This window comes from Vanellus vanellus (genome assembly GCF_965231255.1).
Source record: "Vanellus vanellus genome assembly, contig: HAP1_SCAFFOLD_132, whole genome shotgun sequence".
NCBI classification, from domain to species: Eukaryota; Metazoa; Chordata; class Aves; order Charadriiformes; family Charadriidae; genus Vanellus; species Vanellus vanellus.
This window is the reverse complement of record NW_028126959.1, coordinates 41,814-185,299: the sequence shown is the minus strand read 5'-3', so window position 1 is coordinate 185,299 and position 143,486 is coordinate 41,814.

Here is a 143,486-nt window from a genome sequence, read left to right as displayed (position 1 = left end):
GACGCAGAGCAGCATGCCACCACTGTGAGCCCGGCAGGGACACGGGGACAACCCTTCAAGCCCTGAAACCCTGGGGTGATATGCAACCCCATCCCAGCGCGATGGGGCTGGGAGGCGGATGGGAGGTCCCAGTTACTCCCAGTCCCTCCCCACTGCCACGTTTCCACCCATGTCTTGCCTTTGTAGGGGAAAACCAGGACACAACTCTCTCCTGCTCTGCGTTCCAGCAAGTGCAACCAGATGCTACCTGCAAACCACCATTTCTCACATGGAGGACGAGCAGACCCAGCTCCCCTGCCCATGCTGGACGCCACTCTCGCTCCCAGCCCTCTAGTTAAACGCGCTGCGCCGAGGTCATGCTCCCTCTCACATTGAGCCCATGCTCCCTGTGTCCACCCTCTGCTTCTGGCCACAGGCTGCTCCATGGCTCCTACACCAACATGTCCTCTCCTGCCCAGCCAGTCCTCAAGGCCAGCGTGGACACTGCACCTCCTCACTTCCCTCCCTTCACCAGGAGCCTCATTCCTTCTCCTCCATCCTTGCCAGGTCTCTACAGCTCCACAGTTGAAGATACAGCCACAGGCCCCAGGTCCTGCTGAGGATGCAGTCAGAAATGACCACTCCATGGTGTGAAACATAAAGTACTTGGGTGGAAGGAGCAGAGGCCTCACCAGGGTGGCTTCAAAAAGGTCCCACAAAGCTTTGGGGTGAAGGAGGTCCCACCAAACGCTGCCCTTTGGGACACCTGCCCAGCTCTTCTCCAGCACACCAACAAACGCTCAACCAGATGCTTCCCCAAGGCCGCGCTTGCTCAGGCGGTTGCCGCAGGCAGAACATCCTCCCGCACAGCCAGACCAACCGACCCTTCTCAGTGCTCTCCGGGGCCACCGCGCACATCACACTCACGCCCCTCCGCACCACCAGCCTGGCACTCACCCTTCTCCTCCGACCGCTCTGCTGCTGGCGTTGCCAGGAGAAGAAAACAGCACAAGTAAATGAACCCGCACGAAAATAGAAGTTAAAGAGGACCGGCCAGTAAGGATAAAACAATATCCCGTATCTTATGAGGGGAGGAAAGGTCTAAAACCAGAAATTGATTCATTGTTGAAGGATGGATTGTTGGAACCCTGGATGTCACCTTACAATAGTCCAATTCTACCGGTCAGGATGGCTGAGGGGAGATAGAGATTAGTCGCAGACCTACGAGAAGTCAATAAACAAGTACAGACTCGGCAGCCTGTGGTTTCGAACCCATATACCCTCCTGAGTAAAATATCGCATAATCGTAAATGGTTTAGTGTAATAGACCTTAAAGATGCCTTTTGGGCCTGTCTGTTAGCAGAGGAGAGTAGAAACTTATTTGCCTTTGAATGGGAAGATCTGGACACTGGGAGGAAGCAGCAACTCCGCTGGACCTCCCTGCCTCAAGGGTTCACAGAATCCCCAAATCTATTTGGACAGACGCTAGAGAAAATTTTAGGGGAGTTCCAGGCAGAACCCCCAGTAAGAATCTTGCAATATGTAAATGATCTGTTGGTATCAGGAGAGAAAGAGCAGAAAGTCAGAGAGACATCGATACGTTTGCTGAATTTTTTAGGAGAACACGGATTAAGAGTGTCAAAGGCAAAACTGCAGTTTGTACAAAAGGAAGTAAGGTATTTAGAGTATTTAATTAGTGGAGGAAAAAGAGAAATCAATCCAGAACGAATTTCTGGGATTACAGCTTTAAGTGTCCCAAGAACAAAAAGAGAAATAAGGAAGATTTTAGGGTTACTAGGGTACTGTAGACTATGGGTTGAGGGCTACACTCAATTAGTAAAATTTCTGTATGACAAACTAGTAAAAGAAGGTCCACTACAGTGGACAGAAGACAAACAGGAGCCATTACAAAAACTGAAACAGAAGCTAATAAAAGCCCTGGTTTTAGCCCTCCCCTCCCTAGGAAAAAAAAAAAAAGAAACCAAAACCATTTCACCTTCTTGTAAACATGGAAGAAGGGATAGCGCATGGAGTCCTAATGGAGGGATGGGGCGGAGAAAGGAAACCAGTGGCATACCTATCCAAATTAATGGACCCAGTACGTGGGGGTGGCCCACATGCATGCAGGCAGTGGCGGGGACCGAGGCAGTCCCAGGCGACCGAGCTACCAGCACCTGAAACACCCCATCTCTTCAGCGATGGAGCAAACCTTCTTCTGTGGGTACTCTGCTATTCCAGCACCACGTTTGGCAGGTGGTCGAGGAGGAACAATGAGAGTGGCCACACTGCACAGACAACTGGAGGAATGGTTGGGGTCCGTGTGGGCAGAAGCATCTAGCAGGGACAGCAGTGCCCAGGAAGCCGCATCAGTAATGCCATGGCGGTCCCAGGCGACCGAGCTACCAGCACCTGAAACACCAAATCTCTTCACCGATGGAGCAAACCTGGGAGGAGAGGAAGTGACCTGGGGTGGGTCCCTTGTTTGGGAGGAGAGACAAGGGAGGAGAAAGGGAGGAGTCAAGGAAGATGAGGGGGATGTTCAAGCAGGGAAAATGGAGACAAGGGGCGATCAATTCCCCGTTAACTACCCCTGAAATCCGGCTCTTCCTTCTGGGACTGAGAGCCCTGTTGGCTTCTCACTCTTTGCTGTGGTCAGCAATTTCTCTTGTCACACTCAGGAGCTTCACACCGTCTGTTCAATTAGCTATGGCTTACGCTGGGCCCTAATCTCCAGCTGTGTGCCTTAATGCATACCCCCAAAGTCATCTGCAGGTCACATCACTGTTTCCTATCCTCCATGTGCCAGTCTTCTCCGTCCCATGGTGGCTCTGAGCACCCTCCTCTCTGACCAGGCACCGTTTCAGCCCTTGGGAGTCACTCTTTCCCTTCGTGCCCTGCTGTCTGCCTGCAGCCTCATTGGCAGGCGCCGGGCATGCAAGTCCTTGCCTTGCACCGGAGACTGAATTGGACTCAAGCACGCTCAGCTGTGAAAATCAGGAACTTTATTTCTACAACCGAGTCAACATCAGCCCTTCTGCGCTCAGAGGAGCGCGGGCAGGACAGAGCAGGCCTTGGCACTGAGGCTGCCTTTGGCTCAGCAGGCATTGCCCCGGAAGGAAATGGTCGTGGAACAGGGCGGCCTGCTCTGGAGCCTCTTTGTCACACTGCTCAAGCCTTTTTACCCCTTAGGACCTGCAGCAGCTCCTGCAGCAGCTTAAAAAATTCCACCAGCTTCTGGAGTGGAAATGGACATGGTGTAAACCCGCTCGACTGTGTGGGTATTGGCCTTGGCCTCTGATGGGGGGTTGAAGTAAAGACTGGCTGTGGTGTTGTAGTAGCCGATGGTGCTGGGCGTAGTCCCATCTGGACCAGGATCCAGTCATAGAAGTGCTGGGTGGAGGTGTAGACTCCGGGCCGTTTGGCTCTGGCACAGCCTCTCCCCCAGCTGGTCACCCCAACAAGCCAGAAGTAGTCCGCGTTGTTGTCTTTGCACACCAGAGGACCGCCGCTGTCACCCTGCAGGGGAGGAGAGAGGGTTGAGGTGGTGGTGGGTGGCCGCTGTCAGCGCTCTGGCCAGCTCCTTCTCTCTCCCAGCACCTGCCAGAGCTCTGCTCACTGCACACAACGGCGCTGCTCCGGCGCTGGAGCCTACAGAGCCTCATCTGGGAGAGGGTGGAGGGCCTGTAAGGTCGGGCGCTCTCTCATCTCTGCACAGTGCTCCCGGCTGTGTGGAAGGGGGATGCTTTGGGATCTGGACCTATGGGCTGCCGGGAGCACAGGATGGGCTTTCTGGGCAGCGTCCCCGGGCTCTGGGACAAGGCGGGCACTGGGCAAGGACCTGCAGCTGGGGAAGGGGAGGTGAGCCCCAGCAGCACTGGAGACCCAGCGGTGGCAGGGTGACTTGCCAGGCCAAGCACGTGCCGGGCGATGTTTGGGCGTTGCGAGAGGGCTGCCGGTGCTGCCGGGGCTTGACTTGCAGCACGTCCTACCTGGCAGGTGTCGATGCCACCCTGCGGATAGCCAGCACACAGGTTGTGGCTGTGGATGGCCCCTCTGTACCACCCGCTGCTGTTGCAGAGGTTGACATCAATGAGCTGGACCTTGGCCTCCTGCAGGACATCCGTTGACCCTGCAGCTGTGAGCACAGAAAGCAATGAAGCCCCAGCAGCTCCCCCCCTGCCTGGGTGAACCCCTTCCCTAGGGCTTGGCTTTGCGTCCTGAAGGCACTGTGCCCGTGTTTCCCCTCTGTCTGGCTTTGGGCGGTGGGTCAGCCCATTCTCCCCGGAGGCATACGTCCCCACAGCCTGACTGCGGCTTTCGCCTCCGCTCTCGGGAAGCCCAACCCCTCTCCCCAGTGTGCCGAGCTTGCACTCAGGACACCAGCACTTTTGGGGAACTCACATCTTGCAGTGGTGGCGCCCCAACCGCTGACGTAGCAGGTGTGCAGCTCTGACACTCTAAGTGAGGCGTCGGGCACACAGGCAAGCTGGGTGTAGTAGTTGCACTGGACCGGCTGGTCCAGCTCCAGCAGGGCGATGTCGTTCCTCTGCGTGATATTCCTGTAGTGCTCGTGAACCAGCAGCTGCTTAATATGGCGCACTTGGGCCTCGGGGCCCAGCCGAGTCAACTGGGTGGCCCCGATCACCACGCGCCACATGCTGATGTGCCTGGAAGGCAGATGGAGAGGGGGGTCAGAGGGAGCGGAGCCACGCGCTGCAGCAGCCCCGCCGTTCCCTGCCTTCTGCTTCCCAGGGCAGAGAGGAGAGCAGTGCCACGCAGGCTGCCACTGCCCTGGCATGCCTTAGGCACGAGCCATGTGGCGCTGGAGGCTGCTAGGAAGCAGTGGCCCGAGCCCAGCCTTCTCCTCAGCAGTCTCTGGGCTGGGCTTGGCAGTGCCCAGGCACTGGGCGTACTGGCAGGAACGGGGATGGGAGTAGCAGGCGGTGCTGCATGCAGGGCACCCGCGAGGGTGGTGGGGACAGCCCCCTTCCCTGGCCCTCCTTACCTGGCCTCGATGAAGCAGTGTGCCGCCGTGAGGACCCACTGTGGGCTGATGAGGGACCCTCCGCAGATGTGCCCCGTGCCTGCTTCCCAGGGGTCCTGGATGCTGACGATCCAGGGCCAGGCTCCTGGACGGGCATCGGTGCCACCCACCACGCGCGACATGCCGTACTGGTAAGCCATGGGCCGGAGCCCGCAGGTCCCTCTGTAACCAGAAACTCATGACTGTCCTGCTCCACGGCGTGCTGCGGTTCAGGCTGAAGGTCAGCCCTCTTCCCTCCCCACAAGGCGCTGCACGGACAGCAGGGCCAGGGAACCCCCTGGGGCGGGCGGGCGTGCGCCCCTGTTTCTGCCTGAGCCCCGTAGAGGAGCTGTGCCAGCAGCCGGGGTGCTGGCCAGGATCTGAGGCTCCCACGCGGGGCTGGGGAAGCTGTGGCCACGGGGGACAAGCGGGCTCCCTCCAGTGAACCCCATCAGGGTTGCCCAAGCTCCCCCCCAGAGCCTGGGGCCACTTACCCACAGCTGTCCCACGCGCCTTGCACAGGCCAGCACAGGGCCAGCAGGACGACGACGAGGAGCAGTTTCATTGCTGCCAGTGGCGGCACGTGGCACCTGCAAGAAGCGAACTGAGGGCCTGTCGCCACCAGTGCCGCAGCCGACCTAGTGCCCGCAGTGCTCACGCTGCCCACGGTGCTCTTGTTCCCGGGGCTGATGTCACAGAGTCGCTGGTTCCGGGCACCGGGCCCGGTGGCCTCTTGGCAGAAGGGGGGGCACCATGGGGGGTTCCCGGCAGGAGGGGAGGCAGAAGCCGGCATGGGACACCCCCGACAGACCCCCGCTGAACGCTCTGCCTGCGGGACGAGGCTGTGCAGGCCCCGCGGCAGGCAGCAGCGCCTGGCTGTGAGCGCTGCCTGCTGACAGCTGGCAGCAAAAAACCCCATGTGGCATCGCGGCCTCTTGGGGAAGTTCACTGCCACCCCGCTCTCTGCAGCCCTTTGCCACCAGGGCCTTCCCAAAACACGTACACCAGAGAACAGAACTGCTACAGGCAGCATGCACCTTTTTGGGTGTTGAGGGGCCCATCTGGCTACAGCCGCAGCAGGCAAGCGGTGATGTGCGAGTGGGACGAGTCCAGCACACCCACATGCTGCACTCCGTACCTATGCGCACGCCTGGGCGCACACACAGAATCACAGAATGGTTTAGGTTGGAAGGGACCTTGAACACCATCAAGTTCCAACCCCCCCAGCCTGGGCAGGGACACCTCCCACCAGCCCAGGTTGCCCAGAGCCCCGTCCAACCTGGCCTTGATCACTTCCAGGGATGGAGCAGCCACAGCTTCTCTGGGCAACCTGTGCCGGGGTCCAACACCCTCACAGTCAAGAATTTCTTCCTAAGATCTATTCTAAACCTCCCCTCTTCCAGTTTGAAGACCTTCCCCCTCATCCCGTCACTACACGCCCTTGTAAAAAGTCCCTCCCCAGCTCTCCTGTCGGCCCTTCAGGGACTGGGAAATGCCGGCACATCAGTTTGTGTGCTGCACTCTGTGTGTGCACGCATCGTGTGTGCCCTGTGTGTGGGTGCACTCGGTGTCTGGGTGCACTCCGTGTCCCGGTACCCACACGGTGGGTGCACACTGTTTACGTGCAGTGTGGTGTAGATGAGCCTGTGAGCGTGCGCACTGCAGGTATGCGTTCACTGGGTCGAGCGCGTGCCGTGTGTGCGGGCATTTTGTGCGTATGCTGGCAGGCTGTGTGTGCCCGCACCGCGTGTGTGTGTGCGTGCTGCATGTGCATGCCTTCCACGCTCTGTGCATGACGTGCACGAGCACTGTGTGCATTACGTGGGGTGTTCCATGTGTGGTGGGGGCGTGTTTGGGGTGTTAGCTCCACCGAATTTGCCCCAGACTAAAATTCAATACAGTGAGTGTGTTTCTCACAATTTGGGGGCTCGTCCAGGAGACCTGAAGCCCACGTTCGGAGCCTTGGACGGGTGAGTAGACCGGGACGGCGCGCCACTGCTGATTTCAGCAATCCTCGGATTCTCCCCGCCCTCGGTGACGGACCAGCGGCAACAGCCCGGTGAAGGGGCTCGTGGACCAAAGAGGGGTCCCAGGGATAACCGCGGCAGCCGATAATACTTGTGCACGAGACCCGGGTAAGAAAATTGACTGTTAAGTATTGCTCGGGCGGCTGGGTGACGGGGGATTGAGAGTGGTGTGAGTGAGACGCGGACTAGATCTGCGAAGCGAGTGCGGAGTCTTTCTAACTGCGGTTCCGTATCTCCGCGAGGAGACCGGCCGGTGAAGAGACGAAGCGAAAGGCTGGAGTTGAGAGATCCCCCGGGGTAAAAAAATGGGACAAGGGAAAAGTAAAAAGGAATCTAAGGGAAAAGCTGATTAGGGAATTCCAGAAATACCTCCGGACAGTCCATTCGGGAGGATGTTGTTACAACGGGGGCAGGAAGGAGAGTCCTGCACCCGGGGTAAGGATAAAGCAAAGATGATCAATTACTGTATGTTTAAATGGACCAAAGAGCCCATGAGGCCAGACAGGTTGTATTGGCCAAAGTATGGTTCTGTAGAGGGACAGCTGTGTCAAGCACTAAATGTATACGTTAACTCTATAGAATCATTTGATCAAGAAGAAAGCGAGTATGCAGCGTGTTGGAAAGGAGCTGCAGGGGTTTTTAAATGGGAGACACAAAAGGAGAAGGAGAAGGAGGAGGACCAGAGACCAGTCTGGGATCCTCTTGAATACTTACCTCCCCCATATAACCCGGACCCTCCGGAAGGCACAAGAGAGCCTCAGGCCCCCGTTAGAAGGGAATGCCAGAGGAGACGGAGGCGGGAAGTGGGGAGGTCCATAGTGGAAGAAAAAGAGGAGATGACGGAACCAATTGGGCTGCATCCTTTACGGGAGGTCCCGATGCCAGGAGTTCAAAATGGGGCAGGATTTCTGAATGTGCCCCTAACCAGTACGGAAGTCAGGAACTTTAAAAAAGAAATGAAGAAATTGTTGGAAGATCCCCTAGGTTTGTCAAAACAATTAGACCAATTTTTAGGTCCAAATGTATACACTTGGGAAGAAATGGGAACTTTGTTCTCCCTTGAGGAAAGACAAATGATCCGTGTAGCAGGGACGAGAATATGGGAAAGGAAAAACGTTCATGGGGTGGTGGGGGACCAAAAGTTACCCCTACAAAGACCTGATTGGAATCAAAATGACTCCGCAAGGAGAAGAAACATGTCTGATTATCGGACGTTAATTATAAGGAGAATTAAAGAGGCAGCCCCGAGGGGGTCAAATGTGAGCAAAGCCGTTGGCAGTAAACAAGGGAAAGAGGAATCGCTGATGGAATGGTTGAAGAGGCTCTGAAGGAATATTCAGCAGTTTTCTGTGACTGATCCAGAGACTGTGGCTGGCCAGCAATTATTAAAAAATAAATTTTGTCACCCATGCCTGGCCAGCTATTAGGAAAAAAATGAAAAAGATGGAAGACTGGCATGAGAGAGGAATCAATGAGTTGTTACGAGAAGCACAAAGAGTATATGTGAGGCGCGATGAGGAGAAGCAGAGGGCAAAAGCAAAACTAATGGTGGCAACTGTAAAAGAAATAACAAAGACTAAAGATAAAGCGCCCCAGAATCCGGGGCCAGGGATGAGAGCACACAAGATACAGGGAGCCCATCTGCTGCCGCTCAAAAAGCCCATGTGAATGAAATCAGGAGCCCCAGAGGGCGGAAAGTGTTACCATTGTGGGCAGGGAGAACATTTTAAGAGAGAGTGTCCCAGGCAAAAGAGAGATCAACGAGTGTTTAAAATCTGTCAACAGGAAGAATACGCTCCCGAGTAAGGGTGTCAAGGGCTCTGCCTGCTGGGGGAAGAAAGAATTAGTGAGCCCTTGATAAACTTAAAATCAGGCCCCCAGGAGGAAATTTACACCTTTTTAGTAGACTCAGGAGCTGAGAAGTCTTGTACTATGAAATTGCCTTTGAATGGGAAAATCCAGACACCGGGAAGAAGCAGCAACTCCGCTGGACCTCCCTGCCTCAAGGATTCACAAAATCCCCAAATCTATTTGAACAGACGCAAGAGAAAATTTTAGGGGAGTTCCAGGCAGAACCCGCAGTAAGAATCTTGCAATATGGAAATGATCTGTTGGTATCAGGAGAGAGGGAGCAAAAAGTCAGAAAGAGACATCGATACGTTTGCTGAATGGTTTTTTTTGGAGAAAAAGAATTAAGAGTCTCAATGACACAACTGCAGTTTGTACAAAAAGAGGTAAGGTATTTAAGGCATCTAATTAACAAAAGAAAAAGAAAAATCAATCCAGAACGAATTACAGCATTAAGTGTCCCAAGAACGAATAAAGACTTTAAGGTTACTAGAGTACTGTAAATTATGGGCTAAAGGATACAGAAATTTTAGTGACTGAGTCTATGACAAACTTGTAAAAGACAGTCCACTACAGCGGACAGAAGACAAACAAGAGCAATTTAAAGAATTAAAGCAGAAGTTAATAGAAACCCCAGGTTTAGCCCTCCCCTCCCTAGAAAAAAAAAAAAGAATTTCACGTTTTTATAAACACGGAAGAAGGGATAGCACATGGAGTTGTAATGCAGGAACGGGGCGGAGAAAGGAAACCGGTGGCATACCTATCCAAAATGAATGGACCCGGTATGTTGGGGGTGGCCCACATGCATACAGGCAGTAGTGGCCACAGCAATATTAGTAGAAAAAAGCCAAAAATTAACCTCTAGAAGAACCCTAATTGTACATCCACACACACACTGTAAGAACTATCTTATCTCAAAAGTCTGGCCGGTGGTTAACAGATTTCAGAACTTTGAAGCACGAAACGATTTTAATAGAAAAGAATGATTTGACCCTCATAGTAGACGGAAACCTGAATCCTTCACAATTCCTGTAGGGACAGGCAAGTGGGGAGCCGCATCATGATTGATTAGATTTTATAAATTACCAAACCAGGGTAAGAGAAGACCTAATAAACACACCAATGCCCTATGTAATAAAACAAAAACAAACAAACCCAAAAAACTATCCAACAACTTTTTATAGATGGTTCCTCCTGATGTATAGTTGGAAAGAGAGCAAGGAGTTATGTCGTCATTGATGGGGAAGAAAAAGCAGTAATTGAAGAAGGAGGATTACCAGCAAATTAGTCAGCCCAGAGTTGTGAACTATATGCTCTGAAGAGAGCTTTAGATTATCTCCAGGGAAAAGAAGGCATTATCTATACAGATTCAAAGTACGCATATGGAAATTAACCATGGAAAGGAAGTCTCGTGATTTTGCTTTGACAGGAAAAAGCCCTGGAGAGCCTTCAGAAGGCGCATAAGAGTCAGTGCTGCTGCATGAGAGCAACAGACAGCAAAAGCCTTGAGAGTGCCTTCGGACTGGGGTGGCACCAAACCCCTTCGACCCTACTTTGCTGCAGTTGTAATTGTTGCGTGTTATAAATTACACAGGTTAAGTGTAAGAATTGTAATAAGGTCATTTGAGGTCCCCGTGGCAGACAGGAGCAGTACCTCTCCCAAGTCTTCGATCTTTAGTGTATCCGATGTGGGAATACAACCCCAATAGATAAGTGTAAGTGGATTAGACATTATTGTTGCAGAACCCACAGAGAATTACGTAATGTGGACCGACCCAACCAGAATGTTCATAGATCCTCAAAATATCAGCTCCAATACGAGTTCTGGGACCGAAGAAAGGACCCTATTGTGCCACAAGAATCAGAGATACCGGACTAAAGAGGAGGGAGGGCAAGACCAGGTTGGCCTCTGGACTCGCTGCCAAGCAGAACTATTTCTCGGCTGTTGGAGGCACCCCAATAGGCACGAGAGGTAGGAGTATAAGCCAGGGTGGACCTCCACTGCCAGAGGCCACTCACCCCGGGCGAGGAACGGGGCGAGCAAAACCCGCAGCGGGCCCGGGGAAGACCGGGCAGCCGGTTCCTCCCGCTCGGGGTCCCGGAAGGCTCCGCGTTTGGGGAAAGACCTCCCCTCCATCCCATTCTTGGCCTATTCCAACTTTCACTTTTGGATGAAACAGCCCAAAAAAGGGAAAAAAGGGGGTTTTAAACATAATTTTTGGGCCCGAATTCACCCAAAGGCGCTCAGGCAGTATCAAAGCTCCAGAATAGTTTAGTTTTTGAGGGGTTTTCCAGAGGTGCTGCACTGAAAGTGCGGAACGGGCGTCCGAATGGAGTTGGGGATGGGAAAAAAATCCCAAATTGCGCTGGTAGCTTCTCCCAGGCCCCATTTGTATTAAAAAAATCCAGTTCCCCAAGTTATGTTATAGACAAATAAAGCACCAAATTACTCCCGATTCCTTTCAAGGCGCCGGTGACAGCACCACCCAGACAAAGACGACACGCACAGGGACACACAAATGTCGCTGACAAAAGGATTTGCAGCACTCAACAATTCCCAGCTTTCTTCCCCCCAAATTGTTTAGATTTGTCCAATGATATTTCCTGAATCCTGGGTAGAAAAAAATAATAATAAAAAAATAACTGGGGAATAAAAGCGGGGAGGGAGAAGGGGGTTTGGTGGTGAGAGGAGCGCTCCTCTGTGTATTTGTCCAAAACTCTGGTTTTAAGCCCTGAAAAAAAGGAGGTAGAGGCAGCGTTGTGAGGATTTAATGCGTTTTAAAACACTATGAAAAAGAGCTTTTTATAGATTCACCACCAAGGAAGAAAATTGTATTTAGGAAGGTGGGAAAACTGCCCCAAAAAAAAGTAGGAAAAAGCACCCCCAAAAAAGGGGGAGAAATGGGGGGAAACTGCCCCAAAAAGGAGGAAGGAAAAAAAAACTGAAAAGGGGCGGGGGGGGAACGAACAACACTTTATAGGAAGGGTTAAAAGCTGCTTTAAGGAAGTGCTAAAACCGGCTTTTTTCCACCGGGAAGCTGGGAGACCCCCTCATTTCCCACCTTTAAAAGCCGCTTTTTGCTCCAAAGCTAGGGAAAAAAAAAAAAAAAACCACCAAAACAAAACACCGCCCCGGAGGGAGGTGAGTGGAAAGGGCTGTGTGTGGAAAGAAAAGCCTTAAGGACAGGCTGGGCTGGGGAAAGGCGGTGGGCCCCGAGGGAGGGCTTGGGGAGCGGGGCTAGAAGCGTGGGTTTGGGGCAAAACTCTGGGAAAGAAACTGCAGGACAGGGCTAATCTGAGTATACAGTTTTAGCGAAGCTTCAAGCAAAAGGTGACCAAAGGTGCCTCTTGTCCTTTTGTGGGCGGGTTTTGTCTAAGTTATTCATGCGAGTGGACTTTTGCCACACGGGATGGGAACGTTCGCTTCCCGGGATAGCTGATGCCCCTGGATAACCACTGCCCGCGAAGCACTGCGAAACCCCGTGTTCAAAAATGAGAACAAAGGCCGGGTTTTGCCTCTCGGAAGGATCTCTAAGCACCGTCTCCACGTTATTTTCAGTACCTTTCTGGTTGTTTTCTTTCCCCCCATCCCCGTGATGTCCGTCGGGGGGGCTGGCGGAGCTCTGCAGGCGGATGTCCGTCTCATTTTGGAGAAGGCCGGGCTGGTTTCGGGGGGTCCCGGATCTTTTGGAGGAGGGCTGGGATGGTTTCGGCCTCGCATTGCCCGACGCGGAGAGAAGCGCTGGTGTGGAGCTCGTTCTCCTCGGCGCGGCCCCGCCCCTCTCGCTCGCGTTTGCCGCGGCGACGCAGGGGGGCGTGGCCCGGGTCTGCCCCTCGGCACATGCGCGGTTGGGCGGACGTGATGGGGAGCACTTCCGGTGTACGGCGGCGGTCGGGAGCTGTGACGGTCGGTACCGGGGGGGACGGGGGCCGAGGAGAGCAGGAGCGGGCGGGCGGGCGGGCGGGCGGTGGCGGTGGAGTCCATGGCCAGTTTGGGAGGTTTGTGGGGTGGCGGGACCGGGCTGGGGGGCACGGGGGGCGGTCTGGGCCTGTTTGGGGGGGGCAGAGCCGAGTGGGGGGTCCCCGGGGAGGACAGGGCCGATTCAGGCTCCCCCGTCCCCCGCTGCCGCCCCCTCACCCCCCGCTCGCTCCCCGCAGGTGGCGGCAGCCCCGGCCGCAGCGCAGGGTGCCCGGGGCCGGCCTGGCCGGGCGCTTGGCTCCGCTCTGGGCTCCGCTCTCAGCCCCCCCCGGCAGGTCAGCCCGGCCGTGCCCCCTTCGCCCGCCTCCAGCCCACGGCCGAGCCCCCCCAGGTACCCCCGAGATGGGTCGGGGGCTGTCAGCGCTGGGCCCCCTGAAGCGGGGGTGGGTGGTGGGCACGGGCATTGCTGGGAGCCCGTGGGCAGCCCTGGGACCCCCTTAAAGCCCACGGAGAGCCCCGGGGCCCCCTTGTCTCCCCCGGAGCCGACGGGGAGCCGTAGCTGTGGAGTCAGCTTAAGGAGTCTGCCCTAAGGACTGCTGCTTTTTGGAGTGTTGGGGGAGGGGGAGGGTTGGCGGTGTGGGGAGTGGAGGTGTGTGGGAGGAGTCCCGTGTCTTGAGGGAGGTTTGGGGGTGTTGAGCAGATTTGGGGGAGTGGGGGAGGGGTCCCCTCCTTTGGAGCTCCCTGGTTGGTTTCTTCTCAACTGTGGGAGGCAGCGGGCGAAGGGGGAAGGCAATAGAGTGGGTTGCTGTATTTCAGTCCTTGGTTGAGAGTCAGCGACTCTGCTCCCTTGCTGCTCAGCAGACTATTAGCTCCGTGGGGCTGTTTCTCCAGGCAGGCTACGACTGCAGAAACGGCCCCACTTCCTCGGAAGAGTTGTTAGCGGTGACGTCTCCTGGGAACGTACTGCCTGATGTTGGATAGACCTGGCACCACGCAGCAGCTCAGAGCCCCACAGCGTATGCTGCCGCTCTCAGTTGGCTCCATCAAATCCTCTGACCTGAGAATGCCAAAGGTACAGAGTTGAAACGGGCTGTTCCTCACCCGCTGAGTCAGATGAACCTTTTTGCACCCAAGTTGGCTGGGGACTGCTCCTGCCTCACCGCCTTCAGGCGGAGCATGGCTGTGAGCAGGGGAGCTCAACACACAGTGCTTGCTGATTGCAGCCTGCTCCCTCAGGGGAGCACCCGCAGCCGTGGGATGGGAGGAGGAAGGACAGCACGAGGGCTAGAGACAAACATTTTATTTCTTTAACGTTCACATACGCAGCACCCCAGAGGGGTTCCCGGCCCCACTCCCCACAGCCGCTCAGTATTCGGGGCACTGTTGGTCTTCTGGGCCTGGCGCTGTCACCATTTGCAGGGCTGGCAGAAGCAGACACGGCTAGTGGCATCTCCACCAGCCCTTCAAGTAGCCCCACAGCCGGGCGCAGCCCTGCCGCAGGCACCTTCCTGCCCTGCACAGCCCTGGGTCTGCCTGGCCACACTCCCTGCCCGTGGTCTTGCAGGACTCCTCCGTCTTTGCGTTCAAGGCCTGGAAAGCACAGGTGATCTCCTGCACCCGCTCCACCTTGTCCATGTCCATGGCTGGGGGCCTTCTGGGGGACAGGTGCTCATCCGTGGGCCCCTGTGCCCTGTCCATCCCCTACTGGGGAACCCACTCTTTCTCGGTCCCTGCTGGCAGCTCCTGTGGAGGCTCCTGGCCGAGGACCGGCCCCAGTTTCCGCACTGCCCCACCAGCAGCCATGGGAGAGCGGGGTTGTCCTGAGTGTGTGAGCACCACTGGCTCTGTTGCTGCACTGGGCCAGGGCTCCAGGAAGTGGTAGAGGGAGCTGTGGGAAGAGGAGCTGCTCCTCAACAGGCTGCTGCAGTCCTCCGAGTTGGCCAGCGAGCACAGGCTGCAGGGGCTCTTGGGGTGGCCCTCGGGGGGCCCAGGAGCCCAGGGGGTGCCTGGACCAGAAGCAGCTGTCCCCACTGATAGGACCTATAGGCGGCAGAGGAGGGCAGGGGGACCTGGGGGCTTGGGGGGGTGGGGGGTAGAGAGAGGCATCACTGCTCAGATGGTATATGGTTGGCAGGGAGCCCAGTGGGTCCTGTGGGGCCCGGTGCTTCCTCCTCGCTGCCTCCTCGGTTGCCCTGCAGAGGAGGAGAGAGAAGAGACCCGCTGCACCCTGTCTACTCCGTCGGGGCCCACGGGCAGCACCCCCTCCTCAGCAGGCGGGCAGGGCTGCCCAGCACAGGCAGGGCAGGGCACGGGCTGAGGGTCTGGGGCAGGATCTGGGGGTCTCCCCCACACTCCCTGCTTCTCCTGTGTTGACTTGAGCTCCCATCCTTCATCCGCTAGCCGAGAAGCTGCTGAGGGAGGGGACGGAGTGAGCAGCCGGCAGCCCTTGGCACAGCCCCGGCTCAGGGCTGCTGTGGGGTGTGTGCTGTTTGCCCGGTGCTCGGTGCTGGGGCCACTCACTGCTCTGCTCCTGCGGGCGGGCTATCACGTGCGTCATCCCTTGCTTTGGCTTCTTCCAGTCCCTCTGCAGGACCCCGGGAGCTGGGTGAGACGGGAGCAGCTCCCAGCCCCGCGCCGCAGCCCCCCACCCCTCCCCACGCTGCGGCACAGTGCGGTGCAGCAGTCGCCTACCTGGAGCCGCTTGGTCCGTAGCACAGAAGAGACCGCGCTGAGCCCCATCAAAAGCATCACGCGCGGAGCCAGGTGAGCTGTGGGGGGGACGTTGGAGTCCCTCCTGGCACCAGCTGCAGTGCAGCCGCGCAACCCTGGGGTGCCCCCCATGGGAAATGTTAAAGAAATAAAATGTTGGTCTCTATCCCTGGTGCTGTGGTTCATCCTGCCATCCCGCGGCTGGGGCTGTGCCCCCCTCAGTGCCCGACCCAGTGGGACAGGCTGGCACTGCTGGCACCTGCCAACCTGGGGGGGTGGTGGTGTCGGGGGAGCTGGGTGGGCTGGAGAAAGGGAGGAAGCACCTCTTGAAACCAGCTGGGCCCTCTCCAGCCACAAAAGCCTCCCCAGAGGCACCAGAGGGGACCCCCAGATCCTTGAAGGGCTGCCCCAGACTCCCTCTGGCCTGCAAGAGTCCCCCCCAGGACCCCTTACGGACACCCCAGTGGCATCCCAAATCTGGGTTCTTTACCTGCTGGGCAAGCCAGTAACACGCTGTGTGGGAGCAGCCAGCCCAGCCGGTTTCAGAGCACAAGAGGTGAGAGGCAGGGAGCTGCCATCCCACTCAGCTCCATCCCCGCTGTGCCTTGGCTGTGCAGAGAGAACTTGGGGGGAGCTGCAAAACAGCTCAGCCCGGGCTTATCTCCAGATGGCACAGAACAACCAAGACCAAATGGCCCTTAACAATCAAAATGCCCCGAGTCCCATCCCACCACTCCTCCCGTGATGTTGAGTGCCGGACATCACAAACTGGCAACAGAGACTTTGCTATGGCACCACCAGAGGGAAATATCCCAGACAGTGTAATCCACTCGGGCATAATCCTGCACCCTCACCGAGTCAGGAAATATAAACCGCAGGGTCTGGGGAGACAAATGGGGAATCCTCCAAGGATACAGCTGGCCCCTCGGAGATCCGTCCCCCCCATCCAGGACGCTGTACAGGGTAACTTCCCAGGGATGGAGCGACCTCACCTGAGAGAGAGAGGGTAAGTGACTAAGAAACACCTGTACGGTATAGGGCATGCGATTGAGTTTGTGACTGGTGCACTCTTCTAAGGCATTAATATCTAGCGCCCTTGTGGTTTGCGTTGCTACTTGTCGGGGGCATTTGTAGCTCGCAATAGTGGATCCCACTAATTGCTTTTAAACCGCAATAGTGTAATCGCCATCGCACACACAGAACTTGCAATAGTGACGTATTGGGCCCGTGAGTGAAGTCCAAAGAAATTGTTAATTTGAACCTCTCAGTGAAGCCCTTTTTCCCGTTTCGTCCCACTCCCCGAGCCACTGGGTAAAGGAACACCTGGCAAAAAAAACACCACCCCAAAAAAAACCCCCACACCACATCCCCCACTCCCCACCCACCCCTTCTCCCCCCATCACAGCCATGGGGCAAACTCCCACCACCACCCCCCCAATCTCAGCTCGGCCGTGACCCCCCCGAGACACTGGAAAGAGAGCAACGGAGAGCAAGCTCAGGCTCGTGTGAGCTGGAGAGATTTCTCTTTGTTTTTTGATGTTGTTGTCGTTGGGTGGGGTTTGGTTGGTTTTTTTCACAGAACACTTTGCAGTGTGGTGTCACAGCCCCCGGGGCCGGCGCTGGCACCGCCACCTCACCCCCGGCTCTTGTCCTTCCTCTTGCCCGGTGGCTTTCACCCCGTTCCTTGCTTGGTTTGGTTGGTTGTTTTTTCCTTTCTACCTTTCTTTTTTTTTATATTTAGGGTTTTTGTTTCCTTTTCCTTTTTTTTTCTCTCCCCCCCCCCTTTTTTCCTTTTCCCTTTTTTTCCGTTTCCCCCTTTTTTCTTCCCCCCTTTTATCTCTTTTTCTCTTTGTTCTTCTTTCCCCTCTTTTTTTTTCTCCCCCCATTTTTTTCTTTTGTTTTTTTCCTTTTTCTCTTTTTAAACATCTCTCAAGCTTTCTCCGAAGGAACGGCCCCTGGCTCTCAGCCAGCAGAAGGAGACTATGGAAGAGCTCTGGCACCCGTGGGATTGCTTTCCTTCTCCCGCCTTGCACTCAGTAGAGAGTGTCTTTTCCAACTCGCTTTTTTTTTTTATTAAGAAAATAAACAAAAATAATGCTCCAGCTATCAGTTTTACAAGGCACACAAAATCTCTAAAAGGGAAACAGAAGCGTAATGTGCTGAGGTATGAAAACCTGAGGTAGTTTTTGTGTGTGGATGTGTGTGTGTCATCTGGGGTTGGGGGTTGTGTCTGTGTTACTTTTGAAATTAAAAAAAAAATAATAATTTTGCTAGTGTGTTGTTTTTTTTCCCCCAGCCCTGAGCTGACAACCTGTTGGAAATTTGGCTTTGCCCCCCTTCTCTCTTTGCAACCGGGATCTTTCCCCAAACCATTTTTATCCAAGCACAGCCTTTCCTTTAACCTCTAGAAAAGCCGGCATTTGCTAAAAAACAAACATCCCCCTCCCTCCCCCACCCCCTCTGAAATGAAATAAATAATAATAAAAAAAAATACTTACAAAACTTAAAAATCGCCGTTAGTTTCGTTATCGTTACATTAATTCTAAAAACTGATGAGTCGCTGCGCTGCGTGACGCAGCCCAACCTCCCCCCCTCAATGCTGGGCGAGCTCCTCTGGCCATGCCTGGGATGAAAACCGGGTGGCTTTTAGGAAATGAAAAATTTAAAAAAAAAAAAGAATAATAAAAACTCTCTTTCTCTGTCTCTCTGCCTGTGTTAGTCCAACGAAAGGGATAGCGTCGGGAGGCGAGGGAGGAGGAAGGGGGAGGCTGTGGGATGGAGAGAGCCCTCCCCGTACCCCTCGGCTGTGCATCCTCGCAGCGCCGCGGGGAATGGGGGGCTGTGTGTTTGGGGGGTCTTTGGTTTGCACAGGGTGGCCGTGGTGGGGGCTCAGCCCCATCCTTACAGTGCTGGGGCGCACGGGGCTACCAGGCACAGGGTCCCTCCCCCAGTGAGGTGCTTTGGTGCGTTGAGGTGTTAGATGGGGTGGCACAGCCCCTGCCCACCCCGGGAGGGGGGACACCACCTCTCCGGTGGCACTGGATGGGTGGGAGGGAGGGAGGGAGCAGAGCTGTGGGAGCCATGGAGAAAGGCATGGGGGTGTCCCTCGTCGTGGCAGCCCCCAGCAGCCCTACCTGGCCACCCGGCCACCCCAAGGGACACCCAAGCCCCATCTTGGTCCTCTCCCTGTTGGGTGATGCCCTTCCACCCACCCCAGAGGTGCGCTCCTCTCCTGCGGGGGGGACGCCCAGCGCTCGCCTGGCTAGAGAAGCACCGGGGGGTGCTTAGGGGGCATCTGAGCTTCCCCATTGTTATAAGTTGATCCCACAAATTGATGTGAGATAGAGTCAATTAAAATTTGGAATATTTATTTAGCAAGCGGCAACAAGCAAAACAGCGCTGGGCGGCCTGGGAGACTCACTCTGCCGACGGCATGCGCCTGGTTCCCGAAAATCTTTTGGTTTTATACTCTTCTTTTTCCGGTATAGGCGTACTCCGCATTTGCACGACACGACTTGTTGCTAGGGGGTCGTTTTCTGCTTTCCTTTTCCTCCGGTGGTCGCAGGGATGAAAGATTCATGTCTTCCTCACATCATGTACTCTTCGTCTTCATGAGCCTCCCTCCCCTCCTTCAAGTCTTTTCACATCCTACTTTGTTTGCATAACCTGACCTTTGCAGTTTTTAACCTTGCCCGCTCACAGGATGCTGTGCTGGCTATCTTGCAACATCCGGTTCAGCAATTGCCTTTTTGTAAAACAATGTGACAATGTAAATTTCTAGGTTTGGTGAACAAACAGCGCTGGGCTTATCACACCCATTACACGGGCCTAATTACTGTGCTGTTAATAACCATTAATAACCACTTTGGCTCTGCTAACCAACTGCGGCGAGGCCCCCACCCCGCTTTAGCACAGGCTTCCTGATGCCAACACCTCCCACAGCCACTGGGTAAAGCGACACCTGGCAAAAAACCACCACCACCCCAAAAAAAACCCACAGCACATCCCCCACTCCCCACCCACCCCTTTTCCCCCCATCACAGCCATGGGGCAAACTCCCACCACCACCACCCCCCAATCTCAGCTCGGCCGTGACCCCCCCGCGACACTGGAAAGAGCGCAACGGAGAGCGAGCTCAGGCTCGTGTGAGCTGGAGAGATTTCTCTTTGGGTTTTGATGTTGTCGGTGGGTGGGATTTGGTTGGTTGTTTTTCACAGAACACTTTGCAGTAGAGGACAAAAACGTGGTGTCGCAGCCCCCGGGGCTGGCGCTGGCACCGCCACCTCCCCCCACGGCCCCCCATCCTCCCCCGGCTCCTGTCCCTCCTCCTGCCCGGCGGCTGTTCCCACTTTCCTTCCTTGGTTTGCTTTTTTTTTTTCCTTTCTACCATTATTTTTTAATATGTGGGGGGTTTCTTCTTTCTCCCTTTTGTTTTTCACTTCCCCCTCCTTTTTTCCCTTTTTCCCCTTTTCTTCTTTTTCCCTTTTTTTTGCTTTTCCCCCCTTTTTTCTCTGTTTCCCCTTTTCCCCCCATTTTTCTTTTTCTCTTTTTTCACTTCTTTCCCCTTTTTTCTTTTTCCCCTTTTTGTTTTTTTGCCTTTTCCCCGTTTTTTCTGTTTCCTGTCCCCCCGTTTTACTTTTTCTCTCTTTCTACTTTTTTCCTCTTTTTCCCCTTTTTTCTTTTCCCCCATTTTTTTTTCTCCTTCCCCCCACCCCCCACTCCCTTTTTTTTTTCTCTTTTTAAACAAGCTCTCTCCCGAAGGAGCGGCCCCTGGCTCTCCGCTGGCAGAAGGAGCCTACGGAAGAGCTCTGGCACTGACACGGGCAGGAACACCCACTCACACATCGCAACACAGCAGTTAGTTTGGCAACACCCCACACCCTGTCACAAGTGAGACCTGCACAGACAAAAGGCTCCTGAGTGAGGGCACTGGGGCAGCCCCACCTTAGAAGCAGCAGAGGAGCAGAGCCGTCCGGAGCCATCAAGAGCACAGGAAGGGCTATTCAGGGCCTCATTGTCTGCGCCGAGTGACCGTCTGCTGAGAACCGCTCTGGCGGCTCAGAGCTCAGCCCCAGCAGCAGTCTGGAGCCAACGGGGAAAAGTACACTGGGAGGAAGACTGGCAGCCTTCCTCCACAACGCCCCGGAGAGAATGACCACAGTGCTGCCTATTCCCATCGTTTTGTCCAACTCGTTTCTTTTTTTATTAGAAAATTAATAAAAAAACCCTCCAACTCTCAGGTTTCCAAGGCATACAAAATCTCTAAAAGGGAGACACAAGCGTGAGGTGCTGAGGTACCCAAACCTGCCCACGTTAGTCCAACTAAAGGGATAGCGTCGGGAGGCGAGGGAGGAGGAAGGGGGAGGCTGTGGGATGGAGAGAGCCCTCCCCGTACCCCTCGGCTGTGCATCCTCGCAGCGCCGCGGGGAATGGGGGGCTGTGTGTTTGGGGGGGTCTTTGGTTTGCTCCCCTGACCTGCTGGGGGTGGGGGAAGGGGGGGGGATGTCTGGCGGCGGGGTTACAGTCATCGGGCGGTGCTGGGCGGCACGGCGGGAGCCTCCCTTGCTGTGCTGCGAGGCCGGGGCTCCCGGAGTGTGTTTCTGCTCCTGCTGCTTCACCTGCTGGAGCAATTCCCTCATCTTGCGCTGTGCAGTTATGGAAGATGCACCCAGGTGGGATGCGGGTGGCTTTGCCTGCACAGAGGAGTCCATTCACACCCTGGGCGCTGCTCTGCACGGCCTCCAGAACACACATTTTTAGATCAATCGAGCCAATCTTCAATTTCAGCACTTGCACAGCCAGGGGGAAGCTACCGAAACACCTTCAAGTGACTCTTGGGGACACAGGGACCTCCCAAAAGAAGAGTGGCAGGGTGCTTGGGTGGTGCTGGGCTCAGCAAGCCCCACACCTTTCCTTGGTGGATGAAAGCGGCCGGGGAAGATCAGGTAAAGCCACGGCCAAACCGTACCTGACTGGCAAAGAAATGACCAATGATTTTAACGATGACCTCCTCGTTCTCGTCTGGGGTTTGGTCTCATGGCACAATGACTTCCGCACTGGTTAAGTTTTGCAGTTCGTTCACCTGGAGCGAACCACAAGAGGCTTCTGTTGTGGAAGAGCCAAAATCCTCCACTGCTGGTGTCACCACTTGTGTGTCTCCCCCTTCCTTGGGACCAACGAGAACCACCACCAGGACATGGGGGCTGAGGGTCAAGACGTCGCTGAAACCACTGAGCACCCGGGATTTGTCCCCCTGGGTTGGGCAGGGGTGATGGATGATTCCCAACTCTGCGTCCCCAGGGCACCACCACCTACCATCTTGCCACCTTTGCCTATCATACAGCCTGCTGTGAAGGAAGGCACCTTGATGTGGGCTTCAAGCTTCACTTCTTCTTTCGCGTTAAAGAAGTTTGCCTCTTTCAGCTTCCCAAATATTCACCCCTGGGCCTGGGGAGGAGACGGATGCGAAGGAAAACCATCAGGCAGCGCCCGCTGTGCCTCTCCATCCCCAAAGCTGATAATGTCCCCATGTCCAGCAGCATCAAAACCATGGTACCCAGCAAAGAGCTCCCCTGGTGCTGAGGGAGGCCAAGCCAGGCTGGCAGCACAGTGGTGATCACAGGGACGCCTGTGACTTGTCCCTTACTGTCCCCCCCCCTCATAGCCCCCACCCAGAGCACCCTGAACTGAGCCTCGGGCGGCCCTGTGATGATGACCATCTGCTCGCTGCCCTCGGGACCTTCTGTCGGGGTGAGCTGGGGAGGGATGGGGGAGAGGGAGCATGAGCGCAGCCCCCACTTCGGCAAGACCTTCCCTCTGTGGCATTTCCCCCCCAGCGCAGGGCAACCCCCCCATGCAGGAGCATCCCCTCCCACCCGAGCCGGGGTGATAACCGGGTGCTGCAGGCCTGGCCTTCTACTAACGACAGGCCGGAGAGGTGGGCACATGCCAACCTCATGAAGTTCAATGAGGCCCAGTGCAAGGTCCTGCAGCTTAGTCGGGGCAATCCCAAGCCCAAATCCAGGCTGGGCGGAGAATGGATGGAGCGCAGCCCTGGGGAGAAGGACCTGGGGGTGCTGATTGATGAGAAGCTCAACATGAGCCGGCAACACGTGATCGCAGCCCAGAAAGCCATCCATATCCCAGCCTGCATCAGAAGTGGGCCAGCAGGGCGAGGGATGTGGTTCTGCCCCTCTGCTGCGCTCTGGGGAGACCCCACCTGGAGTACTGCGTCCAGCTCTGGAGCCCCCAACATAGGAAACACATGGACCTGCTGGAGTGGGGCCAGAGGAGGCCACGGAGATGCTGTGAGGGCTGGAGCCCCTCTGCTGGGAGGACAGGCTGAGAGTTGGGGTTGTTCAGCCTGGAGCAGGTGCCAGCCGGGGGGGCTCCGTACAGACCTGAGAGGTACGCCCAGGAGCTCTATGGTGGGAGAGAAAACGAGGGTCAGTGACGGCCCCAGCGTGCCAGACCCTTCCCCGCCACCCCCAGCCCGACGCAGAGCAGCATGCCACCACCGTGAGCCCAGCAGGCCCTGAAACCCCCCCTCACAGAGCACGGGGGCACCCGAGGGTGCATTGGGGTGAGCTGCAGCCCCGACTCAGCACCCAGGTACCCCCAGTTCCTCCCCGCTGCCATCTTTCTGCCTGTGTCCTGCCTTTGTAGGGGAAAACCAGCCCAAACGGCCTTTCAGAGCAGCCAAAACCCCGCAAAGCTGAAACTGTGCTCTGACCACCATCGGTCCCCTGCACAGAAAGTAGGGGATTGGTGAGAACCGAGCACCATGTCTGGTTTGGCTCTGATTTCCATCATCGTTTCACTTTTCCAGGTCCAAGAGAAGAGAAAGCCAAGGCTGAGGAAGATGTTCCCCCAAGACCTGGGCTGGGGACAGGGGGGAAAGCAGCAAGGGGTGCTTGCCAGCACTCCAACCCAAGTCAACCCAGCCCAAAGCCTCGTCAACTCTTCCATGTCTCAAATCCATCAGAAATCTCCCCTGGCAGTAGACACAACTCTCTCCTGCTCTGCATTCCAGCAAGTGCAACCAGATGCTACCTGCAAACCACCATTTCTCACGTGGAGAAGGAGCAGACCCAGCTCCCCTGCCCAGGCTGGACGCCACTCTCGCTCCCAGCCCTCTAGTTAAACCCGCTGTGCCGAGGTTGTGCTCCCTCTCACATTGAGCCCACGCTCCCCGTGTCCACCCTCTGCTTCTGGCCACGGGCTGCTCCATGGCTCCTACACCAACATGTCCTCTCCTGCCCAGCCAGTCCTCAAGGCCAGTGTGGACATCGCACCTCCTCACTTCCCTCCCTTCACCAGGAGGCTCATTCCTTCTCCTCCATCCTTGCCAGGTCTCTAGAGCTCCACAGTTGAAGCTACAGCCACCGGCCCCAGGTCCTGCTGAGGATGCAGTCAGAAATGACCACTCCAAGGTGTGAAACGTAAAGTACTTGGGTGGAAGGAGCAGAGGCCTCACCAGGGTGGCTTCAATAAGGTCCCACAAAGTTTTGGGCTGAAGGGGGTCCCACCAAACGCTGCCCTTTGGGACACCTGCTCAGCTCTTCTCCAATACGCCAACAAACGCTCAACCAGACGCTTCCCCAAGGCCGCGCTTGCTCGGGCGGTCGCCGCGGGCAGAGCATCCTCCCGCACAGCCAGACCAACCGACCCTTCTCAGTGCCCTCCGGGGCCACCGCGCACATCACACTCACACGCCCCTCCGCACCACCAGCCTGGCACTCACCCTTCTCTGACAGCTCTGCTGCTGGCATTGCCAGGAGAAGAAAACAGCACAAGTAAACTTCAGACAACAGCACAAGTGAACTTCAGAACTCAGCTTGGCCACTGCAGTTAAAGACAATAAGAAGAGATTCTTTCAGTATATCAATAGAAAAAGGAAGACTAGGGAAAATGTAGGCCCACTGGCGAATGAGACAGGTGCCCTAGTGGTGGAAGACACAGAGAAGGCAGAGTTCCTGAATGCCGCCTTTTCTTCGGTCTTCACTGCTAAAGCTGTCCTTCACGAATCCCATACTCTGAAGGCAAAGGAGAAGGTCTGGAGAGAGGAAGATTTTCCCTCAGTTGAGGAGGACCGGGTCAGAGACCACTTGGCCAAGCTGGACATTCATAAGTCCATGGGCCCTGACGGGATGCACCCGCGAGTGCTGAGAGAGCTGGTGGATGTTATTGCTGGACCACTCTCCATCATCTTTGAAAGGTCATGGAGAACAGGAGAGGTGCCTGAGGACTGGAGGAAGGCTGACATCACTCCGATCTTCAAAAAAGGCAAGAAGGAGGACCCAGGGAACTACAGACCAGTTAGTCTCACCTCTGTCCCTGGGAAAGTAATGGAGTGACTCATTCTGGATGTCATCTCCAAACACGTTGAGGAGCAGGAAGTTATTGGAAGTGGTCAACATGGATTTACCAAGGGTAAATCATGCTTGGCCAATCTGATAGCTTTCTATGATGTTATAAGTGGTTGGCTGGATGAGGGGAGAGTTGTAGATGTCACCTACCTTGACTTTAGCAAGGCTTTTGACACTGTCTCCCATAACATCCTCATTAGAAAGCTGAGGAAGTATGGGCTAGATGAGGCGACAGCGAGGTGGATTGAGAGTTGGCTGCGGGACAGAACTCAGAGGGTTGTGATCAGCGGCACAGAGTCTAGTTGGAGGCCTGTAACCAGTGGTGTCCCCCAGGGGTCAATACTGGGTCCAATTTTGTTTAATATATTCATTAATGACCTGGATGAGGGGGCAGAGTGTATCCTCAGCAAGTTTGCTGATGATACCAAACTGGGTGGGGTGGCTGACACCCCAGAGGGCCATGCTGCTATCCAGCGTGACCTGGACAGGCTGGAGAGCTGGGCAGAGAAGAACCTAATGAGGTTCAAGAAAAGCAAGTGCAAGGTCCTGCACCTGGGGAGGAAGAATGCTAGGCACCAGTATAGGTTAGGGGCGGACCTGCTACAAGTAGCTCGTAGGAGAAGGATCTGGGGGTCCTGGTAGACAGTAAATTATCCATGACCCAGCAATGTGCCCTTGTTGCCAAAAAAGCCAATGGAATCCTGGGCTGCATAGGGAAGAGTGTGGCCAGTAGGTCGAGGGAGGTCATTCTCCCCCTCTGCTCTGCACTGGTGAGGCCACAACTGGAATAATGTGTCCAGTTTTGGGCTCCCCAGCTCAAGAGGGACAGGGAACTGCTGGAGCGAGTCCAGCGAAGGGCAACTAAGATGATGAAGGGATTGAAGCATCTCCCGTATGAGGAAAGGCTGAGAGAGCTGGGACTCTTTAGCCTGGAGAAGAGAAGGCTGAGGGGAGACCTTATTATGGCATATGAGTATCTAAAGGGTGGGTTGAAGGAGGATGGAGCCAGGCTCTTTTCAGTGGTTCCCAGTGAAAGGACGAGGGGTAATGGGCACAAGTTAGAACACAAGAAGTTCCGTTCAAATACAGGGAAACACTTCTTTACGGTGAGGGTGTCAGAGCACTGGCACAGGCTGCCCAGGGAGGTTGTGGAGTCCCCTTCTCTGGAGCTTTTCAAGACCCGCCTGGATGCAGTCCTGAGTCATGTGCTCTGGGCAATCCTGCTTTAGCAGGGGAGTTGGGCTAGATGATCTCTAGAGGTCCCTTCCAACTCTGAAAACTCCGTGATTCCAATACAGAATTGCACAGGCATGAAAAATACGCCGTGATTCAACTTGTTTCACTCATTTAAGACAAGGCTTGTAGCTACAAGACAGTTGAGACAATTTAAAACCAGAACTAACCTGCACTCCCCCTTTGACTGCCAGAACTGTGTTTCTCAGTTCTTTGTATTTCTTTCTTCCATCCAGAGTACATATCAAGATTTTCCTGACTCAAAGAAACAAGAAAGGTCAGTCACAAACACAGAAAAGCAGACACCCACTAACTTGGGGACTGCACAGTAGCACTCTCATGGTCCTGCCTATATGCACAAAATTACATTAAGGCACCATTCGCCTACACAGCGAGCAATTCCAGCTCAAAGCCCAGCAGCACTCACAGCCACATATCCCACACACCCCTCCCTCCCCTCAGGCCCTCCCCTCCTCAGGCCCCTCGGCCCCGCCCCCGGATGGCTGTGACTGACAGCCCAACACCGGCTCCGCTGATTGGCTCAGCCCTGGCCAATGGCACGGCGAGGGAAGACCCCGTGGTGAACCAGTGGAGGAGGGCTCCCTCACAGCCTGCCCGGGCCTCAGGTACCCGTCGGCGGCCTGAGCCTCTCTTCCCCCCAGAAGGGCGCTCCTGGGTAAGATTCGAACACTTCCCCGGGACACTTAGAGATCTCCACAGAGTGGCTTTATAGCTTAGTGCATTTGTAACCGAGCTGCATTACTGACGTCTGTAGTATTCGCACGGGCTTTGCAGACAGTCACTGTCACCGGCAATCCAAAAGAAGTCGTGTCTCTGTTGTTTAAGCAAACAGAGTGTTAAGGAAAACACTCCTGCCCTTTCTCTTCCTCCGGGTTTTGAGAAGAAGAGGTCCTGTCTCCCCAGCCTACACGTGGGGTCTGGGCAGCTCCACGCCTTGTGTTTGAACCGGGAATTGGGATGTTTCAGTTTTCTCCTGTGATCAGGCCTGGTTGTGAAAGGGCCAGTTGTAGTGTTTAGGGTTTTGTGGGTGAGGAACAGCAAATCTTATTGAACTTTTCCTTTTTTTAGGTTTTGTTTAGGGGGCTCGTTGTCCTCACACCCTCGAGTTCTGCTCCAGGTCAAGCGAAGCCCCATGGAACTGGTCCTAAGGGCCTAAGAATCATACCACCTCTGTTTTGCAGGAACTTCACTATCATAAAATTACACCCTAGACAGGAATATGTTCTGTTGGTTTGTTTTTTGTTATGAGTCCTTGCAACCTGCTCTCCAGCTGGAAGTGGGAAATGCAAAGGCATTAAAATGATAGATTTGCTAAATATGTTGCAAAGGTCTGTATTACTGGCTTTCCCTGCAGCGGGGAAAATACATCCTGTTTAATTGTTGTTTGCATTTGAAATTCTCTGTGAAATGGATTAAGCAGTGTGGGCTTCTTTTTGTGGGTCTGCCCTTGGAAGGAGAGCGCCTTTAGGAAAAGGCTTTTCTGGAGGGGACAGAGAACTTAATTGCTGATGGCTATAAAAGTGCGCCCTGTTTGGGTGGCCTGAAAACAAAACCTGTGAAAATCCATGACTGAAAAATGAGACTTTCTCCTAATGATCGGGGCTGCTGTTTCTACTGATTCGCCCATGAATAACAGCTCGTTCCTTACTCGTGGCTGAGGACCCTTGAATTGTTTCCCAAAGCCTAAGGCAGCGGGAAGGGCTGGGGTTGTCAGATCACTGCAAATCAAATAAAAGAGAGCGGTTTGGAGTTGTCTCGTTCCCTCTGTCTTTTCCCAAGAAAGAGGGGTGGAAGAATGGTAGAATTTGTTACATTGAAGGTCGGTGGTAATCCAAAGCTGCAGAGCGAGCTCGGTGCCCGTGGAAGGGGAACTGCGCTCTCAAGTGGAAATACTTGGTGTCTCGTTGCCTGTGGGACAGAAAGGGACGTCAAGAGTCAACTAAACGACTTTCTCGCCTTCAAAGATGAGGCTCTGGAGGTCACGGTTAATTAAGGGTAGTTGTGGAAGTGTGCCTTACTGAGCAACGTGCTGCTGCTGGCTCGGGGCCTAAATATCTCCAAAGTTTGGGGTTGGTTTAAGTGCTTTTTGGTTATTAGCTGGATGTCACTCTTCCAAGCGCCTCTTGCACTCTCCACAGGGGTTTGCTGCTGCCTCCTGCATTGGGCCGAGGGGACCAGCATCCCTCAGGACAGGGACTTTCTCAGGCGCGGAGGTTAAACCCTGTCGGTGCTGCTTAAAAACTGCTCTGATGTTACTGCGGCGGTCACAATGTGAAATCTGTTGGCTTAGGGGAGCCTAAGATTTGCATTCCTCGTAACTGCGGGGGATTTTGGGGAGCCTGGCTGATACAATCCCCTTCCTGCTCCCAGATTCCTGTCGCTGACCCGGCAGCGGGTGGTTGGAAGAACTGATGCCCGCAGCGGCTGAGGGTCGGCATGATCCCGTCATTGCCAGAGCTCGTGAGCTGAGGAATGGGAGCGTGGCCCGTTTCCATCGTGGCTTGTGAGGGAAATAATGCGGTTTGATATAGTTGCGGTGTGGAAATGGCGATTCCTCTTTACACGTGTGCTTACAGGGTGCACGCAGGTGTTTCTTAATGCCTGCGAAGCTTTATGAGATTGGTTAATGAGCATTGCTTTGCTGTGCAAGTGCAAAGTGTTATTTTCCTGGAGAAACCAACTCAGATGTTCCCTTTATTTTTCTTTTGTTAAAGGCAGAATGACTATTTTAAAGCTTTCCTTGCAGGCAGAATAACATCTGCTTCTGAGGATTGTTTCTTTCCCTGCAGGGTGGAAAAATCTACAGCCTCGCTAAGGCCGCAGAGGAAGAAAACTCATCAGTTTTCTAGAGAAAACTGCAGTTTGGAGGGGGGGGGGTGGTCTGCCATAGCGCCTTTTAGCCCCTCGTCAGGCACATTTCTTTTCCCTCAGGGCTGAGATTTAACATAGCCTTTTCATTTGCCTAGCTTTTGGTTGTATGAATTAATGGGTGTTTCAATGGGAACCACAAGACCTAATTTCTGAGTCTCCCTCCTAAGAATTGTTGAGGGACGGAAGCGGGACAGGGAGGTTACCCGAGTGAAATGCTGAAGGCTTTTAAGGATGGAATGAGGAATGGCGGGGCTTGTTCTGGTCACACACTATGACAATAAAAGGCCAGAAGTTCCCTGTGGAGGTAAAGAACCGACAATTCACATAGCCGCTCAAAGGAGGAGGGATCTTAACCACCTCTCTTATTTCAGGCTGCATCATGATAACGCCGGGGATTGATGTCCCGTTGGGGATTTTTCTCCAGTTCCCACCTTTTGCCGCTAAATGAGGGGCAGAGATTTCCCTGCTAGACAGGCAGTGAGCTCTACGCAGGAATGTGAGCGTGGTTGACGGTGATTGCACTGTTTTGTTCAGAGGCTCCTGCCTTCCAATGAAAGTCTGGAAAAGTGAAAAAGGAGGTGCCTTTCTCCTTTGGGATTGCTATTGTAGCAGAGGGGATGGAAACAGCCCACCGGGGTTTTGCTCCGCTCCTGGCTTTGGCTTGGAAAAAGCCCCAAATGGCTCAATCTCTGCGGGGCCGACTCTGGGGGGTGGTGTGCGATGGTGAGTGCCGTGAGGCTAAAGGATGGTCTCAGCAGAATGATTTTTATCTTAAGCGGATTTTTTTTTATCTATCTTTCAGGCAGAATGGACGGGGACTTTGGGTTTTGGCCGATGAAGGATAACCCTAAAATCCACGTTGGGCCGTGAGTTCTGGCCCAACGGTCAGAATAACCGCAAACCCTGGGGAAATGGGGCTGAGGAGCAGGTGTGATGTTGGTTTGGTGCTGGGGCTCGGCCGGCCTTCATTGTTGCTGTTGTCCTTCTCCCCATGCCTCGGCCAGTTCTCCCACTGCCCCAAAGCACTGCTGAGGGTAACGGAGGGTTTTTGTTGGCCAGAGGATCCCCCCGTGCTGGCCAGAAATGGCCAGTGCTAGTCCAGGCTGGGCTTGCCACTCAGGCTGGCCTCATGATGCTGTTTGCCGGACTCCCGCGTTCTACACAACATTCTGACACTCATTTTGGCCTGCAGTCACAGCTCTTCTGCTGCTGGCCGTCAGTCTCGTAGTAGATCTTGCCATTTCGATCAGGTTTTGAGGAAGAAATACCCAATTTTCTTGCCTGATGGGGCACAAAAGGGCTCGAAGGGCATCACGGTAATGCTGTTGGTGCCAAGACGGGGCTGTGGGAGTTGTTAGAGGGCAGTTGGTGATGCTCTGCTGAGAAAAAACTGCCGTACCTGACGCGTCCCTTCCTTCGAAGCAGGTGCGTGCTATCGTGCTGTTCCCAACTTGCCTTCCTCACCTCCTCTGCCTTATTGATTTCAGATACGTCAACATGAGCAGCAACTTTCAGGCGGAGATCCCAGACCTGCAGGAGAGATCCCGCTTGGAAGAGGAGGAAGAGGGAGCGTCGCTGGTGTGGAAGCCCTGGGGAGACATCGAAACAAACCCGGATACCTGCTCCAAGATCGTGCCGGGGGAAAGAGCCAACCTTGAGCATGCCTTGCACCGCCTGCATGAAGCTCTGGTAAGAAGCAGCTGTTTTTGAATTCCTACCGGTCTAGGACAGCCTTTGGCACTCGGGTGAGCTGGGAGTCGCTCCTGAGTTTTCTGTTCTGCAGGCTCAAATCTCTTTGCTAAAGAGGCAGAGTTAAGGTCTCGTGGGGTGACAGACCCCATGTATCAATAAGAGCTTGTTTTGTCTCTTGTCAATTCTGTGACAATTTGGAGAACAGAAGTCCTCCTACTCCCAGTGCTGGGAATGAAGGAATATTAGCTAAAACCCGAGGTCTGCCCCGGAGAAACGTCCTGTCCTTGACAACTGCACCGTCCCTGGGCGCTCCTTGCTGAGCAAACGCCTCCAGCCTGACCCCGGTGAAGCCCCGAGCGGGTCTGCTTTGCTCCCTCTTCTTCGAAGAAGGGATTTCACACCGCTGAGCTGCGGCAGAGGACTCGGCGTCTGCTGCATCTGCACGAGGAGGCTCTGCCTGCAGCAGGGACGAGCCCAAAAGGACTCGAGCAGCGAGCAGTCTTCTCCTGGAGGTGGTGGCCGGTGGGGTGCCACAGCTTGGTTCCCAGAGATGTCCACAGGTTCTGGTTTCTTAAAACACATCAGTGTGGATTGAGGAAATATTCCCATCAACTCCCGTGTGGGGAGGTGACCCCGACGCGCTGTTGCTGAGCATCGACTGAGCACCGTCTTCCCACAGTGGGCTGAAGAGTTGACCTTTTGGCCCCTCCTGAGGGGGAATCGAAGTCTTGTTCTCTGAACTCCCGCAGGAGGGTCTGGAGATGTTGCAGTCTGGGGCACCCCAGCGAACTGAATCCCATCCCCTGGCTGATTATCATTACGCAGGTAAAGTGGAAGCAGAGCTTGTTCCTTCTCCGGGAATGCGAGTGGGTACTACCGTTCCCTTTGTTCTGATTCAAAAATGTTGTTTTTAGAAATGAGCGAGCAATGGTTTGTGTTCTTTGGGTTGGGGAAAACAGTCTTTTTAATCTGTTCTGGTGGGGTTTTGGCACAGGGTGAGTGGTCTAATCGTTTCCATGTCTCTGTTTCTTCCCAGGGGCAGACACTTGGACGCCTCTCGAGGAGCAGTTGTTTAAAGAGGCCTTTTCTGTACACCAGAAGGATTTGCACCTGATACAGAAGAAGGTAAAGCCTTTAGACCGAGGCGGGTCTCAGGTTGTTAGCGTGGAGGGGAGTTTTAACCCAGAAAAGTCATCTTTTGAATAGTGGGTTGGAATCCTGTTCTTGGGATGCGCTTCACGCTAAAAAGACACTGGTACAAGACATAATGTGCCCTAATGTGTAATTACCACAGAATATTTCATCTCTCTGGTGCAAAATACCAGAAATACTAAAAGAATACTGACACGTTCCGCTGACCACCGGTGTGAAACGTACAATTCTGCCCTCCCATGGCTTCTTTACAGCCCTTTCAGAAGAAGGAGGCTCATTTTCTGCTTGATCTCTCCCATTCGTTGTGCTGTGAGAACCAGAGACAAGGGGGGACAGACAAACAGCACTCAACAGATTTGTTGTGGGTCTGTGCCCTAAATGTTTTACTGCAGTCTTTCCCTCATCGATCGCTTCTGTTTTTCTCCCAATAGATTCAGACGAAGACTGTGTCCCAGTGTGTCGAATACTACTACGCCTGGAAAAAACGTGTCGCATTTGCAAACGGTCAAGCTGAATGGACAGAAGAAAAGCTGAAGGGAAACAAGGAGGAGGTTGAAGAAGCTGAAGAGAAGGTAGAAAAACTGCCGGGGGTTGGTGCGAGATGTCGCTCCTCGATGAAGCTATCGTCCCGGGCTCTTGGAAATAATCCCATTTGCGTTAAACTTGCTGATGATGATTTTCGGGGATGTTCCGTAACATCCCAGTGCTTCATAAAAGGAATTGCTTGTCACACGGCTGTGCACAGGGGTTGCCAAAAACGTTCCTTCCCAGGAAACAGGAATTAGGTTCACAGAATTATTTTTTTTTTCTAGTGGTAGAAATTGGGTAACCACGTCACTTCAGTGCTCAGTACTTCTACACTTTAAACCCATTGTACGGACTTCTGTGGAGGATAGTGCTGTTCCACTGAGGACAGTAGGAATTATACGGTTTTTCTTTCAAGGTCTGTCTTTGCACCCCCTCCTCCCTGTTGAATTTCAGTGTTTTTTTAACTGTTTCGTGTTCAGAGGAGTTCAGCAGGGCAGGCTGGCACTGACAGAACGCGTTACACCCAGCACAAAAATAAATCCCTCACTGCCGTGGCCATTTGGGGATGTTTCAAGCTAGTTGTTCACTTTAGCTGTCCCCCTTGCTGAGGAGAAGGAGAAATAACTAAAGGCTGTCTGCTTTACAGGCTGCATGCAGCCCGAAGAAGAGGCACCGGCTCGGGCCGAAGGAAAACACCAAGAAAAAGCAGAGGAGTTGTGAAAAGACGCCCCGCAGCACGGACAGTCCCTCCCGCTGTCCCCATGACTCTCCGTGCTGGGGTGGAGGCGCCAGCGATGTGGCTGTTTCCCTGCAGAGAGTGTGGAAGGTTAGCTGGTCGTTTTTCTTCTTGAAACCTGCTGCTTTGGGCTCAAACCGATGGAAACTTTCAAAGGTGCCCAGGGGCAGCGGAGCTAAGGGCAGCTGGAGGGTTCCCCCTGCCCCGCAGAATTTTGGCGGTTTTGTTTGACTTTAAACCCAAACCTCTGTGTTTTCTGACGTGGGGAGACCCTCCCGCTGAGTCGCGAGGTTCGGACCAGACCCCCTTTGCTTTCTCACCTCCTCTGGGAGAGGAGTCTCGGTGTGGCTGTATCCAGCCTCAGCCTCCAACTGGGAAGGAGAGTCCGGAGCCCCGTCTCTGCCCCAGAGTGGCTTTGTTCCAGCTGAGCTCGGTATCTCCGAAGAGAGAGCCCTCTCGCTTGTCTTCTGGTGCCTTAGAAGGTTTATTCCCTGAGGTGTTCAGGCACCTCTGTGTTCTGCATGCACCGACTTTTCTCCCAGCGATTTGTTTAATAGCCGCTTTTCCTCTGCATTGATTGGAGCGACAATGCAGTGGGAATTGTTTCTACTCCTGCAGTTTCATCTTCCTCCCATCCAATCCGCACTTGCATCTCCTCTGTCTCCTGCTGACTTCAGCTGGAACGGTTTCTCACTCTCTTTGAAGGCCCTTTCCTCGAATTACAGGCTTGTTCCGCTTCATCTGGTTGTGCAAGAATCCCAGCGTTTCTCTATTTTCACTAAGAAGAGGTTCCACTAAAGTTCCTTTTTGCGGTTTGCAGCCCGAGGGCTTTCATGCTGCAGTCACTCGTGCCAAGCAACATCACTCATGCCCAGCAAAGCTGCTCAAGTTTCAATCCACCATAATTTTAAGCAATCACACCGTTAATTCTCCTATTTTAATCCCCAACAATCTCTCTTGTTTAACCAGCAAGGTCCCACCCAGCCAGGGGTACCGGCAGAAACTGTGTAGGACCAAGCAGCAAAACACAGCAGAAACTCACAAAATAAAACTAATGAAACGTGGTCTAAGAAACTAAAAAAAGAAATTAAAAATTCCCATTTGTTTTTGCCCTTCCAGGGTGTTTGGGAAGGTCAATGGGAGGAACGCTCACATGAAATGCCATCGCCTGTGGGACGATTGGAAGGCCCCAGCAGCGTTTTTAAAGGGAGGCGAAGCCGAGAGAAGCCCAGATGGTGACCTCCTCCAGCTGGCAACTGGGCAACTGTCATCTCAGACCACCAACGAGGTCAATTTACTCTGTTTAGAAAACCCCACCGACCTCTAGCAGGGGGCAGTGCCTGAGCTCTGCAGAGGATCCACCACCACGAGGTCGCCCCCACTCCAGAAAGACCCAGAAGAAGCAAACAGCAGAGAAATAGTTATCGTATTTAATAGCGTTTCCCCCTTAGGTGATAGTCCCATGTATGTTTTAGGTCTTCGTTAGCCATCTTTTAGGTCTTAGTTTTAGGCTTTAGTGTTCTTCTGATAGGAGTAAGGTTTGGTTTTCTTCTGATAGGAGTAAGGTTTGGTTTTCAGGAATCATGAAATTTTCAGAGTTGGAAGGGACCTCTAGAGATCATCTAGTCCAGCTCCCCAGCTAAAGCAGGATTGCCCAGAGCACATGACTCAGGACTGCATCCAGGCGGGTCTTGAAGATCTCCAGAGAAGGGGACTCCACAACCTCCCTGGACAGCCTGTGCCAGTGTTCTGTCACCCTAACCTTAAAGAAGGTTTTTTCTTGTATTTGAATGGAACTTCCAACTTGTGCCCGTTGCCCTGTCACTGGGAACCACTGAAAAGAGTCTGGCTCCATCCTCCTTCAACCCACCCTTTAGATACTTAGAAGCAATAAGAAGGTCTCCCCTCAGCCTTCTCTTCTCCAGGCCAAAGAGTCCCAGCTCTCTCAGCCTTTCCTCATAAGGGAGATGCTCCAAGCCCTTAATCATCTAATCTGCCCTATGCTGGACTCTCTCCGGTAGTTCCCCATCTCTCTTGAAGTGGGGAGCCCAAAACTGGACACATTATTCCAGTTGTGGCCTCACCAGTGCAGAGTAGAGGGGGAGAATGACCTCCCTCCACCTACTGGCCCCAGTCAGATTCAACACTTGGCTCCAAATAGGCTGGAAAACTGTCCTTACCCCAATGCACCTCAGAAATCAATCTGCATGAACAGGGAACTGTCACTCTCTTTGCAAAATCATCACCGGGGGAGCTGGAAAAATATTTATAAAATCTATAGCTACTTAGAGTCCAGACGATAAAAAGCACAGCACAGGTCCCATGAGAGAAACTGCAATGGGAAGAGGTCTTGGTTTGATTAGGTTGCTGGATAACAGCTTCAAGTTAAGGGATTTCTTGAGCTACCGCAACCATTTGCTGATTGTCCTCCTCTTCCTTCCCCCTTGCTCTTCTCCTCACAAATCAATGGCAAAGGACACAAAGGGACAGACTTCCTTCATTGTACCCAAATGCCCCAGTGCCTTACAGGAACACATTTTAAGGAAAAGAGCAACAGAAGTGACTGACAACATGGAAGAAGAATAGGCAATAATCCATTAAAAAAAAACCCAGACAATTAAATGACACCAGAAAATGCAATTGAAATGCCTCCTCTCTTCTTTGGCACTTGGGAAACTTCATCTGGACTCTTCTGTCCCCCTCCTGGTTTCCACAGCCCAAGAAAAGACTTGCTGTGGGCCCAGCCCAAAGCCTTTGGGATGGTGAGGGGCACACAAGAGGCAGGCAGAGGGAGCTGCCTCTGGTCTGCATCAAGAAGAGGAGGCTCGTGGTGGACCCAACTGGTGACTACAGCTGAACAGAAGAAATCCCAGCTAGATAAAAAGGAAAAGATTGTCACCATGAGGCTCCTCAGACACAGCACAAGGGCCCAGAGGGGTTGTGAAGCCTGTCCTTGAGGATACCCAAACATGACTGAACTAAGTCCCAAGCAACGGGATCCAGCTGTGGCTGCTCTGAGCAGAAGCTTGGACTGAAGACCTCCAAGCGTCTCTACCAACCTCTATGCTTCTGTGGTTCTTCAAAGGTGAGCTGTCCTGCCTTCCCCAGATGGGCAGCGACAGCCACAACCTTGTGGAAGGCGGCCTGTCGCACTACCACCCAGGCCCCTACTTCAGATGAAGAGCCACTATGAAGCACGGGGGGCTTTGCCACTTGCAGGGCACTGGGTCGGTGGGAGGGCACTGAGGACCCCCAGCCCTCCTGGAACACTGTTGCCACCATGTTGTTGAGACCCCAGCCACGGGATGAGGAGAGAGCTGGAGTCCAGGGCTCATGAGGGGAGCTGGAAGGTGGTCCCTATGCCCAAGGGGTGGCCTTTCTCTCGGGCAAGCAACATGGCGGGCAGGAGCGAGCCCCAGGAAAGAGGCTTTCGGCCCCCTCGACCCTCCTCCTCTTCCCACATTTGGGCATGTTTCAGGCCACAGCCCCCCCCCATGCCCAAACATACCATAGTTGGCCACACGCATCAGCCACAGTCCCAATCAACATCACAATGGCTTCCTGATGTCATCAGCCACCTCACACTGCCTGTTCTTGGGGACCTATAAAAGCAGGGGTCCCTGCAGCTGGCCCACAGTTTGCCGAGCTTCCAGGCCCTCGGATGCCAAGCATGCTTGGAAGGAAGAGGAGCTGGAGCAGCGAGGCGCATGGCTGCCCACCTTTGTGTGGAACGCCGCAGAGCCACTCCCCGCAACCGCAGAGGAGGCAGGCTCATCCCAGGAGGAGGAAGCTCAATGAGCAGAGGCGGCACACCACTCCTGATGGCACAAGCGCGGATGACCTCGATATTATAATCAGAGGCATGGAGCGCCTGACCATAAGCTCACCAGGAGATGACACAAGCGCGGCTGACCTCGATATTATAATCAGAGGCATGGAGCGCCTGACCATAAGCTCACCAGGAGATGGCGTGGAGCCCAAGCGCATCTGCCTGCCAGGGAACAGCCAGAGCAGTGAGGCAGATGGCTGTCCACTTTGGCCACAGAGCCACTCCCTGCAACCAGGGAGGAGGAAGGCACCTGCCAGGAGGAGAAAGCGCAAGCAGCGGAGGAGGAATGTCACTCCTCATGGCACAGGTGCGAGTGACCTCGCTTCCACGATCAACGGCACACAGCGCATGGCTGTAAGCCCACGAGAGAACGGCGTGGAGCCCAAGCGCATCTGCCTGCCAGGGAGCAGCCGGCGCAGCGAGGCGGATAGCTGCTCAGCTTGGCATGGGATGCCACAGAGCCGCTTCCGGCAACCATGGAGGAGGAAGGCGCCTCCCAGGAGGAGGAAGCGCAATCGGAGGAGGAGGAGCAACATCATCACCCCCCATGGCATAATTGTGACCTCCCTTGCTTCTGCAATCAAAAGCATGCAATCAACAGCATGCAATGAACTGCAAATTTTATGTCTTTAACTTATTAAATTGGGTTGGTGAATGTAAAAGTTCTGGGACTGCTCTTGCTGTTTGTGCCGTAAATAATTTAAGCACTTAAAACTCGTTCTACTGGGTTGGTGGTGGTGTTATGGTTGGAGAGACCCATAACAATTTATTGTCATTTAGGCAATCATTCTATCACCCTATGAGCCCTCCCCACCCGGGAAAGGGAATCGGGTAAAACAAGGCAAACCGGGAGCTGAAGTATAAACACATTTAGTAGAGTTAGATTAGGTAATTAACATTAACAGCACATTCTCCTTTTGCTCCTCATCACTTGTACGTAAAAAGAACTGAAAATCAAAGAAGCGGCATTGTGTTCGCACCTCCTCCCTAAGGCCGCTCCTCACTGCGGGTGCTGCCAAAGCGATGCCAAAAGGTGGGAGTTTGGGGAAAATACCTTGCACAGTATTGAAATACAGGTCCGAAAGCCCCGTATGTGGATTTAAACCGCTGCTACCCCACGGAAGGGCTCCACGTGCAGTTTCCTGCTGCGAGTCTCACTGCTGTTCCGCACCGCTTCCAAAAAGTTCTGATGCAAGAAGAGAATGTGGCGCAGGTTCTCTGGCGCCAGGACAGCGCGAGGGTGCTTTCCCCGGCAGCGAAGGCCTGGTCTGGCAGGAGGGCGGTGGCGGGGATGGCGAGGTACTGCCGGCTCAGCCGCCCCGCGGCCGGGAAGCGATGCTTGTTGCTATGCCACCAGTGCAGCGGCTGGTGCTGCGCTTGCAGAGGGGCTCCAGGATGTAGTTTTCCAGTTGCTGGTGGATCTCGGGGTTCTCTCCATGGCGTCCTTCCCCAAAAGGATGTCGTAGCTGCTCTGAGACGGGGCGCTGGCGCATGGGTCCTTGCGAGCAGGCAGCTGGCTGCCAGCATCTGCACCTGCGGCTTTGGAATCCGAGTTTGGCACCCCAGACTGGGTGGCAGATGGGGACTGTCAGTTGAAAACCCACAAAAGCATGGTTCTCACTGGCTGGTGCAGCTCGCTTCTCAGGCTGGGGCTGAGAAACCGCATCTCCTGGAAGCGCTGCCCAAATCAGAGGCCTCTTTGGGTCGGGGGTCCGTTTTTTGGTTTCCTGGTTTGTGCTGGACGGGCCCTTGAGGACACTGCGTGTCCGCTGCAGTGTCCTGGTGCTGTAGTAAAATCCCCAACATGGGTTCAATTACAGCATGTCTGCCTTTACCAAAGACAGCAAACTCTCCTTTGGAGCAGGGAATTTGAACCCTCGCTTTGAATTGGACCTTTGATACCATCTTCGTGAATGGAACCGGAATATTAAGATTTAATTTGAAAAAGGAAAGGGAATTTGGATTAGGGAAATGGAAGGTTCTGGGGAATGATTCTGAAAATTGGTGTTGGCATATTAACGAGACCCAGCAACCTGTATTGGTTAAGCAAACAGGACCATGTGATCGATTCCCTCGGGGAATGCAGTTCCCTTCAGTGTGGAAGACTGCAGAACACGGAGAATGGCATTACGTGCAATCTACTCCTTGGTGTATGGATTGGACAGGGAATCAGTCAAAAGAGAAGATAGGAAAAATTAATTTGCCTCCTGCTTGGATGGCAGAAATCTACAAGAGGCAATAGAAGTCGGATGGTTGAAGAAGATCTTGCTTGGCTTTGAGTTTGCCCGGACCAGATGGCTGCAAAGCCTATTGCGAAACCCAATCATTTTTGTGATTGTAGTGATTTTTGTTTGTGTTTTGTTTGGATGTCTTAAGAGCATCGTTATCAAGCAATTATCTCAACCTTATGTATTAGTGATATGGGATAGGAAATGAGGCTCACTGAAGTACAGGAAGACTTGGGTAAGTCTCAAGGGGGGGGAATTGTTGTAGTAAAATTGGCATAAACCAGGATAATTAAATGTAAACTGTAATTGAAGCAACAAAGGAAACCTGCTGCTGCTCAAGTCCTCTATACTGCCCCAACGCTAGTTATTTACCTAATCTCAATATAGGGAAATAGTTAGTAGACACGATTTCTCTATGATTCAGTTAAGGAACTACCCAGCAGACAGTGTAGCACTGTTGGTAAGCAGGGTATTCCTATCAAGAGAGCAACAAACTGTAGGCCTGGTCAGCAAACCCAGAAACCCACTTGGAACTGCCAAGATCAGAGGAAAAGCAGGTAAAAGGTGGTTCCGTCCGGGGGGAGATGGTGACCACCGGCTCATTGACCACCTCCCCAAATGATACCACCTATTAAAAAGAAGGAAAAAGAAGACAGAGTCTGCACGCTCATTTACTCATTTACCCAATCATTAGAGGGAATAACAGTGACTATGTATTAATTGTTTGAATATGTAATAATCAATGTGTAAAAGTGGAGACTTTTGGAACATAAGAGTGGAGAAAGAAGACAGAGTCTGCGCACTCATTTACATGGGAAGCAAAGAAACCTCGACCAATCATTGGAGGGAATGACAGTGAATATGTATTAATTGTTTGAATATGTAATAATTAATGTGTAAAAGTGAAGATTTTTGGAACTAAGGTGTGAGCGCTCCCGTTTTGGGACAAGCACCCATTTCTGCGATTAATGGCATAAACTTAGAAATACCTCTGCTCTGTGTGTTACTGGCTTGCCCAGCAGGTAAAGAACCCAGATTTGGGAGGACAGTGGGGTGTCCGTAAGGGGTCCTGGGCGGCGCTTATGGGGTCCTGGGGGGGACTCTTGCAGGCCAGAGGGAGTCTGGGGCAGTTTTTCAAGGATCTGGAGGTCCCCTCTGGTGCCTCTGTGGAGGGTTTTGTGTCTGGAGAGGGCCGAGCTGGTTTCAAGAGGTGCTTCCTCCCTTTCTCCAGCCCACCCAGCTCCCCTGACACAGCCACCCCCCCAGGTTGGTGGGTGCCAGCAGTGCCAGCCTGTCCCACTGGGTTGGGCACTGAGGGGGGCACAGCCCCAGCCGCGGGACGGGAGGAGGAACCACAGCACCAGGGATAAAACGTTGGTCTCTATTTCTTTAACATTTCCCATGGGGGGCACCCCTGGGTTGCGCGGCTGCACTGCAGCTGGTGCCAGGAGGGACTCCAACATCCCCCCCTGTGGAAAGATTACTAAAAATGATCAATAATACAGCATTGGTCACATGTTAAGGAAAGGGATACAATCAAAAGGCTTCTGTGTGAGCCGACTCGGGCAGGACGCAGGAACGACCACAAGACCACAGAAGACAAAGAACAAATGTGATCTCAATACCTCACGAATTGGGGGGTCTCCCCAGCAACGCCCGGGCAGAGGGACACACGCAGGGGATGCAGGTGCCACAGGGCGGGAGAAAGTCCTTGTTAGCAGCAGCGTGAGCTCCAACTCGCTGTTCTCGCCTGCTTTTCAAGGGTTCAAGCAGGCATAGCTTTTACTAGTTTTTACGTAGTTTTTACAGGCCTGTGTCTTTGTAGATACTTGATGTCTTTTGTTCCCTTTTTTATTTAAAAAGTTTACAAGCAAACAAAAAAAACCCACACACACCCCTTCTACCTGTTCGTCACAGTAATGGAAAAAATTAATTACAAGTGAACACTTGTCTTGACACCAGATGCTCTCTAGGCTGTATTCTGGAGATACTGAGCCCCTCTTCTATCGTTGAGGCAGTGTGAAGAAACCGCCCCTGCGTATGTTAGCGTGGGATGCTGTCTGAGGGTGAGCTTTTGGCAGCATCTGTGGGATTGAATTAAACAGCACCAGTGAGTATTCCCGTGACCTGGACCTTGATCATCGGTACTGCTAAACCATTTGGAGGTTTAAAGGTGTTCGGTGAAGGGGCAAAATAGTTTTGGCAGAAAATAAACTCCCTCGCGTTCTAACACTCCTCACCGAGGCGGGAGGCGAGGTGCGGCTAGGGTTAAATTCTGAGTGATGCCCCATTCAGCACTATCAGCCCAGGCACCTTTAGGATATTTTAAACTGTTACAGTTCTGAATACACTAACAGAAGACTGTACCTTCAGCCCAGTCATGTTCCTGAACTGGCACGGCCACTCTTTGGTCGCTTTCCATGAGAAACCCAAACGACGAGCTGCCTACACAGTGCAGTTTATTTCAACAACAGAGACACGAGTTCTTTTGGATTGCCGGTGACAGTGACTGCCTGCAAAGCCCGTGCGAATGCTAAAGATGCTAGCAATATAGCTCGGTTACAAAAGCGCTGAGGTATAAAACCACTCCATATAGAGATTTCTAAGTTTCCCGGGGAAGCACTTGGCATAACCAAGCGTTCGAATCTTACACACAAGCGTCCTTATGGGGGCAAAGAGAGGCTCAGCCCGTCGACTGATCCCAGAAGTGCACGATGGTGTCTTCCCTCACATCATCCCTTTCCTGGGCCATTTTTATGCTATTTTTTATGTTCAAGGTGGAGTTTGATTGACTCTTGTCATAAATACTTTCATTACGCTTGGCGTAAAATTTTCTCGCCTCACGTTTAAAGGTACAGTTTACAAAAGATTCAGGGCGCAGACTCAAGGAGGAGTGGTCACACCTTGAAGGCAGGTAGCCTTTGGGATGGAGGTGTGTTTTGGTATTATAATGACATTATAACGAGCAAAGTTCACCAAAGGACAGCATTTCATCAAAAAAAATGACAGATCGTTGGCTCAGCGGAACAAGTAGCACTTTATCAGTTCTATAAGACCTTCGAGGGCTCCGTTTGGCCCTCAAGTTCCCAGTTTATCACAGGGGTTTAGCTGCAGTGTCTCCACTCTGCTCCATCCTTCGCACTGTTTTTCTTCCGTGGTGCCATCTCTTTCCCATGTTTGCTGGATTATCACAGGGTTTGGCCTTGGAGTCTCCACCCCACTCCACTCCCCGTGTTGCTCTGCAAGCAATATTGTACAGGGAATCGCAGATGTAGCGGATTCTTCACACACCGGCTGCGGCTGCGTTCTACCCTAGAAACCTTTTGATTTTATACCTTTCCTTAATGTGTGACCAGTGCTGTATTAACAATCATTTTTAGTAATCATTCCACAGGCTCCTTTTCCATTCTGCTCTTCCTTTTATGCTTTACTCCTAAGTTCCCAGGTTTTGGTCTAACAGTGCTCTGAAGTGTTCCTCTCCAAGTCAGTGATGTCACTCAGTGTTGTAAATGTGACCCCATGTCCTGGGCATAACAGTATGCCTTACCATTTTCCAGGATTGAAACTTCATTTCCCCCCCAAAATATTTTTTGTTCAGGGCAGCCTGGGACCTGAATGGGAACAAAGGTTAGGGACACGAGTGTACGCTGTTCTTGCTGCTTGAGCTGTGGCAGTGGACATCATGGAGGCCCGAGAAAGCAATGAACCCCAGCAGTGTGAACAGGTAACGGTTAACAGTGTACTAACAGGAAGCAGCAAGTTTCTCCATCCAAAGAACAGTAAGAAACACAATGAGCACAAAGATTTTGGTTAAAAAACAGTCAAAGAATGAGGTTTGTCTTAGATTTTTTTCTAAAAGACCTCAGTTCCTGCAGCAAGAAGCTGGGTACGATTTAAGCCCCGCCAAATGGGTTTGTTCCTTTTTACGTTAAGCTGAACGGGACACTTTTTGAAACTGTCCAATTTTCCGTACTTTACTCTGAAGCAATGGAGATAAAGGAAGATGTTCAAGCTGGACAGGTCCCATAGCACCATCTTGATGATCTCACAAGCTGGAGGAGCGTCTGGCAACCGTGGAACCTTGGAAATGTAACATTCTATACCGGCTGGCAACTGCCGTCTTGTTTCAGAAAGCCTGGAGCAGGTACCACCTCCTTCATTTGAGCGTATTTCTGTCCGTTGGAGTTTTGTTTCAAAAAAGAAGCAGAGCTAAGGTTCTGAAGGTATAGTTTTTGAAAGAAAAGTACTGCTTTCAGGATGAGAATACGGTTTGCCTGACTGTTGATAGCTTTAATGTTTTCGTGTATGTTCTGGCAGTATTAAGAGAGTGGAGGAGAAGCACAAAAGGGGAAAATGGCCACAGCTGGGAATGACTGCTATTTCCATTTTTATTCCCGCTATGCACAGGTAAATGCTGTAGATTTTAGAGTGGTTTGTATCCTTGATTTTCTTGACATGTCATGTTGAAGGGGAGGTTTATTGTGTAAAGTTGGAAGTTGATATGTCACTCTGCCTGGGTTATGGCAGCATCTGTAGATCAAATATCTGATCTTTGGAAGTGGTGAGAAGAGCTAATGATCATCTAAACTATGGGCAATTTCTCCTGGGAACTCTGCTCAGATACCCAAAGAACACACAAGTTAAAAACCGCACATGAGGATAGCTCATCACTTTCTTATTGAACCAACATTATATTGATTCTGAATAAGTAGTCCATGTTTGTAATTTCTGCTTATAGCAACTACCTGAATTTCTGCAAAATCCGTTATTTAACACAAAGTCCTTCAAAACAGGTTTGTTCTTCAAAGAAACATTTATATTGCACCTGGTGAAAATCTGGGGGTGGGTGTAGGGCTCTCTGTCATTGCATCCATTTCAGCACTGGGGATTTAGGTGTTAATACCTGGGTGATGGCCTTTGGCTCCAGACCCCATCATGTCTCAGGGGATGGCCCAGTCGTACTGACTAGAGACCAAAAGTGGCGTGGTTTTGAGATGCTGCTCCTAGACCCAGCTGTTAATGTCTGGAACTGGGTGAAACTGACCTTCAAATATTCAAATATTTTCAAATGTGACTTTGTTTTCCTCTAAAAAATTACACAGAAACCCATTAAGAAATAACCGGCAACTTGGCACTTACAGATGTCAGCTGGGATGTTGTTCATACCCAGGATACAAACCCAAGTGTCTATTTGTCACCATAATACTGTTATACCTGGACTACTGAACCACCTCCCCCGTTAATTAAAACCAAGAATTTTTAAAAGAGGACGTTCACATTTCAGGCAACGACTAGAGCATGGGAATCTAGCATGACTTACCCACAAAGTCGTTTTCCTCATGGGGGTTCCAGGTGCAGATTCTGTCGCTGTGAAAAAACTCTTGGCTGTGTTCACAGCAGCACACCCCGTATTAATCCGTTTAGTCATTTTTTATTGTTGTATTTACAATACCTGAAAACTGTTTTCTCCTGCAGCAGAAGAACAGCAACATCTCCTGTTTCTGGGAAAGACAACCCTCAGGCTGTCTGAGGATCACTTGTGCATTCCATCATAGCAAACCTCGTTATATAAATGGACTTTTTTTGCCACCTAGCAACAGTGAGTAAAAACATATTGTCAACAATTTGTTCGTGAGAGTAAGTAGATGCAGGAGAATGTCCTCCTAGTGCTTACTTCCTGTGCTTATGTCGTATATGTTAAGGTCAAGATGTGCACCATGGCAAAGAAATCAGGTATGATCTGCTATCCCAGCAAGTTGAAGGCAAAGAAAGGAAATTGGCATTTGAATAGGGTTGCGTATGATTTTTTTTAGCTGTCATTTTAGGGATCTTCCTAAGTGTCAGTGACATGAAAGATGAACTCGCAAACAGCAATTTAGGTTGCCAAGGTCCACAGAGTAAAAGTGTTGCTTTACTTGGGTATTTGCTAGATCAAATCTTTCTAGTAGTAAAAGTGGTGAGTAGGCAGGTGATGATGTAAGAGAAACGAAAAGTAGTGTGTGTGGTGGTGGGAGGAGGTTGGTAGGGCCACGAGTAGCAATATCTGTTGACAGAGCACAACATGTGAGATGGATGAGACCCCCCTCAGACAGATAACATCAGATTACAATGCTGTGTGTGCAGGTGTACTTCCAGTTCATCGTTTCGAATAAATTTTTCAGGCTTGAACACTGGATGCAGGCTATTGAAGTACAGTACTAGTGTACAAGGCAGTATAATATCTGAAAATCAGAGTATTTATGGAAAAAGAAAAATTATAAGTTGGGATTTTTCCCTCAGTCCATTCTAAGAAGAGCTCTTGTCTACCAGGAGTCCTAGTAGACAGCCGGAACCTGGAACGGGGTAAGACTCCAGGGCAGGGAACCAAGACAGATGTCAGAAATCGGGGGAAGCCAAAGTGAGAGCAAGCCATCAAACCATAGAATAATATAATAGTTTAGGTTGGAAAGGACCTTAAAGATAATCCTGTTCCAAGTCCCCTGCCATGGGCAGGGACACCTCCCACTAGACCAGGTTGCTCAAAGCTCCATGCACCCTGGCCTTGAACACATCCACAACTTCTCTGGGCAACCTGGACCAGTGCTCAGCAACCTCAGAGTGAAAAATTTCTTCCTCATGTCTAATCTAAATCTCCCCTCTTCCAGTTTGAAGCCATTACCCCTCATCCTATCACTACATGCCCTTGTAAAAAGTCCCTCTCCAGCCTTCTTGTAGGCCCCCTTCAGATGCTGGAAAGCTGCTATAAGGTCTCCCCCGAGCCTTCTCTTCTCCAGGCTGAACACCCCCAACTCTCTCAGCCTGTCCTCCCAGCAGAGGTGCTCTGATCATCTTCATGGCCCTCCTCTGGACCCGCTCCAACAGGTCCATGTCCTTGTTATGTGGAGGCATCCAGAGCTGGACACAATAGTCCAGGTGGGGTCTCAGAAGAATGGAGTAGAGGGGCAGAATCCCCTCCCTCGCCCTGCTGGCCACGCTTCTTTTGATGCAGCCCAGGATATGGTTGGCCTTCTGGGCTGTGAGCACACGTTGCCGGCTCATGTTGAGCTTCTCGTCAGTCAGCAACCCCAAGTCCTTCTCCTCAGAGCTGCTCTCCATCCATTCTCTGCCCAGCCTGCATTTGTGCTTGGGATTGCCCCGACCCAGGTGCAGGACCCTGCACTTGGCCTTGTTGAACTGCATGAGGTTGGCATGGGCCCACCTCTCCAGCCTGTCCAGGCTCTGGATGGCATCCCTTCCTTCCAGCGTGTCAACCACTCCAGGCAGCTTGGTGTCAATGGCAAACTTGCTGAAGGTGCACTCAATCCCACTATCCTTGTCACCGACAAAGATTGGTTCCCTTTAATCCTGACTCTCAAACTCTCGGTTGGCTCCTCATCTATCCCTAGGTGGAGCTCCATGCACTCACTCCAGGTGGTCATTGGCATAGAGGGCAACACCCCCTGCTTGTTTCCCCTGCCTGTCCTGCCTGTCCTTCCTAAAGGGCCTGTATCCCTCTATTCCACCACTCCAGTCATAGGCGCCGTCCCACCACATCTCTGTGATGGCAATGAGATCATGGACCTGGAGGTGTGCACACGTCTCTAACTCCTCTTGTTTACTCCCCACGCTGTGTGCGTTTGCATAGAGGCACTTAAACTGGGTCCCCGTTGAAGGTGACTTAGTGGCTGGAGTGGCTGCAGTTCCTTTGTGCTGTTCTCCAGGTGGCCTTCCTTTGAGGTGTTTACCTGTGTTTCCCCATTGGCTCCTATTGCCTCAGGAGCCCCTGGCTCCTCTTCATAAGACTACGAGTGTGCTGCAGTATACCCAGCACATCTTGGAGCAAGAGGCTGAGGGCCCTCGCTCGCGCCCCATCCCTCATACCTTGGAGTGTCATCCCTTGGCTTGTCACAGCCATCCTGATAACACCCCGCGAGTGTCCCTGCACTGGCCCAGCCTTTCCTGCCTCAGAAAAGCTCTAGAAAGGCCCTGTTTGCTGCCAAAAAGGGGTTCCGCTGCGGCCGTGCCTGTACCAGCACTGCTCATTTCAGCGAGTCGGCATGGCGTGTCATAGACGGATGAAGAAGTGGACTAAACCAGAGTTGTTCCTGGGCCTTATCTCCAGAGCTGTGGACAGGTGTCACCAGAGAACTCCAGAGAGACCTCTAGTCAGAAGCAAACACCTTGAGTTCCTGAAATTCCCCCAGGAAAGGGTAGCCTGTCATATCTGGGCATGTTGAGCCTAACTAACCCCATGGCAAGGGGTCGTGTGCTCTTTCTGTGAGTGCCCATACTGCTTTCAGTGCAGTTTCCACTTCCCCCGTGTCGGCGCCAGGCAGCTGGTGCTGCCGTGCCCACCACATAGGCATGACATTGGGTCTGGTGTGAGTCAGAGACTGTGCCTAAGAGGCACTGCGGACAAGGGCATCCTGTAGAAGAGCAACGTCCAACAATCAGAAAGAGAAAATGGACGCAGGCCTTTTCCTTTTTACTGCAATATGGATGAATTCAAAGTTCGTGTGCTGCACAATAACATTGCAAATACGAAAAGTGCATTGATTCGTTTTAATACTTAGAAATCTTGTTAAACCAATTCAAGTTTGGTTTGGCTTACACTACCCAGGGCTAATAATATCCTATTCTGGACACTGACAAAGGCTCTATCAAGATAAAGTGTTGTATCTTACTTTCTCTGGCATGAAATACAACAAATCTGATCTGCAGGAGTGTTATTGAAATGGGTTTGCTAGGATACACATGCTGCTCCTAGGCAAGCAAGAGATGCGGAAGAATAACAGCAACTGGAATAACAGAAAATGCCCACGCTTCATCTTATTTCTTTGATATTTTTAATATAATGCACAGAATCCTGATTGTATATAGAGCTGCAAATTGGTCAGCTTGAACAGTACAAATAGACTTACCATTTTTCATCATTTTTATTTTCAGTCCGTTGCATTTCCTGGCTCTCAGAAAATGCTATCCCTGTACTGGAATGGTTTTGCTGCAAATATTATGGGTAGATATAAATTCCTAAGGAAAAGAATATCTTTTCTGATTTTCTTCTAATTAAGTGCAAATTATTTTTGTGAACTTGATATTCTTTCTCAAAATCTACATTTTGTACTTAGTAAAGAGAATTCTGATTCAGAAAATTGATAGCAAAAGAACGTCTACAAGCCAAAAAAAGGTAATCTTAGCATTGCTAAATCCTCCAAAACTGATGCCATGAGGAGCGATACAGGCCTGCCTATTATTCAGCATGTTTAAACGAGTTTCACAGGTGGGGTCCTGAACTCACTCACTTCAGCCCAGGTATTACTGATTGTGTGTTTCCCTAAGCTGTAAATATCTTAAAAGGTATTGGAAGAAAGAAGGTTTCTGCCTCAAATTAATCTATCCACCAGCTGGAAGAGACAGCCAGCCTTTTTAAAATAGCGTAGAATGGTCAAAATGTTCCTCTTTTCAAAAGGCCTTATTCAGCACTGCCTCATCTGTCCAGTCAGAGGAGTGAGTGCCCATGATTCTTCCTACTCTCTGTAGTTGGGAGATGCTCTCGGAAGAGAGCGTCTTTCCTACTTTCTTGTAGTTGGAAGACGTCAACCTCCGCAGAAGATTTTTCCTAAAAGGCACAATCTGTCTATTTAATGATTCCTTCAATATAATGATTTAAAAACTGTACCTGCTGGTCTGAACCTGGACTTGATATTCTAGTTCCCTCCTAATAAAATAAATATAATGTTCTTGTCTGCAGATGCCCCATTGCCACAGGGTGTACAAGAAGGGATTCTGCCTCATCATCAAGAATCACTCAGAAATCAAAAGAATATTTTACTACCCGTTCACCCTCCACTGATTATAAACCTCAATGATGAGGAGGAGGAAGAGGATGACGAAGAGAAAGAGAACTGTAAAGAATTTTTTTCTCTCTTTTACAAGGAAGCAGAATGGGTTTTTTGGACTCTTGCAGTGTATACATCACAACTGATGTATTATAATAACAATTACATTGTTAGAAAAGAGTTGTTGACAGGTTTTGGAAATAGCTTCCAGCTAATCCTCAAAATATTGGAACTGGTAGTTCCCAGATGTGAGTGAGGCAATGTTTTCTAACTCCTGTGAATTGCCTAGCTGTATATTTCAATGGTGGTACAATTCACTTCTTTTTCATTCAATGAAGTTTAAAATGTGATCCACTATTCAGATGATGTGATCCGCCATTCAAAAATTCTCAAAATTTGGGGATGAAATCACAAATTCAGGAGGTACTTCTTTCCCGGGAAACAAACTTTGGAACAGGGGCTCTACACACTCATCCCTGAAGGTGAAGTCACAGGTTTGTTTACAAAAGATAGCTGAGTGACTTCAACTTAAATAATTTGTTTGACTGATTTCCTAAACTGTGAAGGCAGTCTCATTTTATTGCAGAAAGTTACTCTCGAGTCTAGCGAAGAGAAACCAGACAAAACTCTTCACTAGATTAACTGCAGTGTCTATATATATATATTTACATTATTATTTATTCCCTTTTTGTGAACTGTAGTTAAACCGTTGACTGTATCTCACTCAGAGATGAGAGATTCATAGTGATGGAATGAATTGCACATTCCCAGAGCGTAAGAGAACAACCTACTCTCCTGCGTGCACCCTGCAAATGACGGTGCTAGGTCTCAGGCAGCCCCGAGCAGCCTTTCCTTTTCCCGCTGTCCTTTGGGTGAGCGGGCAGGGCTGCCTGTTAGGGCCTCCAAACTCGGTTTCAGTCTGAGTTGGCCAAGTTAACTTCAACAACAGAAAGAGCAGGGCTTTGCTCGTCTTAGTAGCCTGAACTGAGACAGATAAGGAGCGCTCATTTCACCAGCTCTGCTGGCAGACGTTACAGGACAGTAACTTTGGGCAGAGGTTTTGTGACAAGCGCTCCCTGGGGACATGTTTAGTCACAAGATTTCCTTTTGGGTGTAAATGAAGGACTGTTTTGCAAATAAGGACTGAAGATTTTTTTTAACTCATTTTAAATCAACAGACATTAACTTCTTAATAGGTGTTGTAACTGCAATTCCATTGCACTTGGCAATACCTAATATTACGGAATCATTTTTCTGTCCAGAAGCAGAGGTTGCAGTGAGAAAAGAAACACCCATGACAGAAATGAAATTCATTGTGGTATTTGATTATTAAGAATTATTGAAGGCCTTTGTATAGATAACTAGTAAAATCTATCCTATAGATGTTTCTAATTGGGTGCCTAAGACTGCTGCAGATATTGAAGAGGAAAGAGCAATAAAGGAAATGTGCTATAAATCTGGTAAGTATGGAATTAGTCACTCTTTCCTAAACAGCAGTGCTGCCAATATAGTAAACTTTGCATTTTTTTTCCCTCTTGGGATATATTTAGCTGAGTATTACAAGATTCCGTACCCTCACGAACACCAATCAACAAAACCTGTGTCTTCACCTCAGGAAAATGAGCTATTACCCTTGGAAGCGACCGGGCGAGACTTGCAGAAAGGCAAGTACTTTCCATCTTCTCAGACAATGTTTACCAGTTTTTAAATTACTGTTAGAGGGAGAAACTATGACATCATTTGCCCATCCTCCCCGCTTTTTGAACTTGGTGATGATGAAAGATAGCATATTACAAAGAGGATAGAAATACTTTTAATTTTTCCCCATATATATAGGGGATCAGGCCTAGTACCAGGGGATCAGGCCTAGTTACCAGGGGGTGAGGCCTAGTCAGCATGGGTTTATGGAAGGCAGGTCCTGCCAGACGAAACTCATCTCCTTCTACGACAAGATTACCAGAATATTGGACAAGGGAAAGGCTGTTGATATTGTATACCTGGGCTTTCAAAAAGCATTCGATACTGTCCCCCATACAATTCTTGTGGAAAAACTGGCTTCGCACGGCCTGGATGAGCATACGATCCGCTGGATCAAGCACTGGCTGACTGGAAGGTCCCAAAGAGTGGTGCTCAGTGGATTTAAATCCAGCTGGCGGCCAGTCACAAGTGGTGTGCCTCAGGGCTCAGTGTTGGGACCATTTCTGTTCAACGTCTTTATTGATGATCTCGATAAGGACATAGGGTGTATCATCAGCAAGTTTGCAGATGACACTAAGCTAGGCGGGTGTGTTGATCTGCTTGAGGGTAGGATGGCTCTGCAGAGTGATCTGGACAGGCTGGACCAATGGCCCGAGGCCAATAGTATGAGGTTCAAGAAGGCCAAGTGCTGGGTCCTGCAGTTGGGTCACAACAACCCCATGCAATGCTACAGGCCTGGGGAAGTGTGGCTGGAAAGCTGCCCGGCAGAAAGGACCTGGGGGTGTTGGTGGACAGCTGGCTGAACATGAGCTGGCAGTGTGCCCAGGTGGCCAAGAAGGCCAACTGCTTCCTGGCCTGTATCAGGAATAGTGTGGTGAGCAGGACTAGGGAAGTGATCATCCCCCTGTACTCGGCACTGGTGAGACCCCACCTCGAGGACTGTGTTCAGTTTTGGGCCCCTCACTACAAGAAGGACATTGAGGTGTTGAAGCATGTCCAGAGAAGGGCTACAAAGCTGATGAGGGGTCTGGAGGACAAATCTTATGAGGAACGACTGAGGGAGCTGGGGTTGTTTAGCCTGGAGACAAGGAGGCTGAGGGGAGACCTTATCACCCTCTACAACTACCTGAAAGGAGGGTGTAGAGAGGTGGGGGCTGACCTCTTCTCCCTGGTGAAAACTGATAGGACGAGAGGAAATGGATTCAAGTTATGTCAGGTGAGATTTAGATTGGATATTAGGAAACATTTTTTCACTGAAAGGGTTGTTAAACATTGGAATAGGCTCCCCAGGGAGGTGGTGGATTCGCCATCCCTGGAGGTGTTTAAAAACAGGGTAGATGTGGTAGTCGGGGACATGGTTTAGAAGTGGTTTTGTCAGGGTAGGTTAATGGTTGGACTTGATGATCTTAAAGGAGCCTTGAAACTTCAGCGATTCTACGATTCTATGATATTTTCCTTCATCTTTTTTCCGTTTCCTCTTGATAGTATGTACTATGTCATAAATTTGACAAGAAGCCTACAGGTGGGATTCTGAGTCTTGTATCTTTCTTTTTGGCAATCTTTTTCAGACATAACAATAATTATACATCTTTCCCTTTATTTTTACATTGCTAATAGAGCTTCATGCAATCTAGTACAGTACATCACTGGGGTTTTTTTTGCCTTTCTACTTTCCGTTTCCATGGTTTCTCTGGATAATTGTGGTTTTTCATCTGTCACTTCATCAAGAAATTAAGTGGTAAATAATGTAAATAATCATAAGTTAATCAGGTGATTTTATCTTGCCAGTTCCAGTCATCTCTCCTAAGCTGGGTTCTCCTCTTCAGGTGCCTCCCTGCCTTAATTTCCAATACAAGGAACCTTCTTTCAGACAAAGTAACCCCTACTTTCAGATGAATAAATTTAAGTTAAATGAATCCCAACATCACTGGTTCATCTCAGGGATGAAGAGTAGTTGAAGAATAGAATTTCTACGTTGATGAAATGTGGACAGATTTGTACAGAGATTACAGAGAAAACATTCTTCAAGTGAAGAATACATCTTATCAAATTTCCAGGTTACAAAAGGATAAAGCATGTAAAAAAAAAAAAAGGTGATCAGCATTTTTATCATAGAAACAACCATTACCATTTTCTCTACCTTTATTTTCAGCAGTGCCTGAGCCATGTGGTGGGAAAAGCTCCAAACAAAAGAACCAGCTTGACATAAATAGAAGATTTTGCACCCAAATGGAAAACTACGGTAATACTTACACATTTTGTATAAATTGCAACTTTTGAGATTATTGTGCAATTAGTAATTGGAATTAATGGAAATAGTCTGGAATCAACAGCAAATCAGAGTATTAATGATAATGTTTTTTAACCAAAATTACAGAAAATGGTTAGTCATTATGCAGCATGCTCTGATGCAAATCAACTGCCTAGAACAAAACCATCATGCTGCCTTGCCTCTAGTGCTTTCACAAGCAGAGATAAAGGAGGGGGTTGGATTATAGACTTGTTGAATCTAAAAGCACCTGATGCCTTTGGGAAGGTTTTCAGCATGGGAACATTCACTTTGTTCAGGTCAAGGATGTCCGTGGCAGAATTGCCTCATTTGGAAGATCCTGTGAGCCTGATGCAAACACTGCAAGTTACAAATTATCTTTACCAGAGAGAAAGTCTGTATTTAATACCAGCTTGTGTGTGAGAGACAATGTAGGATTCACCTGATGCCTTCATTGACACTTCAGCTGATGTAACATTCAATTCACGTATCAGACTGAGAGTCTTTCCTGGACCTCTATCTCGTGTCTCATGTAGCCGGAATTAAGAGGCAACGTCTATGTTTTTTTCTATAGACAAATACCCTTCAGGACCTTACAACGCACCAGCTTGGAGGAGAAGAAATCCACATGCAAACCCCTTGTCTAAGTATAAAACAACTATTCAGGTAACTGTTTGACAGAAGTGTTTACAATTCAGTCTTTTTAGTAAAAGCAACATGCCCCTCCCCACCTAGGACATGTAAAGGCGCTCTTCAAACTTCCCCAGCCGAAACCCTGCAAGATTGTAAGCAACGCTGAGTAGTCTGAAAGAGCAGTTTTGTTGGTGTGCAGACATGTAATTCTGCCTGTATGACTCACCCGTGATTTCTGAGTTTTCACAACATTACTGATACGAAAGCAAAGTACGTCCTTGCCTTTCAAGTGAGGAGCCAGAAGCAGTGGGGTTTGGCTTGTCGCACCGGCCAAAGCACAGCAGAGACTCTATGAGTGCGATCTGTTTGTCTCTGTTCAATTGCTTGTGAAGCGTCTGCAATAGCGGAACGATGATCAGCCCAGTTTCCAATTCATAAAAGGACTCAGGCTACAAAACATTCCCGAGACACCCTAAGGACCATGGAAACATTTTACAAGTGTCTCAAAAGCAGAGGTTAGAACCTCTATCTCATGTCTCATGTTGAAAGTTTACCTCTTAAAGCGTTTCTGAAAGAGCACATAGTTTTACTCCAACAAATCAGGCACAAAATGTTCTGTCTCTATTTTGACAGCAGAGCCAAGAAGACACAGAAGTGAATAGAAAAGGAGAACAATACATGGAGAGGAGAAAGAGATGAAGCGAGTACTTCCATTTACAAGAAAAATCTAAACGGAAAGAAGGAAGTTATCAATTGGAAAAACTGGATCCACTGGAAAAAGATGATAAAACTGCAAATTCCAAAAATGAGATGCGGGAAGAACACCACAAAGTTTCAAAACTGATTACAAATTTAAAAAGTATGCTCTGCATGGTCACATATAAATGTCATCAATACATTCACTAAGTTTAGTCTGCTCTGAAAGCTTCCAGTTGAAATGATTGTTACAGACTATGTTTTAATGTATAATTACTAATATGAATAAATACAATTAGTTTTACTTAGCAGTTTCAGAGGACTTTTAACGTAAACAGCAATAGTAATGCATTCTAGGAAGTAGCTGTTTTGGTGTGAAAGCCAGATTCTGAGATGGTTCAGCTGTTTGTCAGATGTTTGGGTGCTCAGTCTCAGTTTGATCTTGAGATTTTGCCATTTTCGCTGGGCATCAGAACTGTGAACTGAAAGAACTTCACAAGAAAACTTTCAGAATTAACTGAAAAATGCTTTTACATGTATTTTAAAGTACAAAAGACTGGGTAAAGACTGAGAGGAAGAATTGATAAAGGTGTGGAGGGAGCAATGCTGTTGGGGTGCCGTGCTCCCCTTGGCGTGCCTTTTCCAGCCCCACAGTCCCTGGAGCCGGAGGCTTTGTGGCTCTCCGGACCCGAATCCTGACCATAACTGAAACTCGCGGCTGAGGCTGAGCTCCCAAACACTGTGGTGTGGTGGTGCAACACCACCACCACCCCCCGCCCCACTTTGGCCACTCGGTGCTTGGTGCGATTCCCCATCCCTGGGCTACAAACCAACCCAGGAGGTGTCAGGCACATGTATCTGCCAAAGAGAAAGGACCAGAGCGTTAAGGCACCCCTGCAACATGCCTGGCTCCCGCCTCCGGTGTCGCTTGGGACTGTCGCTCTCTGACAGCCTACCACATCTGTACCTGGGTCATGGCCCAAAAGGGGGCGATACCAGAACTTGCAGATCTGGCAAGTTCTGGACTTGCACAACTAGTGGAAAGTACCAGAATATTCCATCGTCCAGTTGGGCTGGAGTGGAAAAATACCCAATGAAAGTACATTATCTCAGACCCTATAAGCAGCGATTCTAGCGAGACCCTTAGAGCTCTCCTGGATGGCAGTGAGCTGTGGCCAGCACCTCCCCTGAGTCAGGACACTATTCAGGCAGACACCTCGAGGACTGGAGGGCCGGGGCAAGTCAACCCCCCTCGAGTCCCAGTTATCACCCACTGAGGGATTTCTTGAGATTTTCAGCTGACATGGGCCAAACCTGTACCTGTTGTGGAATAATTACTACAAATGATCAATAATACAGCACTGGTCACACATTAAGGAAAGGTATAAAATCAAAAGGTTTCTAGGGTAGAACGCAGCCACAGCCGGTGTGTGAAGAATCCGCTACATCTGCGATTCCCTGTACTATATTGCTTGCAGAGCAAGACAGGGAGTGGAGTGGGGTGGAGACTCCAAGGCCAAACCCTGTGATAATCCAGCAAACATGGGAAAGAGATGGCATCACGGAAGAAAAACAGGGCGAAGGATGGAGCAGAGTGGAGACACTGCAGCTAAACCCCTGTGATAAACTGGGAACTTGAGGGCCAAACGGAGCCCTCGAAGGTCTTATAGAACTGATAAAGTGCTACTTGTTCCGCTGAGCCAACGATCTGTCATTTTTTTTGATGAAATGCTGTCCTTTGGTGAACTTTGCTCGTTATAATGTCATTATAATACCAAAACACACCTCCATCCCAAAAGCTACACGTCTCCAAGGTGCGACCACTCCTGCTTGAGTCTGCGCCCTGAATTGTTCGTAAACTATGCCTTTAAATGCGAGGCGAGAAAATTTTACACCAATCATAATGAAAGTATTTATGACTCGAGTCACTCAAACTCCACCTTGAAGATAAAAAAAAGTATAAAAATAGCCCAAGAAAGGGGGGATGTGAGGGAAGACACCATCGTGGACTTCTGGGACCAGTCGATGGCCTGAGCTTCTCTTCCCCCCATAAGGACGCTCGTGGGTAAGATGCAAACACTTGGCTGTACCAAGTGCTTCCCCAGGAAACCTAGAGATCTCTACAGAGTGATTTTATAGCTTAGCGCATTTCTAACTGAGCTGTATTACTGACATCTGTAGTATTCGCAGGGGCTTTGCAGACAGTCACTGTCACCGGCAATCCAAAGGAACTCGTGTCTCTGTTGTTTGAGCAAACTGCACTGTGTTGGCAGCTCGTTGTTTGGGTTTCTCACGCAACGCGACCGAAGCGTGGCCGTGTTAGTTCATGAGCATGACTGGGCTGAAGGTGCAGTGCGCTATTAGTGTACCCAGAACCGTAACAGTTTGATATATATTAAACGCGCCTGGACTGATAGCGGTGAATTGGGCATCACTCAGAATTTAACCCCATCTCTGGGGCGGCCCCATGGCCTCCTGCGAGGCCGGGAGCAGCGTTTCCCTCAGGGCTGGAGCCCCCTCCTTCCCCCAACCCCACTCCTGGGCAGAATTTCCTCCCTCCCACCTTCTCCCCACACCTCAGCGCTGGGGCAGCCCCACAGCCTCTTCCAGGGCTGGGAAAACACTCCTGCCCTTTCTCTTCCTGCAGGTTTTGAGAAGAAGAGGCCCCGTCTCCCCAGCCCACACGTGGGATCTGGGCAGCTCCACGCCTTGTGTTTGAAGCGGGAATTGGGATGTTTCAGTTTTCTTCTGTGATCAGGCCTGGTTGTGAAAGGGCCAGTTGTAGTGGTTAGGGTTTGATGGGTGAGGAACAGCAAATCTTATTGAACTTTTCCTTTTTTTAGGTTTTGTTTAGGGGGCTCGTTGTCCTCACACCCTCGAGTTCTGCTCCAGGTCAAGCGAAGCCCCATGGAACTAGCCCTAAGGGCGGCAGTGGCCATGGACCAGCACTCCTTTGGCATGGAGAACATGGTTTATTTCAAGGTGAATCCCCCTGTTTTTTTCAAAAGCAGGGGGCTGGTTTGTAGTGAGGCTTAAAACCCCGGTTTGTGCCTAAACGTGGGGCTGATTTCAACCTCAGGGGCTGCGACTCCTTCCATCTCCGACTCACAGCCCTGGCTGCACTGTCACCGCACCGGGCTCAGCATTCTCTTGTATTTTGGAGGTTTTTTTACAGATCGGCAGCAGCTGGGGATATTTAGCAGCTGTGTATTGGTGGCAGAATCCATGTCGTTATGTGTGTGATCTGTGCTCAGATCTGGAGGGACAGTGAAGAGATAACAACCGGTGGCGCTGTCAGTCACGTCCTCTGGGAGAGATGGTCAGGGCCATTTGTAGCTGTCCCACCTCAACTGCAAGATCTGTCTCTGGAGCTGCCAGTGCCAAAGCTGCTCTTAAGGCAGAAAGAGCGATAGAGGATAACCTGCCTTTTTTTTGGTGCCTTTTCTGGGTCTCCAGTCTGTCTGCTCTGTTTGCCCTCTGCCTTGGATCGCACCTTTTCTCCTTTCTTGACGGAAACTGACTTTCTGTTGGGTTTTGTTGCATTTCTAGTAACAAATCTGCTCAACTTCGCCTGCTCCAACATTGTGCCAGGGAAAAGAGCCAACCTTGAGCATGCCTTGCACCGCCTGCATGACGCTCTGGTAAGAAGCAGCTATTTTTGAATTCCTACCGGACTAGGACAGCCTTTGCCACTGGGGTGAGCTGGGAGTCGCTCCTGAGTTTTCTTTTCCGCAGGCTCGAATCCCTTTGCTAAAGGGGCAGAGTTCTTGCGTGCTGCCTGTTGGCCGCCATCTGCGTTAAGGTCTCGTGTGGTGACAGACGCCATGTATCAATAAGAGCTTGTTTTGTCTCTTGTCAGTTCTGTGACAATTGGGAGAATAGAAGTCCTCCTACTCCCAGTGCTGGGAATGAAGAAATATTCGCTAAAACCCGAGGTCTGCCCCGGAGAAACGTCCTGTGCTTGACAACTGCACCGTCCCTGGGCGCTCCTTGCTGAGCAAATACCTCCAGCCTGACCCTGGTGAAGCCCCAAGCGGGTCTGCTTTGCTCCCTCTTCTTCGAAGAAGGGATTTCACAGTGCTGAGCTGCGGCAGAGGACTCGGCGTCTGCTGCGTCTGCACGAGGAGGCGCTACCTGCAGCAGGGATGAGCCCAAAAGGACTCGAGCAGCGAGCAGTCTTCTCCCAGAGGTGGTGGCCGGTGGGGTGCCACAGCTTGGTACGTGGAGATCTCCGCAGGTTCTGGTTTCTTAAAACACATCAGTGCAGATTAAGGAAATATTCCCATCAACTCCCGTGTGGGGAGGTGACCCCGACGCGCTGTTGCTGAGCATCGACTGAGCACCGTCTTCCCACAGTGGGCTGAAGAGTTGACCTTTTGGCCCCTCCTGAGGGGGAATCGAAGTCTTGTTCTCTGAAATCCTGCAGGAGGGTCTGGAGATGCTGCAGTCTGGGGCACCCCGGCGACCTGAATCCCATCCCCTGGCTGATTATCATTACGCAGGTAAACTGGAAGCAGAGCTTGTTCCTTCTCCAGGAATGCGAGCGGGTACTGCTGTTCCCTTTGTTCTGATTCAAAAATGTTGTTTTTAGAAATGAGCGAGCAATGGTTTGTGTTCTTTGGGTTGGGGAAAACAGTCTTTTTAATCTATTCTGGTGGGGTTTTGGCATGGGGAATTCCTCGTCCCTGTGTTCCAGCCCACTGTTTTCCTGTGTGGTGACGCCCCACGCCACCGTACGCTCCTCCATTCCCTCGTACGCCGGCTTTATGGCGTTCAGGGCTTGCTCTGCTGGCAGCCGTAACTGCTTCTGCTAAAGAACTCCCTGTAGAGTTAGCTAATTTCTCTTTAAGGAGGAGAGATTTTGATGTATGAGGAATAAATGGTGCGGGTTTCCTTGAGGCTGCAAGTGGTCTAATGATTTGCACATGGCTGTTCATTCCCAGGCTCAGACACTTGGACGCCTCTCGAGGAGCAGTTGTTTAAAGAGGCCTTTTCTGTACACCAGAAGGATTTCCACCTGATACAGAAGAAGGTAAAGCCTTTAGACCGAGGCGGGTCTCGGGTTGTTAGCGTGGAGGGGAGTTTTAACCCAGAAAAGTCATCTTTTGAATGGTGCGTTGGAATCCTGTTCTTGGGATGCTGCTTCACGCTAAAAAGACACTGGTACAGGACATAATTTGCCCTAATGTGTAATTACCACAGAATATTTCATCTCTCTGGTGCAAAATACCAGAAATACTAAAAGAATACTGACACGTTCCGCTGACCACCGGTGTGAAACGTACAATTCTGCCCTCCCATGGCTTCTTTACAGCCCTTTCAGAAGAAGGAGGCTCATTTTCTGCCTTATCTCTCCCATTCGTTGTGCTGTGAGAACCAGAGACAAGGGGGGACAGACAAACAGCACTCGACAGATTTGTTGTGGGTCTGCGCACTAAATGTTTTCCTGCAGTCTTTCCCTCATCAATCGCTTCTGGTTTTCTCCCAACAGATTCAGACGAAGACCGTGTCCCAGTGTGTTGAATACTACTACACCTGGAAAAAACGTGTCAGATTTGCAAATGGTCAAGCTCAAGGGACAGAAGAAAAGCTGAAGGGAAACAAGGAGGAGGTGGAAGAGGCTGAAGAGAAGGTAGAAAAACTGCTGGGGGTTGGTGCGAGATGTCGCTCCTCGATGCAGCTATCGTCCCGGGCTCTGGGAAATAATCCCATTCGCGTTAAACTTGCTGCTGCTGATTTTCAGGGATGTTCCATAACATCCCAGTGCTCCATAAAAGGACTTGCTGGTGACCCGGCTCTGCACAGAGGCTGCCAATACTTTCGTTGTCCGGAAACAGGAATTGGGTTCACAGAATTTATATGCAGTTTGTGGCCCGAGGGCTTCCACGCTGCAGTCACTTGTGCCAAGCAACATCACTCATTCCCAGCAAAGCTGCTCAAGTTTCAATCCACCTTAATTTTCAGCAATCACACCGTTAATTCTCCTATTTTAATCCCCAACAATCTCTCTTGTTTAACCATCAAGGTCCCACCCAGCCAGGGGTACCGGCAGAAACTGTGTAGGACCACGCAGCAAAACACAGCACAAACTCACAAAATAAAACTAATGAAACGTGGTCTAAGAAACTAAAAAAAGAAATTAAAAATTCCCGTTTGTTTTTGCCCTTCCAGGGTGTTTGGGAAGGTCAATGGGAGGAACGCTCACATGAAATGCCATCGCCTGTGGGACGATTGGAAGGCCCCAGCAGCGTTTTTAAAGGGAGGCGAAGCCGAGAGAAGCCCAGATGGTGACCTCCTCCAGCTGGCAACTGGGCAACTGTCATCTCAGACCACCAACGAGGTCAATTTACTCTGTTTAGAAAACCCCACCGACCTCTAGCAGGGGGCAGCGCCTGAGCTCTGCAGAGGATCCACCACCACGAGGTCGCCCCCACTCCAGAAAGACCCAGAAGAAGCAAACAGCAGAGAAATAGTTATCGTATTTAATAGCGTTTCCCCCTTAGGTGATAGTCCCGTGTATGTTTTAGGTCTTCGTTAGCCATCTTTTAGGTCTTAGTTTTAGGCTTTAGTGTTCTTCTGATAGGAGTTAGGTTTGGTTTTCTTCTGATAGGAGTAAGGTTTTGTTTTCAGGAATCATGAAATTTTCAGAGTTGGAAGGGATCTCTAGAGATCATCTAGTCCAGCTCCCCAGCTAAAGCAAGATTGCCTAGAGCACATGACTCAGGACTGCATCCAGGCGGGTCTTGAAGATCTCCAGAGAAGGGGACTCCACAACCTCCCTGGGCAGCCTGGGCCAGTGCTCGATCACCCTAACCTTAAAGAAGGTTTTTTCTTGTATTTGAATGGAACTTCCAACTTGTGCCCGTTGCCCTGTCACTGGGAACCACTGAAAAGAGTCTGGCTCCATCCTCCTTCAACCCACCCTTTAGATACTTAGAAGCAATAAGAAGGTCTCCCCTCAGCCTTCTCTTCTCCAGGCCAAAGAGTCCCAGCTCTCTCAGCCTTTCCTCATAAGGGAGATGCTCCAAGCCCTTAATCATCTAATCTGCCCTATGCTGGACTCTCTCCAGTAGTTCCCCATCTCTCTTGAAGTGGGGAGCCCAGAACTGGACACATTATTCCAGTTGTGGCCTCACCAGTGCAGAGTAGAGGGGGAGAATGACCTCCCTCCACCTACTGGCCCCAGTCAGATTCAACACTTGGCTCCAAATAGGCTGGAAAACTGTCCTTACCCCAATGCATCTCAGAAATCAACCTGCATGAACAGGGAACTGTCACTCTCTTTGCAAAATCATCACCGGGGGAGCTGGAAAAATATTTATAAAATCTATAGCTACTTAGAGTCCAGACGATAAAAAGCACAACCAGGTCTCATGAGAGAAACTGCAATGAGAAAAGGTCTTGGTTTGATTGGGTTGCTGGATAACAGCTTCAAGTTAAGGGATTTCTTGAGCTACCGCAACCATTTGCTGATTGTCCTCCTCTTCCTTCCCCCTTGCTCTTCTCCTCACAAATCAATGGCAAAGGACACAAAGGGACAGACTTCCTTGATTGTATCCAAATGCCCCAGTGCTTTACAGGAACACATTTTAAGGAAAAGAGCAACAGAAGTGACTGACAACATGGAAGAAGACTGGGCAATAAACCATTAAAAAAAAACCCAGACAATAAAACGACACCAGAAAATGCAATTGAAATGCCTCCTCTCTTCTTTGGCACTTGGGAAACTTCATCTGGACTCTTCTGTCCCCCTCCTGGTTTCCACAGCCCAAGAAAAGACTTGCTGTGGGCCCAGCCCAAAGCCTTTGGGATGGTGAGGGGCACACAAGAGGCAGGCAGAGGGAGCTGCCTCTGGTCTGCATCAAGAAGAGGAGGCTCGTGGTGGACCCAACTGGTGACTACAGCTGAACAGAAGAAATCCCAGCTAGATAAAAAGGAAAAGATTGTCACCATGAGGCTCCTCAGACACAGCACAAGGGCCCAGAGGGGTTGTGAAGCCTGTCCTTGAGGATACCCAAACATGACTGAACTAAGTCCCAAGCAACGGGATCCAGCTGTGGCTGCTCTGAGCAGAAGCTTGGACTGAAGACCTCCAAGCGTCTCTACCAACCTCTATGCTTCTGTGGTTCTTCAAAGGTGAGCTGTCCTGCCTTCCCCAGATGGGCAGCGACAGCCACAACCTTGTGGAAGGCGGCCTGTCGCACTACCACCCTGGCCCTTACTTCAGATGAAGAGCCACTATGAAGCACGGGGGGCTTTGCCACTTGCAGGGCACTGGGTCGGTGGGAGGGCAGCCCTCCTGGAACACTGTTGCCACCATGTTGTTGAGACCCCAGCCACGGGATGAGGAGAGAGCTGGAGCCCAGGGCTCATGAGGGGGGCTGGAAGGCGGTCCCTATGCCCAAGGGGTGACCTTTCTCTCAGGCAAGCAACATGGCGGGCAGGAGCGAGCCCCAGGAAAGAGGCTTTCGGCCCCCTCGACCCTCCTCCTCTTCCCACATTTGGGCACGTTTCAGGCCACAGCGCCCCCATGCCCAAACATACCATAGTTGGCCACACGCATCAGCCACAGTCCCAATCAACATCACAATGGCTTCCTGATGTCATCAGCCACCTCACACTGCCTGTTCTTGGGGACCTATAAAAGCAGGGGTCCCTGCAGCTGGCCCACAGTTTGCCGAGCTTCCAGGCCCTCGGATGCCAAGCATGCTTGGAAGGAAGAGGAGCTGGAGCAGCGAGGCGCATGGCTGCCCACCTTTGTGTGGAACGCCGCAGAGCCACTCCCCGCAACCGCAGAGGAGGCAGGCTCATCCCAGGAGGAGGAAGCTCAATGAGCAGAGGCGGCACACCACTCCTGATGGCACAAGCGCGGATGACCTCGATATTATAATCAGAGGCATGGAGCGCCTGACCATAAGCTCACCAGGAGATGACACAAGCGTGGCTGACCTCAATATTATAATCAGAGGCATGGAGCACCTGACCATAAGCTCACCAGAAGACGGCGTGGAGCCCAAGCGCATCTGCCTGCCAGGGAACAGCCAGAGCAGTGAGGCAGATGGCCGTCCACTTTGGCCACAGAGCCACTCCCTGCAACCAGGGAGGAGGAAGGCACCTGCCAGGAGGAGAAAGCGCAAGCAGCGGAGGAGGAATGTCACTCCTCATGGCACAGGTGCGAGTGACCTCGCTTCCACGATCAACGGCACACAGCGCATGGCTGTAAGCCCACGAGAGAACGGCGTGGAGCCCAAGCGCATCTGCCTGCCAGGGAGCAGCCGGCGCAGCGAGGCGGATAGCTGCTCAGCTTGGCATGGGATGCCACAGAGCCGCTTCCGGCAACCATGGAGGAGGAAGGCGCCTCCCAGGAGGAGGAAGCGCAATCGGAGGAGGAGGAGGAGGAGCAACATCATCACCCCCCATGGCATAATTGTGACCGCCCTTGCTTCTGCAATCAAAAGCATGCAATCAACAGCATGCAATGAACTGCAAATTTTATGTCTTTAACTTATTAAATTGGGTTGGTGAATGTAAAAGTTCTGGGACTGCTCTTGCTGTTTGTGCCGTAACTAATTTAAGCAATTAAAACTCGTTCCGCTGGGTTGGTGGTGGTGTTATGGTTGGAGAGACCCATAACAATTTATTGTCATTTAGGCAATCATTCTATCACCCTATGAGCCCTCCCCACCCGGGAAAGGGAATCGGGTAAAACAAGGCAAACCGGGAGCTGAAGTATAAACACATTTAGTAGAGTTAGATTAGGTAATTAACAGCACATTCTCCTTTTGCTCCTCATCACTTGTTCGTAAAAAGAACTGAAAATCAAAGAAGCGGCGGTGTGTTCACACCTCCTCCCTAAGCCCGCTCCTCGCTGCGGGTGCTGCCAAAGCGATGCCAAAAGGTGGGAGTTTGGGGGAAAATAACCAGCACGGTATTGCAATACAGGTCCAAAAGCCCCGCGGGTGGATTTAAACCACCGCTGCCCCACGGAAGGGCTCCACGTGTGGATTCCTGCTGCAAGTCTTGCTGCTGTTCCGTACGGCTTCAAAAACCTCAAAGCTCTGACGCATAAACAGAATCTGGACCAGATTCTCTGGCACCAGGACGGCGCGCCCATGCTCCAGGGCACCTTCCCTGGCAGCGACGGCCTAGTTTGGCAGGAGGGCGGTGGCGGAGATGGCAAGGTACTGCCGGCTCAGCCGCCCCGTTGCCGGGAAGCGATGCTCGTTGCTATGCCACCAGTGCAGCAGCTGGTGCTGCGCTTGCAGAGGGGCTCCAGGATGTAGTTTTCCAGTTGCTGGTGGATCTCGGGGTTCTCTTCATGGCGTCCTTCCCCAGAAGGATGTCGTAGCTGCTCTGAGACGGGGCGCTGGCGCATGGGTCCTTGCGAGTAGGCAGCTGGCTGCCAGCATCTGTGCCTGTGGCTTTGGAATCCGAGTTTGACACCCCAAACAGGGTGGCACATGGGGACCAGTGGTTGCAAACCCACAACAGCATGGTTCTCACTGGCTAGTGCAGCTCGCTTCTCAGGCTGGGGCTGAGAAACCGCATCTCCTGGAAGCGCTACCCAAAGCAGAGGCATCTTCGGGTCTGGGGTTCCCCTGATGGTGCTGGGGGTCCTTTTATGGTGTCCTGGTTTGTGCTGGATGGGCCCTTGAGGACACTGCGTGTCCACTGCAGTGTCCTGGTGCTGTAGTAAAATACCCAACATGGGTTCAATTACAGCATGTCTGCCTTTACCAAAGACAGCAAACTCTCCTTTGGAGCAGGGAATTTGAACACAGAGAAAGGCATTATGTGCAATCTACTCCTTGGTGTATGGACTGGACAGGGAATCAGTCAAAAGAGAAGATAGGAAAAATTAATTTGCCTCCTGCTTGGATGGCAGAAATCTACAAGAGGCAATAGAAGTCGGATGGTTGAAGAAGATCTTGCTTGGCTTTGAGTTTGCCCGGACCAGATGGCTGCAAAGCCTATTGCGAAACCCAATCATTTTTGTGATTGTAGTGATTTTTGTTTGTGTTTTGTTTGGATGTCTTAAGAGCATCGTTATCAAGCAATTATCTCAACCTTATGTATTAGTGATATGGGATAGGAAATGAGGCTCACTGAAGTACAGGAAGACTTGGGTAAGTCTCAAGGGGGGGGAATTGTTGTAGTAAAATTGGCATAAACCAGGATAATTAAATGTAAACTGTAATTGAAGCAACAAAGGAAACCTGCTGCTGCTCAAGTCCTCTATACTGCCCCAACGCTAGTTATTTACCTAATCTCAATATAGGGAAATAGTTAGTAGACACGATTTCTCTATGATTCAGTTAAGGAACTACCCAGCAGACAGTGTAGCACTGTTGGTAAGCAGGGTATTCCTATCAAGAGAGCAACAAACTGTAGGCCTGGTCAGCAAACCCAGAAACCCACTTGGAACTGCCAAGATCAGAGGAAAAGCAGGTAAAAGGTGGTTCCGTCCGGGGGGAGATGGTGACCACCGGCTCATTGACCACCTCCCCAAATGATACCACCTATTAAAAAGAAGGAAAAAGAAGACAGAGTCTGCACGCTCATTTACTCATTTACCCAATCATTAGAGGGAATAACAGTGACTATGTATTAATTGTTTGAATATGTAATAATCAATGTGTAAAAGTGGAGACTTTTGGAACTAAGGTGTGAGCGCTCCTGTTTTGGGACAAGCACCCATTTCTGCGCATTAATGGCATAAAATTAGAAATACCTCTGCTCTGTGTGTTATTGGCTTGCCCAGCAGGTAAAGAACCCAGATTTGGGACGCCACCGGGCTGACTGTAAGGGGTCCTGGGCGGCCCTTATGGGGTCCTGGGGGGGGAGTCTTGCAGGCCAGAGGGAGTCTGGGGCAGCCCTTCAAGGATCTGGGGGTCCCCTCTGGTGCCTCTGGGGAGGGTTTTGTGGCTGGAGAGGGCCCAGCTGGTTTCAAGAGGTGCTTCCTCCCTTTCTCCAGCCCACCCAGCTCCCCTGACACAGCCACCCCCCCAGGCTGGTGGGTGCCAGCAGTGCCAGCCTGTCCCACTGGGTCGGGCACTGAGGGGGGCACAGCCCCAGCCGCGGGATGGGAGGAGGAACCATAGCACCAGGGATAAAACGTTGGTCTCTATTTCTTTCACATTTCCCATGGGGAGCACCCCAGGGTTCCGCGGCTGCACCACAGCTGGTGCCAGGAGGGACTCCAACATCCCCCCCTGTAGAAAGATTACTAAAAATGATCAATAATACAGCATTGGTCACACGTTAAGGAATGGTATACAATCAAAAGGCTTCTGTGTGAGCCGACTCGGGCAGGACGCAGGAACGACCACAAGACCACGGATGAAAGACAAAGAACAAATGTGATCTCAATACCTCGCGAATTGGGGAGTCTCCACAGCAACGCCCGGACAGAGGGACACACGCAGGGGATGCAGGTGCCACAGGGCGGGAGAAAGTCCTTGTTAGCAGCAGCGTGAGCTCCAACTCGCTGTTCTCGCCTGCTTTTCAAGGGTTCAAGCAGGCGTAGTTTTCCACTGTGCTCTGACCTTCTTCAAGACCAAGGCAGTGATCTCCCATATGCCAGATAAGGTGTCCCTAAGCCCATCCCAGGCTCACGGTATCTAAGTGCAGATATTCCATCTGCGAGCACACGGGGCTGAATTAGTGTGATAGATGTGTTGTCCAGCACCCCAGGTGCGCATCACTTGAGCGTGTTTACAGTCCTCCTCGCCAATCTTCTGTTACTTTCCCACATTCCACCCCCTCGCTCAAGAGACCGCTTCAGCTGGGGCTGACAAAGTTGGAAATGTTCATTCAAACTTGTGGGGTGTAATAAAGAGTAATTTACAGAGGCATGAAATAAACACACATAAAAAAAGAAATAAACAACTCTCTAAAGTAAAGCTTTGAATCAGGTGTCCCATTCCTCCTGTCAAGAAATTAAACCCCTCAGCCAGCCGGGCACCGCCAGTACGTTGTTTCACTGGATGCATTAAGTCCTGGAGGATTTTGAATGTCTTGCTTCATGCTGACTGATTCCTCAGTTATGTTGGAACAACACGTGTTTTCAAAGTCGAAGCAGCATTTCTGACGTCGAGGGAGGAAACAGTCCACCATCAGTTGGGTTTGTAATATTCATTGGCGTACAGCTGTTACCTACTCAGAAGAGAGCAATGAGAGACATTAATACCAAAACCACTTTGCACAGTGTAGTTCTATAGTACAGCTGCTGGGGTTGATGTGCCACGGAAACAAGTTACCAAAAGACCTGCAGCTGCTCATCTTCCCTTGATACAAAAGGCAGATGAGTTAGTGACAGTAGAGGCTGACCAAATCTAAGTATTTGCATGTTGGTTTGTCAGAGCTGTACCCAGGGCATGCGCTCGTAGCACAAGACTACAAAGCACGAGTGGCCAACCTGTGATAGGGGAGAAAAGCAGCAGTGTCATCTCCTTCCAGTGACACATAGACGTCGCTCCAGCTCCTTCAGCCAATATTACTCTAGATTTGATACCCTCATGTGGGGTAATTGCCCATACAGACTGGAGAGCTGTGGCGTGCACTTTTTCAGATGGAACTTCAACGTGATGTTGTGTTTGCAACACCGTTCCGATGCCGTCTCCTCTAGATAAGAGGCAGATATTTGTCGAAGATACCTGAAATACAAGAACTCGAGAATCTGATACTAATAAGTGATGTCAAATAAGAGGGGAAGTTGGGGTATAATGTATTGTGGAGCCTTGTAATGCCTTGGACCAAAATCCTACAGGTTCTTTCTCATTTCTTGTCCCAATCATCTGCCACAATCCCAAGAGTGTATCATCTGGACTTGTTACTTCTAATTCAAAAGGATATCCTTGCTTAGGAGTGCATAATTGCAAATGCTCAATCAAAGCATTTTTGCAGGCATCAGAGGCTTCTTGTTGCTTGGTCCCCTGCCAGAAAACTTTCTTCCTCGTTAATTTCTGCAGAAGGCACATTAATATCACCAAATGTGGGAAAAAAGTCCTCCAATGCCCTAAAAGTCCCCCAAAGGTCTGTAACTCTTTTACTGCGATGGGCACAGGAAGCTGCTGGGCTGTTTGCTGTACCTGATCTGGTATTCCTCTCATCTGTCCATGCCAAACTACTCCCCAAAATTGTACGGTAGTACTCGGACCCTGTACTCTCTTGGCATTCATTGCCCAGCCTCAGTCCTGCAAATGCGCTTTCAGCAATTTGGCAGCTGCTTCACTTTCTTGTTATGACTCGGCCAGAATCAATAGATCATCAATAGAATGACTCGGCCAGAATCAATAGATCATCAATAGAACGGTAACCAGTAACAGTCCCCGAGCATAGTGCTAAATCAGCTGCTGTCATTAGGCGGCAAATGGAGGGACTGTGTGTGTATCCCTGAGGCAATACTCGGAAAGTACAGTGCTTTTGTTTCCAGGTCACACCTTGCAGTGAGGGGGCAGGCAGGGTGGAGGGGGGTGAGGAGTTGGTGGTGGGGCAGGGGGCGGTTGGCTTTTTTGCGTAAACGCTAACTTTTGCCATCGTCGAAACCTTTTTGATGCTGTGATCCCATCTATTTCTGGTCGGGGGATACTGGCTTGCACAAGATTATTCCACATTTGTTTCCTTGTAACCTGTGCTGTAACTCCCCTCGGTTTTGCCGGCTTTACTTTATTCACCACCTGCACAGATGGTCCCAAAATTGCAGCCCCAATTTCCCTCAAGGTGTTTCCTAGGGCACCTACATTACCCACAGCATTTGTCACATGGGGTTTAGTGAGGCAGGCGGTCCCCTCACAAACTGCATTTTGATACTTCTCGTCACTGCTAAACTCTCTGGATTGCACCCTGTACCCAACACATGAGCCATCCCCACCTGCTGCACCAAATTAGTACCTTTCTCCATTGCACACCAGTTTCTGAGGGACGACACTGATCCAACGGGTTCTGTATATGCTGCTGAAACTGCTGCACACAACCACTGATACAACATCGGTGCAATAATGTCTCGCCTGGCAGCACCTCTGACATTTTGCAGCTGAGCATATCCTCATTGTGTCTGATCATCATTGGCTATAAGGCTTACTAAATCTTTTCCACCTGCTGATAAAAGAATAGATGTAGCTCTACTACCCCAAGATTGCAAAATCCATGCCGGCATTCCTTCCTCACTCTTTTACTGATACATCTCTAAAAACTCCCTTAAATCTTTCAGAGTTCCTCATCTACATCCTCCTCATTAACAGGAGGTCCCTAGCAGGTACCTGCAAGCACGGCACCCACGTTGGTCTGCCTGCTGACCCTGGCCCCTAAGCCGGCTCCTGTCCCACCCCGAGCAGCAGGCAAGTCCACCTCCTCGCCTTCCCACATGGCCCTTCCTGAAGAACTCGCGTCTCTCCACTGCAGCTCTCCCGCTGTGCCATTTACACACCACACCTCCACGGTCCCAGTGTGGTCACAGCCTGGTAATCACGTGCAGACTTCTGGCCCTGCTGGTGGTACTCCGTGCAGTGTGCAGGAGCGTGCCAGGCATGTCAGGGAGGTACCAGCTGGGCTGGTTTCCCACCCAGGAAGGGTGTGAGAGTTCAGGAGGCTGCACATCTTTGCGCTGTGGGCTATGTGTGGACTCCATCTCTCCTGCCCCTACGAGGAGTTCTGGGATGACACATGGGGTGTGCACAATCCCTTTAGATTGATCCACGCCAGGCACAGGCCAGTCAGTCCAGCTGGGAACAGCCCCAGAGCTCTTGATTTTATATTTCTAGGTGCATATCAGCAGCTGAGAAGCCGCCCAGCCCCTTGGCTAACCGCCACCGCTACAGCCGCTGCTCCCAGCATCTGCCCCTCTGCTGCAGTACCAGCATGTAGTGCCAGGGAAGAAGAAAGAAAAGTGTATGATCATATGGAGAGGGAGAAGGCAGAGATACCCCACAGGCATCGCTCAGGCCACCCACGGTGGGAGGGATCTGCTTGCGAGAGAGCCTCAAGGTGTCTGTGAAGTGGGAGAGGCCCCTGATGCCCAAGCCCAGGAGAAGGTCCCAGGTACAGCTGGTCAGCCTGGGGCTGAGACCTTGGCTGTCCCATAGTGGTATGCCCCCTCAGGGCAAGGCATCTTGGGGCAGGACATGCTCTCCAGTTTGGAAAGAGGAAGCTACAGCCATCAGAGGGATCCCTCTGCCTTCAGCCAGGACTTCTACTGCCCCCGTGGAAAGCCAATTCTGGGTGCCCAGGCAGTCCCCTTGGGGGGCAGGGAGGTCCAGCCTAAAGCCAAAACCTCCTTCTGTCTGACGAGTGGTGTCAGAGATATCCCCTCCTTCCCCCAGGGCTGCCCTCAGTAGAGGGATGGGTCCTGGAGCCAGGGGAAGCACCATCCCTTCTTGGACACAGTTACCAGGGGAGCTGCCTCTGCTGCTCTCCACACAGCCTGTTCTCAGTGACGTGCTGGAGTATGTTCCTCTGTGCCTGATGCAGCTCCAGCCTTCTGAGGACTTGGGTGGCTCGTGGAGAAGGGTGGCTGCAACAAGAGGGCAACATCATCCCTCTGCCGGAGACCCCTTCTTGCCACCTCAAGTCCACATGCCCACCCTGTCCCACATCCACCCACCCTTTAACCCTGCGGGTGGGTTTTGGGCCTTGGCTTGGGAGGGCAATCCACATCATGCCCATGGTAGGAGACATCAGAGAGTGTCCTGTACAACCCCAGGACGCAGGGACCCCCCGGGGTCATGGCTGCTCGACTGCCCCAGGCTGTGGCCCGAGTCAGCGCACACTTACTCAGGCTGGAGTCTCTGCAGCTGGGCTGCTGCTGCCATCTCCTCTGCTGGGAGAGGCTTTCCAGCCTTCCTCCACCTCTGGCTGACCTCCTTTCTCCTGGGCTGGGCTGGAGGGTGGGGAGTCCAAGTGCCTCCAGTGCCGAGTGCCTGCCAAGGAGGAGACGCTCTCAGCAAACCAGACAGCAAACAGAGGTGCCCTTTCCCAGAGGACCTCCTGAAAGGAGCCTGCAGCAGGACCTGGGAGCTGGGAGACTCGGCACCACGTGCCCGTCCTCACGGATGGCGGCTGCTTTGCCCCTCGCACCCTGCTGCCCACCTCTCCTGCACGGGGCTGAGCAGGCAAAGCCCTGCCCTGCAGCTGGGGGTCAGTCGTGCTCCCACCCCCACAGACCTGCCACCCCGGCTGCCGCGACAGAGAGGGTGGCTGCTGTCGCATTGCTGTCAATGGCTGCCCGTACCTGGGGCAGCTGTCGGTCCTCCCCTGCAGGCCAGGCTTCCCACGCCCCCCATTCGGCCCTCGCTTGTTCCTGCCGCTCCTGTCACGGCATCTTCAACCCGTCCCACTCTGCAGACAGCTCCTGACCTCCTCCTCAGCAGGAGGCAGGATTAGTCTTGGCTCCTGGAGGGGCTTCCTTTGGCTCTGACCCGTGTTGGTGCCCCTGCCTCAGCCGCTCGGTCGGCAGCGCTTTGCCCCTGACAGATCAGGGGCCGTGGAGTCATGCCAGGCTCCTCAAGTCCTGGCAAAACACAGCAGAGTGACCAAGACCTCCACTGCCAACCACCTGGAAAGGACTCGCACATTTCCCATAGCCCCTGTCCACAGTAAGGTTTCCCTGACCACTCAGGGGGCAATAAAAGGCAGGAAGGGCATGCAGCACCTTCCTTGTCGTGAAGCAGATCTGAAGGAGGTGACAATGAATGCAGGCCAAGGGATCCTTTCAGGATGGCTCTCTGCACAAAGAGGCCTTTGCCGAGTCTCAGACAGCACAGCAGTTAAAGCAAGGCAGGGCACGTACCTGCAGTGCTCTCTTGCAGTTTTCAGAGGATGGGAGGGCCACGGTGGGCCTGGCTGGAGGAGCTGGCTCCTGCCTGCCCGCCTCCTTGGTCCTGGGGGAGCTGCCTGGACACGGGGGGAGCGCACTGCAAAGAGACACCAGGAGGAGGCGGCACGAGCACGGGGCAGGTTGGCCTCCCGTGTGCATCTGGGATCAAAGCTTCCCAGGCTGGCAGAAGAAGCGGGGGAGGTGGGGCCGTTTCCCATGGCAAGGGGGGATGAGCCCTGAGCCCCTTCAGGAGGATGGGAGAGGACTGCACCTCAGGTCTGCTGTAAGGGCAAGCAAAGTGATGCGGGGTGCACTCAGCATCTGCCGTCTTCCCCACTCAGAGGCCTGCAATGAGGCAAACAAGCTCATGAAAACCATATGGCACGTGTTGGGGACCTCCAGAGTCCCTACAGACACAGTGTCCAAAGGGGATGGCTCTCCTGCATGGCTGCAACTTAAACCTGGAAAGCAAATGATGACACAGGCTTGAAGAGGGCTGATCCCTACCCTCTGCAGCTCCCCAGCACTAGTCCTCCTGGCTGTCATGTGAGGCGTGGCATCCCTCTCCCTTTGGGGCCATGCACGCCTTTTATTGGCAATCTCCCCCCAACACCAGAAAACTTGCCTCTCTGTGTCCTCTCCATCTGCACTTGGTTCTCTCTGCTGGCAATGACAGCAGGCTGGCTGCGAGAAATGCGATCACGATGTCCAGTCACTCCAGGAGAATACACACGCAGCCCAAACTCAGCATTAGTTAAACAGAAAGCAGTCCCTTCAGGACTGATCCCTGACTCGGCACCTAGTGTTGAGCCCCTACAACGCGTGCTCCTAAGCAGGAGCTGGCAAGCCACCCGCTCGCTCACTCGAGGGCTGCAGAAGAACCGCACTCACTTTGGGAATGCATGGGGAACAAGCAGCTCGGCTCCAAGCTGACGGCCACAGTGCAGCAGCCCTCCCTCGCGCTTGCTGCTTGCCCTCAGCTCAGGGAAAAGGGATGCTCTTTGCAGCTCCCTGCCCAAAACTCCTCTCCGACGTGCTCCTGCTCTGCCTGTCAGCAAGGGTCCCCCAGCACAGCCCCGCTGCCTCCCGACCCCGCTCCTGGCTGTGCAGCAGATCTGAAGGGAAGCAGTAGGGAGCCCCTCAGCAGTGCCCAGGCCTCGCCGGGAAGTCCTGGCAATGCTGCTTTGCTGGGGTGACCTCCCTGTGCCATCAGCCTGCGTCACGTGAAGGTGTGTTATGACACCTGCAGGGAGGGGGCACAGCTGGGTAGAGAGGAAATAGGTTTCCCATCTTGTCCTGGGAATCAGCGATCCCCTTTTTCCCCAGTCCTTTCCCAAAAATCCCAACTGCCCCCTGCACCAGTATGTCTCTGCCACTGGCAGCCCGTCCGGGCAGGTGGGGTTTAGGGGTGGGCTGCGGCTGGGCAGTTACAAGAGAGGGCATCGAATGCCTCTGGGATGCATCGGCCTCTCCAGCGTGCTCCAACACTCCTCTCTGCTGCGTGTGGCTGCTGCGGCAGGAGTAGGATGGGCTTTACGGCACTGCTTTTGCCTGGGACGGAGTTAGTTTGCTCCACAGCAGCCCAAATGGTGCCCTGTTTTGGATCCGTGACCAAAACAGTCCTGATAACACAACGCAGTTTTAGCTGTCGCTGAACAGGGCTTGCACAGCAGCAAGGCCTTCTCTGCCTCTCATGCTGACCCACCAGCAACTAGCCTGGGGGTGGGCAAGAAGCTGGGAGAGGACACAGACGGGACAGCTGACCCCAACTGACCAAAGGGATATCTCACACCATAGGACGTCGTGCTCAGCAATAAAAGTTGGGGAAAGATAGAGCAAGGTGTTGGGGGAAGGTCTCTTGAAGGCTATGGCGTTTGTCCTTCCAAGTGACTGTTATGCGTGATGGAGCCCTGAACATAATGAGTAGCAAAAGGTGCAGTTGCTCTAAATTTTGGCATCTGCTGTCATCTCAGTTGGACAAAGGAATTTCCCAACAACCTCCAAGGAGATGCCCCTAGATGTTGCCCCGTCTCTCAGAGTTGCTCCCTTAGAGCTTGCAGTTCCCTGCACGTACCCTGGACCAACTCAGTACCTCCCATGTCACCAGGTGTTTGTGTCTGAGCAGCTCACCACTGCCCTCCACCTCCAGTCATTAGCAGCAGAGCCCAGACAAGGAGCTCCCACCAGGGCGGCTGTGTTGTGCACACCTGAGCTGAGGCAAGAGGAATCCCACCTCCTTTGATGTATATGTAGTGTGCATGGGAGGGAACCGAGTTCCTTCCTGTCCCCAGGACTGAAAACACCAGAGGAGGTGCCTCAATTGACTCAGCTGAATCCCTTCCCTTCTCAGGGGTAAAGGAGATCCCTCCCTGGCACTGTCTGGTTGTCCTGCCTAACGATGGGACAAGGCAAGACAATTCTCATGCCCAGCTGCTTTCCTGGAAGGAGAAATGACACTGCTGGAAAGAAGCCTTTGACCCCGGCTGAGAAAGGGAACATCAGTGATTCCTTCTGAAAAAGGAGCAAGGAGACAATTCTGAGAGAATGAGGTAACTTCAGAAGGTGGCCACCCAGAAAACCAATAAGAAATCAAGAGACCACCAACCAGAATGAAGCGATTGCACTTGGGCATTGGGTGATGGGCGGTATTTTCTGGGGAATCTGTCTGTAAGGGTATAATTGGGGTGCGCAATCTGCAGTAGGGGTCCCTCCCTGGAGGCAACAGCTTGAACTGCTCTGCGTGTCGGGTAAATAAACCACCGAGTTACTCAGCAGACTGGCGACTCGTCTTCTGCGAGGGGCAACCTGGGGCTGAGTCCTGTTGGGGTGGCACACACATAATTCCTACCACAGTCTCGCTGGCGGCTGCGTAATTCCTGAAACAACAAGCCAGAGGCTTCTCCTGCCCTAACACCTACTCAAACACAGATGACATTACAAGCAGCTGCACAAGCCAGGTCCTGCTCCTGCTCTCAGGCAGGCACCTCTTCAGGCACATGGGACAGCACAAGCACATGAAAAAGCCAGGTGTGACCTTCTACACTATCACCTACTCACCCAGCTGTGGCAGCACAAGCAGCTGCACAAGCCAGGGCCTTCTCCTGCCTTAAATCCTGCTCAGCCACCAGTGACCTCACAAGCACCTGCACAGCAGGAGCACCCTTACTGCCAACCCCCAAGATTTTGCCCCTCCATCCCTGTCTCCCACTTCCCCAGGCTCTCCCCTCTCCCAGGCACCTTTCTCACCTGCTCCATGACATCCCAACATCTCCGGCTGTCTCTGTGTTTGTGTGGCAGATGGTACCTCAGAAGCATTGTCCCAGCCACATCACCTGCATCTCCTTCTGCTCTCATCGTTACTGCGCCAGCTGTCTGATGAGCTTTTGCACCTCATGCACCCTCTCATCCTGCCTCTCTTCTGCTCTTAAACCTGCAAGAGAAGTGACAGCCAGGCGGTTGCCCCCTCTGTGGCATCTTACCAGCACCTGCCTGAGATGCACAGCTGGTGGGAACTGTCACCATCAGCCCCAGCATGGCGGGAAGTCTTCTCTTGGCACAGCAACAGCTCTGGCTGTGCTTGGTGCGTACCGTGCTTCCTGAAGGAGAACCACAGCACTCAGAGCCTCCTGGGAAGAGCTGATTTGAAGGCAGTTTTGCCGCAGGTCCCCAGGCCGCTCCAGGGGTTCTTCCTCTCCCCCGGCTCGGCCACAGGTCCCTCATCTAGCTCCTTCCAGCAGGATTTTGCAGAGCCTGTTCCAGCTGTGAGCACCGGGCCAAGGGCTCGGGGCACAAACAGCCCCCACCCCCCAAGGCCCAGCCCACAATGCGACTCTGTCCCCAAACTACTACACCTGCCAAACAGGCTCTCCCGCTACCGCAAGGATCTTCCCTTTTAAGAAGAGCTTACGTAGTCGCATGCCGCGATTGAGAGACGGGGAGACAGCTTGATGCAAGCAAGGTTCCAATTTATTGCTCTTAGCGATAGTTTTTTATACAGTCATACTTAGTCGTGTCTTTTACTGATTGGTCTAAACACATAATTACCTTATGCATATTGCAAAAGCTAGGCTCATGATTGGTTAGTCGCCAGGCAAACAGTTATGCTTACTCTTCTCTTTTTCTCTGCTTCTCCCTCATTCTTCTTTATCACAAGCATCCCGTTTTTGTCTAACTGTCCCAACAAGGACATGCTGTCCTTGTTTCTGATTGGTGATTAACAACTTAGGTTAGCTCTTTTGCACTTTTCCAAGGCCTGTGGTCGAGTTCCATCTTGTCCGCTTCTGTCAGGCGCGTTATGCTAGATACATATCTCAAGTCACTTCCTACATCTCCCCCTTTTTCTTTTTGCACTAACAAAACTTGACCAGCTACACGCGTAAGCAGCTTTCTAATACAAGAGAGAACACAACCCAAAACTACTAATCCAATGATAACAATAATTAATACAAGCAAAGCACTTTGTAACAACCCTTTTAACCAGCCTCTTATACCAAGCCAGTTTGCTAAGCCTTCCAGGCCAAAAAACCTAACATTTTTTTGTATCTTTTGGGAATGCTTCATGAGTTGCTGTATTTCTTTGTGTATTGAACTTGAGTTATTTTCTAAATCCATGCAACACATGCCGTCAAAATTTTCACAACCATGCCCATGAGCTAACAATAAAAAATCAATGGCTATACGATTTTGCAATACGGCATGTTGAACAGAGCTTAGACTATCGGCTAAGTCTGATAAGACTTTACTGGTGAGGTTGGCTTGTTTGACAATTCAGCAAGAAAGCGTTTCTATGTTTTTGTGAGCTCGGGCAGCAGCAACACCTGGGGTAAAAAAGGAGGCAAAGACTACTTCCCATTTGTTCCAGAGTTGAACATTATCATCACAGCTGTTACCAAGAACTTGGGTAAGGTCTCTTTTCCATCTCACTGGGTTAGCTTTTTTGGGGTGATGATGTGGCAAGGCTAAACTCAGGCGACCAATCGTACATGGGCCACCTGTGGGTTTAGGAGGAATTCCGTTCCATGCTCTATTGCCACAGATAAAAAACAAACCAGAAGGTAGTTTTCTAGGGGTTACTATTCCTTCTGTAGGGTGAGTTTGATTTGTAAGTGTGTAGTTACACCACCTTTTTCAGCTAGATCGATTTCTAATTGGATACACAAAGAGATCAGCGGTTGCATTACAAAGAGGATTACGACACTTGCTAGTATTCAGGTGTAGGCAATAAGAGGCGTTCAGAGAATCTACGAGTTCTATTTCTTGCACGCCAGGGCTAATAGGGAGACTGCTAGCACAGGTTTCTAATTTTTCAAACAAGGTCCTGGTACTGTTTACTGAACAACGCGAGCGTGGCAGAGACTGGTTAAAAGCCTTCAGTGCGTCCCAGTCGGTATCATTTAGCGGTACCCCTACTAAACAGGTTAAAAAGGGTGCACTAGGGGTTGACAAACTGGCACAAAATGTGGTGGTGTTAACAGACCTACTCAAGGTTACTCATACATTTTCTCTAGGATCAAAAAGTGATGCAGGTATAAAGGCTACGGTTATAGCAATAAGGCTGATTATAACAATAAGCTTCAACATTATGCTTAATGATTCAACACAATTAAGGCGACAATTACTATTCTGAGAGCAACTTTCATCGGCCCTTTCTTAATTTCCAAGCAAACCGCTTCTTACACTTTTCTTTTGTCTGGTTCCAGTCTTTGTTAAGGACTGACCAGATGGCAGGTACTAAATTGGACTTGCTACATTCCAAGCTGCAAACCAATATTTTTCTTGCCTGTTCGGTCACAGTCTTGACTTAATCGGTACGGCGATAAAAATATCGATCAGAATCTTGTGCCTCGTGCTCCGTAACAAGCAAGAGTCTGATTATCTCAAACTCCCTTTCCAAACAACTATCGCACCAGCGTCCTGCAAGAGTTGCCCGACGCCACCACTCTTTTTCACAAGCATAGCACATACACAAAACTCAAGGGTCACAATGTTTGCATAAGACACAAGTAATCTGTTTAACAAGCAGTTTTTGATACTTATTCATGTAAGTCTATTCCGCTTAAGGTGTTTATCTCCTCGTGGTCCGTTTGTTGTCCAGGGGTCTGGTCGAGGGACTGATCCAAGGGCTGGTTTGAAGGGTGGTCAGGGTTTTTGCCAGGTGGTTGTGGGAGGGATTCACGGAAAGGTCGTACGTTCTTTGCCGGGATCCATCTAGGGCCTTTTTCTGTGGAAACACAAGCATAGACTCTGCCCCATGTAACAAGAGGATAGGGTCCTACAACTTTACCTGTTTCTGGGTCGCGGGCCAGTACTGGTGGCTTAATTCGCATTTCGAGTGAAGCATTCATATTAAAATGACGGACTATCGGAGGATTGTCATCCAACAAAGAACAGTTTAAAAAATTAAAAACATATAGAGCTTTCTGTAAGCGTTCCTCGGGGGTGGCGGTTCCTACTCCTTTTTTGTTGTTGTAGTAGACGTTTTAAAGACTGATGAGAGCGTCCAATTAGAGACTGACTTGTAGGGGAATGAGGAATACTAGTGATATGACTAATTCCTTAGGAATCAAAAAATTTTTTAATGGCGGCCGAGATATAAGCAGGGCCGTTGTCTGTCTTAATTTGAAATGGGATGCTTAAAGTGGTAAAGGCACGCATTAGGTGTTTTTGAACATCGCGCGCCTTTTCTCCTGCATGGCAGGAGGCAAATAATGCACCAGAAAAGGTGTCAATTGAAGAGTGAATATATCTTAGGTGGCCAAATTCTGAAAAATGGGTGACATCGGTTTGCCAGAGTTGCAAACTCTGCAAACCCCTAGGGTTAACTCCTCCTGCTACTGAGGGAAAGGAGTGTTTTTGACAATCAGGGCATACAGCAATGATAGTCGTTGTTTGCTGAGTAGTAAGACTAAATTGTCGTTTAAGACCTCCAGCATTTTGGTGGAAAAAGGAATGACTTAATTTGGCTTGTGCTACACGGTCCGGTAACACTTGTACTGGTAATGTAAGCAGATCGGCTTGTCGATTTCCCTCTGCAATAAAACCAGGCAAAGAAGTATGAGACCTAACATGCATAATAAAATAAGGGTGAGGACGTGAGTCGAGGAGGTAAATAAGCTCCTGTAACAAAGAAAATAAGTTAGCATGTGAAACATCACGCAACAAAGATGCCTCGGCTCGCTCAACAATTCCTGTAACATAAGCAGAGTCTGTAACAATATTAAGTGGCATCGACCATTTTCTAAATGCGCGGACAACTGCTGCTAATTCTACTATTTGAGGAGAGCCTGGCACAGTCTCTATATCAGAGTCCCATTGTCCACTGTGGTTATCCCACCAGAGAATAACTGACTTGTGTGATTTTTCGGATCTGTCTGTAAATACAGTTAAGGCTTGCAGAGGTTGGTCACTTCTTTTTGGCTTGGACACCAGACGGAAGTCGGCGCTAAACAGTTTATGAGAAGGTGGGTGAGAAGAAAGCTGACCTGCGTAGCCGGCTACTGCTATACTGAAGGCCTCTGATTGTTGGTGGAGCCACTGCAGATATTCGTTTGCTATAGGCAAATAAATACAAATAAAATCTATTCCTGACAATGTTAATAAACGCCTCCGGGCTCGAATGATTAAAAATGCAAACATTTCATGCTGTGTTACGATAGTCTTTGTGGGCTGATTTGGCAAAAAGACCCATTCAATAATTAACAATGGATCGGATTTCTGAAAATCCCATTGAAATATCAAGGCGTAAGGCTGTCGAGCAGGATTTAAGATGATTAGATAAAAGGGTGACTCAGGAGCGCATCGGTGTGCTTGTCTAAGGGCAATTGCAGTTGCGACTCTTTGCAGAGAGTCAACAGCCTCAGGGCCGAGAGCCCGAGGGGAGTTTGAATTAGTATCTCCTTTAAGCAATTCAAACAAAGGACTTAAGTCTGCATTGGAAATTCCCAACAACGGTCGTACCCAATTAATTGTTCCTAACAACTTTTGCACATCATGCAAGTTTTTTATGTCTGCCTGAATTTGCAGGGGCTGAGGAACTATGGTTTGCGCTCGTATGCGCCAGCCTAGATATTTCCATGGTGCAATTTTTTGAATTTTTTCTGGCGCAATACAGAGACCTGCTGAATTAACAGCAGCTGTGACAAGGGCTACAGCTTCCTCCAGGACCTCGTGATGTTGTGCAGCCATCAGGATATCATTCATATAATGATACAATAAGACACTGGGCATCTTAGTCCTAACAGGACTAAGGACTTTGGCTACATACCATTGGCATATCGTAGGGCTATTTTTCATTCCTTGTGGCAGCACAACCCACTGATATCTTTGCAACGGGGCTTGCATGTTGACACTTGGAACTGAGAAGGCAAATTTAGGAGCATCATCCGGATGCAACGGAATATTAAAAAAGCAATCTTTAAGATCGATAACAGTTAAATGCCAATCTCGAGGGATCATAGTAGGGGATGGGAGCCCTGGTTGTAGGGCCTCCATGTCTTCTATAGCGTTGTTAATTTTTCTAAGGTCATGGAGCAAGCGCCACTTGCCAGATTGTTTTTTAATTACAAAGATAGGTGAATTCCAGGGACTAACAGAGGGTACAATGTGGCCTTTTGACAACTGTTCCATAACTAATTCTTGGAGGGCGCGAAGCTTTTCTAGCAGTAGGGGCCATTGATCAACCCAAACAGGGGTATCGGTTTTCCAGGTTAATTTCAGGGTGTCGTGCGCTTCAATGACCCCACCTAAAATGTGTTTGAATAGACATTCCTCACTGGGACAGCACATCACGCCCCCACAAGATCATAGGAACGGGTAGCACAAAGGGCTTAATGGAGGCTGTATGGCCTTCTGGGCCCTGTATCTGAATTAGCTCCAAGCTTTGGTGACTGGTCCCGGTTCCTCCAATCTCTGCTAATGTTTGAGAGACTTTAGCTAAGGGCCACTGTGGGGGCCATTTGGCCTGAGAGATAACCGTAACATCGGCTCCTGTGTCAATAATTCCACTTAATACCACTTGCTGGCCCCGCGAATAAGGGTACATTGACATATAGGTCGTTTTTGTGAGATAGACTGTACCCATAAAATTTGTGGGTTCCTGGTAGATCCAAAACTCCCTTGCCTCTGTTGAAGGGTAGAGGGACTCATTTCCTTGGGAATCAATATTAATTGTGCAATGCGGCTGCCTTTCGGCACAGTGCAGGGGGGAAACGGGGTCCATGCCATGATTTTAATTTCATCAATACTATCAGAGTCAATAACTCCCGGCAACACAAAAAGTCCTGACAAAGTTGTAGATGATCTTCCTAACAATATCGCTTGCGTTCCAGGGGGCAGAGGCCCCGAAACATTTGTAGATAATAGGTGGACCGAGGAATCGAGTACCGTTACTGTGTGGACGGTTGCCAGGTCCAGTCCGGCGCTCCCGGCCGTTGCTGGACGAAGACTTGAGGCGCTGCTGCCCCCCCCTGAGGGTTTGGGAATGTCTGCTGCGGCATTTGTGTCTGCACGCGTCGCTGCTCCGCGCTCCGTGATCGGTTTCCCTGGATTAATTGACCCTGCAAATCATACTTAGACCGACATTGATTAGCATAATGACGCCCTTTCTTACATCTGGGACAAATTCCCGGAGCTCGAGGTTTAGTACTGCCGTTAGCGGCTAAGCAATTTTTTTTTCAAGTGACCAGGCTTACCGCACCTATAGCAGACACCTGGACCCATTGGGCCGCGCATAGCCGCAAAGGCAGCTGCCATGGCTTCATACTTATGATCCGCAGTACCAATCTTATTACAGGCTTCAACTATTTCAACTAGGGTGGGGTTTTGATTAGGGAGAGATTTCAAAAGTTTTTTTGCAATCTGCATTAGCATTTTCCACAGCCAGTTTTAACAACAAAATTTCTTGAGCTTCCGCATTATCTATCTGACGTTCCAGAGCTTGTTTCAATCTGTCAATAAACTGCATGTAGGGCTCCCGGGGCTCCTGCTGGAGCCCCCCCTCCAATGCGATTCTCACAGAGTATATTGTGTTGGAGTTAACAACAGCTGCGCGAGAGATTTTAAGTCATGTGGAGTCATTACATAAGTATCAAAAACAGAGGATAACAAACTTGCAAAATACGGAGAAGAAAGACCGTGTTCAGTAACGGTACGGCACAATTCTTTTACTACTGGGAAAGATAATGCTTCCTACTGAGCTCCCTATCCTTGATAGATAACAGGGGCCACTATTGTTTTTGCAATCTTCAACTCCCCCTCCTTTAGGGCTTGATGTCTTATGTTAGCCCACACATCATGGGGATCGGGGGGATAAAGCTGTGGTTCCGCGTCAGGGTCCACTGGTCCTGGATCAAAAGGATCGTCCTCTGGGGGATAGCCGGCTGCAGCCGCTTGTGGGGGTGCTAAAACATCGTCGTCACTTGGGCGAATTTTTCCTTGCTCTGGCTCTTTTTTATTCCCTTTCTCTTGTGCTTTTAAAGTCTTAAATATACTCCTCCTCCACGGGAGCATGCGTTGGGCTTCAGCATTCCCCCGAGTCACTGCATCCCACAATTTCACTCTAACATTATCCCATAACTCCCGCGTAAAGATAGTAGAGGCAGTAACAGTGGGAATTTTCACTTGCACCCACTTATGCCTCGAGAGATTTTTCCCATGTTTCTTAAAAAGAGCTTTCATTAGCTCATATACGTCTCTCTCTGGGGAAGACGCTTGATTTCCCATGTTTCCCACAGCTCACCTCTTCGTTCTAGAGGGATTCTTAGGCCGGCTCCTGCTTCCTTTCAGCAGCTCATTTAAAGTTCTGTGGGACTCGCAGCCTGCCACGCAGTTAGGTGGTTGTCGAACCCGGGAATCACGTCGGGGTCACCAATTTGCCGCGATTGAGAGACGGGGAGACAGCTTGATGCAAGCAAGGTTCCGATTTATTGCTCTTAGCGATAGTTTTTTATACAGTCATACTTAGTCGTGTCTTTTACTGATTGGTCTAAACACATAATTACCTTATGCATATTGCAAAAGCTAGGCTCATGATTGGTTAGTCGCCAGGCAAACAGTTATGCTTACTCTTCTCTTTTTCTCTGCTTCTCCCTCATTCTTCTTTATCACAAGCATCCCGTTTTTGTCTAACTGTCCCAACAAGGACATGCTGTCCTTGTTTCTGATTGGTGATTAACAACTTAGGTTAGCTCTTTTGCACTTTTCCAAGGCCTGTGGTCGAGTTCCATCTTGTCCGCTTCTGTCAGGCGCGTTATGCTAGATACATATCTCAAGTCACTTCCTACAGTCGCACACCATGAGAGGGCGATTTGGACTTCAGCCCCAGAACAAAAGAATTCCCATTATAGAATCTCAGCCAACACCTCCAGGAGCCTCTTGTCAGCGACCCACAAACACTGTGTTGCAAAGAAAGCTGACAGCTAATACAAAGTATTATAATATAATATAATAACAAAGTGTTATACTATGTATAATACAAAGTATATGACAGCTAATACAAAGTATCTTCTACTGTCATTACCACCGGTCTGAAACATCTCCAAACCATCACTCACCGATGTCGACGTGGACATCTCTGCCTGACAAGAGACAACTGGCCCCAAAACTGGATCTTAGGGTGTCCTGGCTCTACTGAAGCCAAACCATTTAGAATAAGGATACAAACAAGTTTCAGAGAAAGCAGCATAGTTAGTGAAAGAGGTGAGAAATGTGATGTGTCTCAGCCACCCCTAATTTCACAGGAAGTTTCAAGAGTTTTTGTTTTTTTCTTTTTTAATCACTGCCCAGCACAAGTGAAAAAGCACACACCCACTCTTTTAAGGAGAACGAAAAACCACAAGAGTAGGACTGTCGAGATCTGAGCAGCTCAACCACTGCCACAGCATTTTCTGTCCCTACGAGCAGTCCTGCCCCATTCCGAGGCACTTGGAAAGCGCCCACAAGGACCATCTCACTCACTGCCTTAATCACAACTAGCGGTGGCCTCGGCACCCTGAAGCTGTTTCCGTCACTGCACACATGCAGTTCATACGGCCTTTCTTGATGCAGCCTCCTTCCTCGTGGGACTTCCCACCGAGTACCATGATGGCAGCTCTTCACTGTATGTCCACAAAGCAGCTTCCACCCACTGTCCCCTGCTCACAGCAAGAACAAACAGCCCTGTCCTCTCCCCTGCCTGTCTCCACACTTGCTCAGGAGGGGCTGCTCACACGCCCCTTGCAGCCCGAAAATTCCTAACAAGGCTCATGGCTAGAAGAGAGTTGAGACAATTTAAAACCAGAACCAACCTTTGACTGGCAGCACTGTCTTTCTCAGTTCTTTGTATTTCTTTCTTCCCTGCGGAGTACATATCAAGATTTTCCTGACTCAAAGAAACAAGAAAGGTCAGTCACAAACACACAGAAAAGCAGACACCCACCAACTTGAGGACTGCACAGTAGCACTCTCATGGTCCTGCCTATATGCACAAAATTACATTAAGGCACCATTCGCCTACACAGCGAGCAATTCCAGCTCAAAGTCCAGCAGCACTCACAGCCACATATCCCACACACCCCTCCCCCTCCTCAGGCCCTCTTCTCCTCAGGCCCCTCGGCCCCGCCCCCGGATGGCTGTGACTGACAGCCCAATACCGGCTCCGCTGATTGGCTCAGCCCTGGCCAATGGCACGGCGAGGGAAGACCCCGTGGTGAACCAGTGGAGGAGGGCTCCCTCACAGCTTGCCCGGGCCTCAGGTACCCGTCGGCGGCCTGAGCCTCTCTTCCCCCCAGAAGGGCGCTCCTGGGTAAGATTCGAACACTTCCCCGGGACACTTAGAGATCTCCACAGAGTGGCTTTATAGCTTAGTGCATTTGTAACCGAGCTGCATTACTGACGTCTGTAGTATTCGCACGGGCTTTGCAGACAGTCACTTATTTATTTATTTATTTATTTATATTTTATTTATTTAAGTAAATCTTATTTAACTTTTCCTTTTTTTAGGTTTTGTTTAGGGAAGTCATTGTCCTCACGCCCGCGAGTTCTGCTCCAGGTCAAGCGAAGCCCCATGGAACTGGCCCTAAGGGCGGCGGCGGCCATGGACCAGTGCCCCTTCGGCATCGAGAACGTGGTTCATTTCGAGGTGAATCTCCCTGTTTTTTTCAAAAGCGGGGGTCTGGTTTGTAGTGAGGCTTAAAACCCCGGTTTGTGCCTAAACGTGGGGCTGATTTCAACCTCAGGGGCTGCGACTTCTTCCATCTCCGACTCACAGCCCTGGCTGCGCTGTCACCGCACCGGGCTCAGCGTTCTCTTGTATTTTGGAGGTTTCTTTACAGATTGGCAGCAGCCGGGGATATTTAGCAGCTGTGTATTGGTGGCACAATCTGTGTCATGAAAAGATCTTTGGGGTACAGAGGTGAATAAGTGGGGTTATTTTGTACCTCAAAAATGTTTCTTGTTTCTTTGTACCTGTAAAAAGATGTTCAAATCGATAAGGCTGAAGAAGTCGGTAACAATCATAACACCTCTGTTTTGCAGGAACTTCACTATCATAAAATTACACCCTAGACAGGAATATGTTCTGTTGGTTTGTTTTTTGTTATGAGTCCTTGCAACCTGCTCTCCAGCTGGAAGTGGGAAATGCAAAGGCATTAAAATGACAGATTTGCTATATATGTTGCAAAGGTTTGTATTACTGGCTTTCCCTGAAGCGGGGAAAATACATCCTGTTTAATTGTTGTTTGCATTTGAAATTCTCTGTGAAATGGATTAAGCAGTGTGGGCTTCTTTTTGTGGGTCTGCCCTTGGAAGGAGAGCGCCTTTAGGAAAAGGCTTTTCTGGAGGGGACAGAGAATTTAATTGCTGATGGCTATAAAAGCGCGCCCTGTTTGGGTGGCCTGAAAACAAAACCCGTGAAAATCCATGACTGAAAAATAAGACTTTCTCCTAATGATCAGGGCTGGTGTGTCTACTGATTCGCCCATGAATAACAGCTCGTTCCTTACTCGTGGCTGAGGACCCTTGAATTGTTTCCCAAAGCCTAAGGCAGCGGGAAGGGCTGGGGTTGTCAGATCACTGCAAATCAAATAAAAGAGAGCGGTTTGGAGTTGTCTCGTTCCCTCTGTCTTTTCCCAAGAAAGAGGGGTGGAAGAATGGTAGAATTTGTTACATTGAAGGTCGGTGGTAATCCAAAGCTGCAGAGCGAGCTCGGTGCCCGTGGAAGGGGAACTGCGCTCTCAAGTGGAAATACTTGGTGTCTCGTTGCCTGTGGGACAGAAAGGGACATCAAGAGTCAACCAAACGACTTTCTCACCTTCAGAGATGAGGCTCTGGAGGTCACAGTTAATTAAGGGTAGTTGTGGAAGTGTGCCTTACTGAGCAACGTGCTGCGTCTGGCTCGGGGCCTAAATATCTCCAAAGTTTGGGGTTGGTTTAAGTGCTTTTTGGTTATTAGCTGGATGTCACTCTTCCAAGCGCCTCTTGCCCTCTCCGGAGGGGTTTGCTGCTGCCTCCTGCGTTGGGCCGAGGGGACCGGCAGCCCTCAGGACAGGGACTTTCTCAGGTGCGGAGGTTAAACCCTGTCGGTGCTGCTTAAAAACTGCTCTGGTGTTACTGTGGCGGTCACGATGTGAAATCTGTTGGCTTAGGGGAGCCTAAGATTTGCATTCCTCGTAACTGCGGGGGATTTTGGGGAGCCTGGGTGGTACAATCCCCTTCCTGCTCCCAGATTCCTGTCACTGAGCCGGCAGCGGGTGATTGGAAGAACTGATGCCCGCAGCGGCTGAGGGTCGGCATGATCCCGTCATTGCCGGAGCTCGTGAGTCGAGGAATGGGAGCGTGGCCCGTTTCCATCATGGCTTGTGAGAGAAATAATGCGGTTTGATATAGTTGCGGTGTGGAAATGGCGATTCCTCTTTACACGTGTGCTTACAGGGTGCACGCAGGTGTTTCTTAATGCCTGCGAAGCTTTATGAGATTGGTTAATGAGCGTTGCTTTGCTGTGCAAGTGCAAAGTGTTATTTTCATGGAGAAACCAACTCAGATGTTCCCTTTATTTTTCTTTTCTTAAAGGCAGAATGACTATTTTAAAGCTTTCCTTGCAGGCAGAATAACATCTGCTTTTGAGGATTGTTTCTTTCCCTGCAGGGTGGAAAAATCTACAGCCTCGCTAAGGCCGCAGAGGAAGAAAACTCATCAGTTTTCAAGAGCAAACTGCAGTTTGGAGGGGGGTGGAGGTCTGCCAGAGCGCCTTTTAGCCCCTCGTCGGGCACATTTCTTTTCCCTCGGGGCTGAGATTTAACATAGCCTTTTCATTTGGCTGGGTTTTGGTTGTATGAATTAATGGGTGTTTCAATGAGAACCACAAGACCTAATTTCTGAGTCTCCCTCCTAAGAATTGTTGAGGGACGGAAGCGGGACAGGGAGGTTACCCGAGTGAAATGCTGAAGGCTTTTAAGGATGGAATGAGGAATGGCGGGGCTTGTTCTGGTCACACACTATGACAGTAAAAGGCCACAAGTTCCCCGTGGAGGTAAAGAACCGACAATTTGAGAGAGCGTTAAGGGATTTGCCTCATCGAAAGGTGTCCTGGTTTGAGAGACACAGGACTAATTTCTCTTCTAATGCTTGGGAAAACTGCACTTTCAGAAGACTCCAGTGTCTGAATTTGTGACAATATTTACTTTACAGCCAGCTATGGTGTGTGGGTCTCAAGGTCTCAGCGTTTTCGAGCTAGCCAGGTGCAGGGATGAGGAGGAACGAGACCTGGGCACTTGACCCAAGCTGGCCAACAGGATTATTTCATACCATCAACGTCACACTCATTATAAATTAGAAAGTTTGCTGCGAAGTGCTCTCTCTCTCTCCCTTGATGGCTGCCATCCTGAGAACTTCGTGCCCTGGTGCCGGAGCCCTGAGGCCTTCCCTTCCTCCTGAAGCCGTAGCACTCGCAGTGTCCCACATTAGCTGTCCACTGCTGGGAGTGCACAGCTTCCTACTGATAGAATTGGCTGAGTATAATCTTTGCATATTCTGTACTGGTGTCGGGATCAATATCAGTTCTTTAGTGCTGTTAATGTTAATTATCTAATCTTATTCTATTAAATCTGTTTATACTTCAGCTCTCGGGTTTTCTTGTTTTTCCCGATTTCCCTTTCCCAGGTGGGGAGGGGTCATTGGGTGATAGAATGATTGTCTAAATGACAACAAATTGTTATGGGTCTCTCAAACCATAACAAATTTGGCGCCCAACGTGGTATTGTAACAAGTTTGGCACTCAGTGTGATATTTTGCGCTTAATTTAAATAGTGCTGTGAGAACTATAAGTTTTAATTGGAGAGTTCTGAAGGGTTGAAGTTTTAAACAGATTTGATTGGATTCATTAAAAAGTCACTATGACTCTTTTGGAATGGTTTCAAAGGAACCTGGTCAGAGTTCTCCGCTATCTTTGTATAAACTTAGGTCAGGAGCTATCAGAGCTGTGGGGGAGGTCATTGCTGTTTCTCTCTCCTTTAAGGCAGCTTATCGTTTCTCAGTTTGGATTTAAAAACATTGCCTTGTTATTTTGTGTGGCGGTATTTTGCTACGTTATCGGGTCGTTTGTAATCTTTCCGTTATTTGTCACCTATGTAATGACATCTCGAGAATCACAGCGGTCAGACCCACCTCTGGACGGTGGGAGTCCTTTGCTGACCATTGTGCATAATTATACCTTGGGTTATGTTACAGGCCATTTAGCAAAGGAGCGGATGTCTCTTGAGAATTTGTAGGTACTGATGTCATCAATAGTAACATTTTTTGAGAGTTTGGAATACCCTTGGAATATTTTGATTGTTGTGCTTGGGTTGTTAAGTTTTGAGGGTTTGATCTGTTTTATTGTCTGGATCTGCAGTAGAGGGAAACGTCCGGCAGAGACCGCGCCGGCTCCTACCGGCCACAGCTGCCGCCGGCCTCTATGGCAGGCAGTGATCCCATCCAGACTCTGCAGGCTGAGATCCTGCTGGCTCCTACGACAGTCCCCACCGACCCCCCCTGCTGTACACCGTACTGGCACAGACCCCGCCAGCCCCCCCGACGGACATCGCGCCTGCACGGCCCCCGCGACATACCTCATCCCTGCGCAGCCCCTGCTGGCCCTGTGACAGACACTGATCCCATCCAGACCCCACCGCCTCCCACGACAGCACCCGCAGCTGCAACAAGGACCAGACCTACTCTGACCGTGGTGATGGCTGATGCAGCTGAGCTACAGACACAGTCGGTGCCGGTATCAGTCAACCCTGTACATTAGAGGAAACGTGCAGTAGGGCCAGACAGCAATGGGCAACCAGGGACATCATACAACGAAGTGACAGAGGAGACTACTCGATCATTAACCCTTAGTGAGGTGCATGACATACGTAAGGATTATGGCCGTCAGGAAGGCGAGCAAGTGATTCCTTGGCTACTCCGATGCTGGGATACTAGAGCTGATAGTTTGAACTGACATGGTAGAGAAGCCAAGCGGCTGGGACCATTAGCTAGAGATTCGGGTATTGACAGGGCTCTTGGAGGACCGCCAGAATCCCTCACCCTCTGGAGGCGACTCCTGTTAAGTGTGAGGAGCAGGTATCCCTATAGGGACGATATCCCATACCGCCCATCCAAGTGGACAACTATTGAGAGAGGTGTTCAGAATCTGAGGGAAATAGCTGTGAGAGAGATGATTTTTACTGATTTGGACAACCTGCAGGCATCATTAAATCCAGATGGACTCAAAATTACTGGACCCATTTGGCGCAAGTGGGTACTGAGTGCACCGGCAGCATACGCTCATGTATTGGCATTCTTTCGTTGGAAAGAGGATGAGGCACTGACGGTGGGTGATGTGGATAATGACATGCAGCATTATGCACATAATCTTTTTTCTACCCCACAGGATGGTGTCTCAGCATTGGACAGGTTACGTGACTGGGCCGGTGTTTCAGCGTTGGACAAGTCGTGTGACCAGGCTGGTGTCTCAGTTAAGGAAAAACGTTTTCCTAAAAGAACTGTTCAAGAGAAACGATGCACACCGCGACGTGTTCTGTGGGCTACTTTGCGTGATTGGGGGGAAAACATGAAGCAGTGGGATGGAAAACCTACTTCAGCATTACAGACACGCGTACGTGACTTGCGGAGTAAAACACCCCCAAGGAGGGATTCTTTCAGAAGACATGCTGCTCCAGTTTCCAGTGGACAGTCCCCCAGACAGCACAGATGGGCTTCGGAACCTGATTTACGACATGTGGATGTCAGGGATGGCACTGAGGGACCCTCTAGTCGAAAGTAGAGGTGTCCTGCCTCCGGCCAGGAGGAGGAGGGGGATAATCGAGTTTATTGGACTGTGTGGATTCGATGGCCTGGCACATCAGAACCACAAAAGTATAGGGCCTTGGTGGACACTGGTGCACAGTGCACCATAATGCCGTCAAATCATAGAGGGGCAGAACCCATCACGATTGTTGGAGTGATGGGGGGATCTCAAGAGCTGACTGTATTGGAGGCCGAAGTGAGCCTAACTGGGAATAAATGGGAAGAGTTCCCCATTGTGACTGGTCCAGGTGCTCCATGCATTCTTGGCATTGATTACTTCAGGAGAGGGTATTTTAAGGACCCGAGGGGGTACTGGTGGGCGTTTGGTGTAGCGGCGGTGGAGATGGAGGAAGTTATCCAACTGTCTACTTTGCCTGGGCTGTCAGAGGACCCTTCTATTGTGGGGTTATTGAGGGTTGAGGAACAAAAGGTGCCCGTTGCTATTACAACGGTGCATAGGCGACAATATCGCACTAATCGAGATTCTTTGCTCCCTATCCAGAAGTTGATCCGTCAGCTGGAAAGCCAAGGGGGGATCAGTAGGACTCGTTCACCCTTTAACAGTCCCATATGGCCAGTGCGAAAGCCTAATGGGGAATGGAGACTGACGGTAGACTATCGTGGCCTGAATGAAGTCACACCACCATTGAGTGCTGCCGTCCCAGATATGTTAGAACTTCATTATGAGCTGGAGTCAAAGGAAGCTGAGTGGTATGCTACAATGGACATTGCTAATGCCTTTTTCTCTATTCCTTTAGCGGCAGAGTGCAGGCCAGTTTGCTTTCACCTGGAGGGGCGTACAGTACACCTGGAATCAACTGCCCCAGGGGTGGAAACACAGCCCTACTGTTTGCCATGGACTGCACTGGACTTCCAGACTGCACTGGAGAAGGGTGGAGCTCCAGAACACCTGCAATACATTGACGACATCATTGTATGGGGTAATACAGCAGAAGAAGTTTTTGAGAAAGGGGAGAAGGTCATCCAAATCCTTCTGGAAGCTGGTTTTGCCATCAAACGAGGTAAGGTCAAGGGGCCTGCGCGAGAAATCCAGTTTTTAGGAATTAAGTGGCAAGACGGGCGTCGTCAGATCCCAATGGACGTGATTAATAAAATAACAGCTATGTCACCACCTACTAACAAAAAGGAAACACAAACCTTCTTAGGCGTTGTGGGTTTCTGGAGAATGCATATTCCTGGTTACAGTCAGATTGTGAGCCCTCTCTATGAAGTGACGAGGAAGAAGAATGATTTTAAATGGGGCCCTGAGCAGCAATCAGCCTTTGAACAAATTAAACGGGAAATTGTCCATGCAGTAGCCCTTGGGCCAGTTCGGACTGGACCAGATGTAAAAAATGTGCTCTACACTGCAGCGGGGGAGAACGGCCCTACCTGGAGTCTCTGGCAAAGGGCACCTGGAGAGACTCGAGGCCGACCCCGTGGGTTTTGGAGCCGAGCATATAGAGGATCCGAGGCTCGGTATACCACTACTGAGAAAGAGATATTGGCAGCATATGAAGGAGTTGGAGCTGCTTCGGAGGTAATTGGTACTGAAGCACAGCTCCTCCCGGCGCCTCGGTTGCCAGTGTTGAACTGGATGTTTAAAGGGAAGGCTCCTTCCACACATCACGCCACTGATGCGACGTGGAGTAAATGGATCGCACTAATTACTCAGCGAGCTCGAATAGGGAACCCTAATCGTCCAGGAATTTTGGAGGTGATCACGGATTGGCCGCAAGGCACAGATTTTGGCGGGTCCCCAGAGGAGAGGGTGGTGCGTGCTGAGGAAGCCCCACCATATAATCAATTATCAGCAAATGAAAGGCAATATGCGCTATTCACAGATGGATCTTGTCGTATTGTAGGAAACCAGTGAAGGTGGAAAGCTGCTGTATGGAGTCCCACTCGACGAGTTGCAGAAGCGGCTGAGGGAGTGGGTGAGTCGAGTCAGTTTGCAGAAGTGAAAGCCATCCAGTTGGCTTTAAATATTGCCGAGCGAGAAATTGGCCAGTGCTTTATCTTTATACTGACTCATGGATGGTGGCACATGCCTTGTGGGGATGGTTAAAGGAGTGGAAAAAGAGTAACTGGCAGCGCAGAGGTAAACCCATTTGGGCTGCTGATTTGTGGCAAGATACTGCTGCCCGATTAGAAAAGTTGTCTGTTAAGGTACGCCATGTAGATGCCCATGTACCCAAGAGTCGGGCCACTGAGGAACAACAAATCAACCAGCAGGTGGATCAGGCTGCTAAAATTAAAGTGTCCCAAGTAGACTTGGATTGGCAACGTAATAGTGAATTGTTTTTAGCTCAGTGGGCCCATGACACTTCAGGTCATCAAGGAAGAGATGCGACATACAGATGGGCTCGTGACCGAGGGGTGGATTTGACTATGGATAATATATCACAGGTTATTTATGAATGTGAAACATGTGCTGAAATTAAGCAAGCTAAACGGTCAAAACCTTTATGGTACGGGGAACAGTGGCTGAAATATAAGTATGGAGAGGCCTGGCAAAGTGACTATATTTCCCTTCCACGAACCCGCCAGGGCAAGTGCTATGTGCTTACAATGGTGGAAGCAACCACCGGATGGCTGGAAACTTATGCTGTGTCTCATGCCACTGCCCGTAGCACTATTTTAGGCCTGGAAAGACAAATGTTGTGGCGACATGGTACTCCAGAGAGAATTGAGTCGGACAAAGTGAGTTCGGGACTCACTTCCGAAATAATCTCATAGATGCCTGGGCTAAAGAACATGGTATTGAATGGATATATCATATCCCCTACCACGCACCAGCTGCTGGGAAGGTCGAACGATGCAATGGATTACTGGAGACTACCTTGAAAGCAATGACTGCTGGAACATTTAAAAAGTGGGATGAGCATTTACCGAAAGCCACCTGGTTAGTCAACACCAGGGGAACTGTCAGCCGAGCTGGTCCGGCTCAGTCAGAGCTTTTACCTACTGTAGAAGGGGACAAGGTCCCTGTGGTGCATGTAAAGAATATGTTGGGGAAAACAGTCTGGGTTACCCCGGCCTCAGGTAAAGGCAGGCCCACTCGTGGGGTTGCTTTTGCTGAAGGACCGGGGCATACCTGGTGGGTGATGCAGGAAAATGGAGAAGTTCGATGTACACCGTTAGGAGATTTGATTTGGGGCGAGAATCCTTAATTTTAAAATGTGTGGTGTTAATTGTCACATAACACTAACAGTGTTCAATAAGTGTTTTTCAGGATAACATGGTGGTAATGAAACCGGAGCCAACTCCATCGAATGGCGTCCAGCGACAGGGAACATGCTAGCCGTGAGCACAACACGTTATATTGCTGCACCCAACTCTACACGTCTGTTGTCCTGTATGGAGGCCTGGTCCCGATCTGACAACTGAGACAATGCCACATCACTGGTTCTTACCCTAAAAGACTATTATGATAGATGGAACTCCTAGTTTTCAACTAAAAAACTTAATAGACCTTTTAGAGGAATAGTTTATAGCTTTAGAGGATTATATATTTGTGTGTATATATATGAGAGGACTAATACAACAGTAATTTGAGTGTGTCATATATATGGTATGAAATAAGGGGTGGAATGTCCTGGTTTGAGAGACACAGGACTAATTTCTCTTCTAATGCTTGGGAAAACTGCACTTTCAGAAGACTCCAGTGTCTGAATTTGTGAAAATATTTACTTTACAGCCAGCTATGGTGTGTGGGTCTCAAGGTCTCAGTGTTTTCGAGCTCGCCAGGTGCAGGGATGAGGAGGAGCGAGACCCGGGCACTTGACCCAAGCTGGCCAACAGGATTATTTCATACCATCAACGTCACACTCATTATAAATTAGAAAGTTTGCTGCGAAGTGCTCTCTCTCTCTCCCCTGATGGCTGCCATCCTGAGAACTTCGTGCCCTGGTGCCGGAGCCCTGAGGCCTTCCCTTCCTCCTGAAGCCGTAGCACTCGCAGTGTCCCACATTAGCTGTCCACTGCTGGGAGTGCACAGCTTCCTACTGATAGAATTGGCTGAGTATAATCTTTGCATATTCTGTATTGGTGTCGGGATCAATATCAGTTCTTTAGTGCTGTTAATGTTAATTATCTAATCTTATTCTATTAAATCTGTTTATACTTCAGCTCTCGGGTTTTCTTGTTTTTCCCGATTTCCCTTTCCCAGGTGGGGAGGGTTCATCGGGTGATAGAATGATTGTCTAAATGACAACAAATTGTTATGGGTCTCTCAAATCATAACACTCCTGAAGACACCATTGCAAACTGAAATTAACATCACCGTGCACCAGTTATTCTTTATGTTGTCTCTATTTTTTCAGTCTTTCCCTGTCTGTTTTGTGCTGGGGTTGTGTCTTTCCGGTGGCCAGAAATGGCCTTGTCATTACAATTCTCAGAGAAGGACTGCCAGTGTAACGTGCTCTTGTTGTTGTTTCCCCAGCATCATCTTTTTGCCACTCCAGCATCTTTTTGGTGGAAAGAACTGACCTGGAAGCACTGATTGTTGTGGAAAGGTAAACTTGTAGTGTGACTGTTTGGTGGTATTGTTTCTTGTGTAACTCTGCTTTTCACATGGCTTGTCTCAGCTAGTGAATGCTTTAAGTGAAATGCTACTTTGTTTATGTTTCCAAATTGATGTACTGAAGGTGTTGGGTTGGAATGTGTTTTTCTGCACAACCTAGAGTTTTGGGGAAAAGAGCAACAAGCTTTAAGATTTTGATCCTTGCGTGTCACAAAGTGGCAATGTGACTTTGAAAAACTGTTCTATGGGATTCTAATAAAAGAAGCAGCAACTTGGAACTTGGTGTTATTTTAATCAGTCTTTAATCAGTCTTACCCCGGCAGAAAACACTCATTCCCTCCAAGAAGCAGCAGAGGTTTCTAGTATGAGCCGGGCCTCTGCTTCCCAGCATGAAAAAAGTCAAGATTGGTGAAGATACGGCGGCCTTGTGGAAGGAAAGGGAAAGGTACTGGAAGCAGAGGAGCCGCAGCAAGGCAGCGGGGCTGCGTCTGGGGGCCTCTTCCCGCTCTTGCCCTCGGCATCCCGTCGGGGCGGGAAGAGGCGGACGCCTCCAGCGGCGCCTGTGCTGTCGGCACCGGTGACTCGGGGCCCGATGCTCCTGGCTGCCGCCGTCAGTGCCACCGGCCCCGAGCTCGCTGGCGGGAGCAGTCGGGGCGGGAAAAGGCTTCTGCGTTGCTCCTCTTGCGCAGACGTGGCTGTGCTACTTACCCGCCCCGACGGGGGCTCCCCCGGCCGGGGGCTGCCCCTCCTGCCGCTGCCTGTGGCGCTGCGCTGCGCTGCGCTGCGGGGGCTGCTCTGGGCGGCCCCTCGGGCTCCTTTCGCTCCGCATCGGGCAACCTGCGGCGCTCGGTGACTCCCGGGCGCAGCCCCACAGGGCTCTGCCCGCCCCGCGGTGGCCCCACCGCCCTCCCAGCGGGGGAGAGGGCGGGTACGGACGGGACGGTGTGTGCGGCACAGAGCCCGTGCGGCGGGGCCCGGGGCAGGCAGGAGGGTCCGGCCGTGCCCCCCGCCGGCTGCCCCGCCAAAGGGGGATGGCCGCCGGGACGGAGCTGGCCCCAGCCCAGCCCCGACGCCCGGACAGCGGGGACCCGAGGGACACCGAGCGGCTGCCCCGGACCGGCCGGGACCTCGGGGCAGCGCAGGAGGGGAGCGCCCCGCGGCCGCCTCCCGGGGCGGCTCGGCCCCGCCGCCGCGCTCGGGGACGGCCCTGACCGGCCGAGAGGGGCCGCGAGATGACGAGCCGATCCGAGCGGAGCCGAGCGGCAGCCGGTACCTCTCGCCTCAGCCGCTGGCGAGACCTGGGCGTTGCCCGGGCAACGGCGGGAGGCTCAAACGCGCCGCAGCGGAGGGAGCGGCCGGTGGCCGAGGGAGCCGCTCCGGGGCCGGCCCGCTCCGCGGCGGAGAGCAGCGCAGCGTGAGGGGGGAGCAGGGGGACGGTGCGCTCGGCCTGGCGGCAGAGCCGGGGGGGAAGGAGAAAGGCTGAGGAGCAGTCGGGAGCGTGAGCGAGAGAGAGAGGGGCCGCTGGAGCCACGCTCTGCCCTCCCGGAGACGGGGACGGGAACAGAGGACCGGATCTGCCGGTGACATGCGGAAAGGAAACTCCAGAGACTCCACAACCCGGAAGGTTGTAAAGTGGGTATATTTATTCAGCGCTGGGCAGCACGGGGGGGTCGCCCCACCACAATCGTGCGCGCCCAATGCAGCGGCTTTCTCAAATATATATAGTTCTTAATTACATAATCATAAGATTTCCCAATACGCCTATACATATGCATAACCTGTCCCCACTTCGTATTAAAATTAGCTCTAAGAAGTCATTTCCATAAACTCCTCCCAACTGCGCTTGCGCAATGCCTCCTGGTGGTGGCCGCTGAGGGTGGTGACCATGAAGGCTGATGATTCCTCTTCATCAACGCAAGTAACTCTTTGTCCTTGCGCAGACTCAGTTCTTCTTTGGTCTTTGTCCAGACTGCAGGGTTGGTTTCAGCTGCTTTTCAAGGCCTTCTCTTATTCGTTATCAGGAGCTGTCCTTGGCAATCTCAAGACTTCTTGCTTCGTCCATGTTTATCAGGCCTGTCCTTTAGGTTATGAATCACTGCTAGTCAATCAGTGCACAATGTGTTATTGTCTCTATCACATACCCCTGACTCACCGGGCAGACCGTCCTCTTGGGGAAGTCTGCTGCCCCCCTGGGCCCGGGTTAAGGACGTCACTAGGAAACTTCCCGGCCTGGTACGGCCCTCGGACTATTGCCCAGCGCTGCTCTTCCCTGTGGGTGGCCACGAAGCCGCAATGCGTAGTCTGAAGGAGATCCGGAGAGACTTCAGGGCCTTGGGATGGGTGGTAAGGGAATCTGGAGCGCCGGCTATTTTTCCTCTCTCCTTCCAGTTATGCGCAGCGACACTGGAAGGAACAGATGGACCTGGTCTCTTAATACATGGCTCCGTGGCTGCTGTCACCACCACAATTTTGTTGGGTGGGGTTTTTTGGGTTTTTTTGGGGGGGGTTGGGTTTTTTTTGTTTGTTTGTTTGTTTGTTTTTTTCACAAATAGGGTGGCCTCCATGGTGCCAGGCCTGCTGGGGTCAGATGGGATTGAGCTTTCTGAAAGGGGGAAGAGGGTCTTTGCTCAGGAGCCAGTGGGGCTCATTGGCAGAGCTTTAAACTAGACTTGAAGGGGTCAGGGATAGGATCAGGCTTGAAGGGGTCAGGGATAGGATCAGGCTTGAAAGGGTCAGGGATAGGATCAGCCTTGCCTGTGACAAGCTGCGGGAACATGCTAAGGTCAGGGGGACGGGGCGCCAGCGAGGACCCTCAGCCTGTTGGTCTGAGACGTGCTGGGTGCAGCACACTCGGAGTCTTATGGAGATGAGCCAGGGGCTTCTGACGGAACAGAAGCCAACAGGGAAACATCAGTGAAATCACAGTGTCATAGAATCATTTGGGTTGGAAGGGACCTTTAGAGGTTGTTGAGTCCAACCCCCTGCAATAAGCAGGGATGGGGCATCTGGGAAGATTATGTTTTTTGATGATGAGGGTGGGGAGACACTGGCCCAGGTTGCCCAAAGAGGTGGGAGATGGCCCATACCTGGAAACATTCCAGGTCAGGTTGGATGGGGCTCTGAGCAACCAGATCCAATTGAAGACGACCCAGATCATTCTATGATTAATTACCGCTTGGAAGAAACATACAAAGGAAAACTGAGTTAGAATCAAGTTAGGCTGATTCACACGGGGACTGGAGACGCAAAGAGTAAGGAAGACCCTCCCATTGAGTCACGAGGTTCAGAGTGGATCCCCTTGCCTTCTAAACTCCTTATGGAACCCAGGTCTCACACCTGGAGAACAGCTTATGTCTAACGGAATTATCTATACAATGTTTGCAATAATATTGAGTAGCTGCATGGATTAGTAATGTCTCATTAGTACTAATTCAGCACGCTCTCAGTCACTTACTGAGGATCTGCCGCAGCTAAGGCATCTCTCCGCCGTGGGTGAGGAAGGCTCTCAGTCTCAGGTAAGGAATCTCTAACCTTGAGAGTCGCCCCTGCCCACGGGGAGAGTCGCCTGGCGTGCAGTCCAGCTGCCATTCAGGGAGAGGTCAAATTGGGCTCCTCCTGACGGTGATATTTATCGAGGGGAGTAGTTGGCTGCTAGGCGATAGCACAGGCGAGAGAGATGTCTTTTGTTTAGCTCGGGTATCTCGTTCTGTACTTTGGTTATCTTGCATTTTTAGGGTTTGAAACCACCTTTAGTTCTTAAAGCAAGCAAACAAATAAACTTCTCCTGTACAACAGAATTTTACATTGTGTAACAGTTCTTTGGTTCCTTTTCCTTTCAGAATTCCTCCAAAGAAAAGGAGTGTGACTTTAGTCCAGCATCCCTCAGCGTGGGCTGTATCCAAGTGAGATTCAGTAAGTAAAGAATTCCTGGATTGTTTCATTCAGTTCGGTCATATTAGACTGCTTGCCCTCACTATCCCTCGGCAGCACTTTCACAGCCCGACCAACACTGGGGCTCTGCGCTTTCCTTGCACCGTAACGCTCCCAACACTCTCTCCCACACTCGACAGAGCCCCGCTCCAAAATGGAAAACATCCAGCGACTGCTCCTACACAAAAGGAGCAAGGATGGAAAGCTGTTCCTGCCTTCACCATCCCGTAGCAGCGCTCTGACAGGCAGCTAATGGCAGCGTGGGCTGAGGCTGAGGTCCCCAGCAGCACGGGTGGCCCAGAGGAGAGAGGTGTCTGTTGCGGATGGAGTGATGCACTTCACTCGTAGAGAGAAGCAGCGACACGTTTATTGATACAAAACAGGGATTTAACAAAGTTTGAGAGTAAATGCGACAGTGCTTTAGCAGGATTCGATGGCAAGGTACACTTGGTTATTTCCTGCATGGAGGACAGGGTCAGGCAGAACTGCCAGGGAGACCCTCCTGTTGGGCTGAGGTTCGGAAAGGAGCCCCTTGCTTTCTAACCTCCTTCTCAGAGAGGAGTCTGGGTGCGGCTGGATCCAATCCTGGTCCCAGACTGGGTCAACGGTTTATGTCTAAGGGATTATATATGTGCAATCAATCCTTTCTATCACTTAGCTAAGATTTCACAGTTTCGCGTGCTATTAATCACTGACCGAGGATCTGTTGCGGCAAAGAATCTGTGAAGCTCGAGGAGTAACCTTGAGAGGCGTCCCCGCTCATGGGGAGATCCTGGCGTGCAGGGGAGCTCAAAGGGCTCTTGGGCTGTTCACTATTGATGTGGGTGAGATGATTGACCTATAGTCATATCTGCATATTGGCCACAGTACCAGCACTGCTCAAGTTAGCCCTTGGCTACTGTGGTGTTATGTGTTTCCCCGAAACCACATCGAGCCGGGGGCAGCCATCACATGTACACGTGCCCATTGTGACCACCACAGGTGTTAGTGCTTGGGCAGGGTCACGGGAGATAAAGGTCAGGTTGGAAGGTGGGGAGGGGGAGCACACCATCACAGTGTCAAGGGAGTGATGTTGGTGCAATGCCGTTCCCTCCTCGACATATCTTTTCCAGCCACGTGTCCCTGGAGCTGTGGGATTCTCATACAGAACGCACACCCTAACCTAACGCTAATGGGAGGGTTGGATGGATCCAGGAACAGAGACCTATTGGCAAAACAGAAGGAAGCTTCCTTGGAGGAGTCTTGGTAGCTACCTGTGATATCAGGTCCCTTAACTAGAGATCAAAAGTCTCTGGGAGATGCCTGGAAGGAGCCATGGGTTTATTGCGGGGTAAAAAGCTTTGCCTAAAAGAGAAAAAACATGATAGGTTACTTCACAGTGAGAAAAAACCATCACAGTTATCTCCCTTTGGAGAGTCTGGAGGTCCTACCAGGGATCTGAGGTCCCTAAAATACATGACAAAAGACAACAACAGAAGCCTGGAAGGAGTCTCGGGTGAAACCCAGAGGATGGAACATTGTCCAAGGAGAAAAATCATCTCAGGTATCTTCCCTGGAGGGGTCTGGGGTTGCTACCCGGGATCAGAGGACCGCAAACCACCAGAATAAAGACTCAGGGACATACCTGCAAGGAGTCTCGGATGCATCCCAGAGGATGGAGCATTGTCCAAGGAGAAAAATCATCTTGGGTATCTTCCCTGGAGGAGTCTGGGGTTGCTACCCAGGAACACAGGGCCCTAAAGCATTCGAGAAAACTTTGCGGGACACGCCTGGGAGGAGTTCTGGGTAGATCCCGCAGGATGGACCACTGTCAAGAGAGAAAAATCATCTTGGGTATCTTCCCTTGAGGAGTCTGGGGTTGCTACCCGGGATCACAGGGCCCTAAACCCCATGAAGAAAGCACTCAGGAAGAGAGCTGGGAGGAGTCTCGGGTGCATCCCGCAGGATGGACAATAGTCCAAGGAGAAAAATCAACTTGGGAATCTTCCACGGAGGAGTCTGGGATTGCTACCCGGGACGACAGGGCCCCAAAACACCGGAATAAAGACTCAGGAACATACCTGCAAGGAGTCTCGGATGCTTCCCGGAGGAAGGAGCTTTGTCCATAGAGAATAATCATCTCGGGTATCTTCCCTGGAGGAGTCTGGGGTTGCTACCTGGGCTGACAGAACCCTAAACCGCGAGAAAAAAGACTCAGGGACATAGCTGCGACAAGTCTCGGATGCATCCCAGAGGATGGAGCTTTGTCCAAGGAGAAAAATCATCTCGGGTATCTTCCCTGGAGGAGTCTGGGGTTGCTACCCGGGATCACAGGGCCCCAAAACACCGGAATAAACGCTCAGGGACATACCTGCATAGAGTCTCGGATGCTTCCCAGAGGATGGAGCATTGTCCAAGGAGAAAAATCATCTCGGGTATCTTCCCTGGAGGAGTCTGGGGTTGCTACCAGGTATTACAGGGACCGAAACCACAGGAAAAATGTCTGCGGGAGACGCCTGGGATGAATCTCAGATGCATCCCAGAAGATGGAGCATTGTCCAAGGAGAAAAATCATCTCGGGTATCTTCCCTGGAGGAGTCTGGAGTTGCTACCCGGGATCACAGGGCCCCAAAAAACCCGGAATAAACACTAAGGGACATACCTGCAAGGAGTCTCGGATGCATCCCAGAGGATGGAGCATTGTCCAAGGAAAAAAATCATGTCGGGTATCTTCCCTGGAGGAGTCTGGGGTTGCTACCCGGGCTTACAAGGACCCAAACCACAGGAAAAATGTCTGCGGGAGACGCCTGGGAGGAATCTCAGATGCATCCCAGAAGATGGAGCATTGTCCAAGGAGAAAAAATCATCCCGGGTATCTTTCCTGGAGGAATCTGGGGTTGCGATCTGGGATTACATGGACCCAAACCACTGGAAAAATGTCTGCGGGAGACGCCTGGGAGCAATCTCAGATGCATCCCAGAAGATGGAGCATTGTCCAAGGAGAAAAATCATCTCGGGCATCTTCCCTGGAGGAGTCTGGGGTTGCTACCCGGGATCACAGGGTCCCAAAACACCGGAATAAACACTCAGGGACATACCTGCAAGGAGTCTCGGATGCTTCCCAGAGGATGGAGCATTGTCCAAGGAGAAAAATCATCTCGGGTATCTTCCCTGGAGGAGTCTGGGGTTGCTACCCGGGATTACAGGGACCCAAACCACAGGAAAAATGTCTGCGGGAGACGCCTGGGAGGAATCTCAGATGCATCCCAGAAGATGGAGCATTGTCCAAGGAGAAAAATAATCTCGGGTATCTTCCCTGGAGGAGTCTGGGGTTGCTACCCGGGATTACAGGGACCCAAACCACAGGAAAAATGTCTGTGGGAGACGCCTGGGAGGAATCTCAGATGCATCACAGAAGATGGAGCATTGTCCAAGGAGAAAAAATCATCCCGGGTATCTTTCCTGGAGGAATCTGGGGTTGCGATCTGGGATTACATGGACCCAAACCACTGGAAAAATGTCTGCGGGAGACGTCTGGGAGGAATCTCAGATGCATCCCAGAAGATGGAGCATTGTCCAAGGAGAAAAATCATCTCGGGCATCTTCCCTGGAGGAGTCTGGGGTTGCTACCCGGGATCACAGGGTCCCAAAACACCGGAATAAACACTCAGGGACATACCTGCAAGGAGTCTCGGATGCTTCCCAGAGGATGGAGCATTGTCCAAGCAGAAAAATCATCTCGGGCATCTTCCCTCGAGGAGTCTGGGGTTGCTACCCGGGATTACAGGGACCCAAACCACAGGAAAAATGTCTGCGGGAGACGCCTGGGATGAATCTCAGATGCATCCCAGAAGATGGAGCATTGTCCAAGGAGAAAAATCATCTCGGGTATCTTCCCTGGAGGAGTCTGGAGTTGCTACCCGGGATCACAGGGCCCCAAAAAACCCGGAATAAACACTAAGGGACATACCTGCAAGGAGTCTCGGATGCATCCCAGAGGATGGAGCATTGTCCAAGGAAAAAAATCATGTCGGGTATCTTCCCTGGAGGAGTCTGGGGTTGCTACCCGGGCTTACAAGGACCCAAACCACAGGAAAAATGTCTGCGGGAGACGCCTGGGAGGAATCTCAGATGCATCCCAGAAGATGGAGCATTGTCCAAGGAGAAAAAATCATCCCGGGTATCTTTCCTGGAGGAATCTGGGGTTGCGATCTGGGATTACATGGACCCAAACCACTGGAAAAATGTCTGCGGGAGACGCCTGGGAGCAATCTCAGATGCATCCCAGAAGATGGAGCATTGTCCAAGGAGAAAAATCATCTCGGGCATCTTCCCTGGAGGAGTCTGGGGTTGCTACCCGGGATCACAGGGTCCCAAAACACCGGAATAAACACTCAGGGACATACCTGCAAGGAGTCTCGGATGCTTCCCAGAGGATGGAGCATTGTCCAAGCAGAAAAATCATCTCGGGTATCTTCCCTGGAGGAGTCTGGGGTTGCTACCCGGGATTACAGGGACCCAAACCACAGGAAAAATGTCTGCGGGAGACGCCTGGGAGGAATCTCAGATGCATCACAGAAGATGGAGCATTGTCCAAGGAGAAAAATCATCTCGGGTATCTTCCCTGGAGGAGTCTGGCGTTGCTACCTGGGATGACAGAACCCTAAACCGCGAGAAAAAAGACTCAAGGACATAGCTGCAACAATTCTCGGATGCATCCAAGAGCATGGAGCATTGTCCAAGGAGAAAAATAATCTCGGGTATCTTCCCTGGAGGAGTCTGGGGTTGCTACCCGGGATTACATGGACCCAAACCTCAGGAAAAATGTCTGCGGGAGACGCCGGGGAGCAATCTCAGATGCATCCCAGAAGATGGAGCATTGTCCAAGGAGAAAAATAATCTCGGGTATCTTCCCTGGAGGAGTCTGGGGTTGCTACCCGGGATCACAGGGCCCCAAAACACCGGAATAAACACTCACGGACATACCTGCAAGGAGTCTCGGATGCTTCCCAGAGGATGGAGCATTGTCCAAGGAAAAAAATCATCTCGGGTATCTTCCCTGAAGGAATCTGGGGTTACTACCCGGGATCACATGGCCCTAAAGCATTGGAGAAAACTCGGTGGGAGATGCCTAGGAGGAGTTCTGGGTAGATCCCGCAGGATGGACCACTGTCAAGAGAGAAAAATCATCTTGGGTGTCTTCCCTGGAGGAGTCTGGGGTTGCTACCTGGGCTGACAGAACCCTAAACCGCGAGAAGAAAGACTCGGGGACATAGCTGCGACAAGTCTCGGATGCATCCCAGAGGATGGAGCATTGTCCAAGGAGAAAAATCATCCCGGGTATCTTTCCTGGAGGAATCTGGGGTTGCTATCTGGGATTACATGGACCCAAACCACAGGAAAAATGTCTGCGGGAGACGCCTGGGAGGAATCTCAGATGCATCCCAGAAGATGGAGCATTGTCCAAGGAGAAAAATCAACTCGGGTATCTTCCCTGGAGGAGTCTGGGGTTGCTACCCGGGATCACAGGGCCCCAAAAAACCTGGAATAAACACTCAGGGACATACCTGCAAGGAGTCTCGGATGCTTCCCAGAGGATGGAGCATTGTCCAAGGAGAAAAATCATATCGGGTTTCTTCCCTGGAGGAGTCTGGGGTTGCTACCCGGGATTACAGGGACCCAAACCACAGGAAAAATGTCTGCGGGAGACGCCTGGGAGGAATCTCAGATGCATCCCAGAAGATGGAGCATTGTCCAAGGAGAAAAATCATCTCGGGCATCTTCCCTGGAGGAGTCTGGGGTTGCTACCTGGGATGACAGAACCCTAAACCGCGAGAAAAAAGACTCAAGGACATAGCTGCAACAAGTCTCGGATGCATCCAACAGCATGGAGCATTGTCCAAGGAGAAAAATAATCTCGGGTATCTTCCCTGAAGGAGTCTGGGGTTGCTACCCGGGATTACAGGGACCCAAACCACAGGAAAAATGTCTGTGGGAGACGCCTGGGAGGAATCTCAGATGCATCCCAGAAGATGGAGCATTGTCCAAGGACAAAAATCATCTCGGGTATCTTCCCTGGAGCAGTCTGGGGTTGCTACCCGGGATCACAGGGCCCCAAAACACTGGAAAAAACACTCACGGACATACCTGCAAGGAGTCTCGGATGCTTCCCAGAGGATGGAGCATTGTCCAAGCAGAAAAATAATCTCGGGTATCTTCCCTGGAGGAGTCTGGGGTTGCTACCCGGGATTACAGGGACCCAAACCACAGGAAAAATGTCTGTGGGAGACGCCTGGGAGGAATCTCAGATGCATCCCAGAAGACGGAGCATTGTCCAAGGAGAAAAATCATCTCAGGTATCTTCCCTGCAGGAGTCTGGGGTTGCTACCTGGGATGACAGAACCTTAAACCGCGAGAAAAAAGACTCAGGGACATAGCTGCGACAAGTCTCGGATGCGTCCCAGAGGATGGAGCATTGTCCAAGGAGAAAAATCATCTCAAGTATCTTCCCTGGAGGAGTCTGGGGCTGCTACCCGGGATCACAGGGACCCAAACCACAGGAAAAATGTCAGCGGGAGACGCCTGGGATAAATCTCAGATGCATCCCAGAGGATGGAGCATTGTCCAAGAAGAAAAATCATCTCGGGCATCTTCCCTGGAGGAATCTGGGGTTGCTACCCGGGATCACAGGGCCCCAAAACACCGGAATAAAGACTCAGGGACATAGCTGCAAGGAGTCTCGGATGCTTCCCAGAGGATGGAGCATTGTCCAAGGAGAAAAATCATCTCGGGTATCTTCCCTGAAGGAATCTGGGGTTACTACCCGGGATCACACGGCCCTAAAGCATTGGAGAAAACTCGGTGGGAGATGCCTAGCAGGAGTTCTGGGTAGATCCCGCAGGATGGACCACTGTCAAGAGAGAAAAATCATCTTGGGTGTCTTCCCTGGAGGAGTCTGGGGTTGCTACCTGGGCTGACAGAACCCTAAACCGCGAGAAGAAAGACTCGGGGACATAGCTGCGACAAGTCTCGGATGCATCCCAGAGGATGGAGCTTTGTCCAAGGAGAAAATTCATCCCGGGTATCTTTCCTGGAGGAATCTGGGGTTGCTATCTGGGATTACATGGACCCAAACCACAGGAAAAATGTCTGCGGGAGACGCCTGGGAGGAATCTCAGATGCATCCCAGAAGATGGAGCATTGTCCAAGGAGAAAAATCAACTCGGGTATCTTCCCTGGAGGAGTCTGGGGTTGCTACCCGGGATCACAGGGCCCCAAAAAACCCGGAATAAACACTCAGGGACATACCTGCAAGGAGTCTCGGATGCTTCCCAGAGGATGGAGCATTGTCCAAGGAGAAAAATCATATCGGATTTCTTCCCTGGAGGAGTCTGGGGTTGCTACCCGGGATGACAGAACCCTAAACCGCGAGAAAAAAGACTCAAGGACATAGCTGCAACAAGTCTCGGATGCATCCAAGAGCATGGAGCATTGTCCAAGGAGAAAAATAATCTCGGGTATCTTCCCTGGAGGAGTCTGGGGTTGCTACCCGGGATTACAGGGACCCAAACCACAGGAAAAATGTCTGTGGGAGACGCCTGGGAGGAATCTCAGATGCATCCCAGAAGATGGAGCATTGTCCAAGGAGAAAAATCATCTCGGGTATCTTCCCTGGAGGAGTCTGGGGTTGCTACCCGGGATCACAGGGCCCCAAAACACCGGAATAAAGACTCAGGGACATAGCTGCAAGGAGTCTCGGATGCTTCCCAGAGGATGGAGCATTGTCCAAGGAGAAAAATCATCTCGGGTATCTTCCCTGGAGGAGTCTGGGGTTGCTACCCGGGATTACAGGGACCCAAACCACAGGAAAAATGTCTGTGGGAGACGCCTGGGAGGAATCTCAGATGCATCCCAGAAGATGGAGCATTGTCCAAGGAGAAAAATCATCTCGGGTATCTTCCCTGGAGGAGTCTGGGGTTGCTACCCGGGATCACAGGGCCCCAAAACACCGGAATAAAGACTCAGGGACATAGCTGCAAGGAGTCTCGGATGCTTCCCAGAGGATGGAGCATTGTCCAAGGAGAAAAATCATCTCGGGTATCTTCCCTGGAGGAGTCTGGGGTTGCTACCTGGGATCACAGGGCCCTAAAGCACTGGAGAAAACTCTGCGGGAGACACCTGGGAGGAGTTCTGGTTAGATCCCGCATAATGGACCACTGTCAAGAGAGAAAAATCATCTCGGGTATCTTCCCTGCAGGAGTCTGGGGTGTCTACCCGGGATGACAGAACACTAAACCACGAGAAAAAAGACTCAGGGACATAGCTGCGACAAGTCTCGGATGCATCCCAGATGATGGAGCATTGTCCAAAGAGAAAAATCATCTCGGGTATCTTCCCTGGAGGAGTCTGGGGTTGCTACCCGGGCTTACAGGGACCCAAACCACAGGAAAAATGTCTGCGGGAGACGCCTGGGAGCAATCTCAGATGCATCCCAGAAGATGGAGCATTGTCCAAGGAGAAAAATCATCTCGGGTATCTTCCCTGAAGGAGTCTGGGGTTACTACCCGGGATCACACGGCCCTAAAGCATTGGAGAAAACTCGGTGGGAGATGCCTAGGAGGAGTTCTGGGTAGATCCCGCAGGATGGACCACTGTCAAGAGAGAAAAATCATCTTGGGTGTCTTCCCTGGAGGAGTCTGGGGTTGCTACCCGGGATTACAGGGACACAAACCACAGGAAAAATGTCTGCAGGAGACGCCTGGGAGCAATCTCAGATGCTTCCCAGAGGATGGAGCATTGTCCAAGGAGAAAAATCATCTCGGGTATCTTCCCTGGAGGAGTCTGGGGTTGCTACCCGGGATCACAGGGCCCTAAAGCACTGGAGAAAACTCTGCGGAAGACGCCTGGGAGGAGTTCTGGGTAGATCCTGCAGGATGGACCACTGTCAAGAGAGAAAAATCATATTGGGTGTCTTCCCTGGAGGAGTCTGGGGTTGCTACCTGGGATGACAGAACCCTAAACCGCGAGAAAAAAGACTCAGGGACATAGCTGCGACAAGTCTCGGATGCGTCCCAGAGGATGGAGCATTGTCCAAGGAGAAAAATAATCTCGGGTATCTTCCCTGAAGGAGTCTGGGGTTGCTATCCGGGATTACAGGGACCCAAACCACAGGAAAAATGTCTGCGGGAGACGCCTGGGAGCAATCTCAGATGCATCCCAGAAGATGGAGCATTGTCCAAGGAGAAAAATCATCTCGGGCATCTTCCCTGGAGGAGTCTGGGTTTGCTACCCGGGATCACAGGGCCCCAAAACACCGGAATAAACACTCAGGGACATACCTGCACGGAGTCTCGGATGCATCCCAGAGGATGGAGCATTGTCCAAGGAAAAAAATCATCTCGGGTATCTTCCCTGGAGGAGTCTGGGTTTGCTACCCGGGATTACAAGGACCCAAACCACTGGAAAAATGTCTGCGGGAGACGCCTGGGAGGAATCTCAGATGCATCCCAGAAGATGGAGCATTGTCCAAGGAGAAAAAATCATCCCGGGTATCTTTCCTGGAGGAATCTGGGGTTGCGATCTGGGATTACATGGACCCAAACCACTGGAAAAATGTCTGCGGGAGACGTCTGGGAGAAATCTCAGATGCATCCCAGAAGATGGAGCATTGTCCAAGGAGAAAAATCATCTCGGGCATCTTCCCTGGAGGAGTCTGGGGTTGCTACCCGGGATCACAGGGCCCCAAAACACCGGAATAAACACTCAGGGACATACCTGCAAGGAGTCTCGGATGCTTCCCAGAGGATGGAGCATTGTCCAAGGAGAAAAATCGTATCGGGTTTCTTCCCTGGAGGAGTCTGGGGTTGCTACCCGGGATTACAGGGACCCAAACCACAGGAAAAATGTCTGCGGGAGACGCCTGGGAGCAATCTCAGATGCATCCCAGAAGATGGAGCATTGTCCAAGGAGAAAAATCATCTCGGGCATCTTCCCTGGAGGAGTCTGGGTTTGCTACCCGGGATCACAGGGCCCCAAAACACCGGAATAAACACTCAGGGACATACCTGCACGGAGTCTCGGATGCATCCCAGAGGATGGAGCATTGTCCAAGGAAAAAAATCATCTCGGGTATCTTCCCTGGAGGAGTCTGGGTTTGCTACCCGGGATTACAAGGACCCAAACCACAGGAAAAATGTCTGCGGGAGACGCCTGGGAGGAATCTCAGATGCATCCCAGAAGATGGAGCATTGTCCAAGGAGAAAAAATCATCCCGGGTATCTTTCCTGGAGGAATCTGGGGTTGCGATCTGGGATTACATGGACCCAAACCACTGGAAAAATGTCTGCGGGAGACGTCTGGGAGAAATCTTAGATGCATCCCAGAAGATGGAGAATTGTCCAAGGAGAAAAATCATCTCGGGTATCTTCCCTGGAGGAGTCTGGGGTTGCTACCTGGGATCACAGGGTCCCAAAACACCGGAATAAACACTCAGGGACATACCTGCACGGAGTCTCGGATGCTTCCCAGAGGATGGAGCATTGTCCAAGGAGAAAAATCATCTCGGGTATCTTCCCTGGAGGAGTCTGGGGTTGCTACCCGGGATTACAGGGACCCAAACCACAGGAAAACTGTCTGCGGGAGACGCCTGGGAGCAATCTCAGATGCATCCCAGAAGATGGAGCATTGTCCAAGGAGAAAAATCATCGCGGGTATCTTCCCTGGAGGAGTCTGGCGTTGCTACCTGGGATGACAGAACCCTAAACCGCGAGAAAAAAGACTCAAGGACATAGCTGCAACAAGTCTCGGATGCATCCAACAGCATGGAGCATTGTCCAAGGAGAAAAATAATCTCGGGTATCTTTCCTGGAGGAATCTGGGGTTGCTACCCGGGATCACAGGGCCCCAAAACACCGGAATAAACACTCACGGACATACCTGCAAGGAGTCTCGGATGCTTCCCAGAGGATGGAGCATTGTCCAAACAGAAAAATCATCTCGGGTATCTTCCCTGGAGGAGTCTGGGGTTGCTACCCGGGATTACAGGGACCCAAACCACAGGAAAACTGTCTGCGGGAGACGCCTGGGAGCAATCTCAGATGCATCCCAGAGGATGGAGCATTGTCCAAGGAAAAAAATCATCTCGGGTATCTTCCCTGGAGGAGTCTGGGGTTGCTACCTGGGATGACAGAACCCTAAACCGCGAGAAAAAAGACTCAAGGACATAGCTGCAACAAGTCTCGGATGCATCCAAGAGCATGGAGCATTGTCCAAGGAGAAAAATAATCTCGGGTATCTTTCCTGGAGGAATCTGGGGTTGCGATCTGGGATTACATGGACCCAAACCACTGGAAAAATGTCTGCGGGAGACGTCTGGGAGGAATCTCAGATGCATCCCAGAAGATGGAGCATTGTCCAAGGAGAAAAATCATCTCGGGCATCTTCCCTGGAGTAGTCTGGGGTTGCTACCCGGGATCACAGGGCCCCAAAACACTGGACTAAACACTCAGGGACATACCTGCAAGGAGTCTCGGATGCTTCCCAGAGGATGGAGCATTGTCCAAGGAGAAAAATCATCTCGGGTATCTTCCCTGGAGGAATCTGGGGTTACTACCCGGGATCACACGGCCCTAAAGCATTGGAGAAAACTCGGTGGGAGATGCCTAGCAGGAGTTCTGGGTAGATCCCACAGGATGGACCACTGTCAAGAGAGAAAAATCATCTTGGGTGTCTTCCCTGGAGGAGTCTGGGGTTGCTACCTGGGATGACAGAACCCTAAACCGCGAGAAAAAAGACTCGGGGACATAGCTACGACAAGCCTCGGATGCATCCAAGAGGATAAAGCATTGTCCAAGGAGAAAAATCATCTCGGGTATCTTTCCTGGAGGAATCTGGGGTTGCTACCTGGGGTGACAGAACCCTAAACCGCGAGAAGAAAGACTCGGGGACATAGCTGCGACAAGTCTCGGATGCATCCCAGAGGATGGAGCATTGTGCAAGGAGAAAAACCATCCCGGGTATCTTTCCTGGAGGAATCTGGGGTTGCTATCTGGGATTACATGGACCCAAACCACAGGAAAAATGTCTGCGGGAGACGCCTGGGAGGAATCTCAGATGCATCCCAGAAGATGGAGCATTGTCCAAGGAGAAAAATAATCTCGGGTATCTTCCCTGGAGGAGTCTGGGGTTGCTACCCGGGATTACAGGGACCCAAACCACAGGAAAAATGTCTGTGGGAGACGCCTGGGAGGAATCTCAGATGCATCCCAGAAGATGGAGCATTGTCCAAGGAGAAAAATCATCTCGGGTATCTTCCCTGGAGGAGTCTGGGGTTGCTACCCGGGATCACAGGGCCCTAAAGCACTGGAGAAAACTCTACGGAAGACGCCTGGGAGGAGTTCTGGGTAGATCCCGCAGGATGGACCACTGTCAAGAGAGAAAAATCATATTGGGTGTCTTCCCTGGAGGAGTCTGGGGTTGCTACCCGGGATCACAGGGCCCCAAAATACCCGTAATAAACACTCAGGGACATACCTGCAAGGAGTCTCAGATGCTTCCCAGAGGATGGAGCATTGTCCAAGGAGAAAAATCATCTCGGGTATCTTCCCTGGAGGAGTCTGGGGTTGCTACCCGGGATTACAGGGACCCAAACCACAGGAAAAATGTCTGCGGGAGACGCCTGGGAGGAATCTCAGATGCATCCCAGAAGATGGAGCATTGTCCAAGGAGAAAAAATCATCCCGGGTATCTTTCCTGGAGGAATCTGGGGTTGCGATCTGGGATTACATGGACCCAAACCACTGGAAAAATGTCTGCGGGAGACGTCTGGGAGAAATCTCAGATGCATCCCAGAAGATGGAGCATTGTCCAAGGAGAAAAATAATCTCGGGTATCTTCCCTGGAGGTGTCTGGGGTTGCTACCCGGGATCACAGGGCCCCAAAACACCGGAATAAACACTCACGGACATACCTGCAAGGAGTCTCGGATGCTTCCCAGAGGATGGAGCATTGTCCAAGGAGAAAAATCATCTCGGGTATCTTCCCTGGAGGAGTCTGGGGTTGCTACCCGGGATTACAGGGACCCAAACCACAGGAAAACTGTCTGCGGGAGACGCCTGGGAGCAATCTCAGATGCATCCCAGAGGATGGAGCATTGTCCAAGGAAAAAAATCATCTCGGGTATCTTCCCTGGAGGAGTCTGGGGTTGCTACCTGGGATGACAGAACCCTAAACCGCGACAAAAAAGACTCAAGGACATAGCTGCAACAAGTCTCGGATGCATCCAAGAGCATGGAGCATTGTCCAAGGAGAAAAATAATCTCGGGTATCTTCCCTGGAGGAGTCTGGGGTTGCTACCCAGGATTACAGGGACCCAAACCACAGGAAAACTGTCTGCGGGAGACGCCTGGGAGCAATCTCAGATGCATCCCAGAAGATGGAGCATTGTCCAAGGAGAAAAATCATCTCGGGTATCTTCCCTGGAGGAGTCTGGGGTTACTACCCAGGATCACAGGGCCCTAAAACACCGGAATAAACACTCAGGGACATACCTGCACGGAGTCTCGGATGCTTCCCAGAGGATGGAGCATTGTCTAAGGAGAAAAATCATCTCGGGTATCTTCCCTGGAGGAGTCTGGGGTTGCTACCCGGGATTACAGGGACCCAAACCACAGGAAAAATGTCTGCGGGAGACGCCTGGGAGGAATCTCAGATGCATCCCAGAAGATGGAGCATTGTCCAAGGAGAAAAATAATCTCGGGTATCTTCCCTGGAGGAGTCTGGGGTTGCTACCCGGGATTACAGGGACCCAAACCACAGGAAAAATGTCTGTGGGAGACGCCTGGGAGGAATCTCAGATGCATCCCAGAAGATGGAGCATTGTCCAAGGAGAAAAATCATCTCGGGCATCTTCCCTGGAGGAGTCTGGAGTTGCTAACTGGGATGACAGAACCCTAAACCGCTAGAAAAAAGACTCAAGGACATAGCTGCAACAAGTCTCGGATGCATCCAAGAGCATGGAGCATTGTCCAAGGAGAAAAATAATCTCGGGTATCTTCCCTGAAGGAGTCTGGGGTTGCTACCCAGGATTACAGGGACCCAAACCACAGGAAAAATGTCTGCGGGAGACGCCTGGGAGCAAATCTCAGATGCATCCCAGAAGATGGAGCATTGTCCAAGGAGAAAAATCATCTCGGGCATCTTCCCTGGAGGAGTCTGGGGTTACTACCCAGGATCACAGGGCCCTAAAACACCGGAATAAACACTCAGGGACATACCTGCACGAAGTCTCGGATGCTTCCCAGAGGATGGAGCATTGTCCAAGGAGAAAAAATCATCCCGGGTATCTTTCCTGGAGGAGTCTGGGGTTGCGATCTGGGATTACATGGACCCAAACCACTGGAAAAATGTCTGCGGGAGACGTCTGGGAGAAATCTCAGATGCATCCCAGAAGATGGAGCATTGTCCAAGGAGAAAAATCATCTCGGGCATCTTCCCTGGAGGAGTCTGGGGTTGCTACCCGGGATCACAGGGTCCCAAAACACCGGAATAAACACTCAGGGACATACCTGCAAGGAGTCTCGGATGCTTCCCAGAGGATGGAGCATTATCCAAGGAGAAAAATCATATCGGGTTTCTTCCCTGGAGGAGTCTGGGGTTGCTACCCGGGATTACAGGGACCCAAACCACAGGAAAACTGTCTGCGGGAGACGCCTGGGAGCAATCTCAGATGCATCCCAGAAGATGGAGCATTGTCCAAGGAAAAAAATCATCTCGGGTATCTTCCCTGGAGGAGTCTGGCGTTGCTACCTGGGATGACAGAACCTTAAACCGCGAGAAAAAAGACTCAGGGACATAGCTGCGACAAGTCTCGGATGCGTCCCAGAGGATGGAGCATTGTCCAAGGAGAAAAATCATCTCGAGTATCTTCCCTGGAGGAATCTGGGGTTGCTACCCGGGATCACAGGGCCCCAAAACACCGGAATAAACACTCAGGGACATACCTGCAAGGAGTCTCGGATGCTTCCCAGAGGATGGAGCATTGTCCAAGGAGAAAAATCATCTCGGGTATCTTCCCTGAAGGAATCTGGGGTTACTACCCGGGATCACACGGCCCTAAAGCATTGGAGAAAACTCGGTGGGAGATGCCTAGGAGGAGTTCTGGGTAGATCCCGCAGGATGGACCACTGTCAAGAGAGAAAAATCATCTTGGGTGTCTTCCCTGGAGGAGTCTGGGGTTGCTACCTGGGCTGACAGAACCCTAAACCGCGAGAAGAAAGACTCGGGGACATAGCTGCGACAAGTCTCGGATGCATCCCAGAGGATGGAGCATTGTCCAAGGAGAAAAATCATCCCGGGTATCTTTCCTGGAGGAATCTGGGGTTGCTATCTGGGATTACATGGACCCAAACCACAGGAAAAATGTCTGCGGGAGACGCCTGGGAGGAATCTCAGATGCATCCCAGAAGATGGAGCATTGTCCAAGGAGAAAAATCAACTCGGGTATCTTCCCTGGAGGAGTCTGGGGTTGCTACCCGGGATCACAGGGCCCCAAAAAACCTGGAATAAACACTCAGGGACATACCTGCAAGGAGTCTCGGATGCTTCCCAGAGGATGGAGCATTGTCCAAGGAGAAAAATCATATCGGGTTTCTTCCCTGGAGGAGTCTGGGGTTGCTACCCGGGATTACAGGGACCCAAACCACAGGAAAAATGTCTGCGGGAGACGCCTGGGAGGAATCTCAGATGCATCCCAGAAGATGGAGCATTGTCCAAGGAGAAAAATCATCTCGGGCATCTTCCCTGGAGGAGTCTGGGGTTGCTACCTGGGATGACAGAACCCTAAACCGCGAGAAAAAAGACTCAAGGACATAGCTGCAACAAGTCTCGGATGCATCCAAGAGCATGGAGCATTGTCCAAGGAGAAAAATAATCTCGGGTATCTTCCCTGAAGGAGTCTGGGGTTGCTACCCGGGATTACAGGGACCCAAACCACAGGAAAAATGTCTGTGGGAGACGCCTGGGAGGAATCTCAGATGCATCCCAGAAGATGGAGCATTGTCCAAGGAGAAAAATCATCTCGGGTATCTTCCCTGGAGGAGTCTGGGGTTGCTACCCGGGATCACAGGGCCCCAAAACACTGGAATAAACACTCACGGACATACCTGCAAGGAGTCTCGGATGCTTCCCAGAGGATGGAGCATTGTCCAAGCAGAAAAATCATCTCGGGTATCTTCCCTGGAGGAGTCTGGGGTTGCTACCCGGGATTACAGGGACCCAAACCACAGGAAAAATGTCTGTGGGAGACGCCTGGGAGGAATCTCAGATGCATCCCAGAAGACGGAGCATTGTCCAAGGAGAAAAATCATCTCAGGTATCTTCCCTGCAGGAGTCTGGGGTTGCTACCTGGGATGACAGAACCTTAAACCGCGAGAAAAAAGACTCAGGGACATAGCTGCGACAAGTCTCGGATGCGTCCCAGAGGATGGAGCATTGTCCAAGGAGAAAAATCATCTCAAGTATCTTCCCTGGAGGAGTCTGGGGTTGCTACCCGGGATCACAGGGACCCAAACCACAGGAAAAATGTCAGCGGGAGACGCCTGGGATAAATCTCAGATGCATCCCAGAGGATGGAGCATTGTCCAAGAAGAAAAATCATCTCGGGCATCTTCCCTGGAGGAATCTGGGGTTGCTACCCGGGATCACAGGGCCCCAAAACACCGGAATAAACACTCAGGGACATACCTGCAAGGAGTCTCGGATGCTTCCCAGAGGATGGAGCATTGTCCAAGGAGAAAAATCATCTCGGGTATCTTCCCTGAAGGAATCTGGGGTTACTACCCGGGATCACACGGCCCTAAAGCATTGGAGAAAACTCGGTGGGAGATGCCTAGGAGGAGTTCTGGGTAGATCCCGCAGGATGGACCACTGTCAAGAGAGAAAAATCATCTTGGGTGTCTTCCCTGGAGGAGTCTGGGGTTGCTACCTGGGCTGACAGAACCCTAAACCGCGAGAAGAAAGACTCGGGGACATAGCTGCGACAAGTCTCGGATGCATCCCAGAGGATGGAGCTTTGTCCAAGGAGAAAATTCATCCCGGGTATCTTCCCTGGAGGAATCTGGGGTTGCTATCTGGGATTACATGGACCCAAACCACAGGAAAAATGTCTGCGGGAGACGCCTGGGAGGAATCTCAGATGCATCCCAGAAGATGGAGCATTGTCCAAGGAGAAAAATCAACTCGGGTATCTTCCCTGGAGGAGTCTGGGGTTGCTACCCGGGATCAGAGGGCCCCAAAAAACCCGGAATAAACACTCAGGGACATACCTGCAAGGAGTCTCGGATGCTTCCCAGAGGATGGAGCATTGTCCAAGGAGAAAAATCATATCGGATTTCTTCCCTGGAGGAGTCTGGGGTTGCTACCCGGGATGACAGAACCCTAAACCGCGAGAAAAAAGACTCAAGGACATAGCTGCAACAAGTCTCGGATGCATCCAAGAGCATGGAGCATTGTCCAAGGAGAAAAATAATCTCGGGTATCTTCCCTGGAGGAGTCTGGGGTTGCTACCCGGGATTACAGGGACCCAAACCACAGGAAAAATGTCTGTGGGAGACGCCTGGGAGGAATCTCAGATGCATCCCAGAAGATGGAGCATTGTCCAAGGAGAAAAATCATCTCGGGTATCTTCCCTGGAGGAGTCTGGGGTTGCTACCCGGGATCACAGGGCCCCAAAACACCGGAATAAAGACTCAGGGACATAGCTGCAAGGAGTCTCGGATGCTTCCCAGAGGATGGAGCATTGTCCAAGGAGAAAAATCATATCGGGTTTCTTCCCTGGAGGAGTCTGGGGTTGCTACCCGGGATTACAGGGACCCAAACCACAGGAAAAATGTCTGCGGGAGACGCCTGGGAGGAATCTCAGATGCATCCCAGAAGATGGAGCATTGTCCAAGGAGAAAAATCATCTCGGGCATCTTCCCTGGAGGAGTCTGGGGTTGCTACCTGGGATGACAGAACCCTAAACCACGAGAAAAAAGACTCAAGGACATAGCTGCAACAAGTCTCGGATGCATCCAACAGCATGGAGCATTGTCCAAGGAGAAAAATAATCTCGGGTATCTTCCCTGAAGGAGTCTGGGGTTGCTACCCGGGATTACAGGGACCCAAACCACAGGAAAAATGTCTGTGGGAGACGCCTGGGAGGAATCTCAGATGCATCCCAGAAGATGGAGCATTGTCCAAGGAGAAAAATCATCTCGGGTATCTTCCCTGGAGGAGTCTGGGGTTGCTACCCGGGATCACAGGGCCCCAAAACACTGGAATAAACACTCACGGACATACCTGCAAGGAGTCTCGGATGCTTCCCAGAGGATGGAGCATTGTCCAAGCAGAAAAATCATCTCGGGTATCTTCCCTGGAGGAGTCTGGGGTTGCTACCCGGGATTACAGGGACCCAAACCACAGGAAAAATGTCTGTGGGAGACGCCTGGGAGGAATCTCAGATGCATCCCAGAAGACGGAGCATTGTCCAAGGAGAAAAATCATCTCAGGTATCTTCCCTGCAGGAGTCTGGGGTTGCTACCTGGGATGACAGAACCTTAAACCGCGAGAAAAAAGACTCAGGGACATAGCTGCGACAAGTCTCGGATGCGTCCCAGAGGATGGAGCATTGTCCAAGGAGAAAAATCATCTCAAGTATCTTCCCTGGAGGAGTCTGGGGTTGCTACCCGGGATCACAGGGACCCAAACCACAGGAAAAATGTCAGCGGGAGACGCCTGGGATAAATCTCAGATGCATCCCAGAGGATGGAGCATTGTCCAAGAAGAAAAATCATCTCGGGCATCTTCCCTGGAGGAATCTGGGGTTGCTACCCGGGATCACAGGGCCCCAAAACACCGGAATAAACACTCAGGGACATACCTGCAAGGAGTCTCGGATGCTTCCCAGAGGATGGAGCATTGTCCAAGGAGAAAAATCATCTCGGGTATCTTCCCTGAAGGAATCTGGGGTTACTACCCGGGATCACACGGCCCTAAAGCATTGGAGAAAACTCGGTGGGAGATGCCTAGGAGGAGTTCTGGGTAGATCCCGCAGGATGGACCACTGTCAAGAGAGAAAAATCATCTTGGGTGTCTTCCCTGGAGGAGTCTGGGGTTGCTACCTGGGCTGACAGAACCCTAAACCGCGAGAAGAAAGACTCGGGGACATAGCTGCGACAAGTCTCGGATGCATCCCAGAGGATGGAGCTTTGTCCAAGGAGAAAATTCATCCCGGGTATCTTCCCTGGAGGAATCTGGGGTTGCTATCTGGGATTACATGGACCCAAACCACAGGAAAAATGTCTGCGGGAGACGCCTGGGAGGAATCTCAGATGCATCCCAGAAGATGGAGCATTGTCCAAGGAGAAAAATCAACTCGGGTATCTTCCCTGGAGGAGTCTGGGGTTGCTACCCGGGATCACAGGGCCCCAAAAAACCCGGAATAAACACTCAGGGACATACCTGCAAGGAGTCTCGGATGCTTCCCAGAGGATGGAGCATTGTCCAAGGAGAAAAATCATATCGGATTTCTTCCCTGGAGGAGTCTGGGGTTGCTACCCGGGATGACAGAACCCTAAACCGCGAGAAAAAAGACTCAAGGACATAGCTGCAACAAGTCTCGGATGCATCCAAGAGCATGGAGCATTGTCCAAGGAGAAAAATAATCTCGGGTATCTTCCCTGGAGGAGTCTGGGGTTGCTACCCGGGATTACAGGGACCCAAACCACAGGAAAAATGTCTGTGGGAGACGCCTGGGAGGAATCTCAGATGCATCCCAGAAGATGGAGCATTGTCCAAGGAGAAAAATCATCTCGGGTATCTTCCCTGGAGGAGTCTGGGGTTGCTACCCGGGATCACAGGGCCCCAAAACACCGGAATAAAGACTCAGGGACATAGCTGCAAGGAGTCTCGGATGCTTCCCAGAGGATGGAGCATTGTCCAAGGAGAAAAATCATCTCGGGTATCTTCCCTGGAGGAGTCTGGGGTTGCTACCCGGGATCACAGGGCCCTAAAGCACTGGAGAAAACTCTGCGGGAGACACCTGGGAGGAGTTCTGGTTAGATCCCGCATAATGGACCACTGTCAAGAGAGAAAAATCATCTCGGGTATCTTCCCTGCAGGAGTCTGGGGTGTCTACCCGGGATGACAGAACACTAAACCACAAGAAAAAAGACTCAGGGACATAGCTGCGACAAGTCTCGGATGCATCCCAGATGATGGAGCATTGTCCAAAGAGAAAAATCATCTCGGGTATCTTCCCTGGAGGAGTCTGGGGTTGCTACCCGGGCTTACAGGGACCCAAACCACAGGAAAAATGTCTGCGGGAGACGCCTGGGAGCAATCTCAGATGCATCCCAGAAGATGGAGCATTGTCCAAGGAGAAAAATCATCTCGGGTATCTTCCCTGAAGGAGTCTGGGGTTACTACCCGGGATCACACGGCCCTAAAGCATTGGAGAAAACTCGGTGGGAGATGCCTAGGAGGAGTTCTGGGTAGATCCCGCAGGATGGACCACTGTCAAGAGAGAAAAATCATCTTGGGTGTCTTCCCTGGAGGAGTCTGGGGTTGCTACCCGGGATTACAGGGACCCAAACCACAGGAAAAATGTCTGCAGGAGACGCCTGCGAGCAATCTCAGATGCTTCCCAGAGGATGGAGCATTGTCCAAGGAGAAAAATCATCTCGGGTATCTTCCCTGGAGGAGTCTGGGGTTGCTACCCGGGATCACAGGGCCCTAAAGCACTGGAGAAAACTCTGCGGAAGACGCCTGGGAGGAGTTCTGGGTAGATCCTGCAGGATGGACCACTGTCAAGAGAGAAAAATCATATTGGGTGTCTTCCCTGGAGGAGTCTGGGGTTGCTACCTGGGATGACAGAACCCTAAACCGCGAGAAAAAAGACTCAGGGACATAGCTGCGACAAGTCTCGGATGCTTCCCAGAGGATGGAGCATTGTCCAAGGAGAAAAATCATCTCGGGTGTCTTCCCTGGAGGAGTCTGGCGTTGCTACCTGGGATGACAGAACCCTAAACCGCGAGAAAAAAGACTCAGGGACATAGCTGCGACAAGTCTCGGATGCGTCCCAGAGGATGGAGCATTGTCCAAGGAGAAAAATCATCTCGGGCATCTTCCCTGGAGGAGTCTGGGGTTGCTACCCGTGATCACAGGGCCCCAAAACACCGGAATAAACACTCACGGACATACCTGCAAGGAGTCTCGGATGCTTCCCAGAGGATGGAGCATTGTCCAAGCAGAAAAATCATCTCGGGTATCTTCCCTGGAGGAGTCTGGGGTTGCTACCCGGGATTACAGGGACCCAAACAACAGGAAAAATGTCTGTGGGAGACGCCTGGGAGGAATCTCAGATGCATCCCAGAAGACGGAGCATTGTCCAAGGAGAAAAATCATCTCAGGTATCTTCCCTGCAGGAGTCTGGGGTTGCTACCTGGGATGACAGAACCTTAAACCGCGAGAAAAAAGACTCAGGGACATAGCTGCGACAAGTCTCGGATGCGTCCCAGAGGATGGAGCATTGTCCAAGGAGAAAAATCATCTCGAGTATCTTCCCTGGAGGAGTCTGGGGTTGCTACCCGGGATCACAGGGACCTAAACCACAGGAAAAATGTCAGCGGGAGACGCCTGGGATAAATCTCAGATGCATCCCAGAGGATGGAGCATTGTCCAAGAAGAAAAATCATCTCGGGCATCTTCCCTGGAGGAATCTGGGGTTGCTACCCGGGATCACAGGGCCCCAAAACACCGGAATAAACACTCAGGGACATACCTGCAAGGAGTCTCAGATGCTTCCCAGAGGATGGAGCATTGTCCAAGGAGAAAAATCATCTCGGGTATCTTCCCTGAAGGAATCTGGGGTTACTACCCGGGATCACAGGGCCCTAAAGCATTGGAGAAAACTCGGTGGGAGATGCCTAGGAGGAGTTCTGGGTAGATCCCGCAGGATGGACCACTGTCAAGAGAGAAAAATCATCTTGGGTGTCTTCCCTGGAGGAGTCTGGGGTTGCTACCTGGGCTGACAGAACCCTAAACCGCGAGAAGAAAGACTCGGGGACATAGCTGCGACAAGTCTCGGATGCATCCCAGAGGATGGAGCATTGTCCAAGGAGAAAAATCATCCCGGGTATCTTTCCTGGAGGAATCTGGGGTTGCTATCTGGGATTACATGGACCCAAACCACAGGAAAAATGTCTGCGGGAGACGCCTGGGAGGAATCTCAGATGCATCCCAGAAGATGGAGCATTGTCCAAGGAGAAAAATCAACTCGGGTATCTTCCCTGGAGGAGTCTGGGGTTGCTACCCGGGATCACAGGGCCCCAAAAAACCCGGAATAAACACTCAGGGACATACCTGCAAGGAGTCTCGGATGCTTCCCAGAGGATGGAGCATTGTCCAAGGAGAAAAATCATATCGGGTTTCTTCCCTGGAGGAGTCTGGGGTTGCTACCTGGGATGACAGAACCCTAAACCGCGAGAAAAAAGACTCAAGGACATAGCTGCAACAAGTCTCGGATGCATCCAAGAGCATGGATCATTGTCCAAGGAGAAAAATAATCTCGGGTATCTTCCCTGGAGGAGTCTGGGGTTGCTACCCGGGATCACAGGGCCCTAAAGCACTGGAGAAAACTCTGCGGAAGACGCCTGGGAGGAGTTCTGGGTAGATCCTGCAGGATGGACCACTGTCAAGAGAGAAAAATCATATTGGGTGTCTTCCCTGGAGGAGTCTGGGGTTGCTACCTGGGATGACAGAACCCTAAACCGCGAGAAAAAAGACTCAGGGACATAGCTGCGACAAGTCTCGGATGCGTCCCAGAGGATGGAGCATTGTCCAAGGAGAAAAATCATCTCGGGTGTCTTCCCTGGAGGAGTCTGGCGTTGCTACCTGGGATGACAGAACCCTAAACCGCGAGAAAAAAGACTCAGGGACATAGCTGCGACAAGTCTCGGATGCATCCCAGAGGATGGAGCTTTGTCCAAGGAGAAAATTCATCTCGGGTATCTTCCCTGGAGGAGTCTGGGGTTGCTACCCGGGATTACAGGGACCCAAACCACAGGAAAAATGTCTGCGGGAGACGCCTGGGAGCAATCTCAGATGCATCCCAGAAGATGGAGCATTGTCCAAGGAGAAAAATCATCTCGGGCATCTTCCCTGGAGGAGTCTGGGGTTGCTACCCGGGATCACAGGGCCCCAAAACACCGGAATAAACACTCACGGACATACCTGCAAGGAGTCTCGGATGCTTCCCAGAGGATGGAGCATTGTCCAAGCAGAAAAATCATCTCGGGTATCTTCCCTGGAGGAGTCTGGGGTTGCTAGCCGGGATTACAGGGACCCAAACCACAGGAAAACTGTCTGCGGGAGACGCCTGGGAGCAATCTCAGATGCATCCCAGAGGATGGAGCATTGTCCAAGGAAAAAAATCATCTCGGGTATCTTCCCTGGAGGAGTCTGGGGTTGCTACCTGGGATGACAGAACCCTAAACCGCGAGAAAAAAGACTCAAGGACATAGCTGCAACAAGTCTCGGATGCATCCAAGAGCATGGAGCATTGTCCAAGGAGAAAAATAATCTCGGGTATCTTCCCTGGAGGAGTCTGGGGTTGCTACCCGGGATTACAGGGACCCAAACCACAGGAAAAATGTCTGCGGGAGACGCCTGGGAGGAATCTCAGATGCATCCCAGAAGATGGAGCATTGTCCAAGGAGAAAAATCATCTCGGGTATCTTCCCTGGAGGAGTCTGGAGTTGCTAACTGGGATGACAGAACCCTAAACCGCTAGAAAAAAGACTCAAGGACATAGCTGCAACAAGTCTCGGATGCATCCCAGAGGATGGAGCATTGTCCAAGAAGAAAAATCATCTCGGGCATCTTCCCTGGAGGAATCTGGGGTTGCTACCCGGGATCACAGGGCCCCAAAACACCGGAATAAACACTCAGGGACATACCTGCAAGGAGTCTCGGATGCTTCCCAGAGGATGGAGCATTGTCCAAGGAGAAAAATCATCTCGGGTATCTTCCCTGAAGGAATCTGGGGTTACTACCCGGGATCAGACGGCCCTAAAGCATTGGAGAAAACTCGGTGGGAGATGCCTAGGAGGAGTTCTGGGTAGATCCCGCAGGATGGACCACTGTCAAGAGAGAAAAATCATCTTGGGTGTCTTCCCTGGAGGAGTCTGGGGTTGCTACCTGGGCTGACAGAACCCTAAACCGCGAGAAGAAAGACTCGGGGACATAGCTGCGACAAGTCTCGGATGCATCCCAGAGGATGGAGCATTGTCCAAGGAGAAAAATCATCCCGGGTATCTTTCCTGGAGGAATCTGGGGTTGCTATCTGGGATTACATGGACCCAAACCACTGGAAAAATGTCTGCGGGAGACGCCTGGGAGGAATCTCAGATGCATCCCAGAAGATGGAGCATTGTCCAAGGAGAAAAATCAACTCGGATATCTTCCCTGGAGGAGTCTGGGGTTGCTACCCGGGATCACAGGGCCCCAAAAGCCCGGAATAAACACTCAGGGACATACCTGCAAGGAGTCTCGGATGCTTCCCAGAGGATGGAGCATTGTCCAAGGAGAAAAATAATCTTGGGCATCTTCCATGGAGGAGTCTGGGGTTGCTACCTGGGATGACAGAACCCTAAACCGCGAGAAAAAAGACTCAAGGACATAGCTGCAACAAGTCTCGGATGCATCCAAGAGCATGGAGCATTGTCCAAGGAGAAAAATAATCTCGGGTATCTTCCCTGGAGGAGTCTGGGGTTGCTACCCGGGATTACAGGGACCCAAACCACAGGAAAAATGTCTGTGGGAGACGCCTGGGAGGAATCTCAGATGCATCCCAGAGGATGGAGCATTGTCCAAGAAGAAAAATCATCTCGGGCATCTTCCCTGGAGGAATCTGGGGTTGCTACCCGGGATCACAGGGCCCCAAAACACCGGAATAAACACTCAGGGACATACCTGCAAGGAGTCTCGGATGCTTCCCAATGGATGGAGCATTGTCCAAGGAGAAAAATCATCTCGGGTATCTTCCCTGGAGGAGTCTGGGGTTGCTACCCGGGATCACAGGGCCCTAAAGCACTGGAGAAAACTCTGCGGAAGACGCCTGGGAGGAGTTCTGGGTAGATCCCGCAGGATGGACCACTGTCAAGAGAGAAAAATCATATTGGGTGTCTTCCCTGGAGGAGTCTGGGGTTGCTACCCGGGATCACAGGGCCCCAAAATACCCGTAATAAACACTCAGGGACATAACTGCAAGGAGTCTCAGATGCTTCCCAGAGGATGGAGCATTGTCCAAGGAGAAAAATCATCCCGGGTATCTTTCCTGGATGAATCTGGGGTTGCTACCTGGGATTACATGGACCCAAACCACAGGAAAAATGTCTGTGGGAGACGCCTGGGAGGAATCTCAGATGCATCCCAGAAGATGGAGCATTGTCCAAGGAGAAAAATCATCTCGGGTATCTTCCCTGGAGGAGTCTGGGGTTGCTACCCGGGATCACAGGGCCCCAAAACACCGGAATAAAGACTCAGGGACATAGCTGCAAGGAGTCTCGGATGCTTCCCAGAGGATGGAGCATTGTCCAAGGAGAATAATCATCTTGGGTATCTTCCCTGTAGGAGTCTGGGGTTGCTACCCGGGATCACAGGGCCCTAAAGCACTGGAGAAAACTCTGCGGGAGACACCTGGGAGGAGTTCTGGTTAGATCCCGCATAATGGACCACTGTCAAGAGAGAAAAATCATCTCGGGTATCTTCCCTGCAGGAGTCTGGGGTTGCTACCCGGGATGACAGAACACTAAACCGCGAGAAAAAAGACTCAGGGACATAGCTGCGACAAGTCTCGGATGCATCCCAGAGGATGGAGCATTGTCCAAAGAGAAAAATCATCTCGGGTATCTTCCCTGGAGGAGTCTGGGGTTGCTACCCGGGCTTACAGGGACCCAAACCACAGGAAAAATGTCTGCGGGAGACGCCTGGGAGCAATCTCAGATGCATCCCAGAAGATGGAGCATTGTCCAAGGAGAAAAATCATCTCGGGTATCTTCCCTGAAGGAGTCTGGGGTTACTACCCGGGATCACACGGCTCTAAAGCATTGGAGAAAACTCGGTGGGAGATGCCTAGGAGGAGTTCTGGGTAGATCCCGCAGGATGGACCACTGTCAAGAGAGAAAAATCATCTTGGGTGTCTTCCCTGGAGGAGTCTGGGGTTGCTACCTGGGATTACAGGGACCCAAACCACAGGAAAAATGTCTGCAGGAGACGCCTGGGAGCAATCTCAGATGCTTCCCAGAGGATGGAGCATTTTCCAAGGAGAAAAATCATCTCGGGTATCTTCCCTGGAGGAGTCTGGGGTTGCTACCCGGGATCACAGGGCCCTAAAGCACTGGAGAAAACTCTGCGGAAGACGCCTGGGAGGAGTTCTGGGTAGATCCTGCAGGATGGACCACTGTCAAGAGAGAAAAATCATATTGGGTGTCTTCCCTGGAGGAGTCTGGGGTTGCTACCCGGGATGACAGAACCCTAAACCGCGAGAAAAAAGACTCAGGGACATAGCTGCGACAAGTCTCGGATGCATCCCAGAGGATGGAGCATTGTCCAAGGAGAAAAATAATCTCGGGTATCTTCCCTGGAGGAGTCTGGGGTTGCTACCCGGGATCACAGGACCCTAAAACACCGGAATAAACACTCAGGGACATACCTGCAAGGAGTCTCGGATGCTTCCCAGAGGATGGAGCATTGTCCAAAGAAAAAAATCATCTCGGGTATCTTCCCTGGAGGAGTCTGGGGTTGCTACCCGGGATTACAGGGACCCAAACCACAGGAAAAATGTCTGCGGGAGACGCCTGGGAGCAATCTCAGATGCATCCCAGAAGATGGAGCATTGTCCAAGGAGAAAAATCATCTCGGGCATCTTCCCTGGAGGAGTCTGGGGTTGCTACCCGGGATTACAGGGACCCAAATCACAGGAAAAATGTCTGTGGGAGACGCCTGGGACGAATCTCAGATGCATCCCAGAAAATGGAGCATTGTCCAAGGAGAAAAATCATCTCGGGTATCTTCCCTGAAGGAGTCAGGGGTTGCTACCCGGGATCACAGGGCCCCAAAACACCGGAATAAACACTCACGGACATACCTGCAAGGAGTCTCGGATGCTTCCCAGAGGATGGAGCATTGTCCAAGCAGAAAAATCATCTCGGGTGTCTTCCCTGCAGGAGTCTGGGGTTGCTACCCGGGATTACAGGGACCCAAACCACAGGAAAAATGTCTGCGGGAGACGCCTGGGAGCAATCTCAGATGCTTCCCAGAGGATGGAGCATTGTCCAAGGAGAAAATCATCTCGGGTATCTTCCCTGGAGGAGTCTGGGGCTGCTACCCGGGATCACAGGGCCCTAAAGCACTGGAGAAAACTCTGCGGAAGACGCCTGGGAGGAGTTCTGGGTAGATCCCGCAGGATGGACCACTGTCAAGAGAGAAAAATCATATTGGGTGTCTTCCCTGGAGGAGTCTGGGGTTGCTACCTGGGATGACAGAACCCTAAACCGCGACAAAAAAGACTCAAGGACATAGCTGCAACAAGTCTCGGATGCATCCAAGAGCATGGAGCATTGTCCAAGGAGAAAAATAATCTCGGGTATCTTCCCTGGAGGAGTCTGGGGTTGCTACCCAGGATTACAGGGACCCAAACCACAGGAAAACTGTCTGCGGGAGACGCCTGGGAGCAATCTCAGATGCATCCCAGAAGATGGAGCATTGTCCAAGGAGAAAAATCATCTCGGGTATCTTCCCTGGAGGAGTCTGGCGTTGCTACCTGGGATTACAGGGACCCAATCCACAGGAAAAATGTCTGTGGAGACGCCTGGGAGGAATCTCAGATGCATCCCAGAACACGGAGCATTGTCCAAGGAGAAAAATCACCTCGGGTATCTTCCCTGGAGGAGTCTAGGGTTAGTACCTAGTATGACAGGGCCCTAAAAACCGGAATAAAGACTCAGGGACATACCTGCAAGGAGTCTCGGATGCTTCCCAGAGGATGGAGCATTGTCCAAAGAGAAAAATCATCTCGGTTATCTTCCCTGGAGGAGTCTCGGGTTGCTACCCGGGATCACAGGGCCCTAAAGCACTGGAGAAAACTCTGCGGGAGACGCCTGAGAGGAGTTCTGGGTAGATCCCGCAGGATGGACCACTGTCAAGAGAGAAAAATCATATTGGGTGTCTTCCCTGGAGGTGTCTGGGGTTGCTACCTGGAATGACAGAACACTAAACCGCGAGAAAAAAGACTCAAGGACTTAGCTGCAACAAGTCTCGGATGCATCCAAGAGCATGGAGCATTGTCCAAGGAGAAAAAAAATCTCGGGTATCTTCCTTGGAGGAGTCTGGGGTTGCTACCCAGGATTACAGGGACCCAAACCACAGGAAAAATGTCTGTGGGAGACGCCTGGGTGCAATCTCAGATGCATCCCAGAAGATGGAGCATTGTCCAAGGAGAAAAATCATCTCGGGCATCTTCCCTGGAGGAGTCTGGGGTTGCTACCCGGGATCACAGGGCCCCAAAACACCGGAAGAAACACTCAGGGACATACCTGCAAGGAGTCTCGGATGCTTCCCAGAGGATGGAGCATTGTCCAAGGAGAAAAATCATCTCGGGTATCTTCCCTGCAGAAGTCTGGGGTTGCTACCCGGGATTACAGGGACCCAAACCACAGGAAAAATGTCTGCGGGAGACGCCTGGGAGGAATCTCAGATGCATCCCAGAAGATGGAGCATTGTCCAAGGAGAAAAATCATCTCGGGTATCTTCCCTGGAGGAGTCTGGAGTTGCTTCCTGGGATCTCAGGTCCCTAAAGCAGTGATCAAATGGCTCCAGGAGTTGCCTGGGAGGAGTCTTGGGTGGACCCTGGAGGATACATTTTCATAGAAAAAGAGTGTTTTGGTAGAGAAAACCATGTCAGGTTTCCATGCTGGGATTGCCCTGAGGTGCCCCCAGTGGAAGCAGGGGCGGGGTTGGGCAGTGCTCGTGTCCCCTGGAGCCACGGCTGCACCGGGGGCCAGGCAAAAGGTCTTGCTCAGGGAACAGCCCATCGCCACTTTTGGGGTCAGGAAGGAATTTTCCCCCGGGGCACACTGGCACGGGCACCCGGGGGTTTTTCGCCTTCCTCTGCAGCCCCGAGCACGGCCCCTTGCCAGGGCTCCTCGGGGCCAGTTGTGGCCAGCGGTTCCCTGTCCTGGCAGGAGCGGGAGTCCAGCGGTGCCCTCCATCCCTCCGCCTCTCCTCCCTGTGCCAGCTTGGCAGGGGCACCTCCGGGACCTCCCTGCACGAGCCCCCCGGGGGTCTTCTGCCCTGGGCCGGGCACGGCCTGCTTGCACAGGCTGCAGGCGCCATGCTGCCTCAGGACGGAGCGGGCAATCGAAGCGGAGCCTCCGTCTCCTCTGCCAGAGCCGCCGGCTGTGCCTCGTCTGTCCCGGCCGCAGCCCGAGAGCGTCTCCACCGGCCCGGGCCCGACCCTGTGCCCCGGGGGAGCCCCGCAGCCTCTGCCCCACCGCCAGCCCGCCTCTCCCCGGGCCCGTCCCCGTCCCCGTCCCCGTCCCCGTCCCCGCCGGCACCGGGGGGTGCGCACCCAGCGGCCGCAGCCCGGCCCCTCTCCGCACCCCCGCTGCCCGCCGACGGCCGCCCCGCCAGACCCCCGGCAGCAGCGGGCAGCGGCGGGGCCGCGCCCGGGGGACGCCCGACGGCTGCGCCGCTGCCCGCTCCCGCGGGGACCCGCTCCCGGGCCCGCCGGCCCCGCGCTTCTGCCCTCGGGCCCCGCCGCGGCCTCCGCAGCCTCCGCGGAGCGAGGCCCACACGCCCCCTGCCCGCAGCCCCCGCACGCACCCACCGGGACCCCCGGCCCCCTCCGCGCCCACACCTGCCCCGCCGCTCCGCCGGGGCTCCCGCCGCACGGCCCGGCCCGGGCCCGCAGGGCCGCAGCCCACTCGAGCCGAGCCGAGCCCGGCCCAGCCCAGCCCAGCCCAGCCCGGCCCGGCCCAGCCGAGCCCAGCCCAGCCGAGCCGATCCAGCCAGCCGTGCGGGCAGAGCCGGGCCGAGCCGGGCGGGGGGAGCAGGCGGCAGGCGCGGCCGGAGCGAGGCAGTGCCGCCTCCCCGGGACTCCCTCCCGCCTCTGCCGGGGATGGGGGGCGGGTGGCCGAGCAGCGCAGCGTCCCCGCAGGGCCCTCCCTGCCCTCTGCACCTGCGGGAGCAGACAAGTCCCCCCCAGGAGAGGCACTCGACGCTGTTCCATCCTTCCCCCGCTCTCTGCCCCCCTGCCCGTCCCCAGCGTCTTCCCGTCCTTTGGGACCTGCTCCTTGCTGCCCGGCCAGCTCCTCTGGGAAGCCCCTTCCCGGGCACTCTTGGGCCAGCAGGCAGTGCCAACGGCGTCCCTGGCAAGGGCCTGTGGCCCAACGCCTGTGGCAACCCAGCCCCGTCCTGCTGGGGAGGGCGAGGATGGGGCTGTGCTCGTGGCCAGGCGGGAGCAGTGTGGGTTGGGGGGATGCTGCCATGCCCCCAGGGATGCCATAGCCGTGGACATGCTGTGCCCGCAGGGATGCCATGCCCATGGGGGTTGCCATGCCCATTGGGGTGCTGTGCCTGGGGGATTGCCATGTCTGTGGAGATTCTACGCCCGCAAGGAGGTAGGTGCTGTATCCCATGGGGATGCCGTGCCCCTGGAGATGCTGTGACCATGGTGGTGCCGTGCCCATTGGGATGCTGTGCGCGCAGCGTGCTGGCACTGTGCGAGGTCTGCTGGTCCCTGCTGCAGGACTGGGTGATCAGTGTGACCATCAGCTGGAACTGCAACCTGGACCTGTCCGACAGCGAGTGCCACCCTCGCTACTCCTTCCACTACCTCCACCCCAAAAGGACTTCGGCTTCCCCTTGGCTACAGCTACAGGTGATGGCCCTGGCCCTGCCCTGGCCCCACATCCTTTATCCAGCCCTGCCCCACCATCCCCACAGCGCCCATTGGTCTGAGGATGCTCTGTGGTGGGGGGGCATCACCCTGGGGTGCTCCAGCCTCAGGCCAGCCCATCCCATCCCTGCCCGGGTACCACCGGAGCTGCAAAGGGCCATGGTGGCAGGCTGGGGTAACACTCGCTCTGCCCGAGACCATCCAAGTCCCCCCCAGCTCTGAGTGACATGCCGCCCCCAGAAGGAGTTGCACTCCTGCCTGGGTGGGACATGTCCTACAGCCCCCATGTGTCACCACTGCCAGCCCCAGGCCTGTCAAGAAACCCCCGTGCTCAGCATCCCTGCCTGGGGCTGCTCCCTGCAGGCAGAATGGAGGGGGGGGACGGGACGGGACAGGACGGGACGGGGCGGGGTGTCGTCCCCATCCTTGAGCCCTGCAGTGCTGACGTGCGGAAACAAACTCCACAACTCACGCCGAGTTATAAAGCAGCTATGTCTATTGCAGCGCTGTTGCAAGGGGGATCGCTCCTCCAAACTTGCACACCGTAAAGGGTTAGTTATACACCTTATAGACATGCCATATATACACATTCACAAGGGTTTCAGGGAAATGATTAACATGTTCATGACTTTTCCGGGAACTCATTACCATAGGCTACTACCCACCCCGGTATGCCCATTATAGTCTCTCGATGGTCCTTCAGAATCCTCTGGGAGTCGTTGACTCCTTTTTAATCACTGTATTGTTTTGGTCAACTGTCCTTATCTGGTTGCCAAAGCCGCTGCTCTGTGGCTCCAGATGGCTCTGCTCCTCTGCCACCTCCAAGGTAGAGCTGCCCCAGGGTCACCATTCAGGAGCCTCTCAGCTACGACTCTCGCTATGCATTTTGCCATGTTGCAATGTCTCTCTGGATGTTGTTTCCCCGTAGCGGTGCCATGGTGGGGACAGGCACATCCCCCAGCGCTCGTGGGGAGCTGGAGGGTCCTGGGGCTGCTTGCCCTGCTGCAGGCATGTGGGAAGAGCGCGGGGTGCCCCCAGCCCCCTCCGGGCACCGTCCCTGCCCACAGGCTGCCTGCAGAACCTGACACAGGCAGGCACCTTGGTTCGGGCGGCATTGCCCCCCCCCGCTGCTACTGCAAGAGGAGGTCGCCCCTGACGGCACCTTGGCGTTGTCCCGAGAGCCCCCGGGGAGCACAGGAGGGGCTCTGCCCGCAGCCCCGGGGACCCTTTTCCCCCGGAGGGGGGCAGGAGCAGGAGCCGCCTGTCCGACGCTGGCAGCCCCTTCCCCTAGAGCTGCAGGGGGACAGCCGGGGGGGCTGCAGGGGTCAGACACGGACGGGTCCGTGGTCCTTCCTGCCCAGCAAGGTCACAGCTCCACCCCCTCAGCTGCATGCACCCCCCCACGGCCACAGCTCCTGCTTCCCCCCTCCCCAAATCTACACCTGCCTTCTACAAGCCAGTCATTTACAGAAATTCAACACTAAAACCACACCTGGGGGCCAGCACAGCCCTGCGGAGCACAGCTCCAGCCCTCGGTGCCCCCAGACCCCCGTGCCCGGCAGCGGGGGGCAGGACAGCCCCATGGTCCAGCTCTTCTCCCGCAGCTCCTCCGCGTTCGGCTCCCCTTCCCCCTCCTCTTCTGCCCCCGCCACCTCCTCCTCCCACACTCCTCTCTTGCCGCTGTCCTTCTGGAGGGAGACAGGGACGGCGCAGCAGTTCCTCCTGCCCGGCCAACACCTCCCTGCTCAGCTCAACCCCCCCCGCTGCTGCCGGGGTACGGAGCGCTGCCCAGCTCTGACCTCCCCGTAGCGGACGCGAGAGTCCAACTTCCCTCGATACCTCCATAACCGGCTGGATCCATCCAGAGCAGGAACTCCCCGCAGCGGGAGCAGGAGATGGTCAGAGAGCGGAAGATCCCCTCGGAGTGGGTGCGGGAGGGCAGAGACTGCAGTCGCCCCCCGCGTTGGCATCGTCCCGAGTTCAGAGCCTTCTCTGGGGGACACTGTGGGGAGGAGGCGGTGCTGGCAAAGAGGGGGGGTTCCCTTCTCCCCTCCCACCACTGGGGGATGGATGGGCCGACCCCATCCGACCCCATCCGAGCGGAGCCGACCCCATCCGAGCGGAGCCGAGCCCCGCCGGTGCCCGCGGGCGCGGTGCGGCTCCTCCCGCCGCGGGTGACGGCGCGCAGGAACCGGCCCCGCGGCACCGGGCGCTGCAGCTGCTCGTCCCGCTGCGCTCCGGCGGGGCGGCGCGGGCTCGGGGAGCTCCTGCCCAGGGCGGGGGCGGGCGGGCGGAGCGGGGCGCTGCCGGGGCCGGGGGGCGGCCCGCGGGGGAGGGGGCGTGTGGCGATGGGAACGCGCGGACTGCGATATGCAGGATCGAAACCGGAATCCGCTGTATTAAGCAAGCGTGCTCTTTACATACCTTTCTACCAAGGCAGTAATTGCCTACTTTGCTTGTTTACACCATCGCGTACTCCAAAAGATCACGTTCCCACCGAAAAGAGAATCTCTCTTCCCTGTGAGCAGCACCTCCTTATCTCGGGAGGAGCTTCACACAACTTCGTCGTCTGCCAGAACAGTGCTGCAGCTGCTTATTCCTCCCTATTAGTTCTACCCCACTTAACCCTTCTTTTGCCTCAGTCCCCACATCTCCCCCTTTTTTGTTTTTCAATTAGAAACGCCGAGTTTATCATCTTCTGCAGGGCCCTTTGCAGACAAGAGTATAAACATGGAACAATTAATGCTATAAAAAAAATTATGATCAATATCATTAATCCTGTCTTAATGATTGCAGCTATCCATCCTGTAATTCCCCAACCAGATAACAAATCGTTCAACCAATTCCATTCATTGTCTACTTGCAACTTTCTGACCCCCTCCTTTAACATGTGAATGCTTTTACGCACAGATTCTGAATGATCTGACAGATTCACGCGACACACTTGTGAAAGACCGAAGTAACCGCTGGGCTGTAGCCGGCCCACACAAAAACCAACTTCCTCGTACTTTCACCGCTGCAGCAAAAGTTGTCGCCAACATCTCCATGTTATGAGAGTTAGAACTGATTCTTTGACATGCCTCAATCATTTGGACTATCGTCGGATTTTGTAACGAACGCAAAATACACTGACATTCATAATTAGCATTTCCCACAACAAGCTGCGTTAACAAAGACTCTTTCGCAGCAGCATTCGCTGCTTGCAAGAGCTGCCACTTGGCAAGCAGATTTCCACGTTGACTCAAATAATACCATTTGCGTAGGAGTAAGTATTAAACGTGTAATTTGCCAAATATCATAGGGTGTTAACTCATTCCCCCCAAATATTCCTTGTAGCAAACTTTGAGTATGTGGTGCACTTAACCCATTTTGCATAACAGTTTGTCTCAAGTCTTTAATTACTCCATAAGGAAAAGGCGAGTGCTCATTAGGCTGATCCGTTCGTCGTCAGACGGGACACGCTATTGCATTTCCACATGCTGTATCTCCACTGTCCAGTGCCTTTGGCTTTATTTGCCTCCATTTTTCAACTGGATCATATCAAAAAGGGACATCTTCATTAAAGTCTGCTAACATAGTACCTTCCCCTGTGAAACTTGCAGTATTAGACTTCTTCGTAGGTGATTCATAAAATCCTGGCAAATCAGAGTGAGGCTGTCGCTTAAGTTTTAAAGCATCTGCGTTAGATTTTGTTGGATCAGGGCAATCTCGTAACTCTGAACTTTCCTTAACCACAAACTCAGTCTGAGATGCCCGATCTCCTGGACTCTCGTGCAGTTAATGCTGTTTTAGCAGTTTCCACTATGGAATCACAGAATCATGGAGTTTTCAGAGTTGGAAGGGACCTCTAGAGATCATCTAGCCCAACTCCCCTGCCAAAGCAGGATTGCCCAGAGCACATCACTCAGGACTGCATCCAGGCGGGTCTTGAAAAGCTCCAGAGAAGGGGACTCCACCACCTCCCTGGGCAGCCTGTGCCAGTGCTCTGACACCCTCACCGTAAAGAAGTGTTTCCGTGTATTTGAACGGAACTTTGTGTGTTCTAACTTGAGCCCATTGCCCCTCGTCCTGTCACTGGGAACCATTGAAAAGAGCCTGGCTCCACCCTCCTTCAACCCACCCTTTAGATACTCATATGCCATAATAAGGTCTCCCCTCAGCCTTCTCTTCTCCACGCCAAAGAGTCCCAGCTCTCTCAGCCTTTCCTCATACGGGAGATGCTCCAATCCCTTAATCATCTTAGTTGCCCTTCGCTGGACTCGCTCCAGCAGTTCTCTGTCCCTCTTGAACTGGGGAGCCCAAAACTGGACACAGTATTCCAGTTGTGGCCTCACCAGTGCAGAGTAGAGGGGGAGAATGACCTCCCTCGACCTACTGGCCACACTCTTCCCTATGCAGCCCAGGATTCCATTGGCCTTTCTGGCAACAAGGGCACATTGCTGGGCCATGGATAATTTACTGTCTACTAGGACCCCCAGATCCTTCTCCTCAGAGCTACTTCCCAGCAGGTCAGCCCCTAACCTATACTGGTGCTTTACATTCTTCCTCCCCAGGTGCAGGACCTTGCACTTGCTTTTGTTGAACCTCATTAGGTTCTTCTCTGCCCAGCTCTCCAGCCTGTCCAGGTCACGCTGGATGGCAGCACGGCCCTCTGGGGTGTCAGCCACCCCACCCAGTTTGGTATCATCAGCAAACTTGCTGAGGATACACTCTGTCCCCTCATCCAGGTCATTAATGAATATATTAAACAAAATTGGACCAAGTCTTGACCCTTGGAGGACACCACTGATTACAGGCCTCCAACTAGACTCTGTGCCGCTGATCACAACCCTCTGAGTTCTGTCCCACAGCCAACTCTCAATCCACCTCGCCGTCACCTCATCTAGCCCATACTTCCTCAGCTTCCCAATGAGGATGTTGTGGGAGACAGTGTGAAAAGCCTTGCTAAAGTCAAGGTAGATGACATCTACGACTCTCCCCTCATCCAGCCAACCACTTATAACATCATAGAAAGCTATTAGATTGGTCAAGCATGATTTACCCTTGGTAAATCCATGTTGACCACTTCCAATAACTTGCTGTTCCTCAACATGTTTGGAGATGACATCCAGAATGAGTCGCTCCATTACCTTCCCAGGGACAGAGGTGAGACTCACTGGTCTGTAATTCCCTGGGTCCTCCTTCTTGCCTTTTTTGAAGATTGGAGTGATGTCGGCCTTCCTCCAGTCCTCAGGCACCTCTCCTGTTCTCCATGACCATTCAAAGACGATGGAGAGTGGTCCAGCAATAACATCTGCCAGCTCTCTCAGCATTCACGGGTGCATCCCGTCAGGGCCCATGGACTTATGAATGTCCAGCTTGGCCAAGTGGTCTCTGACCCGGTCCTCCTCAACTGAGGGAAAATCTTCCTCTCTCCAGACCTTCTCCTTTGCCTTCAGAGTATGGGATTCGTGAAGGACAGCTTTAGCAGTGAAGACCGAAGAAAAGAAGGCATTCAGGAACTCTGCCTTCTCTGTGTCTTCCACCACTAGGGCACCTGTCTCATTCACCAGTGGGCCTACATTTTCCCTAGTCTTCCTTCTTCTATTGATATACTGAAAGAATCTCTTATTGTCTTTAACTGCAGTGGCCAAGCTGAGTTCTGAAGTTCACTTGTGCTGTTGTCTGAAGTTTACGTGTGCCGTTTTCTTCTCCTGGCAACGCCAGCAGCAGAGCAGTCGGAGGAGAAGGGTGAGTGCCAGGCTGGTGGTGCGGAGGGGCATGTGAGTGTGATGTGCGCGGTGGCCCCGGAGGGCACTGAGAAGGGTCAGTTGGTCCGGCTGTGCGGGAGGATGCTCTGCCCGCGGCGACCACCCGAGCAAGCGCGGCCTTGGGGAAGCGTCTGGTTGAGTGTTTGTTGGTGTGCTGGAGAAGAGCTGGGCAGGTGTCCCAAAGGGCAGCCTTTGGTGGGACCCCCTTCAGCCCAAAGCTTTGTGGGACCTTTTTGAAGCCACCCTGGTGAGGCCTCTGCTCCTTCCACCCAAGTACTTTATGTTTCACACCATGGAGTGGTCATTTCTGACTGCATCCTCAGCAGGACCTGGGGCCAGTGGCTGTAGCTTCAACTGTGGAGCTCGAGAGACCTGGCAAGGATGGAGGAGAAGGAATGAGGCTCCTGGTGAAGGGAGGGAAGTGAGGAGGTGCGGTGTCCAAGCTGGCCTTGAGGACTGGCTGGGCAGGAGAGGACATGTTGGTGTAGGAGCCATGGAGCAGACCGTGGCCAGAAGCAGAGGGTGGACACGGGGAGCGTGGGCTCAATGTGCGAGGGAGCACAACCTCGGTGCAGCGGCTTTAACTAGAGGGCTGGGAGCGAAAGCGGCATCCAGCCTGGGCAGGGGAGCTGGGTCTGCTCCTTCTCCACGTGAGAAATGGTGGTTTGCAGGTAGCATCTGGTTGCACTTGCTGGAACGCAGAGCAGGAAAGAGTTGTGTCTACTGCCAGGGGAGATTTCTGATGGATTTGAGACATGGAAGAGTTGACGAGGCTTTGGGTTGGGTTGACTTGGGTTAGAGTGCTGGCACGCACCCCTTGCTGCTTTCCCCCCTGTCCCCAGCCCAGGTCTTGGGGGAACATCTTCCTCAGCCTTGGCTTTCTCTTCTCTTGGACCTGGAAAAGTGAAACGGTGGTTGAAATCAGAGCCAAACCAGACATGGTGCTCGGTTCTCACCAACCCCCTACTTTCTGCGCAGGGGACCGATGGTGGTCACAGCACGGTTTCAGCTTTGCGGTGTTTTGGCTGCTCTGAAAGGCCGTTGGGGCCGGTTTTCCCCTACAAAGGCAGGACACAGGCAGAAAGATGGCAGCGGGGAGGAACTGGGGGTACCTGGGTGTCCCCATCCGCATCCCAGCCCCGTTGTGCTGGGTCGGGGCCGCAGCTCACCCCAATGCACCCTTCGGGTGCCCCCGTGCTCTGTGAGGGGGGGTTTCAGGGCCTGAAGGGTTGTCCCCGTGTCCCTGCCGGGCTCATGGTGGTGGCACGCTGCTCTGCGTCGGGCTGGGGGTGGCTGGGAAAGGTCTGGCACGCTGTGGCCGTCACTGACCCTCGTTTTCTCTCCCACCATAGAGCTCCTGGGCGTACCTCTCGGGTCTGTACGGAGCCCCCCTGGCCGGCGCCTGCTCCAGGCTGAACAACCCCAACGCTCAGCCTGTCCTCCCAGCAGAGGGGCTCCAGCCCTCACAGCATCTCTGTGGCCTCCTCTGGCCCCGCTCCAGCAGGTCCATGTCTTTCCTATGTTGGGGGCTCCAGAGCTGGACGCAGTACTCCAGGCGGGGTCTCACCAGAACGCAGCAGAGGGGCAGAACCACATCCCTTGCCCTGCTGGCCCACTTCTTCTGATGCAGGCTGGGATATGGATGGCTTTCTGGGCTGCGATCATGTGTTGCCGGCTCATGTTGAGCTTCTCATCAATCAGCACCCCCAGGTCCTTCTCCTCAGGGCTGCGCTCCGTCCATTCTCCACCCAGCCTGGATTTGGGCTTGGGATTGCCCCGACCCACGTGCAGAACCTTGCACTGGGCCTCATTGACCTTCATGAGGTTGGCATGTGCCCACCTCTCCAGCCTGTCATTAGTAGAAGGCCAGGCCTGCAGCACCCCGGTTATCAGCCCGGCTTGGGTGGGAGGGGATGCTCCTGCATGGGGGGGTTGCCCTGCACTGGGGGGGAAATGCCACCGAGGGAAGGTCTCGCCAAAGTGGGGGCCGCGCTCATGATCCCTCTCCCCCATCCCTCCCCAGATCGCCCCAGCAGAAGGTCCCGAGGCCAGCGAGCGGATGGTGATTATCACAGGGCCGCCCTAGGCTCAGTTCAAGGTGCTCTGGGTGGGGGCTGTGGGGGGGGGGGACAGTAAGGGACAAGTCGCGGGCGTCCCTGTGGTCAGCACTGTGCTGCCAGCCTGGCTTGGCCTCCCTCAGCGCCAGGGGAGCTCTTTGCTGGGTACAGTGGTTTTGATGCTGCTGGACGTGGGGACATTATCAGCTTTGGGGATGGAGAGGCACAGCGGGCGTTGCCTGATGGTTTTCCTTCCCGTCCGTCTGCTTCCCAGGCCCAGGGGTGAATATTTGGGAAGCTGAAAGAGGCAAACTTCTTTAACGCGAAAGAAGTGAAGCTTGAAGCCCACATCAAGGTGCCTTCCTTCGCTGCTGGCCGTGTGATAGGCAAAGGTGGCAAAACGGTAGGTGGTGGTGCCCCGGGGACGCAGAGTTGGGCATCACCCATCACCCCTGCCCACCCCAGGGGGACAAATCCCGGGTGCACAGTGGTTTCAGCGACGTCTTGACCCTCAGCCCCCATGTCCTGGTGGTGGTTCTCGTTGGTCCCAAGGAAGGGGGAGACACACAGGGTGCCTGGTGCCGTCGTGACACCGGTAGTGGAGGTTTTTGGCTCTTCCACAACAGAAGCCTCTTGTGGTTCCTCCAGGTGAACGAACTGCAAAACTTAACCAGTGCGGAAGTCATTGTGCCATGAGACCAAACCCCGGACGAGAACGAGGAGGTCATCGTTAAAATCATTGGGCATTTCTTTGCCAGTCAGGTACTGTTTGGCTGTGGCTTTACCCGATATTCCCCGGCCGCTTTCATCCACCGAGGAAAGGTGTGGGGCTTGCTGAGCCCAGCACCACCCGAGCGACCTGCTGCTCTTCTTTTGGGAGGTCCCTGTGTCCCCAAGAGGCACTGAAGGTGTTTCGGTAGCTCCCCCCGGCTGTGCGAGAACTGAAATTGAAGATTGGCTTGATTGAGCTAAAAATGGGTGTTTTGGATGCTGTGCAGAGCAGCACCCAGGGTGTGAATGGACTCCCCGGTGCGGGCAAATCCATGCGCATCCCACCTGGGTGCATCTTCCATAACCTTGTCTCCTGTCCACTTCGGCGGGATGGCGACCCCCCCAAAAATTCAGGCTCTCTCGAGGAGTGAAGCACAAGTGAAAAAAAAACAAAACAAAACAAACAACCGGAAATTAATTACAGCTTGTTCAGAGTGACAAGTTGGGAGCAGCGAGATGCTCGGTGGGGGCTCGGGAGTTGGTGGTGGGGGGAGAAGCAGTGCCCTGACCCCCACCTCTTGCTTTTCCCCTCTCCTCCCCAAGACTGCACAGCGCAAGATGAGGGAAATGCTCCAGCAGGTGAAGCAGCAGGAGCAGAAACACGCTCTGGGAGCCCCGGCCTCGCAGCACAGCAAGGGAGGCTCCCGCCGTGCCGCCCAGCACCGCCCGATGAATGTAACCCCAACGCCGGACATCCCCCCCCTCCCAAACCCTCCTCCCCCACCCCCAGCAGGTCAGGGGAGCAAACCAAAGACCCCTCCCAAACACCCTCCACCCCCCCCATTCCCCGCGGCGCTGTGAGGATGCACAGCCGAGGGGTACGGGGAGGGCTCTCTCCATCCCACAGCCTCCCCCTTCCTCCTCCCTCGCCTCCCGACGCTCTCCCTTTAGTTGGACTAACGTGGGCAGGTTTGGGTACCTCAGCACCTCACGCTTGTGTCTCCCTTTTAGAGAGTCTGTATGCCTTGGAAACCTGAGAGTTGGAGGGTTTTTTTATTAATTTTCTAATAAAAAAAGAAACGAGTTGGACAAAACGATGGGAATAGGCACCACTGTGGTCATTCTCTCCGGGGCGTTGTGGAGGAAGGCTGCCAGTCTTCCTCCCAGTGTACTTTTCCCCGTTGGCTCCAGACTGCTGCTGGGGCTGAGCTCTGAGCCGCCAGAGCGGTTCTCAGCAGACGGTCACTCGGCGCAGACAATGAGGCCCTGAATAGCCCTTCCTGTGCTCTTGATGGCTCCGGACGGCTCTGCTCCTCTGCTGCTTCTAAGGTGGGGCTGCCCCAGTGCCCTCACTCAGGAGCCTTTTGTCTGTGCAGGTCTCACTTGTGACAGGGGGTGGGGGTGTTGCCAAACTAACTGCTGTGCTGCGATGTGTGAGTGGGTGTTCCTGCCCGTGTCAGTGCCAGAGCTCTTCCGTAGGCTCCTTCTGCCAGCGGAGAGCCAGGGGCCGCTCCTTCGGGAGAGAGCTTGTTTAAAAAGAGGAAAAAAAAAAGGGGGGGGGGGGGAGGAGAAAAAAAAAAAGTGGGAAAAGAAAAAAGGGGAAATAGAAAAAAAGGGGGAAAAATGAAAAAGAAAAACAGGGGAAAAGGCGGGGGGAGAGAAAAAAACGGGGGGGGGGGGAAGGGGAAACAGAAAAAAGGGGGAAAAAGCAAAAAGGGGAACAAGAGGAAAAAGGAGGGGGAAGCAAAAAACAAAAGGGAGAAAAAAGAAAAAGGGAAAACGGAAAAAAACCCCACATATTAAAAAACAAAGGTAGAAAAGAAAAAAAAAACCAAACAAACCAAGGAAGGAAAGTGGGAACAGCCGCCGGGCAGGAGGAGGGACAGGAGCCGGGGGGTCGGGGCGTGGGGGGAGGTGGCGGTGCCAGCGCCGGCCCCGGGGGCTGCGACACCACGTTTTTGTCCTCTACTGCAAAGTGTTCTGTGAAAAAAACAACCAAATCCCACCCGACGACAACATCAAAACCCAAAGAGAAATCTCTCCAGCTCACACGAGCCTGAGCTCGCTCTCCGTTGCTCTCTTTCCAGTGTCTCGGGGGGGGTCACGGCCGAGCTGAGATTGGGGGGTGGTGATGGTGGGAGTTTGCCCCATGGCTGTGATGGGGGGAGAAGGGGTGGGTGGGGAGTGGGGGATGTGGTGTGGGGGTTTTTTTGGGGGGTGGTGGTTTTTTGCCAGGCGTCGCTTTACCCAGTGGCTGTGGGAGGTGTTGGCATCAGGAAGCCTGTGCTAAAGCGGGGTGGGGGCCTCGCCGCAGTTGGTTAGCAGAGCCAAAGTGGTTATTAATGGTTATTAACAGCACAGTAATTAGGCCCATGTAATGGGGAAGCTCAGATGCCCCCTAACCAACCCCCCCCCCGGTGCTTCTCTAGCCAGGCGAGCGCTGGGCGTCCCCCCCACAGGAGAGGAGCGCACCTCCGGGGTGGGTGGAAGGGCGTCACCCAACGGGGAGAGGACCAAGATGGGGCTTGGGTGTCCCTTGGGGTGGCGGGTTAGGGCTGTTGGGGGCTGCCATGACGAGGGACACCCCCACGCCTTTCTCCATGGCTCCCACAGCTCTGATCCCTCCCACCCATCCAGTGCCACCAGAGAGGCGGTGTCCCCCCTCCCGGGGCGGGCAGGGGCTGTGCCACCCCATCTAACACCTCAATGCACCAAAGCACCTCACTGGGGGAGGGACCCTGTGCCTGGTAGCCCCGTGCGCCCCAGCACTGTAAGGATGGGGCTGAGCCCCCACCACAGCCACCCTGTGCAAACCAAAGATCCCCCAAACACACCCCACTCCCCCCATTCCCCGCGGCGCTGCGAGGATGCACAGCCGAGGGGTAGGGGGAGGGCTCTCTCCATCCCACAGCCTCCCCCTTCCTCCTCCCTCGCCTCCCGACGCTATCCCTTTAGTTGGACTAACACAGGCAGAGAGAGAGAGAAAGAGAGGTTTTATTATTCTTTTTTTTTTAATTTTTTATTTTTTATTTCCAAAAAGCCACCGGGTTTTCATCCCAGGCATGGCCAGAGGAGCTCGCCCAGCGTTGAGGGGGGGAGGTTGGGCTGCGGCGCACAGCGCAGCGGCTCATCAGTTTTTAGAATTAATATAACACTAACAAAACTAAGGGTGATTTTTAAGTTTTGTAAGGATTTTAATTATTTATTTATTTATTTCATTTCAGAGGGGGCCGGGGCGGGAGGGGAACATTTGTTTTTTAGCAAAAGCCGGCTTTTCTAGAGGTTAAAGGAAAGGCCGTGCTCAGCTGTAAATGCTCCCCTCCAGCGTCCTGGATGGGGGGGACGGATCTCCGAGGGGCCAGCTGTATCCTTGGAGGATTCCCCATTTGTCTCCCCAGACCCTGCGGTTTATATTTCCTGACTCGGTGAGGGTGCAGGATTATGCCCGAGTGGATTACACTGTCTGGGATATTTCCCTCTGGTGGTGCCATAGCGAAGTCTCTGTTGCCAATTTGTGATGTCCGGTGCTCAACGTCACGGGAAGAGTGGTGGGATGGGACTCGGGGCATTTTGATTGTTAAGGGCCATTTGGTTTTGGTTGTTCTGTGCCATCTGGAGATAAGCCCGGGCTGAGCTGTTTTGCAGCTCCCCCACGTTCTCTCTGCACAGCCAAGGCACGGCGGGGATGGAGCTGAGTGGGATGGCAGCTCCCTGCCTCTCACCTCTGGTGCTCTGAAACCGGCTTGGCTGGCTGCTCCCACACAGTGTGTTACTGGCTTGCCCAGCAGGTAAAGAACCCAGATTTGGGACGCCACTGGGGTGTCCATAAGGGGTCCTGGGCTGCCCTTATGGGGTCCTGGGGGGGGGGGGAGTCTTGCAGGCCAGAGGCAGTCTGGGGCAGCCCTTCAAGCATCTGGGGGTCCCCTCTGGTGCCTCTGGGGAGGGTTTTGTGGCTGGGGAGGGCCCAGCTGGTTTCAAGAGGTGCTTCCTCCCTTTCTCCAGCCCACCCAGCTCCCCCGACACCACCACCCCCCCAGGTTGGTGGGTGCCAGCAGTGCCAGCCTGTCCCACTGGGTCGGGCACTGAGGGGGGCACAGCCCCAGCCGCGGGATGGGAGGAGGAACCACAGCACCAGGGATAGAGACCAACATTTTATTTCTTTAACGTTTCCCATGGGGTCACCAAAGGGTTGCGTGGCTGCACCGCAGCTGGTGCCAGGAGGGACTCCAACGTCCCCCCCACAGCTCACCTGGCTCCGCTCGTGATGCTTTTGATGGGGCTCAGCGCGGTCTCTTCTGTGCTACGGACCAAGCGGCTCCAGGTAGGCGACTGCTGCACCGCACTGTGCCGCAGCGTGGGGTGGTGTGGGGGGCTGCGGCACGGGGCTGGGAGCTGCTCCTGTCTCACCCAGCTCCCGGGGTCCTGCAGAGGGACTGGAAGAAGCCGAATCAAGGGATAACGGATGCAAGAGCCCACGCGCAGGAGCAGAGAGGTGAGTGGCCCTGGCACCGAGCACCGTGCAAACAGCCCACACCCCACGGCAGCCCTGAGCCGGGGCTGTGCCAGGGGCTGCCGGCCGCTCACTCCGTCCCCTCCCTCAGCAGCTTCTCGGCTAGCGGGTGAAGGATGGGAGCTCAAGTCGACACAGGAGAAGCAGGGAGTGTGGGGGAGACCCCCAGATCCTGCCCCAGACCCTCAGCCCGTGCCCTGCCCTGCCTGCGCTGGGCAGCCCTGCCCGCCTGCTGAGGAGGGGGTGCTGCCCACGGGCTCCAGCGGAGGAGACGGTGTGCAGCGGGTCTCTTCTCTCTCCTCCTCTGCAGGGCAACCGAGGAGGCAGCGAGGAGGGAGCACCAGGCCCCACAGGACCCACTGGGCTCTCTGCCAACCATATACCATCTGAGCAGTGATGCTTCTCTCTACCCCCTGCCCCCCCCCCCCCAAGCCCCCAGGTCCCCCTGCCCTCCTCTGCCGCCTATAGGTCCTAGCAGTGGGGACAGCTCCTTCTGGTCCAGGCACCCCCCGGGCTCCTGGGCCCCCCGAGGGCCACCGCAAGAGCCCCTGCAGCCTGTGCTCGCTGGCCAACTCGGAGGACTGCAGCAGCCTGTTGAGGAGCAGCTCCTCTTCCCACAGCTCCCTCTACCACTTCCT